Genomic DNA, 144,179 nt, shown 5'->3' with positions numbered 1-144,179 from the left:
AACATTGATTATATTTTAAAAAAAAAAAAAAAACACAAATCCTCAAAACCAACAACAAAAAACCCCCAACCAAAACCAAAAAGCAGAAAAATTAGCCCTGTTTCAAGGAGACTGGCTACAGCTTACAGTTTGACACCCAACATTTTATTTTGCCATTGTTTCTTAGATTTAGAGATTAAAATACCTGTTTTGATGATCAAGTCCGTAAGAAGACTAGCAAAGAGACATGGAGATTTTCTCTGAACCAAATCCCAGACAGTAACGATGACAAATGGACACTTTTGAATGTATAGAAACATCTATAAAATGAGCTAGCAGTTTTATTCCTGTTCCTCATTTAGAACTCTCCACATCATCAAAGCCATCCACTGTTACTGGCATTAATTGGCACCTGTCTCAACAGAGAAGATGAGGATTGAAGAGGCCGAACACTGAACAGTCCTCACCGTCCTTTTGAGTTGATTTTATTGTTTCAGTGCCAAGGCACGCTGGCAGCATCACCAGCACCATTACCTGCTGTACCACATTCTGCCGTTAAGAGAAGTGGAAGAGAATATAATTTTTCAGCTTGGCCCTCTTCATAACTCCTAGCTAGAGAAGAGAAGGGAGAGGAAATGTAAGACAGAAAGAACCTTTTCAAATTGTGTGACTCCTGAAATCTTGGTAGAAGGCTTGCTAACAACCAATGTTTCTGTGTTCAGTACCTCAACACTGTATGCTTTTTTGCCCCTCTGATGGTCCTGCAGCAGCAAATATCATTTCTGAGCTGTACCAGCATCACTGCTAAAAGACTGGACAGAAAAACCTATGTACATTTTAAGTTCAGTTATATAGCTGAAGAAGGTGTTTACCAAATAGCAAAAATGTACTAGGAGAAACATTTAATTTTAGGTGTATCAAAAGCATTTTATCAACTAAGGGGAAGTTGGAAGTACGTTCTAGTAACATGGTACAGACACAGTATTTTATAGAGCGCTATTTACTGAACACACTCTCTTATATAAGAGGCTGATACAGTCTGAGACTGCCACATGATAAAGTCCCTTATGCAAGATGCTGATGGTCTAAATGAATTATCCAGGTTAGAAGATAAACTTTGGAATCCAGCAAGGTATCTAATGAGCTACTGGCTCCCTAGGTGACTGGAACACCAATGGGGAAAAAAGAACAAAAAGTCAGGAACCTAAGAGAAACCAGTACAAACCAGGAGTGAAAAGCCAAAAATATTCTTATGGAACTCTGAAACCATCTCTCCCTCACAAAACGAACCATTTCCCATGGACACCTTGTAACAGCCCTAATACAGTTAGAGATTATTGGCACCACAGTAATACCTACAGCTGCTATCCTTCATTCCCAATGACCTAAAGCAGCTTCATTTATTACAGAATTTTCACAGAAATAAGAATAGATCCTAGCCTGCCGCAATCAATGGAAATACTTCCAAGAGCTCGAGAGGGCTTTGAATCAGGCTCATATTTCACAGCAAGAACAGGCCTTCGCTTTATCAGATTCATGAATACAGTTTCTGACTGACTTATAAAGCATTCCTCTAGAGCCAACCGAAACTCACCTAAATTAAAAGACAATGAAAACTCAGCAAATAAAAGGAAGCTGTTCTGTTACAGTGTGCCATTTACCACGGGAAATCACCACCGCAGGATTTATCTCTGGCTCTATACCTATACCCCCAGGGAGAGACTACGCAGGGGCACAGGACTCGCACCCTGGCTACTGCCCGCGGGCTGGCTGGTAGCAGCACGGAGACTGGGGCAGGGGGGACACTACCACAGGTACTCCCAGCCTCAGCACATCACGCACTCCAAAAGGTGCGCACTGCCACGCTGACAGCTGCGCTTGCAGTCTCATGATCTGGAGTGTAATGGCCTGGTGTCGGGGCATCCCTTGGCCATGCAGACACAGCCACTGAGGTAAGAATTTATATTAAAGAGTTAAACTGTGTACTTAGAAAACCTCTTATGGTTTTAGATAAGAGAAAAAAATTGATTCTGTTTACTGGAAAGAATCACTTACCAAACTCTGGAATATGGACTGAATGCTTACAGATGTAAAATAATTTCCCCCACAATTTATTCTTACAGGAGAACCACAAATTGGTTTCTTCCATATCCCATTGCCACACCAAATATTGCTCACTACAGAGTAACCTCCTGCTTTGCTTACAGCTCGAGGGGAAAAAAAAAACAAACAACCAACGCACACAAACAACAAACTCCTTTTGGTACACTGCAAACACAAACCTGTGCTTGGGAAACAGCAATTCTCATCCTTCGAAGGTTTGCACAGCTATAGTTATTTTCACTGTTTTTCTCTATCATATGGATTTTTTTTTCCCCCTTTTTACAACATTAAAACATACTAGTCTTCCAACCCAAGAAAGACAAGAATGAAACAACTCTTATTTCCTAAGACAGGAGGTTTCCAAAGTCAGCAACCTGATTATCATTTTGGGTGCTATCTTTTGCATTTCGTAATTACACACTAAACAAACTTCTGCTGGACTTAAATGACCTGTTTTTAACCACTCCAATATGTAGGACCAAAGAGCATAATCTCTTACTAGTATGCAGACACGTCCAATGCTTTTAAGGGAAAGATCCCTCTCATAAATTGAGTTACAGCAATATGTTTACCTGAAACAAACACATGGTATAGTTTAGCTATCAATATCCTTGTACTTACTTAAGAAAAACAAACCGTTACAACATCAGTAATAAGCTCAATGCCTCATAGTGCAGTGACCTTATTTCTTTCTAGTCAATACAATCAGCATAAAATTCTGTGTGCAAGAATAATGCAAGATGGACAAGCATTTGAGCTCTGAAGTTGTATGCAATCCTACAGTTTGTTGGAAAAATTTCTGTGTATGACTGTGTTTTCCTTCTCATTACTCAAAAACTATTATGGCACTTTCTTACGCACTCTATACGCATGGATATATGACATAAATAGAGTGATCACCTTAGCCAAAGCGCAGAAAAAGCTACAGGAAAGAAAAAGAAATGCTGTGATCTGCAGAAAGTCTTTTCATAGCCCCAGTGCCAAACTTGGCTAGTAACTATTATGCACAGACTCTTCTGGAGGAGTGTATTCTTCCCTTTCCCTCCTAAGCTGCATTACAAAAGAAACATTTCTTTGATGGCATTAGTGACAATGAAATGCCAGCCTGGTGCTACATACTGGGTGAGAAGAATAGGCCAGTTTTTGTGGGGGTTGACACAATATTGCTGAATGCTTTTGGGCCACTTCGAAGAGGGGCCAGTTGGGGCTAACTTAAATGTATTCAGAAAACAAAACAAAACTTTATTATCAGTTTGTATCCTTTCCTCTCAAATGTCTTCATTCACTGCTTGGCTTGGAACACCAGCAATGCAGGACAGGACTGCATGAAGAAAGCATTTATAAAACAAAATTTACTAGAAGTGATAACCAAGGGGTACAATTTTACACTGCATGGGGCTGTGCAAATTGTATTATAAAGGACCTCTTTAAGAGGTAAGAGACAAGTCTTGACTCTCCCACTCTTATTGCCTGGGCTGATGGCATCTGGAGACCACCAAGGACTTTTAGATCTCTTATACACACTGCTTTTTTTTTTAAATAATCTTTAATATTTCTGAGAGTAAATAACCTTTTTGCAACAGACTGAAATGCCTTGGTGCCTTCTAGAATCTGAAAGCATGGTGAAGTGCAAAGAGCTAGATGGAAACAGCAGGCAGGTGAAGAAACTAAGGGATCTCACCCTTTCTGCACTCTAGAAACAAGTTCTATCATGCACAGCTCTTCCTAGTTCCCTGCTGCTCTGTGTGTTGTCTTCCTCCAAGAATGACAACCTTACAACCACATGAGCAGCAGACAGATGGCTTGTCCAGATAGGCTCTCATCTCCACTCACAAGAATTCCCCCAACACAGACTAAGGGTCATGTTCAACATTCATTCACATCAGTGAAACTCCATTGATTTTGGGTGAGTGGAGAAATTTGTTCATATAACAACTTTACACCGAAGATCAAGGCAAGTATAAATAGACTGCCTGGATATCTGATTAATGGTAGGCACCATCTGATCTTAATTAAGAGTCAATCTGTTAACTCTATATATTGAGAGGCTTACCTCCTTCCCTTGGTTTGACATATGCACCATATGGTTCATTTGCCAACTGGGAAACCTGCTCCATAAACGGATAACAGCTCTCCCAGGTGAAATACTGTGTTTACAATTCTGTGACATAACACAGCTAAATTACTTACATGATGAAATACCAAATATGGAGAAAGCTTTCCATCTATTTTCAGGTATGCACAGCCTATTTTATCAATTTTGCATTATCTTTATCAGCATGCATTTGAATCTGTTAATCTGCTCACCAATGTTCATAAACAGAGACAGAATAAGAAGTTTCCCCATCCCCTCCCTTTTTAAATACTAAAACACAGGCAAACAAAAGCTCAGGATTTAATTCAGTCTTGAAAGTCATTGTATTGCAAAGTTCTCATTGCCAATTAGATGAAAACAAAAGGTTTATGAAACATCCCCATCATTTTTCTTGCTGAATACAAAGCACTGTCTCATTTTAGGCATCCATATTTAGTCTCTATCAGCACAGGAGTCAGGTTTTTTCCTCTAAAGGACAGCCTGGAACTAATCTCTATTCATTGACTTTACAGAACTGAAATTAAATGGCTAAAGTTAGATTGCTACCTGATTTCACTCCTCCTCTTGCTTACCAATTAAATTACATCTGTGTGAACACTCTGTATGTTTCTTTAACAACTGAACTTATTTAAAAGAACAAATTATTTTCAAAGGGATCAAAATTGCTGAAGTAGCTGTCCAGCGACTTAAAATGTCGATGCTACCTCAAACATTAATCCAGCCTGGCTTTTTTGGTTAGAGCTGCTCAATGTTCTAAATTCAAAATGTTAACACAATTTCTGAACTTTGAAAAGTTTACAAAATGATAAAACTCTCTTACTGTCCCCCCATTAAAAAGTGTGTATTTGTGTATACATACATATATGAAAGAACGAACTTTTTAACATATTTCAACATTATGAATTCTACACAGTGAAAGGAGAAATGGAAACATTGCTTTCAGAACAATGTACTTGTCTGTCTTTTTGATCACTGCTACCACGATTCCTGCACTAGAAATATCCATTCTGGCTCGGACAGAAATAAGTTTCGTCTTCATCTCTACACTAGTACTGTCACCGAGATTGTTAATTAGTGAGTAATTTGCAATATGGATGTTTCTCTCCAGAAACTGCATGGAAACAATAAAACATTTAATTCAAGCCAATAAGCACTTGCCAGAGTACAGTAATTTTGGCTACTTACAGAAGTATTACTACTCAATGTAAGGAAGAGCAGCAGGATCTCTCTCTAAAGCACCCACCCCTTCACATACAGTGAAATGTTAAACCTCGAGGTGAATTTGTCAAACAGGCTAGAAGGGGTTAGAACTGGCATTCCTGACTACCACATAGATATTTAGTATATTTAAGGACCTCCTATCTCAGGTGACAGAGACAAATTATCAGTACACCCCCCTCTCCCCTGTCTAGCATGGAGGCAGAGAGCCTGCAGACAGCATTTGCCAGATGAACTGTGTTATTTTGCATTACTGAGGGGTTTTGTGTTCAGATGATAAACTGTGCTCAGTGACATTTTCTGTCATGGTCTTTTGCACTAAACTGAGCTCTGAAGAAATCAGCTCAGCAGTGGCACTTGGAAGAGGGTAAGTTGCACAGAGAACGAAGACACAAATTACAGCTGAAAAGCTTTTATCTGTAAGTATCTGTCTATATCTGCAAAGCTGCAGAAAAGTTGACCAAGAGCAGCAAGAACTCTTTCACCAGCTGCCTCAAAAGAGAAGGCACCAGGATGTCTTACCTATAAACCACAGTATTATGGGGGTGTGCAAATGAGGGAGTACTGAGAGAGAAGGAAAAAATATTTTTAAAGTTCTGCCTTCTGTACAAGCTTCCTGCACTACATGTAGTTTCATCACGTGTGTTTTTCTAACCATCTTTCAGTGATATTCCTTAATTACACAGCACAGTAATGAAATACACTCAAAATGAGCCAGAAATCTGCAAAGCAAATAGACTGTGTACAGCACATGGGGAGAAGGGAATCAGCTCAGCTCACACTGTTCAAACAAAAAAACATGCATTTCCAAGAGCTCTACCACTGCCAGGCTGCAGCACGACAAGGTTTTAAAGTTAAATCATTGCATAATACGATGGTAATGAGTTTCTCAGCAATCATTATGTCTCTGTCAGATGGTAATAAAATGGAGTATTCGTCTCTGTTCTTGGTGCGCTCGGAGAATATGCAGATATGCCAGTCCTCATTATATCTTGATAGAAACAAAACCCATTAGCACAGGTGCTATACGTTTTAATGAGGGAGACATGTAGAAACTAATCCAGGTCAATTATAATGAAATGGTTACACCTAGCTGAAACTGATAAAAATCTAATTACGTCCATTTCAATGGACTGTTTCATAGATGCATGATGTTGATCTGCTCCTGGTAGGAGTGTATAATGGGCTTTCAACTAAACAATTCTAGGTAACTGGTAGGTAAGGAATTATGTTTGTATGGTAGGTGCTGTTCTTCAAGTGTATATCAATATAGAATGGAAAATTAATCCTTTGGTAAAAAATATTTTTAAACTGTTTTGGCTGTTTCTTACAGCTAAAAAGGACAGGCTTCCAAGAAAAAGACAAATCTTATTCTGTTGGTAAGTTGTAATGGAAACAGTTTGCAGCTTTATACATGTTATTGATCCTTAAAGGTAAGAGTCATAACAGAAATCATAATTACAAATTTCGGGACTAGATCAGAGAAACCTAGAAATACCTAGACATCAACGTATTCACTCCTTTCAACTGTACTACAAATAATTTAGCAAGTGGCCATATTTGGCCCAGTGTTTCAAACTACCCCGCCATGCCAAGGGCTTGTCCATCCCAAGCCACATTTGGGACAGAGTGGAGGGTGGTTAGCTACCACCCTTGTTAAATACAAGATAGGGAAAGCGTGCTCACTCCAGGCAGGGAGGATACAGGACAAGAAGTTTCTAAACTAGCATCAACCCATTCATGACACTCACCATGTGGTCAGGAACCCCAAATTTAAAACTTTCAAGAAGAGATTCAGCCTGCCCTCGGTAGACATCACTGTCATTAGCATGAGGCTTGCCTGGCTCTATTTTCATAGCTCTGTCTTAGTAGGCCCTGCAATCTGCTGAAGCCATCATCTGCTTAAGACTACACGGCTGGGAGGATAAATGTCTCCAGGCTAAGCAATGGTCTGCTTGATGTTAGCCTCCATAAGCAGTAATCAGAGTATGTTTTGTCTTAAATAGGCCATGTGGAGGGGTGAAATGGCTGCCTATTTTTTTCTTTTTTTATGACTTGCATCCTGAAAGGAAATACAAGATCTGCTATGAGACTGCTCCAAATGAACTCCAGATGAAATCTTCAACTGGCCCAAATTCCCACTGACTTCAGTGGATGCTTTGAACAGGCACAAAGAATGAGAGTCTGATAGCTCTAAGCTTGAAAACGTATTCACATATGGCTGCCCCATTTGTTCCTAACTCACTGAAACCAATGGAATTGTTTCCATGTTATACATGTGTGTAAGCATTTTTCCAGATCACAGCCATAAAGCACTAGATAAAAATAGTTGTAGAGCCTCATATCTTAGCCAGTTGTCTGTACTAGATGATTCACAGAATTACTTTCCTCCAGTTATCCATTTATGTACTTCCTTTACCTGCTTTGATCCTTCTTTGGTTCTTTTTGCCTAAAGAGAAGTTGCTTTAAATTTGTATTTTCAGTGCTTTTACCTGCTATGCTTCAGAGAGTTACAATGTCAAAAATAATATTTACTCTTTCCACTTGCCTACAAACCTATGCCTGATACCAAATGGCACCAGATTTATTTCTGCCATTTATACAGCATCTAAACATACCCCCTTTCCTTCTGCGGCATTACTGGCAGTTTACTAAGAGGGCCTTCAGGTCTCTTCAGGCACGCTATGTACTATTCCCCTAAAGGATAATGATGGCGAAAAGAATTGCAATCTAGTTTACATATTTCTTTTGAAATGTGTTATTTAAAATTCAAATTCACATTAAATAATAATAATTTTTGGAGTAATAAAAATTCTCTTTTGCATAAAGGAATTTGCTAAACAGGAATTTAAAAGTCATTTTTCAAAGTGGCTACAAATAATAGTTTCAAGGAAGCATGTTTATTTTCTCGTATACTAGGATTCTTGTTTTCTTGCACTGAAATCTTACAACTTGTTTTTGGAAAACCTGTCTTCATCTCAGAAGACCTGTCCTCTTTTCACTCAGCAGGTGTACCCAGAGCTTAGTGTGGGACCAACTTAAATGTCCCCAAAGCAGCTCTACGCCAGCTGGGCAGCCAAACAGAGCAGTGGGTCACAAGTATCGTGTCCAGAATAGGAAACAGCCTGGGCACACTGTTTAGCCCTTTCCATCATTACGAGTGCAAGTCTCACTTCAGGTGGCTATGCTGTTCCGAAGTCTAATCCATTCAGCGTTACCACATCATCCCAAAATGGGATGATGGTCAAGGAGACACATAGTTAACAGGGAGGATATGGAGGCTTTAGCTGCACTCATTTCACAGTCCCCTGACACATTCCCAGCAATTTGCACATTCTCAGCAACTGAGTTGATCTCAGGGCATCAAATGTGAAAACTGCAGAGAAGCCGAGCTACTGCAGTGGGGAATCCACCCTGAGCCTTTTCACATGATGCAACAGAGACAAAGAATGAAGAAGTAGAAAGACTGAGGGGAATAACCACAGAGATGAAGATACGGCCAACACTACTGAGTGATTCAATAGCAGAGCCAGCATTTAAATGGTTGCTTTATTTGCAACCAAAGACAAAGCTCACGTGTTCCTCAGACTGTGGGCAGTTCTAATCCCACTCTCATAGAAACCAACTGTTTGACCAAGAACTTGTCATGTAAAATTTCTGACCCAAATTCTTTTTGCTTTCAAGTGTTACACAGGGGTCATATTACAGGGGCAACAGGGTAATTAAATCTTAGTTGTGCTGAACTTTAACATGTTGCCATTTGGTGTCCACCAAACAACCGTCATGTGTCAATAGAAAAGTATGAAAATCAAAACATACATGAAATAAATTTCTCTCTCTCCTCTGAAATATTAACCTTCATTTGCTCAGTAGTAATCACAGTTGTAACAATCCTCTTTCTGTGACTCTGTCTTTCAACCCCCTAAAACTGCCAGAAAAAGACAAAAGCAGGCTTTTTGCATTAGTTGAACAGGTAGCCACATTCCTGCCACAATATGAACATGAAAAAAATTATTGTATAAGACTTCACGTTGCCTACAGCAAAGAGAGCTATAGGTAGGACAAAAGTGAAGCCATGTTTGCTGCTTATATATGCTCTCGTTTGCTTCTTATATATTCTCTCAAATTAACAAGAGATAATCTATGGATGGTCTATTGCCTATTATATCAGTTTGCAATTTAAAATCAGACCTGGGGCTTTGCATGTCACTGACTGAGATTAGAGCATGTCATTACATCATACCCGATAGCCTTTGTAGAGCCGGATCTGTAGTGGCAAGCTTAGTGCAAAACTGATAAATAAATCATTTATAGATTTCAACAATCAGTAAATAGCCTTACAGGTTTACTCAATATCTTATTTTCTCCAGTCCAGTCAACCCATATATAAATTACGAGAGGCTCTTGTCTTTTTCACTATTATTATTTATTTTAAAAGAGCTTATTTAGAACTTACCAAGAATCCATACACACTTATTCACCAGTGTAATTGCCTGGAAACTTTTCAGCCTTTCTGGTGTGACATTTCTCACCTTGAAAGGGACATTTGCATTGAGAGTTGAAAACAATTTTAAAACTCAAGGCTGAGAACACCTAGGATTGCTATTACTCATCTTTACCAAGCACTGACAGTTTTAAGCCTCCTGAGTACTGAGATAGCTATGTAATTTCCTAAGGGAGTCAACTATTGTGCGACACCATTGTTTTCATGTGATAGCACTTTCAAATCATTAGTCCACAGAATTCCATACATATCTGTAAACAGGTAAGATTTATAGCTTGTAGGATGGAAAATCAGACTTAAAATATTACATTTTAACAAAAAAAATTGTACTAAAAAGCCCCTCTGGATTTCTGAGGAAAATGCATCATCACTTTACTATTTATATTAGGATAGTACAGAGGAGGGATGAATAAAAACCCCATTGTGTTGGGCAGTATGTAAATACAGAAAATAGACAGTTCTTTTACAAAGAGCTTAAGCTCTACTCTTAAAAATATCTATTTGAGACATCACAAGGGACTGATAATGCAAAAATCAAAGTATAATTAATGATTATATAAAAAATAAAATTGGACCCACAACCTTTTCTTTTTTTTCTTTAAAGAAAAATAAATGGAAATAATCTCCTCTACCACATTTCAAGAAAAACGATAAAAACTTAGAATTTAAATAAGCTTCCTATAGCCACCAAGGCTAGATCCATGTGTGATTTGGGATAATGTTTTCCAAACTTTGGAAAAAGACAACAGGTTTGGGGTGCAAAACCAAGAAAGAAATAAATCAGGCACAGACATTAGACAATAAAATTTGTCTTAAGGGAACCAGTAGCCTTTCTAATAAAATAGGCTAAAACAAATCAAGAATAAACGAGACTTCAGAACTGCATCACTGTAATTAATAAGGGGTAACTAATAAACAAAAGTTCTCAAGCAGCTACACTGCAAACATAAAACAGAGATGCCAAGAGGTAATCCTGAAGGACAAACTAAACTCAACACTCCTTAAATCCTGCCAATATTTACTCAGGAGATGTTCAAAGGCCTGCCCCATTTAGATCTCAATTAGTTTAACTAGATTATTATAATCCATCCTGTTTAAGTTCTGTCTTGCTTTTAAACCATCAGTTCTATCCCTAGAGTTTTCAAAGGCCCAATCCTGTATGGCACCCAGTGGAAGGCAGCTCTGTCATAGGAACTCTAGATAGTGTTACCATTGATAATTGATAGTAAGTACTCAGAAGCTTGGAATGAACCATCACAACTTTCACGTTTATATATGTACCACAAAAATACCCCCACATAGTGTAGGAACACGACTAACTTGGTTAATGCTACTTTGTCTACTTAACACTGCACTCGGTATGTGTAAGGATTCATCATTTTCTGGATGAATCTTTTCAAATTCTGTCTATCTGTCTTTGCTAAATGCATCTCAGTCCGAAAATATTTTTTTATCTACAGCAAATTCACACTCTCAAAATAACTCACTGTCTTTAATCACAGTGATCTGCTCCCCCATCATTGTAGCAGAATCACAATTATTTTAATTGGGTAGCCCCAAGGCAACACAGCCCCAAAGCATAATGTAGCCCAGTGGCATGCAGTTACAACTTGAGGTTCCTTAAAATATCATCTGCAAATCAGCTGCAACCATAAGCCAACAATAGCACAGTAAGAAAAAACAACTTTTCTTGCCATTTGCTTGCCATTTTCAAAAATAAAAATATATGGTTTGGTATTAAGTTGATATGAAATGGAACGCTTTTAAAGTTCAGAACATCCCAACTGCACTCCACCAAAAAACTTGCAATTCACTTTGTTCCTGGTTGAACTAAAAAAAAAAAAAAATCATTTAGATTTTTATTATTTTTAATGTTTGAAAATAAAATTCTCAAAATAAAGTCTTTTTTAATAAAAAAAAAAATAAAAATGGCATTTCATTTGAAAATGGTTAAAAAAGAACAACCATTATACTGTTTTCTGAAAACAAAACAATTTCATAAAATTTGAATGAACTGATGAAATGCTTTGATGTTGGCGGCTCTGTATTTCTCACCAGTTTCTGCTGACATTTTGACCTGTTTTTACCTTGTGTGGTAGAATTTTATCCCCAAATATTTTAACATGTACCATAAATACATGGAGTGGGTGAACTCTGACTTCATACAGGATATGGTGGTGGTGTCTGAAGCCTGACTGAGGCAAGCATTGAAATGTACAGGATCATGACCTTAAAGTTATCAAGTGGACATTCATAGACCGCTTTCAAGAGTAGAGTTTCAGCAAAATACTACATTATCCCATATCAATAGCAAAACTCTTCTGGAAGAATACTTACACTCGAGAGATTGGTGATAACAAATAGAGCCATGGCGTATTCTGCTAAAAACAGTGCCCTTATCCAAAGATTAGTTTGTCTAAAGGACAAAGAGAGTATATTTATAAGGCTTAATCTGTCAAACCTCAATCAGCCTTTCTCCTATTTATCCTACATAAAGCAGCAGAAGAAAAAATATTCCCCTCTGCTGCTATAATCAAAGTGATTGTGTTTCACATCAAAAACATTTATTTACTGCATGGATTAAATGATTAAATTGTATAGGAGTACTTTGTCCAGCATTTTGTGCTTGTGCTAGAATTAAGCTGCTCTTAATCTCCATACCATTGACACATTATATTGATAAAATGGTTTTCCCATTATGGCTTGTTTGTTTGTTTGTTTGTGATATATACAGAATTAAAGTAACAAAAATAAGATTCCTAGGTTGTTTTCTCCAATGAGGTTAACTCCTCAGCCAGCTTTATTAACATGCCATGTATCTTCTGCCCAAGAATTGCTCCTTTCTTGCAGAGAAGATAATGGGAATGCATTCCTATTGAATGTGCATGTTTGCAGGACATTTAAAGGCAGTCATATAAAAGCAAGGAGCAAGGGCTATGCCTGTTCCCAGCTGTGGTACAGTGAAGTGAAACAGTCATTAATGTCTTGACCAGCAATCTATGGTTAAATCAACTTTCTGTATGTTTATTCTCTGCCCTTTTGAGACGTTCAGTGAGTCCTAGGGGTGTTTGTAGTGCACGGTGGAAACCCTCACCACACCACAAGGAAGCTATGGCTGTGTTAATGCACTCACATATCTCAGAGCAGGGCCACATGGCGATACCAGCTTCAGTTCTGAAAGCATTATGGCAAAATTGCCCTGTTGCTTTGCCTTAGCTGATAATACCCTTTGTCAGGTTGAATTAGGTTGGGCAGATCATCCAGTTGACAATGTTACATTGCTTCCAAGTCTGGAGGTGGCTCAGGGATCTCATACTGTGTTGTTCAGGGCAAAACAGATGTGCTGTAGCTTATAGACAAGATGGTTCACTTAAGTATGAATGGCAGTTATCTAGAAGCCCAGGGAAAAACGAGTAAACAGCCAAAAAAATCACTGCTGAAAGACCAAAAAGCCACTGGGAAACAAACTGTGCCACAACAAAACCCAAAATGTCTCCTTACCTAGGCTAGTGGCTATACACTAAGATATACTGCTTCTAACCTCCTGCAAAAGACTCACTTTTCTGCCACACCTATTGACACACTAAATCTCTGGGCTCCCACAGCTAAACATCTATTCTGTTTTCTGTATTTGCCTTCAAAGCAGGATAAGTCTTAGAAATATACCTAAAAGGAAAAAGATTAGAGATATCCATTCATAGGCAAGAAGAATTAATTCAATTTTGATTGTTCACTGACTACAAAAATAAATTCTTCCTTCAGGTTTGTTCAGGAATCCATTTCTGAACAGAGCTTGAGTGAAATGAATCTACACTGGGAGTCAGTAAACTAGGTTCAGAGTACTAGTACTACTCAACAAGACTACCGTGACAATTTCCATGAGATCGTGATACTTTCTAAGCTAAATGACCAATGGGATCCAGACGCATCCCATGCAATGACCTATTATTCCTGCAACCCATACTATATTAAAAATAAAGGCAACTACAACCAAACATACTGTATTCTATGTTAGTGAAAGTACTGCTCCTTTGCTGGAAAAAGTTTGTGCACAGCCATGATAGGGTTTAGAACAGAGTTTCCAAATTTAAGGCAGCTGAGCTGAGCTGCCCTTAAGGAAGGCACAAAATTCCACTGTTGTTGTGGAACTTTCTTGTGCCCCATCTCCCATAACAAGCCCTGGGACATATTCCACTTGTGGGAAATGCAAATTAGATTTTAATGTTATCGACTGTCCATTATCGCTACACTCATTACCCCTAACGCACACCCATGCACCTATGTTCACAACAAAATCTACAGCCTGGATAAACTGTCCATGGATGACAAGAATCAACTGCAGGACTCTTGCTCTTTTTTCATAAACAGGGACACAGTTCACAATGCTGACACCTAAAAAAATCCATGACTGACCTTGGTGTTAGCAACCAGTTACAGAGATGAAGCACTTTCCACCTCAGATCTATTGTTTCAGGCTCTGTGCAAATTCAGGCAAACATCACTGCATCAGGTTATATCTATCGCACAATGACAGTTCCCCTAAGAAAATACAGGTAAATATCTCCCCCTTTTTTTACCCTCTAATAAGAGGAGGTACATCCACATATCTCGTCTTCCCAATGACTTTCCTGTTCTCCGCAGCTTTTGCTTCGAGAATTGTTAACTTAGTGTAAGCAAATATGGTAAGCTAATTTAGTATTATTGCCTAATGATCATGAAAGAGGAAAATAAATTAAGTGTCCCGATCACTCTTTTATTAATCTTTTTATATTTTACAGGGCATGTGTTGGTATGTTGCTGCTGTTGTTTAGGATTATGATGCCTTCAAGGTTTATTTTGTATCCTCAGGCTTCTGCTCTTTTGTGATTAAATGCATAAAAGCAAGTGGAATAATAATTATGTAATTTATGTTCATACACTTCCTCCCACTGGCATGCTGCTTCTTGACTGAAATTGTATTTGATTCATGAAGAGCTACCTATTAAAGATGGCGGGGATAGATACTGCAAATCCCTAAGAGCAATCATGAAATACTATTTCAGCTACACCACTGATGTCAAGTCCATTTGCACATTTTTGTCACTGATTCGTGTTCTGTAATCTACCGCTTCAACTGACAGCATTTATCCCTGCTACTTTTGAATAATATTAAAAGCATGTATATAGGTGAATCATACAACTCTAAGTGTGCAGTTCTTACCACTGATTCAGGCAAAATAGGAATACAATTGTTAACCAAATCTACAAATACAGAAAGAAAAATTTTGCAACTAAGACAATTAACTTGTATGTTTGTGTTGTCTTCCACTCTAGGAAAAGTGTGATACTTCAAAAGTGCTAAACTAACACATTAAATTAAATGGGAGGAATTCTGCTAGAGGTAAAAGGGGCAACATTTCCCTTCTATGTCTGCATCTAGCTCCTGGGTGATGAAACTAACCATAGCTGAATAGCAACATATTATTTACAAAGCAAGGACACTTAAAGACATGGTCCTGCGTTGGGCCTCCCATTGAGCCAAGCACTGTTCAAGCTTTTCCCTCTATGGAAAAGACAAGAGCGACAGGGAAATCAAAAGCAGACAGGAGTGAAGTACCTTGACCAACCTGACAAAGCGAGTCAATGGCAGAATCAGAAACAGAAACCAGATCTTGAAATTTTCCAGCCTGTGCCCTAGCTAGTGGACATCAGAGTTTCTCTCGAGTCCTCAGATGTAGGCATTGTAAACTAAGTTACAATTCATTCAGCTGCATTCCTCTAAAAATGACCTGCAGTCGATGGATAACACCAATTCTTCATCTACACTTAATTCTGCGCAAATAAAAGGGAGATTTTTAAGGCTGTGATCTGACAAAGCTACTTCATTCTTTAGAAAATTCATGACTATTCTTTGACTAAATAACATTTAAAAGTGAGAGAAACACTGAGAAGTTGAAGGTAATATTTCTCATTGCAAAAGAAATCTATCAGTGCTTTGTCTAAGTAGAATCTGGAATGAAAGGTTATGCCATTAAGCAAGTTGTGTGTAAGTTGCTCTTAACAAAAACCTGAAATCTATGGTTCTCGTATTTTACAAAGACAGGAGTGAAAATTGGTGAAAATCCTCTTCTCAAGCATTGCTTATCATGCTGCAATAAATACCAAGAGCTACATAAACATAGCCTAACCAAGTAACCAATCTTATTGAGCAACAGCCTAAAAAGTTACAAAAAGTTTTCTAGAATAAAACTTTCAGTTAAGAAGTGGGGTTTTAGACATTAAATTGAGTTAAATTTACATTAAATTGACATTAAATCAGCCCCACTAAAGAACAACTATTGCAGCAATCTATGAAAGTATTTCATAAAGAAGGCACATCCGGGGTTAAAAAGTCAGTACCAAAGCCAAGATCTCGTTCTGGGTGGATTTGCAAAAGAGTGCAACAAATGAAGGTGAGTGCCCTTGTATGTAACTAACAGCAAAGCACCACTTTAAGGACTTCATTCAGGGCACATAAAAGAACTGATGAATCACATAGTACACGTAACTCCTAACAAATATGTCCGAATGAAAGCTAAACTGGACTTACTAGGTAACATTCCTTGTGTGAGTAATAGCCTGTTCTGAGAGCTGAACACAGAATTCGTATCTGTACTGAACCATCCCACAGCTCTACAGCATTACATCTGTCACAAAAAGAATGAAACAAGCATTTTTGTGTTTTGAAATAGTTACCTCATTCACAACATACCAGCTTAGTGAAACAGCCAAAGCGGAGACAGGCAAGTCATCATTTCACCCCAAACTAATGTTAATTTTCTTGCAAAGCTGTGAAGGGCTCAGGAAGATTGAGTCTTTCTTTTTCCGAAATCACCAGATCAAAACTAGGTAACAGACGGTCAGAGGAAGGGTCCCCACTATTTCAGTCCCCTAGTGTCTGTGTTTAATAAGTCTTCAGTTTTAGATCCATTTCCAGAATACAAAAGATCACAATGCCTATTTTGACAGGCCTATTAAGATGTTTCGCTGAAAGAACTGAACTGTCAGAGCTGTGGAAGACTGGACTAGTCTGCATGATAATTCTTGTGCTATACTGTCTTTAATTCACAGGTTAAGGATTAAATCATTGCCCCACTGCAGTCAATTAAAGGCCTCTCATGAGCAGTACCTGAATCTTGGTGAAAGTGTTGGGTGGGATTCTGACTTTCTAGAAAGCAGTTACTGCATATTGCTGGGTGTGGTTTGTAACTACAGTGGTTTTCTCTATAGGCAAGAATGCATGGAGAAATGTATGAATGATACCTTGGTAAAGGATTTACAAATAGCAAATACCTCATCTTTAACTTGAATTTGAATGTTGCCCGGAGTCAAGATTCTCCTCTAAGAAATCACAACTTCCTCTTGTGGTGGCACTTTCAATTCAAGCTAGCTAATTCTAGGGTGTCAGTTGGCATAAAGCTTCACTCACACGCAGAATCCCACAGCCCTGCTTCAGAATTACGTGGCATTCAGACGAACTAAACTAGTTTTAGAGGAGCCAATCTGACAATAGGTAACTTAAACCAACCCTGCTGCAAAGATGTAGTCTTAATTGTATAGTGTAGCTATAGATACTAAATGGAAAACCTTCAGGATATGCAATACTAAAAAAAATACTATTTTTCTCTCCAGAAATTTCCAAAGGCTAAAGCAAGAGCAACACATCTCACACAGGATGCATCTAGCTACACATCTGGAAACCAGATACAGCCTGCAAGGCAAATTCATCTGATCCCACTTACTTTTTTTTGTTGTGGTCTTGCCATCTCCTATTATCTGTGCATGTCCATACATTTAGTCTCTGCTAGTTGTTGCCAAGCACATGTAGTAAAAGGGAGAAGAAGAGGGTAAAGGCACTACAGGAGATCACTGAGTTTTGGACACTGTCCCACAAAAGTGTCTCAAAACTCATTTAATCCCAACAAAATTGAGTTTGGACCACCCAGATTGCAGTGCCTTAACAAGAAAGATAAGAAGATTATTTTAACTGAGAGCAGCATTTTTCACCCATGAACTAAAAAGCAAGTATGTTTTACAACACCCCTCTCCAATTATCAAATCTTTTTTTTCCCCACACTTACTTCATACTGGAGAATGTGCATCACTCGCAGAGTTAGACAAGGAATCCTGAAGTCCTGACCCCCTGTCCTCTACAGAATCTCACAAAGACAGAGAGTAGTCCCTTCACATGCTCAAGCTAAAAAAAAAATGAAGGATAGCATAGAGTTTATTGCATGAGATGTTGAAAAAAACCTTTACAATAATGCATGCTCTTAATTTACAGGATTTTAATATGGCATCTTTCTCTACTTGATAATTGCTATTTTTTTATTACAGAAAGGAATGGGGACAGCTATTACACAATGAAACAACATTTCAGTGACACCACCAGACCTCAATTAAAAGTTCTGTGCCACTTGTATTGCTTCAAGGGATGGTTAAGCAATACTGACCCACTGTAAAGTGGTTTATGAATTGCTACTGATGAGAACTCTTGCTGAATAAGCAGAATAGATTCTTTAATGCCAATTTCTTACAAACAGCAGCAAGGAGCGGAGAGAGACAATAATTAATGTCCTAGTATCAAGAGAAACAAAGAGCCTGCAAAGGTGTCTGTCCTTTCCCAGATAACAGACTAAGAAAGCTTCTTTAATACAGCTAGTACTGTAATGGTTCATGGAGGCTGGATTGAGGGTAAGCAGTCATTGATTGATTAAGGTACAATTCTGACAGCATCTTAGAGCCTGGATAAATAACCTTTCCTAAAAAAAATAAAATTAGGCTGCAGGCAGCAAGCAAGGCCTGCTATTAGGGTATAGAGCACAAGAATTTTAAAAGCCAAAGCTAATATCGCTTCTAAATATAACAAATGTCTATACCATGTTCAGGAGCACAAGAATCAGGTGGATTGGAAAAGGGCTTTTATCGGCACTTCATTATGACAACTGATTTCTGGGACAGTTAGAGTTTTCTTCCAAGAAATCCAACAGCACCTATTAAATGGCAAGATACATACTCGTACTAAGTGCTGAAGAGATTTGCATTGTTGAACACAACAAGAAATAAACGGCTTCTGCCCTTGTAAATCCAAAAGACTACACTGCCAACATACGGGACGGGAGAAAGCACCCACACTAGTTATTGCTTCTCCCTTGGAAATGCAGACACGGCAGAACGTCATGAACCACCTGAAACTTTGCCATGACTGCAGGGTTCGCACCTCTTTTCTTATGAGAAGCATGATACGATCTTTCAGGGCTAGACAAGGTCAGGACAAGTTTTTATAGCTCACTCAAGAAAGATTGTTGTAGCACCAAAATCTCCCTTAACAAGCTTCCATGACAATGTCTTCAAAGTCCTGGCTGTACAAGATCCAGCCATCAGAGTAAGTTACCACAGCTAAAAACATTTGCCAGGCTGCTTACTGTCATCAGCAGAACAGTCTGGACTGGGGGAATTTCACTCAATTTTATTTCTTGCCAATTAACATAAAACTTTTTGTACTGACTTAGTTATTGAGGGGGGGGAAAAAACCAAACAAACAATGAAAAAAACCCTTAGGGAAGCACCTTTCTCCTGTTCCACGCGGCTCAGCTTGAGTCTGCCACCTCTCCTCCCTGCGTCCTAGCCTCAAGTTCCCTCATTTTTGCAGCGGATCCCACTCCGTCAATCCCAGTCCCTTGGGTAAGGGCACGGGCAGCGCTTAATGGCGCCCTTCAGCCACTCCTTGCTCCTCTCTTCGCCTCCACAGGTCTTCGCTCCTTACTGCTCCTCTGCTCTGCATGGATCTCCCGTAGCTGGGCTCCCTGACGGCTGCTGCTTTCTCTCAGGCACGGCTGCGCTGCGGCACCACATGCTCCCTGAGCGGCTGAACTTCCCACCAGCTTCCCGGACCGGCTGGGACCGGCTGGGACCGGCATGGGGCAGTCTGCAGCCTCCTCCCCCCAGGGCAGTGCTCCAGCCCCCGCTACCCAGACCCTGGCACTTACATATGTGGTGTCTTCTGAAGGGTAACTGAAAGAAATAAGAGATTTCTTAAAGTAAAACATTAGATTAGAACAGCAAAGGGAGAAGTTTGAAAGCGGAGAGGGGACGCAACATGGCTGACACAGAAATAGCATTTCCTCTGCTCTTTTCTTCAAACTCTCAGGGAAAGGCAATGCTAATTTAGAGCAAATGAAAAGGCCAAAGTCAAGAGATTAAATTCTAAGTTAACAATTTCACAGACTTTTTTTTCTCCCCTGCATTTCAGCACCTTGAGTCCTCCTTTAAAAGAAATCGCATGTAGCACTGCTATTTGACTAACGCCCCCGAGTGAGCCCAGAGTGCCTGCAGACGTGGACGCCGAGGACCCCGACACATCCAATGAACGATGATAAATCACATGCGAGACACCACTCGTTTCACATGTGCTCTCTTTAACCTCTTAAATGTGAAATGCACCCACACTGAGCTGATTAAAAGCTCCTGTGAGTTTGAATTCTTCTCCCTGAATAGGTTTCTACACCACAAAAGAACATTGCATACATCATATTTGAAACAGATCGGAGCCTTAAAAGCAACTTTATTCTACTGCCATTACGAAACAGAGCTTTCATTGTCTGTGCTGAAATGCTTTGAGTCATCTTCTTCCAGTAATAACTAATCTCTCGCTCGCTCTCTTTGTATCTGACAATTCTTGGACAGCCCAATTACAGGAGAGGGAAGCAGCGTACCAGTTTCAGAGGGTGGACTCAAACACCCAACTAATGTTAAATGATTTTGTTTTGGAGTATAATTCACTTAAGCAAATGAATTCTGATAATCTACTTTGAGAGCAGACTGTAATAATAAATGGTTAAATTGCAGCAGCATCGTCTAATAAAGATGGAGCCAAACATGATTACAAAAATCAGGAGACTGAAATAATCCAGTATAATATGAGAAACCTGACAACTATTTATTCTCCATGTAAAATCCAAAGCTCACATTTTTGCTTACAGTTTTTCATGCCAAATCTGCTTCTTAGTTACTAAGATTTCTGTCACTCGAGCGACTTACCATAAAGCCCATTTCACACCAACACAGGTATGTGTGCGAAACTCTACCGACATGTATATCTCTATGCATTTCATACAGACTTAAAATATGGCTGGCACAACTTTGGTGTCAAAGACTTGTCAATAGTTACTCTCATGAAGATCCAGCCAAATCTGTCCAGGACTCTACAGGGGAAAAAAAACAAAAACACAACAGGAGGAATTTTAAGAATGGCATAACGCCCATGCAAACAATTTCAGAAACTTTGATCTCTCTTAATTCTCAAGTGTTTGATTTTACAGAGTAGTAACATGGGTTTTTTTGTGTAATATCTAATCTGAGGGAAGAAACCTTAAAGGGAACACTTAGAGTGAATTGACAATTAATGTATTTCACTTTCAAGTATCTGCTCAGCAAGATGCATATTGAGCATATATTTGAACTAATGAGACAAGAAGGAACCCTTATCTACAATCATAAAAAATTAAATGCAGCTAAGATACATGCCACATGTTCTTGAAGATAATCAGGAACTTCATATACTGTACTATGTCAAACCACTTACCTGCTAATGGACAGTTGCTGATCATACAAGATATGCCAGAAGATTTCCTCCAGGCTCGGAAGAATACTCATGTATAACTAAAAGCTTTCAGGATTTACCTCCTTGGAGCCAGTGGTAAAACTCTGGGTTCAGACTGTGTAAGTTTTCTCACAAAATAAGGTAAATCCATAGCATATATTCATGAAAGAAGAGAACCAAGTATGAACATTTGCACATTAATACCATCAGGGACCTCATTAAAATAACTCTTTTCCCTATCAGCACTGCTCCCTCACACATCATGTTTTCTTTTAGGAGTATATTTGAATAAAAAAGAGAGACCTCACAAATCTAAAAACAACAAAGTTTCTCTCTCTTGATTTACATTCTCATTTTTCCATTATGACTTCTATCATGAACAGAAAAGTAGCTGAATTATCTGATGATTTCCTTTCAGGTAATGCTGTCATCTCTCACAGTCGGACATATCTAAGACATGCAAACAATTAAGGAAAAAATACTGCAACTCCTCTGATGCACCATGTGCCATATTTCACAGCTACAAATGTTACAATCTTCAGTAAAAGGAAGCCAACAATTCCCTTCAAGTCATGAAAGCACTAAGCTTAGTTGTGAATGACTGCATATAGAGTATGTTGTGACACATGCAGGAAGTGTTATGTTTTATAAGAAGAAAGTTCAGATTCTTCTTGCCAACATGATTTTGATAAGGAAACAAGTTTTTGCCAAAAAAAGATATGTTTGTTTTCCAAATCCTTATATAGTCTTACCACTCATGTATTTGAGCTTCCACTTGTATATACTGGCATACAGCATGACTCAATCTATCATCCTCCCTTCAACATATAAGGAGCACACAAACCACGTGTGGGAATAAAGGGGACACGCTTTATTCATCATACAAGGAAATAGAACCATGATCTGGAACAAAAAGTATCTGGTGAGAAGTAATAAACTCTTCCTACCAGCCAAATCCCACAGCAAATCCTTTGATCCACATAAGAACTATGTTAAGCAGAAAGGCTTGATCCCGTTGATCTAAATGCCTGCATCTCAAGTCCACAAACTGACCTGCCTTACCTGTCATCAGGTGGCTATGGTTCAGGGTCAACCAGTTAGCTACCACTCTTTTTTAAACTTTTGAGGGCTGAATGCTTACCATCTGCTTCTGCTGGACCTTATCTGCTACTGACTCTTCTGGACCCAAGGAAGAAGTAGGTAGACACCTAGGAAAATCATGACTTGCTTGATGAGAGTCCCTTTGCTCTTGCTAAGGTTCTCAAACCAACTAATGGGAAAGGCAGCAGTGATTCAGCTGGGAAAAGCTCTGGTCCATCTCGCCTAGGAAAGAATTGAAAAGAAACTTGCATGGGAAATCCTCTAAGTGAAATCATTTCAGAGAAACATATAATGCATTACTGCAGTTGCAGTTTAAGCCAGCAAACAAGTATTTCCAATTTGTTTTTTATTCCAAAACTTCTAGGATTAGATTATTACAACTCCTACACAGAATAAGCTGAATTTATCACTCTTCATTAATACTGTGTTGTATTTTACAACGAAAATGCAAAATTCATTTATTTTCCAGGCTTTTTCTCTAAAAATATGACATTTTTCCATAAATTCATTATTGCACATTTACTTTTAATTTACGAGAGCTAAGAGTAAAGCTTTCCTTTTCATTTACAAGTGAATAATATCTTAATTTCCATTTTCAAAATTGCATTTTTATTTTTCCTGCTATATTATAGTTATATCCCAAAGGGAAAAAAAATGCATTTAAGTTAGAGTGCAAGGTATCTTCATTTCTAATATTAGATGAGCTTGTTACTAGCCAAAAAGTAAAGAACAGGTGCAAATTCATAAATTAACCTAGCAAAACTATACATTATCCTATATACTATGTTTAATTGGCACATACTGTTAACATTTATGCATAACTAACATATAGCAAAATACTCTGTACTAACCGCCAAAGGCTTCATGCCCAGTACAACACTGGAATATCCCACCTGAAAGGTAATGAAGACTGAGCATATAACTGATAGCTGAGGTCTGTCTGACATGACAAAGTGATGCCTCTGAGCCAAACATACAGTAAAAAAAAAAAAAAAACAACCCACTATTTAAGACTTAACCTTCAAATGGGTTTAAATTCATCAACTTAACTAAAGAATTTTGAGTATGTATTACAGTCACGGATGCAAACCCCGTCTGTGTGTGTATTTATATATAGATTTGTATATACATACATACATAGCACTTTCTGTCCATCAGCCTCGCGTCTCTCTGCACCAGGTTCAGTGCTGCTTATGGTGTTAGCAGAACTGTCGTATAAGATGACCAGTAGAGAGGGACATGTACCCCTGTGTAACGCTGACATTCAAGTCCGTATCAATTGACTAGTTCTGCTAATGGCTGCAAAGATGAAAGGAACAGGTCTTTTTGCAACTCTGTAAGAGACCTATGAAAAGCATATGTTGCTTTTTTTTTAAATAATGACTTGACTACAGCCATACCTACTGCAAGCCTTCATCTGCAGATAACCAGTGAGTTAGATGATGTTCATCTGTTAACTTGCAGGTAGAGCTCACCACCCAGGAAGAGTCATCAGACTGGCTTTTAGAAACTCCCCTTGTCTCACAGACAGTACGCTACTGAACGGTGGCGATTAACTTCAGTTATGCCTCTCATGTTATTCTGAAATCTCTAAAGAACCTGTTGACTGCTTATAAAAAAAAAAAACCACACCACCACGCGAAACAACCACCACCAGACAGTTACTCATCCTTTGCTATAGCAATCAAGATCATCTTTGTTTCTGTGGGCGTAGCAGAAATCTCCTAATAGAGTTCATCTGCAGATATAATCTTGACCTCTGAACAATTACTTAAAAGCTGAATTTCTGTAGACACAAAATAGACTATTCTGTTTAAAGAAAGACTTTTAGAAAACAGATGGTTAACACATTAACTTACTGGCTAGGAAGAAAGATTGTACACTGAATGAAAAAATTCTTGTCATATACATACTTCCTATTTGCAGCTCTTCTGTAAACAAATTCAACACCATACATGAGAACATCACATCCACGTCTCATTAATACAGTCATCACCCTTTAACATACAGGCTGTTTTCATTTATTAAAGATTACACCTGCTTTTGGGTCTTTTCTATTTAGTCCGTGGTATAATGGACTAAATATTCTATAAAAAATACGTTTATTTTTTATAAGATATATAATATTCTAAATAAGATGAATACCATAGAGAGTTTAACAAAATATTTATTTTGAAAAAATCACTCTGTACAAATTTAACATTCTCAACACCGAAGTTTTATAAAAATGCTAACACAACAGAAAGACAAGTGAAACATTAAACTGATCTTTTCTTAAATTACAAAGAAACTGATTCATTCTAAAGAAGCTATTGTAATTCTAAACATTAAAAAAAGAGAACTTTATAAGATTTTACTTATTTTTTATCTATTACAGCCAAATACATGTATCAAAGGATGACTTTTTCCATCCTTTCCATCCTTTTTATAAACTTACCCCCCCAAACACTGTCCACAACTAAACCAAATACTCTAAATGGTTTACACTTTTACTGTACATAGCTTGTGCTCCAGGAAAAGCTAGAACAATTTGATCATCATTTTCTCAGTGCCTAACAAAAAGTCACCTCTATACATTTGGTACAAAATTCTCTGTACAAACCAACTTTGCTCATGTAAATCTGAAGCAAACTTAAAGGAAGAGTATTTATTTGTGCCTTCAATTTGGTATAATGAAGGGACAGTGACTAAGTAAAATTTCACAAAGTAAAATTCAGTAACTGGGAATACTGTCTTTTTTTATTTTTAATAATTACTATTGTATAAAAAATTTATATACTGCAGGCTATTAGGAATGGCAGACCCTAAATCCTAGGTGCTAATTTTATAGTCCTCATCATAAAACAAGATTTTTCTCTACATTACTTACGTTTCCTCTCTTCATTTTAAGCTATTTGTGAAAGCTGTTGTCGCATATTAAACAATCTTTCTTAAATAGGAGGAAATGTCCCCTCATGAAATTAAAAACAGTAAAATTGTCATATTACTGTAAACACAATTAAAATGAAGACTGACAAAATGCAGTGTGACTGGTAAGCCATGGTCTGAAAGCTTTTTTCACATTTTCTTAACACAATATATGGCTCACACCACAAACAGCAGCAAAAAAAGCTATTGAAAATTTCAAGTTACAGCCAGGGGTGCCAGGCAGGATCCATACGACAGAGATTATCCAAGCTATTAGCAGCTGCTACCAGAGTGTTAACTTTGCTTTCTCCTCCTTCGAACTGAGCAAGATTATGAAGTCGAGTCATGATAGCAGTGACAGCTTTTTGAACTAGTGAAACCAGCTGCTGGCTGTCCATATTTTCAGGTTGCCCAGCTGCTGAGAGTGGAGAGGAAGTGTCCTCTTGTGTTTTTTTGTGCCATGCAATTATCTCATCCCGTAGCACAGTTTTTAGGATGCCATCAACCTATATGAAGGAGAAAAATCAGACTATTATATTTAATTCAAAGAACCATCAGGGATTATAGAATTGTAACTAGAATTTAGTCAATGGCATTTTGACACTTTTGGTCCCGCATTGTAATCTCAGCCTTTTCAAGATGAGCGTGGCTTCCAACTATCTTTACTGTTTCCTCTCAAGGTGTTTCTTTTCATAAAAAGCTTTAATCATGAAAACACAACACAATGACTCCTACAGAAATGAAAAATCACATAAACTATAATATATATTAAGACCTTCATACACACAGTCATGTATATTCTATTTTGAAATGACTCCACTAAATTTATGACTTTTCTCACACACATGCACACATACACAGAAGTCTCGTACAAAGATTAAGAGTGCTTTGCAAAGCTGGGGGTTTTTTTGCACAATGATTATGCTCTCAGGGAATAGTGTTTTCTGCGAAACAGGGAAAGAATGCTGACTGCAACATACATAAATATGTATATAATATATATATACACACGTATGTATATATAGGCCAGTTCTATCCTTGGGTGAAAAAGAAATGCCTGCAACAAATAGTTTCCTGATTTTTCTCATCACTGAGTTGAGTTACTGACATTAATCTGTCAACTCCAACAGTTCTGAGCTTCTAGAACAAACTTTTAGGTATCCAGTCCGAGTCAAATTCACTGTTTGCACATAACAAATAAAACATTTTATAACACATATAGGTATTAGGCCAACATACACAAACACATATTAAATATATTTTATGGACATTTGTAAAAAAGATAAAAGTAGAAAATGTTAAAAGCATTCCTCTTAAGTCCAAAAGATAGATAATCTAAAGCAATAATCGCCACATGCCTGAACTGAGCTGGGCATCCATCGCTCCAAAAAGAATAAATCAGCACCTGTACTCTGATCTTCAAGAAATCATAGAATATCTCAAGTTGGAAGGGACCCGTAAGTATCACCAAGTTTAACTCCCTGCTCCTCGCAGGACTACCTAAAACTAAGCCATCTGACTAAGAGTGTTGTCCAGATGCTCCTTGGACTCTGACAGGCTTGGTGCCGTGACCACTTCCCTGGGGACACTCTTCCAGTGACAAACCACCCTCTCAGTGAAGAACCGTTTCCTAACGTCCAATGTGAACTTCCCCTGACGAACTTCATTCCATTCCCTCGTGTCCTGTCGCGGGTCACCAGAGCAAGGAGATCAGCACCTGCCCCTCCGTTGCCCCCCCCGCCCCGAGGAAGTTGTGGACTGTGACGAGGGCACCCCTCAGCCTTCTCTTCTCCAAGCTGATCAAACCAAGTGACATCAGCCGCTCCTCGGAAGTTGTGCCCTCGAGACCTTTCACCATCTTTGTCACCCTTCTCTGGACACACTCTAATAGTTTGATGTCCTCCTTATATTGAGGCGCCCAAAACTGCACACAGTACTCAAGAAGGGGCCACACCAAATCAATGTGGCAAGTCTAATTGGGCATACATCATTCAGATGTTGAAATTACAGGCTATGTCTGCAAATTCGTTGGCATGTATAGACATGGCTTTGTAAGGTAAGACGATGAATTATGAAAAAAATATTCTAACACAGCTTTCTGTATTATAGATAAAGAAAAAAATCACTTTAGGATATTTTCCATCTTTTAAAAAGTAACTAGCTCTCACCATAGCTACAGTACGTTCTTTGCAATGTCTTCCTGGTGCAAATTGCTTGCCTAAGTGCAAGATGTCTCATTTTTGGAAAGCATTAGAATTTAAAAGGAAGTTAGACAATTTCTTTAGAAAACTATGCCCTGCTAAGAGCTAGAATCCATCAAAGTAACAGTATATCTTTAGCATTCTATTCTGCTAACAAAGGGCCAAGACACATTTCTATTCACAGATTATTATCAAGATTCTAAATGATGTTGCATATGTCATTTTACTATTTACCAATGCCAGAATTTGTACGGATTTATGAGGGAAGAGCACTGAAACAATCAGTCTGAATTAACTGGACAAAAAATTAAATTAAGGGTAGAATTATACCTATCTTCCTCCTATTCTTTCCAAAACAGCAAATTGCAAACATTTCAGCTGGCCTTTGTGATGACCTTAGGGTAAGATTTAAAAACAAATATGGACTGTTCAGTTTCTACCTTAACTAAGAAAGCGCTGTTAAGTTTATAAATTGCGAAATATAACGTGCCTGCAAACAACTTTTCAAAAGGTATACAAACCTTAAAGTTTGGCTGTGCAAAGCAGCGAGCTACTGCTATCATAGATGCAGTCAGTGGACCAGACACCCCAATGGTGGTAAGAAATTCAGAAATGTTTGGTGTAAGCCGGAATGGAACTGGACGATTGGCATCCAAATCTCCAGTAGCATCGTTAATGTCAAAGCGAAAGTAAGCTACATTTAGCTTGCCAGTATCCTGGATTTAAAAGCAAGACGCACAAGAGTAATTAAAGGAACAGATTTTCATTAATGAAGCTAAAAGAAGTTGGATTTTTGTTTACTGTTAATACTTAGGCTACAAATAGTACTCCAATAGCTTTTCACGCTTTCAGTCAAAGTAAAAAAGTTAAAATTAAGGGCATGCACAAAGTCAGGTATGTATTTCTCTCAAAACGTGTCCAAAAACCCTTACTAAATACACCTTATTGTAACATCAAACTTAAGGAATAGATTCTTCTGTGCTGTGGTCTATAAGGAGTCATGCAGATAGACAGATCTCTGGTCTCTATGCATCCCAGCTCTGGGTAAGTGTTCTCCATGCATTGTTCACTCAGGGTAAGTATCCAAACGCTTATCTAGAGGGATTAAAGAATCTTAATTGCTATACAGAGTATAGCCCTCCATGCATTAAAACAGCATCAAGACTTTAATATATACCACCTTTGCCCTACTAAGGTGACAAGCCTCATTTTAAATTTTGGTCTAAAACAGAAAAATCACTATTAATAGGAGTGTAGCTTGACGTGATGGCAATGCTGAAAAGAGAACAGTATTTGAAAAAGGGTATTTCCCTTTAGGAAAATGTAGCTTTAAATTTTTTTTTCCTTTCCTTTCCACAGAGATCTATTCAAAGCAATATATTTGAAGGAGGACTAAAAAGAGAGACTTATCAGTCATTTACATGAACAGTTCCAATATCTAAGAACAATTTTACAGACAAAGTTCTAAACTCTCACCACAGAAGGTAGAGTTGATGTCCACAGTTTAAATTACTACCTACATGATGTGCAATCACATATAAATGAAAAGCCTACTGAAATGCACTGTTAATTATATATGTCAAATTACCATTTTGACTCATTTCAAATGTATAGTCCAAATTTCCATTTGATCAAAGACGACAGCACGCATCTAGAACAAAATAAAGCATACCTGGGCAATCTGCAGCATTTCAGGGTTGAGTCTATTTAAATGAAAGATGAATTCTGCAAAGCCAATTAGGGCTAACTGAATAGTGAACATCTTTCGAAAAGTCCAGTAATCCGTAGCATTGGGGAAGGTATGTAAAGCCCACTCCTTAAGCATACTGCGCGGCACCATGTTACTCTGTACTTCTTTAAGTATATCTCTGAGAACCTACATATGAAAAATATTAGTTGAAAGAGATCATTTTTAATACACTTCTTAGCAACAGACAAATATGCCAAAAGCAACTACCAAACTTCTCCGCTCAACTGCTGTATTCCATTTTAGGAAAAACATCCTGAACTTGGACACTTTCAATCCAATGCTGTTTCCTGACTTCTTTGTCAAAACACACATAGTATTTTGTTAGCCCATCCTCCTCACAGCTAGAAAATATTCTTTACCTGAAAAGACTAAATTTTTAATAAAACCATATAAGCCTGAGAACTGCAAACAGACATGTCAGAAAACCAGAGACTAAAAAGTTATATAACCTGATTTGAAGTATCTTCTATTCAAGACTTCCAAGAAAATCAGAAGTGAGCTGAAGAAACGTTCAACTCGGGATGCTGCACTTCCTTATGGGAAACTAATGGAACACACTTCACTATTTTCTAGCTTCAGTGCAAGCTCGATATGCATTTTGCAGCAATAAAATAAAATCCTTTGTTTTAAGCATAACAGCAAGATTTGAAATTATACATGGGACCTACAAAGCATGCAACCTAAAGATGGCGCTCTGCATGGTTTCTTCATATACAGGGTAAAAGGCAAAGGATCTTTATTACACAAGATAGGGATAGACACTGGGTAAAGTAATTTGTAACATGTATTATTATAGGAAAATTACCTCAAAAATACAAAAAGATAAAAGCTGAGAGCTGTATTCAACTGTTTGTGTAAGTGAACACTGTGCAATAGTTTTTTCCTTAGATGTAAAAATTTGCAATCTACCAAAACATCTAATTACTGTAGCAAATACTAGCCTAATTAATTAGAAAAAGAAATAAAGTTAGGATCTGCTCTATTACACCGGAAAGCATGATAGTCATACTGACTTCAATTAAATGGCTGTTAAAGAGTTTCATAACCTGAAGGAAAAATTCGCAAAATAGAAACAGATATTATGTAACACTTCATTTTATTTTGTAACAAAGAAAGCCTGAAAAGACAGTTTCTGTAAATTATGTCTGTGATACATGTATACCATGGATTTTCTAATAGCTGTATTTGAAATGGGGCTGGCATTTTATGTAAGAATTTGCATTAACCTTAAGATAAAAAACATAAAATAAGGTTCTTTATCATATAAGGTTATTATTGATTTTTGTTGGAGGTTACAGAGAGAGCGAGCTTTGTTCTTTCTGAGTACTATCATTTATTACGGTGAGATCACTCAACTCCTTTTATTCGACTTAAATTAATCCACTGGCGATTTTAGGAGATACATTGGAAGAAGATGGGGAACTCTGCATCACGTACGATGTTGTAACTGCTTATGTAAATTAGGAATGCTGTTTCCCATGTATCAATTAATTATTTTCAAAGCACTATACTAAAGGGCCAAAAAGCAATCAACACCTTGTCTGTTTTCAGTTGCAGTTACCCAAAACAACTTAGACTAAAACAAATACAGCTTTTTTGAAGCTTTCCAAGATAATCTAAAATACCAGGAAGATATAAGAGTTCCCAAAAATACATTAAGCAAAAACAAAATAAACCCCAAAAATTCAAAACACCATGTCTGCAAAATAAATCTGTCTCGCATCTAATGACGGGTGAAGACTCGGGGCGGGAAGGGATTGAATACCTGATGGCTAGCTTGAGTCCCCCGTGCTTGGACCGTTGCCAGTCTGTCATAATAACGAGAAATAGGGTTGTCGTGCTCAATGCCTTTCTTGGCACAGCGTTGCTTATAGATCTCCACCAGGGAAAGAGAAGAGGGATTGTCTTCAACCAAGCGCATCTGTGGAGAAACTGCTACAACACGGGGGACTAGGAGTAATTTGGAAAGGGTGAGAGAGGATGGGGGTGGGGGGACAGCAGAGAGAGCAAACCAAAACAAAACAGTTAATCCATAATCCAAATACTAAGAGAAGAATTAGCATGCAAGTATCAGTCCTTAAAACGCGACTGTGATCATCAACTGAAGTGTATCAAGAGAAAATTTTTATTACTACACTCATAACTAATTCACAAGCCCAGTTAAAAAGAAAGTATGATAGCAGATTTTTTTTACCTTAACAGAAACATCAACTATATTAGAAAAAAAAAAAATGAGTACTCATTATCCTTCCTACTTTTCTTTACCTGCAGAAAAGAGGGTAATACTTTGTTCAGATGCAAACGGATTTGTAACATCTGATGACATGACACTGGCATCATGTCAATAAAAATTACTCTGAAGAGCAAAACTAGTAAACTCAATAGGGTATTTAAAGTGATTCAGAGAAACTGGAGGAAAAAAAATCTGAACATAGTTGAGGAATAGATGTTTAAATGAAAATAACATAGGGAAGACACAACAAAATATTCAATAATAAGAAAACTTAAGCCACTGAGCTTCTCCTTGATGAGCAGTAAACTTGCAAAAACCCTATTTGCAGTTTCACACTGCTCAACAGATGTATCATCCTACTGAGTCTTATGCGCATCCCCACCTACATCAACACAGACAAGGCCTCTTCCATCGCTAGCTTTTCCAGTGACACTGATTGTATTGTTTGACAGCGACCTCCAGTTACCACCAAAACTGTTCCTTCATCATTTCCCCCAGAAGCTGTAATAATTAACCTCAGAAATATACGGAAAGGATGTTTAAATGCATTTAAATCGTTTGATGTAATTTCTTCAATCTTAAAGAAAATGCATTCTGCAGAAGAGGTGTTAATGAGCTATTTCTTCTGGTCTGCTTCCATTAACCTCTGGCAGCAGAGAAATGAATGTTCTTTAGGTTCTTTCAAATAGTATCAAACCACAAGGTACAGAATTATTTCCAAAAACACTATAGTTTAAAAACAGCTCTTTGACGGAAAACATGTTACTTTACTAATCATGTTATATAGAGGATATATTTCTGTATCAATGGCCTTATTTGTTATTCCTTTCAAGGCTTTATCTACCGCATTTCTGTTATTTTGGCCTCAGAGTGATGCATATGCAATGTCTTCACATATGTAGAGATACTATATTTGCCTTTTCTTATAACAAATCCTTTGGCTTGTACATTTTTGTCTTTTTAAAGTTAGAACTCAAATATGCATTTCTAGCTCTGTAAGTGCAACTTGCGCCATCTGTCCACCTAAGCTCATGACAGCAACTTCATGTCAATAGATACTATTAGCCCAAAAAGGAGGACTGATAAAACCATACTTTTTAAAAATCAGATCTCAGCACTTTTTAAAAGGACAACAGCAAAATAGCAGCTTTGTCTTAGTGTCTTTGATTAAAGTTTCCCTTATCCATAATATATTTCCTGCTCACCAACCAAGGATTATTAGAACTGACTAATGCAATGTACAAAATTCATTTATATGAAGTTAGTAAGTGATTCATTGACCTTCTGAAATGAAAAGTATTTATACATCAATATGAATTAGCTACACAGATGTAAGCTGGAACTTGCCAACACAGACTTAGTATCTGGAAAACACAAGAGTTTAACTCTTTTAAAGCATTTACATTAGTATTTGAATCACAAGCAGATCAAGCATGTTGCCAGGTGAGACTGATATTCTCTGTTTCTCATTTCATGAATGAATTACTTATAATTGACACATGAAAAACCCAAGATACACAAGGAAAGAGAAAGAATTAAGACTCTGTATTCAGCCTTCATTCACTGTTTCTGTTTTGAAATACCTAAATATGTGACCTTTTTATTAGGTGAATATTTTGGCAATTTATACACATAAATCATATTGGAACCCTCCTTAACCCTCCTCATTAAGGCCTCCCTACCATTATGGTTGTTAATTCTGTAATGTTTAAGCATTGCCAGGTGGTGCTGTTGGCAAAGTGCACTCTTCAAAGCAAGTAAACTTTTACAGGATCATAGAAGTACGCTCAACGGAAGTCCTGCATCCAGTATCTAGATTACGAATGGATTTTATATGGCAACAACTAACCATTCGGTATATATTCCTGAAAGTAAACATCACCATGGATATATAAAGTTACTTCAAAAATTACAAAGATATGTTCTCATATCAGAAAATTCGGAAACTATATATCAAATTCAAAGCTCTACAAAAAAATTCTTTCTTCTTCTGTGTTATATGGAAGAGGTAAAAGAAATTCAGTATTCACATATTGCAACTGGGGGAGAAAAAGTTTTGTTCTCTCCCTCTCAATTGTACCTAAATGCTTGTTCTGAAGTACATGTATCCATTTCCATAGCAACAGATCCAATAGGCATGACTCTGCCTTATATATGTTATTCATAACTGAACTTTAAACCATAAATGATGCATGTAAGCTCTTCTAAAAACACCCTAGATCACATGCAATCAACTTCACTTCTTCAGAGGGGTGCTACAATGCCAGAAAAGACTAATCACCTAGACAGATGTGTACTTTCTGAATATTCAAAAACTTGAGTATCAGTGATTAGTAGCTGTCAAAAACTTAGTAATTATAATCTTTGAGTTTAACATATATTTTAAAATAATATAAAATCTCTCTTTTCAGTACCTGTAAAAAACAAATGTCTTTTTGTGGTTTCCTTCCTTTTCTCTAAGCAGGGGTTCAAAAGGCGAAGAAGTTGTAATACCCGCTCTTCTCTACGAGACTCTGTCAAGCAAGCATCATTCATTACCAGATATGGGTAAATCTTTCCATTATGGCCTCGGATGTAGAGTCTTCTAGCCGCAGTATTGTGTTTCTGAACTATCTCCACTCTGGGCATGAACCTATCAGGAAGAAAGGGATATTAAAGCACCTGAGCTAATCTCCCCTGATATTAAATCATGATATATTTAAAAAAAAAAAAAAAAACAAAACAAACCCAAAACCAAAACAAAACAAACCACCAAAGAAATAAGGCAATGCAACAGTATTAGAAGGTACAATTCTATTATCCAGCTAGCCCATGGTTTCTATTTTCTAGTCAAAAAGCTCTTCTGTTTGATTTTGTTTTTAAGAAAACACAGTTCTTGATCAAGATTAATCATTAGATCAGACCTTTATCACTATTTTGAAGAATAATACCTCTATTGACTACAACAGAAAAACTAATCTCAACTTATACCAACATAAAAGAAAACCGAATACACTCTTCATATAAGAGTACAGTTGCTTAGTAAGGCAATGTAAAATTACCAAAGGAGGGTAAAATAAAAAAATAAAGGTGTTATACCAAAGTATGACTCTGTATATGTAATTTAAATATATGAAATGTACACGACATTGACTTTTGCAGAGTGGACGGATGGAAGAGGTTTTCATTTTCTTCTCTGTTTTCAGAATTACAACTACCAAAGGATATTTTTAGGTTACCTTGCTATCTTGATGTAGTAATGTGTTGGCTTTGGCATAAGGAATTCTCCAGGTATCTCTACTTCTGCAGTTTGAGCTGAAAAATTACTTAGAAAGCGGCACTTTTCCTCTATGAGGAAGAACTTTGGAAGTTGTTTAGTTTTTGCCTCCAGAATTTTGATCCATTTCTTCAGTTTAGAGATAAGATTGTGAAGTTTCATTGACCCTGGCACACTGAAGTCAAAGTCTAAAAGAAAAAAATATATATATACATCCTCAGAATTTCAAATTCTATATAGGGTATTTAACTATCAAGTGTCTGAAGTTTGCATTTTCAAAGAGGTTCTTTCAGCCACATGCCCTCAAGCAAAATTCTTTACGGAGGCCCACATGCAGCACACATACCTGTTATGTAGAAAAGCATCACACTGGTCTAGAATATGATAGTAAAATGGAAAGCTACTACAATCAGCAACTCACGCAAAAAAAGGAGAGCATGCTACCAAGCAAGTCCAGCAGAGAAATATGGCTACCTATAAACCGAAAACACACACAGAGCTGTACTGCCTTTAAAAGACAGGCTCTGTTGAATATTTCATCTCTACAGAAAATCTTTTAGTAACGTCCTAAAATTATATATAACTTAAACGTGTAAGAATCTGCTACCTCTTTTCTGTACACAGCTCTAAAATATTCTCTATTATTTAGTAAACAATGAACTTGCCAAGATTTTCCTGTTTTACAGTCATGCAAACATTAGAAAAAAATACTGTGAACATTTTAAATACTATTACTGTATTTAACTCTCTATATACTGCAATCAGACAGACTGCATAGAAAGAAAGCAGTAATAAACCAACCGATTAGATTAGATCATTTAGTGAAAGAGGAAAATTAAGCTTATTTTACAGCCTAGCACTATTGTTATTATTATTGTTATTAACTAAAGTTATTTATTTATTTAAAGTCAGTGGAGGCTTTTTACTATTAAAAGGGATGAAAGAGCCTCAACTGAGGATATAACGTAGAATCTGTGAGCAACTGCAGGACAAGTAGTAGAATTGCAATTATTATTATTCTCCTATTCTGAGCTGCAAGAAAATTTTCTTTATTCTTTCCTGGCTTAGATAACAATTGCATGCCCCCACAGGAAGAACAGATATGGCAGCCTAAGCAAAAATGACAATATTATGCAACCAGTCTGCTCTTTGCTTTGCAACATATCAGTATTGCAGCATGGAACTATCTCCTATAGCCCATGTGCAAGTGAAGCAAGAACTTTCTCAAGGTCAATACATGGTCTTCACTACACTATGCCGATAATTCTGTAACAGAAATCACTGCAATCAACCATCAACGGCATCCTGGCCTGTATCAGGAATAGTGTGGCCAGCAGGAGTAGGGAGGTGATCGTGCCCCTGTACTCGGCACTGGTGAGGCCGCACCTCGAATACTGTGTTCAGTTTTGGGCCCCTCACTACAAGAAGGACATTGAGGTGCTGGAGCGTGTCCAGAGAAGGGCAACGAAGCTGGTGAAGGGCCTGGAGCACAAGTCTGATGAGGAGCGGCTGAGGGAACTGGGGTTGTTTAGCCTGGAGAAGAGGAGGCTGAGGGGAGACCTCATTGCGCTCTACAACTACCTGAAAGGAGGTTGTAGTGAGGTGGGTGTTGGTCTCTTCTGCCAAGTAACTAGCGATAGGACAAGAGGAAATGGCCTCAAGTTGCGCCAAAGGAGGTTTAGATTGGACATTAGGAAAAATTTCTTTACTGAAAGAGTGGTCAGGCCTTGGAACAGGCTGCCCAGGGAAGTGGTGGAGTCACCATCCCTGGAGGTATTTAAAAGACGTGTAGATGAGGCCCTTAGGGACATGGTTTAGTGGGCATGGTGTGTTGGGTTGACGGTTGGACACAATGATCTTAGAGGTCTTTTCCAACTTGTATGATTCTATGATTTTCTGGGCCAACACCAATGCCATCTTCTCAACATTGCTTTCACTACAGTTTCACAACACAGCAAATAAATAAATAAATAAATGTGTTTGAACTTCCCAAAAGAGCGAAAATGAATAACCCACATACACAAATGAAATTATGGTTCAGCACTTCGGTACCACAACAATGAGAGATTAAACACAATAAGAAGATAAACTGCTCTCTCTGTAAACCTCATTAGTTATGGCATCCCAAATTGTGCAAGTTAACTAACAGACTTGAATTTTTAAGAAGCATTTCTATAACAGAGTCTAAAAGATGCCATTTTAAGTTCAACACGTTACAAGTGAAAAAGCAACAGCAAGAAAGAAACAGAGAATGTCGGTTCAGTATTCCTGAGATACAGATAAAGCAGAACAAACAATCTTCATTATAGTTCAATACAACAGAAAATTAACACAGTCTCAAAAATTAGTTTGAATCTTATTGCAGAATCTATGTTTCACTATGTTACATACACACAATATTTTCCTAAGTTGACAAAAAAACAAAACCCAAAACAAAACAAATCACGAGTGCTGCTCAGAGGGGAAATTAATTTGACCACATAACTACGCTACAAGCATCTATCTGCAGGTATGCTAAATAGTGAATTAAGTACATGCGCACAGCTACTACTGCATATAAAAGTTTTTCTCAACCACAATTAAACCCACTGAAAACTCTGATTATCCACAAGACTTACTCCTACAAACAAGGTTAGAACATTTATTCTTTTAGCCAGAAGAGTTCATATAATTCTATACATACACTCTTGTTCTCCAAGTCCTCTTCTTTACATGTACAGGATACTATTACCAAATAAAATAATGCAACCTAGGATTCCTTTCATTTTGCTATTCTGTTACTTAAACAACATATCAAAGAACACATAACCCAACATATTGCATGGTGTATCCACAATATACTGATATGCTACAAGCTTTCAGTGAAAGTCTTAAGTCTACTAGCCCAAAGCAGAGCAAAAAAAAGAGCACATAAAAAATCCTTCCCACTTCTACAAGGAAAAAAGTCTATAATGAAAACTACAGTTTCAGATTTATGGATATTAGAAATTAGTATAACTCTGTAGTATTCCCTTTTCTTTTTCTACCTGGTATGGGCAGAACATCTATTGCAGTATCACTATAGAACACTCTTATCATAATCCCAAGCCTACCCTCTAGTGAGCAATGGGAGTAAATCATTTCATGCAAGTGACAAAATTATTGAATCATTTATCTCCTGAATCTCTGAAGTGCAGGAAAGTATCCCCAAATCGCAACTAGTTTTTGTGCTAATTTGAATCACTAAAGTAGTAAAAATATGCATCAATATATATTCCTTACAAAAAGTCATTCAGTTCACCACGAGAATAGCTCTAGTTTGTTGAAATGCCTATTTTAGGATTTTTGTTGTTGTTTTGTTTCCCATCAGCAGATGGGAAAAACAGAGAGTTCAATTAGACTTTTTGCTCATGTCACAGGGAGCCCATCTGAGAAGAAAAATCACTTCAGCTGGAAGAAAGGGAAATACAAGACCAGACGTTATTTGTGTACAAAGTCTCTCTGTTTTGCAGACATCTTAATCTATATAAATAGTATTTTTGTTTCAAACAAAACCACTTTTTCAGTACTGGAGTAGTACTTTTTTACTACTGGAGAACATCCTTCTCAAGCTAACACATGCTGCTCTAAAATACCTTACTACTTACACCATCTTTTCCAAAACAGAATAGGAAGTTTACCCCCTCATCTTTAATGAAGATATTCACAGAAGACCGTGATACAGGCTGCACTTGAAGAAGCTTGCTCTCTGTTCTCAATGCTGCTAAAGGTTCTACAGTGTGATATATGTATTTCAAACAAACATGTTCATTCAAAGTCTTGAATGCCTCAAAAAGTGCTACTGAATCTATCCAACCCAGAATAATTGGCAAGTCCTTGCCACTCTCAATGAAAGGACAAACAGGGGGCACAACCTTCCTGCCAGTGAGACAGACCTAAAAAATCCTGATGGTTCTTAACACAACTAGATAAAGCTTAATAGTTTTTGAATGAGGACTGTACCATCACTTCTCATGAAGCAACACAAAAAAAGAATACACTTGAGTTAGTTAGCAAAATTAGAGTACCAAGCCTCCCTGTCCCCCCAAACCCCTTGACCTACAGAACATTAACACAGCATTAAAAAACAAACACAGAAAACACCTCCAAACTAAGACTTAACATCTAAAAAAAACCCTTCTGCTACACTGGCAGAAAATAGTTCTTATCAGTTAGAAGTAACAGATGTTTAATGCTTTTAGAGCAAGCAATAGTTCATTTGCAAGATTTTAAAGATTATTCTGACCATAGACAAAGCCTGATTATACTTAAAGTTCACGACCCAAGGATCTTCAACTAAAGAGCCAGGACACCCATCGTGTAAGATGCCACTTAGGACTGAAATGTAAGCTTAGCTTCTCAGAGCAGTTCAAATCCTTTATACATATGATGCTGAAGAAGATCCAAGCATTCTCTGAGAGAGGAGAGCTGTCTTGCTTTTGAAGTGATTATTCAGACACTTATATACTCTGTACTTTCCCAAAGGTTCTTTTTAATCTCACAAGAACTTTTGGAAAGCACCAACAAACATGAAAAAATCTCAGTGACAGGCAAGCAGAAATATGAAACAGGACTTCTGGTTTACCACACAGCTCCAGAAAACCAAGACTGCAAAGACCAGACCAAGGTCAAATATGATGCCAACCCCAATCTCCCGATTTGGATTTTCTGGATAACATCCTGTTATCTAAAACTTTGAACGGAAGTAAAGAAAGAGCTACCCAAGAGATGCTATGCTCATTCTTGAGAAAAGAAAAAAAAAAATCCTTAAAAAAAGCTGAAAATTAATAACAGAGCTCTTCCCCCTGCCCTCTCCCCACACTTCAGAGAAATAGTAGGACTTCAAGAAGCTTCCTTCTGATTACAGAGTTTCCATTCGCAGTAGAGAATTCATTGTGCTGGGTGCCAAAACTCTCAAGAAAATTATCTTGCCCTTTGAGAGTGTATTTTGGAATTTTCCATTCGTATTCAGCTTCAGTTGGAGAGATGGTTGCAGAAAGAAGCAGGATCCAAACTCTAAACTATCATCTGCCCACAAAAGAACAATTGAGGCAGTTTTTCTCCTCCTTTCACTGCTGAGAGCTCTCAAAGGGAGCATTTCTCAGCATTTGCCTGTCCTTTGATGTTAAAGGTTTAGCAGAAAAGGAGAGAAGGAACAAAGAACAGATGGTCAAAGAACTATGCATTTGAAGTTCCAGGAAAAAAAATTCAAAGAAAAATTTCGTTTTAAAATATATGTTAGGATGGAAAAAGATGACCTATCAAAGTTCCAGCGGCCCAGATGGCTGCAGACAAAGTATTCAGAATGTAAGAAACGGTGTGAGAGTCCCCAGCGGCTCCAAACAGGAATCAAGGTGCAACTCAGACGTTGGCAGAAGAGATTATGCAACCAAACGTAGTTGAAAGTGTCTATAAAACATAGCTGTCAACATTAATTTGGAAATAACTGAAGAAAACAGTTTACTGCAAGACAGCTCCTCAGCTTGGATACTTTTGAAATGGAAGACAACCACTGTAATTATCTGTCCATCATCTAAATGCAACTGGTACCGAGAATCAGAAAAAACAAACAAACAGGAACATTCTAGTGTGACAAAAGGACACAGTAGGCATGGCTTACAAATGGTTTCTCATAACATTAAAACAGCCTTTGCTATCTTTAGTACAATAATTACAATCCTATTCATTTATTTATGTACATTTTAGTGTTATTGCAAAATTAATAAAAAACTTATTTTCATTTTCTGCATAATGAATTAAATTACAAAAATGCGTAATTATATCGATCAGTTTAATTTCTTCTGTTTTCCCACACTTCATCTGTGAATTAAAACACTGAGTTTATTAGATTAAAATAAAATCAAATCTAGTACTAAGCAAAATAATTATTTTAACTAAAAACTGTAACTGAATTGTAATTAAACTTTCTAATTATTTCTCTAGAAATGTGCTGAAACATTAGTTTAGATTTTGCAGACTTGAGCCTGGTGTTCTATTTAGTTTTCCTTTACACCTTCTGAAACCCCAGATCTCTCTAACACTCAAAGGAAAGAAACTAAGAGGTACTATGACAGACCAAAAATCACTCAAAACCAACAAAAACTGAGCATATCAACAACACTTATAGCAATAAAAAAGTGACTATAGTACTATTACAATGTAAAGACATATAAACCATTATTAAAAATGAAAAACAAGTCTACACTTTCATTAAATGTATTTTTTTCCCTTGTAAGCTTCAGTCAAAGACACACAAAATGCTTCTACTTCCATTTCCCTCCCTAGTACACTTCATCCATTAAAAATTTAATCATATGGTTCAGGACTTTCATTGTCTGCTGTCATGCAACTGTTGTGCCTCAAAAAGGACATCATGCAATACCTGGCATGCTCAAGATATATAGGCCATATCTACAACTGAGTTCCTTTCACAGATTCCCATCAGTTCACTTATTTTCACAACATTATCAGTCAAATGCTTGAAAAAACACCGCAAGTCTACTTGTCAAACTCTGTAAATGCTCAGTAGCTGTTTTGACCTCAAATAATTTTAAGTTAGAGCAACTTTATGTAACTTCGAATTCTAAAAAGAGTAACTTTTCAATGCAAGATTCACTTTTGCAGAGGAACCAGCTTGATGTGGAAAGGGGGTGTTTTTTAAATCATTATAAAAGCTAAGATGATAGAGTTTTAACTCATGCCAGAATCATCTAAGTCAGAGTCCCAGTAGGGTAAAGAGAAAAGTAGATTCAGAAAAAGATGAAAACCCAGGTCTTCACAAAAATTCTATCTTGCCAGTTTTGAACAACTAATAAGTTTGAATTCTTCTGTTAAAAAAAACCCACCACCTATATTTAACTATCCATTTTCATCTAATTCTACAGTTACCTTTAAGGAAAAGCTGATGTAGTTTAGATAGGAATATATGCAGAACTCAAAATCCTGGCAATCCAAAACACTGATGCCAATCAATGTCACGTTCTGTCATATATAGGTGCATGGCCTTAACACTTTTCACCAAATATATCAAAACCACACTCTACTGTACACAAGCTTTTCTTAGAATTTTAAATCAACATCAGATACTCAAACATGTAACTCCACTAATAAAAAGAAAACGAATGAAGCAAAAAAGCTGCTTCCCTTAAGTATCTTTTTTAGTAGATCTGATTAAAGTTATTGATTCAATTTACCTAACAATGATGTAAATTTGTGTAATAGGATTTTTATAATCTAGTTATCCAAAACACTAAACTAATCTTACTCATCAGAAGTAGGCTGTTTTGAAAGACTTCACACAATATTGTCAGTTCGGAGTTCTGGAGTGAAAACTACATTAAATTCTGGCATCACCGTAAAGTAGAGATCATTATTGTCCCTCATCTATAGCAGGCAGTTCTACACAAATTGCAAAAATATTATAGTGAAGTAATCTAATTTATCTTTAAACATATATGTGATTTGACTAGTTTTAGGTTACAAAAACACAACAATATACTCATTCTCTATGTTGAGGTCTGTTTTTCACTTGAATAATCTTACTCCACAGAACACTGGAACACACAAACTACTTCAGGTTTTTTGAATGACAGAAAGGTGTCGTTTTCTGTATTTTCTCTCAGGAAAAATATTGGAAGAAGAATAAAAAAGCAGAATGCCTTCACAATTGAACTTTGGGAGGGAATTTCTCTGGAGATTAAAAGTAACATTTAAAAAAAAACATTTTAAACATTTACCTGTTGTAAATTGCCCTTTTAACTTCTGGAACACGGGATCTTGAGCTGTTGCCTGTGCTCTCCTAGCTAGTGACTCTGAGGCTGCACTAGAAAACATGGTGGACACATTGGAGACATTCTCAAGACCTACTCCAAAAGTGCTGACTAACTTCTTGACAAAATTCAGTGTGTGAGGAGTGATTTTGGCATCTGAAACGGCTCCACTTTTCTCAAAGGCAACTGAATAGCACTTCGCCAAGCCCTGCTGCAGTTGTCTAAGAACCTAAAAAAAAAAAAAAAAGACAAAATAATCGGGAAGATTAGGCCTTCTGATTTGACACCAAGTATTTATTCCCACACTGCATTTTATATAGTAAAGTTATCCTCTCAGCAACATTTATTTAAAACTGTATTTTTAAATTGCATCAGAGGGTCAATCAGAATGACAGCACTGATTCTTATTAGCACTGCAAACGAACAAACTGAGCAGTGGAAATGCTGCATCACAAAGTACACCTTGCTCTTTCAACAGCAGCTAAGTTTTAGATTTCATATTTTGTGATATATTAGAAAATGATGTGATATGAGGAATCTTTCTTCAAACAAACACTGTGCTAGGTAGACAGAACAGAATAGCCTGACACTTTGAGAGGCAAATAAAAGTGGAGTGGCATATCCATCTGCTCTCTGTTATAATTCAAACTTCGGACAATAATCACCACCTGTCACAGACCACCAGATCAAGAAGGAAACTGGTATCTGAAACTTAATGTAAGAATATAAATTTTCAGTTAATACAAGCAACAGCTTAAATCCTAGAGGCATTCATCAGGTTAATAATTTTGGGAAACCTCTGTATTGCTTCCAGAAATAACCAAGCTCCTTAAAACTCCAATCAGAACAACGACTTCTACAAATACATCAGTTTATTAATCAAAACAAATAGTTATGGTTTAATGTTTAAAAATAATTCCAAATAAGTATTTTGCAGCTAACTTTTCCTTAGATGATACACACATGTGAAGGTGTATTAAAGCCAAATACCTCTTCATGCCAATTCTCCCTGAACCAGACCATCTGATCTACAATGCCTTCCAGAGAAGACAAAAGTGTTGGATGTAATTCTCGCTGCATATGCATAATTCTGCTGCATCGCCACATTGGTGCAGTGGCTCTGATTGGCCCAGGATCTGAAGCAGAGTGGGACTGATTTCCAACTGAACTTGGCTGTTGTTGCCCAGAATCTGGAAAGTGGAAAATTAAAAAAAAAAAAATTACCTTTCATAAACTTGATACATGCCTGCATGAAATAAAATGAATTGTTCCAAGAATTTGCTTTAGATTTGCATTAAGTATTAATTACCTACTGAATTTCAGAAAATCTGATTTTTAGAAAGAAAATGGTTTTTTTTTTTAGAAAGAAAACTCTGTTCCAAATGCTGTTCAATGGTATAGATTTCTCAAGCTTAGAGCAATGTAAACACTCTTCAAAAACACACAGGAGGTGCAGCCTTAGCTTTTACACTACCAAACCATACTCTTGAAGTAACTGTCATTGTTTCATACAGGATCAAATTATTTCAATCATGGGGGTTTTGCTCCCCTCCTTTTTGGGGAGATCTCTCACACATAACTGCAGAATAAACATGCTGGTCCCAAAAACAAGAGTGTATCTTTTAGTACAGCTGATCTCTCGCATTACAACTACATCAGACAGTGATTAAGCAGAGAGTTTTGCTTTATCAGATGACCCCCCACTACTTCACACAACCCACCGACAGAGCAGTAGTTTGTGGTAGAACCTATAGGAAAATATTTTACTGGTTATCACTAAATGGGCATGTGGCAATACGAAGAATTTGGCACAGAAACCTCTGTTGCTGGATATGAATGTGGTGAAGTATTAGGGTATGTGGGCATCTCCTCCTCCTCCAAAGGAGCATACAAAGAAAAATAAGACATTATTTAATTCGTACCCTTCAAAATTTTATGCAGAAATTTAGTGAACCGATTCCCAAGTGAAAAGGGCAATTAAATAAACAACGTACTTTGTAACAAAGAATACAGAACAGAAGGGAGGGTTCTTCAAGTAGCTCTCCTGGGATTCCCAGGAGATTATATGAGACAAAAGAACAATTAAATTTTGTGGAATCATTTGACATAACAATTCTAAATAGGATTTGTTCTTGGGAAAAAAGGTGTTGTGCAAGTCGCTTACTGTTCTCTCCAACTCCCAAACATTTCTTCAAAGCTAAAATCGATTTTGTGTAAACTTAGATGCTCATTTTACTTGAAAATTCACCATAAGAAGTTAGTATGAGGACATTAAAGTACAGATTATTCAAAGAAAGCAGTTTACCTCACTTGAGTTACATGAACTCATGTTTTGTTAAGTTATTTTTAAAAGTTTGACTCATTTGAAAAGAAATTGAATGTTGTGTGGTTCATGCTTCCAATCAAAATTAGACTAGAACATCTTAGAAAACTATGACACTTCTGTATTTGTAATCCAAGAATTTTCTACCTCTCCACCAATTTTTAAAGATAAAAATCCAGTAAAGAACATGTTATTCTCAGTAATTAAGGTGACATGAGAATGAAGGAGTTTAAACTCTTCTTGGTGAATATTTTATTCAAGAAAATTCAAGACAGCTCAAGCTGTAGATTTAACTTCACAGAAACAAATGAATGAAAGCAAAGTTTATCACAAATTTTTTTTCTTAGCCGTGATAAGTTGGTATGTCTTCCAGAGAATCTATTTTCCCAGTAAAATCAGGTGATACTCAAAATAATAACTAAGTTACAAAGAGCGGAAACAGTTTCATCATTTTCAAGCTCACCACTTTTGTAGCGCTCTCGTTGTTCTATCTTCAAGGTCAGATAGAGAGTCCTGATAGGGAAGTAGACAGCTTGGGGATAGACTCTTCCCACCTATTTAGAGATACACATATACATATTTCTCCACTAAGGAAAATTCACTATACGTCAGATCAACATGTACAGATACTCTTTGTAAACGAGTGCAATTCAGTAAACTAGGAAATTAAAGCTTCCTTCAGTAACAGAAACACAAAGAGGATGAAATGGTAACTCCCTACACACGCTGTTAAGGCATCACCTAATTAGGGCTTCCAGATCATATTGCCTAATAAACCTGAAAACAGCATAATGCCAGAGTACCAGCTGGGCCAGTTCAAAGATCTTACTCACATATATAATGGAAGAAAAACAGACATAATGACAGCGGTTAGTCTTTAAATTAGGCCACAACTCCCAGCGAGCCCCACGATACTTTATAAAAAGGCCCATTAGAGAGTAACTTTACTCCACCTAATTGTGGCACTTAATGTAAGGAGATACAGATTTCACCCAAAAATAAAAAAGATTTTATGGCTTCCATTAAAAAAAAAAAAAAGCTAAAGAGATATTAACATTCAGCATCCCCTTTAAAATCTGTAAATCTCAGTACCTATTAAAGGAAAGAAACGATGTGTCTAAGTACTACCCACGATAGAGCACATCTTAAGACATGATTAGAGGCTTCTCCAGCCACAATTTTACTAAATCATGGATTCTTCCTCCATCCAAAAGGGTATGGTAAGTAGTAGAAATTTTGCAATGGCATTTAACTGTTCAGTAATATGATATTCATGGCATATTACTAACCTGCATGCTTCATGCTGTAATTCAAGAGTAAATTATTTGAAAAGAATTGTAAGGCTTAGGTTCTAGTACTTCTGCAAACTTAAGAGTTTTAAATTAGGAACACAGAAAATTCGGTATTTTTTTATTTTTTATTCCTTCTATGAACCTGAAGTTTAAAGGGAAGATAAACAAAAACATCTGCGATATTTATGACTCTAAGCTCCAAACACAGTAGGACTTCCACGTAGGCACTCGCTTCTGAAAATTTTATACAGATCTCAACAAATACAAAATGTCTACAACTCATTGAGTAAGTTTCTTCTGGCTGCTGTCAGAAGACAGCTGAGCAGACTGGTGTTGCAAGACAATACCAAGCCATATTCAACAGAAATTTTGCCTTAACTACTTCGCTTTCTTCAGCTGTTTGGGTACATGGTCTCTTCAAAGTTTCATTTTAGTTTTATGGAGAGAGAGGGAAGGAAACATGTATACATTTGCACACACACACACTTGTCTAGATTTATGTACACAAGTATCAATGCACACGCAAACACACACGGACATATTGTCTCTGCGAAAACACACATTCTCAGAGGTTTGAAAGAGCAAAGGTAAGGGATAGCATAAAAGGAGCGGGGTATCATAGAATCATAGAATATCCTGAGTTGGAAGTGATCCACAGGGATCATCAAGTCCATATCTCAAAAATCAAGAGCGGAGGGAAGGAAAGAAGAAGAATACTGTGAGGAGTTCAGCAAACAGCTGTCCTTTGCCGGATTTCAGGAAACAGTGGTGCACTGCAGACAGCAGTGGCCTGGGGTACATACTAATGCGAGAGCTTCATATGTCCACCTGTACGTTAATAGGACGTCACAATTGTTTTACATTAACCTGAATGAACAAACATCACAATGCTTCCAGGTTGTGTGCATGCTAAAACAGAGCTGAAGTTAGACCACAGAGTTAACATCTCTGAAAACATGATGTTTGAACTCTGTTCGCACTAAGCCGAAACAAAACAGTATCTAAAAATACATTAACAGAAAGAAGTCACTTATTCTCCCTTAGTCTACAGACATGCTTAAACCAACTTTATACTGAAATATAGGTACATGTTCTATTCTTAGGTTCTGCTTCAGAGCAAACAGCAATAGGCAGTAAAATCTTAAAATCCCAAAGCAAGATTAATCAAAACTCCTATCTGTCAGTTCAGAGGTAAAAATCCAGGAAGTCAGTTTCTTCATTTAACTCCCTAAATCTTATCCTTATCCATCTAATCATTTGTCATGCTAAACTTCAAATGAAAATTTACAAAGCCTCGGTAAAGATTTCTGGTGGTGACAGACAGAGCCTTGTTTTTTAAAATCAAGTCTAATAAAAAACAAAGCACTAATGAAATATTTTGCCCTTTAGTCACTAAAGCTAACAATTCTTTATCCCTACTCCTAGGGAGGGATTACAGGCATTTAACTATATATTTCTAAACACGTTCTACAATGTTCACAAAAATGTAATAAATAGAATTCCAGAGGGAAAGCTATAATGCCTTATGCACATATGGCATACAATTTCACTGGATTTAATCTCATTAAGTAACACTCACTTTGAAATTTAAAATATTCTACTTATAGAGAGAAATTAGCACTTTTTAACTCATTAACATTTGCAAACAATGGCATTTTTAAAGCCTAGCATTTTCTTAATTGGCTCTGAAAAATATTTGTATCATCTTGAAAACAGGGATTACAGACAATAAGGAATTAGTGATCACCTTCTGTACCTACCTGACTAATGAGGTTCAGAAGGAGTTTGCCCTCTGAGCCAACCAGGCATGTCAACAGCTGTGGAATCCAGGCCAACCACTGAATGGGTGGGACACCAATACAGTACTTGTCTACGGCATCTGCTAAAGTGTTCTTATCATCATCAAAACTCAGTAGCCAAAGAACCTAAAAGAGAATTTCAACAGGACATCTCAGGGCTTAAATTCAAGACACGTCAATTATACGATGGAGAAAAAAACCCCACAGATATTTTATTAATATCAGGAGTCTTTGTAAGTGTCAAAGCCTCCTCGGACACAAGAACTTACATTCATTATGCCTGGCCAATGTCATTTTTTCCCTTAGAAATAATATTTAAAGGATGTCAAAAATAAATGTATTGCTGTGAAACAAGCAATACATTTGCTATGAAACAAAACAGAAAAAAGCCAATGAACATGACTGCATTCCACAAATTCTTTAGGTTTTTGGTTGGGAGAGTGGGTGGAAAATGAGGCATGTTTATAGAACTGAAAATATGCTATTCGGATAAATTAACTTGGAAGTGAGAGCTTGAGTATTTCTTTGGGTGTTTTTAATTAGTTTAACTGTCCACCCCTAATGATGCTTTTTCTACAATTTAATCTAAATGCATATATATTGAGCACTGACTAAAAATCACTAACAGTTATGCAACCAGACAAGGAGAATGATAAATTTCAGAGTGCGATGGAGGCCATCTTGAATCTAAAAAAAAATTTTCTGTGTTTGTTTCGTGTTCAAAATAGATTATCTTCCACAGTCTGCTATCATTTTTTACATTTTCTTCATAAAAGAGATTAAAGTAAATATCCCCAAACTGAGAAATACATAACACAAAGAACTTCGGCTGAAATTGTTGAATTAGAGTAAAAATTTACAGAAAAAGCCTATTTGGAATAAAATGCAATATTGAGGTAAAAGTTAATATGAGTTATCCATAGTAATGATAAACAGACTCAAATTACATTACTTTTTAAAGCACCAAAGGATGCCTTTCTGCAGATATTTCACCATGTTATATATTAGAAATGCTGAATGGGATTTGTTCCCTTTCTCCCACAAAGAAGTTCCACACCTTAAAAAAACAACCGAGATATCCCAGTGAAGTAGACAAACCCATGATGAGTTACATGCAATGACCCAACAGCAACCATATGCAGACTTTCAGTCTAAATTAAAGCTTTCCACCAGTAACTGATATTTCTCTAATTGCACAAATCTGGGCATTGAACATTATCCCAGCCTTTTTTGAAGGGGTGGAGCTCCAATTCTTTTTTAAACATCTAGATCTTACCTTTGCTAAGTATTTTCTTGATTTGCTCTCATTCTGATGACGACATGCATGCAGGTAGCAAGTAATAGCAGACACACCCAGGTGAAGCTGACGTTCTTTCACAAAGATATTCTCCAAGTAATCACCCCACATTGCCCATGCTTTCACTAGCACATCATGCATTTGCACAGCTGCAGAAAAAGCTTTGTTTGCTTCTTCAGACCTGCATTGTGACAAGTAAGAATATTAGTTTTTTACTAACAAAAAGTTACTAAATTATGTAAGAGTCAGATTTCTGATAGGGTACTCAATTACTTTCTTAATACTCAATTATATTTTTCATTAAGTTCTCTAATAAGGTCTCTTATGACTGTTTTGTCTTAGCTTTCCTTGAAGTTCAGCACCTTATGAAAGTAAATGCTTCATAACTGAAACAATTATCTAGGTGTCTAAGATCTCAGGATACTCCTTGAAAAAAAACTAAAAAACTTCCAGTGCACTGCAATTGCAACCCAAGCAATGATACTGAGAGAAAGAAGAATGAATGATAACACAAGAAAAGCAGAAGTAAATGCATTAAAAAGTGCTTCTCTGCTGAGCAAAAAAAGGGAGTAAGAAAAAGCAACATTGGGAAGATGTTATATTAGCTGTCTTTTGGAGGACTACATCTTACTTAACTGTTCTTCCACCCAAGTCATAAAAAATTTATAATCAATGTTATCTGGAAAAATTCAGTTCCTCATCCCCACAGCTTTAAAAGTCTATTTTTCAACAGGAAAAGTGAAGGAATATGAAGGTTAATCACACAGTTCTTGGTAACCAAAAGATTATCTGGTTGATACTTCTGAAGTCTTCTCTAGGTTTCCTCAAGTGTTCCTAGTTCAAGATTTGGCATGATTCATCCCAATATATATACAGCCCTTGAATCTATGTAACTTTTCAGGCATAAAGATAAAGGATGAGAAAACTCACATACACGTTACTGAAATGAAGAAACGTTTAATGCATTCCAAGATTCCTTATTAATAGAAAGGGTTCCACTTCTCCCTTGCAGAATAAGCATTGAAATAAACAGTACCAAAGTAACATAATGCTTGTTTGACTAATTTTTTAAAATTAACTGTAAAGTTTTTTTAAATAAAAATATTAGCTTGGAGGATTACAGTGATAAATTAAAAATATGAGCTATTGAGGCAAAACAATAAAAAGGAAAGCAACTTTGTCTTTCAAAGTATATATTAGTTTCTACGTTACATAAGTATGTTACTTGCTTTCAGAGGCTTTCTGCACAAGGTTTTGAAGCGAACACAGCAGCAACCTGATAGATGACTTTGTATCACTACTTCCCCTTTACAAAAAGGGGACTTTTCAGTCGGTTTTCTTTTCTCCTTCTCTACAATCTATCATTCTTGACACCCGAGATGACTTTTTTAAAATGTTTCCTATCACCTTGCTCAGCAAATGGGCAGCACAGGGAGATGCAAAAGCAGAGGTGACCTTTAACTTCCAGTTTAGTTGACACACAGGTAATCAGTAGTCACACATTCTCAAGTTCAACACTGCCATTGTTCCTAACTGTAACCTTCCCAAATTCCTGACCTCAGCTGTGGTGCTACAAAAATGCCTGTATGTTTTTTGGCAAAACTAAGAAACTATAAGTACATCAGAACCATGTTTTAAACAGAAACCTTTATCCATTCTATCCTAAAAGAATGAATAGAGACAGTTTAGCTACCTTTTACTTTATCTGCATGAATTTAAAAAATTTAAAAATTAAAAAAAAAAAAAAAAGATGGAGGGAGGTACACTTCCTTCTCTTTACACCTCCATTGAAACTAAGCTCACTTATGGTCATAAAAAAAGCCCATTGCACTTTCCATCAAAGTAATTTACATTCTGCCTATTTAAAATTCTCTCTTGTATCCACAGAAGAAGATATTCATCATTTCCTGACTTAAATTGCTATGTGAGGTTGCAGCGTACAGCTTAAAACCTGATGGATTTCATTCCGTAAGTGTCCACAATGTAGTGGTACAGGAATTATTCCACCCATATGAAACATGTAGCAATACTGCCATTAAATACCATGCATACTAAAAAATGTTGAAATCTGAAGGGTTTTTTGGCATCACCGAACAAAATTTAACTGCTGAGATATTTGTTTACTGAATTAAAGGGAGAGCTTCCTCCAAATAGTAAGATGCCTGTCAGCATAAAGCAAAAATATTACAAAAGTAGTTGTGTGAAAGCAAGGCTTGCACCTAGGTGTTTAGGCGCATGCAAGATGTCTCCAACGCATACCACATTAGTTTTTTCAATTCAGTTATCTGAAATGAGTGTTGCATTTCCATATTGCATGGCACACCAGATTTGTCTAAGCACTCTGAACTATGCCACAACACATTTTCCTATGCCTTGACCAATTGCAGCTATTAATATACAATGAACAATGAAACAGAAATGAAAGAAACAAAGGAGTTAGGCTAATTTTGTTTAAATAACTGTAAGCTTATAGACTGAACTTTTTCTTTCCTTGGTTTTATATGTGATATTTACATTAACAACATAATTAAAGCAACCTCCTTTTGTCAGCTACACTAAGACATCAATTAGCCATCCGTTTGTATAACTAAGTACTCAGAGAACTGTGAGTGGGGGGTGGAGGGATGGAGGAGAAGGGGCAGAAATGTATCTTAAGCTGCAAAGCTTTGGACAAAGCTATTCTCTCTGCCTCTTCTCATCTCACCACTTGAACTTTTAAAAAAAGAATTGGTGCAATGTTTGCCTTAACTAGTTCTTTCCTACAATACTCAGAAATATGACCAACCATTACATCTTCAAACTGCAAAGGAACTCTCACATATACTTTTACTTTCTTATATAGTTGTGACAAATTTTAGGCTGGTATAAACATATGGAAAAACTTTGCTGCTCAAATACTGTGTTGAAATACTTCAGCTGCATTTTTCTCAGATATGTGCTAGTGCCTCTTCCAGCCAACATACTTACTTGTTAATCTGTGCCAAGAACATTCCCTTCAATGCATAAAACTCAGCAGTCATCTCCTTGGTGAAGTACTTCAGATTGGTTGATTCAATAACTTCAAGACCCTGTTAAATAAGCCTTAGTGAGAAAAGTCTTCTAAAATGGAAAGTTTTATTAAAATGAAAGTGCCGTAAAAAAACAGCCAAAATATTCTCTTGAAATTTAAATAGCATGAGTTTCTAGTATTAATTTTCATTTTAAAAAATCTGGGCCGACAACAATTTTAAGTTTCCACTAGCCTATGCAAAACTATTATAGACAACATTCATCAGATCATGGGTTATCTTTTCCACCTTGTTTTTTTATGTTGTATTATTATTATTTATATTGTGTTATATTACATTATTATTATAAGGTCCCAGTTTGCTGACCTTATAATCCTATGTCAGTGGGTTTTGCCTACAATCACATTTTTTCCTTTCGTTTTAACACATATGATTTCATTTCAGTATGCCAGCATCCATCATTCATGAGTCAGACACTCAAAACTTATAGTTTGTTAGTCTTGCAATAGTTTTGTTTCTTAATAATATAATTTTCAAAGTCCCTTCCATTTATCTATCTTGTAAGATTTCAAAAAACATACTTCCACTTTACTTTTATTTTGCTAATTTTTAACATATTCACAGAATTCAGTTCAAAGAGGACAATGACTGCTTTTGACTAACATCACTACTTAAAACAACACTCTATGCACGGTATAACATGGCCAATGAAATGCAGATCCTGTGCTGTATACAGGCAGTTTGTTTAAATCAATGTATCTGATAGCCCTTGTAATCCTCCAAGTTCCAACAACAACTTCAGAGATAAAGCTACTGTACCTGCATACATTCATTTTTGCCCATGACTCCAGCCAGCTGAAGATAACATTTAACTTGCTGGCGAATCTTCTGAAAGCAGTCCACAATGGGCACAGTTGGAATTGTATGAATGCGACTCAGTATATCCAGAGCTACGTTGACCAGCCCTTGTTTTCGAGCTATCTTTCCATATTGGATAATTGCCGATGCAGAAGCATGAACTCCCAACATAGCGTTATTGGAACTAGGATCATGCTGAGAACTATTTTCATATGCAGTTACAATGGCTAGAAACAAAACATGAAATGTTTGTCATTATAAATGAAATTATATATACAGCAATTTCTTATACAGAATACATATGAAATGATGACTTAAGATAATGAAACACTTAAAAGGAAATTGAATAAAAACAAACACATTTTAAAATCAACAACATTCTTGTATGTTTAAATAAATAAAAACAAAAACCACAATAACTTATTTTAAACAATGTGTTGTCTGGAAAATTACATGATGAATGCATGCTGGACCAGGCAGTTTTACCCTGGTAATGATGTTGTCTCCACATGAAAATGCTGCTCCAGTGGGATAAATCATCTGACACAATAGGTAACCTGTTCCTCCAAGTCTTTACAACAGTCTTCATATCATGTAAGCTGTTGTTCCTCCCCAGATTAGTTGGTTGCAATCCTGCGTTTATTTGGGCTGCTTCTTGAAGTTCAATTATTTGCTGTGCTGCCTAGAAAATATTAAACAATATAAATTATCATAAAGGATAGTACAATAAGCTGGCCAATTTCATTGTTAGAAAAAGATCTCTATGAATGATGCCACCTTTAAATAATCAAGCAAAGATGAAACTATTTATGCTGTTTTAGAAACCTGTCTATTAGTTGCATAAATGACCTTTAACCAATCTAATCATTAACAAAATAGCAAAAAAAACCCCATGAGATATTGATTCAACACTTTAGTCATTGACTGAAATGTTGAATTCATCCACTGAACCACCAGCACAGAATTTATACCAATGGGTCACTACAGGTATCAAGCAGTTTATTTCACGCACGCCTTATTCTGACAAAACCTAAATGCCCTAACATTATTTGGTTGCAAACAGACATTACTGATCTGTACTTAATGTGTTCTTCCTGTAATACTATGGGTTCGCTTGCTAGGTTTAACTTTGGTCAACTATGACATGTCTTTCCTTTATAGTATTAAGACAAAAATTCCCTTATCCTTTCTTTTATTTTGAACTGCAAATGCTTTCACAAATTATCCCTCAAATGATAGGAGTCTTGCTTTTAGGAAGCATTTTTTTCTTTTTCTTCTTTAACAAAAAAAACCAAAACAAAACACACCCACAAAAACACAAACACCAAAGGAAAGATAGTTTACTGGAATCTACACTCTCTCTTCACCCCCATCCTTCTCTCCACACACATCTAAACACAGGTGAGAATTACATTCTAGCATACAAGTTCGGACTTACTACATCAACCCTAATTGTAGAAAAGCGAAAGTAAATATATATACAGTGTGCTAAATACAAGGATGAAGTAAGAATACTGACCTTAAACAAAACTTTTAATAGAACTTTTAATAATTAAAACCCAAAACTTTTAACAGAACTTAATAGTATAAATTCCCTGGTCATGATCTGACTTCTTAATAGAAACTTGAATGTACAGAAATACTATCTACGTGCTCCTGAAGGTGTTGCTTTAAGATATTCTGCAAAAGACCTGAGGTTTGAGAAGTTACTTAAGTTAAGGATGGTTTTTCACTGACATCTATCTGCAAATTAATGAGAGGAACAAACAGAAGATGGCAGTAGTGTCCAATCTACTAAAGGCAGCAGACATTTAGAACTTCAACAACCTGAAGAAAAGGCCCAGAAACTTTAATGGAATTTAATTACCTGTAGTACAATAAAATCAATGTAGTATTCTCTAAGCTACCTCTGGGCAGATAACAGCTGTATTCATTGTTAATCAACCAAATAACATAACTATTTAAAAAAAAAAGGCAGTCCAAATTTACAGACTGAAATCTCTTGAAACAAAATAAATTAAACAAAGTAATATTTTCCTAGAATCATCTCAGTATCAGCTCTCACAATAGCTTAACCTTCATCCTACACCCATTCATCACGTAAATTTAATTTTCTCACAGGTATTTAATCACATACTATCTGATATTAAAAAAAAGTAATTACTGCAGTGAAAATTCATGGCTGCATTCGTACCTCTGTCAGTCATTGACTAATTTATCACTTCTTCATGAGGGATATATATGTATTAGATTATTTTAAAAGCTTGTTTTAATTGACATCCGAAAGCACTTAAATACTTTATTTAGCAATATTAATCCTTTCATGCTGCAGATACTGCCAGTCTTAGGGGAGGAAAAATGAAGTATCAGTGAAAACTTAGCAGGAAGGAATTAATTTTATCAAGAAGCCTTCTAGTTGTATTGTATCAGCTCAAACAAATGAAACATTGTACCTCTTTACATGGCAACTTCCTCTCAATATGGAGAAAACTTCCGTATTTATTCACTTTATTTGATGCATCAATTCATATTAAAGCACAGAGGTATGGGCTGCTGTGTAAGCTCTACCCACAACTACAGTCATTTTAGCAGAGGTACCTTAGATCATGCAGATCTGGCTGCTTATGAATCACACTGGGCATGACACACAGTCATGCCGATGTTACACAGAATTACAGAAGCCACTATATCAAACAACTCAAAGCAAGATCCTCTGCATTTCTACAGGTGAGGTTCATTCACAGCTCTCTGAGCAACAGTCCATCAAGAAATGCATCCCTATTATGAAACTTCAGATTGTGTTGCACTCAGATATAGTCCAGAATTTCTCCCCTGGAGATGAAAGGTTCCCTCAACAGTAACAAGAGCTAATCTTCGTCAGGTGCATGTTTATCAGGATACCTAAACAAGGACACAGTCAGCCTAAATGAAAAAATCAATGGCATGTTTTGTCCAGATCACATACTGTGTAAGTGTTGACATTCCATATATTTCAAAAGGAAACAGGAGTCCATTTTTGTGATGGTGAAATATGTGTAAAAGTTGCAGAGGACACACGCCATGCATTTTTCACCATGTAATACATGTTATTTCATCTCACGTAATAATTAAACTGCATATTCTGTATTATCAGAGTTGTGCCAGCTGCTTCACAAAAATATTTCTGGGGGTCTGAAAAAAAATGGTCTCAAGTTCTTACAAGCTCTTCCTGACAGGACAAGGAACAAGTACTTTTCCCTAATTTTCTAAGTGCACCATTTGCTAGTAACATGTATGCCAAAGAGAAAGACTAAAAGCACAGGATTTAAACACATCTTGTCTTGAAATTGAATTGTCAATGTTGCAAAATAAAAGATTTCTCACAAACAAAAATAAAAATGTACTTTGTGTACAGCATCTTAAAACCAGTTTACGTTTAAATAAATGCTGGAAAGCAGTGCATTCTTTGCCTTGTAATATTTAATGATCTGAGGGCAAAAATATGGCGTACTTAAATAAGCACAAAGAACCTATTTAGCAAGGGTGAAAGAAAAGTAATCTTTTACTTTCCTTATTCCGAGCACACTCCTTTCGAGAAACAGAAAATAGCATGCCCCCTTTTGAGAGCAAAATGCTTTTATGATTCAGAAGCAGCCAGTGAGCTCTACCTTCTCCTAGAAATGGATAACAGAGTTAAGAAAAAAGTAAATAAATAGAAAAATGGCACAAAAAATGTTAGCTTTGCCCATCCTGTGTATGCACTGGGTCATCCAATTGGAAAGTTACTCATCCTTTACAAGACGAGGATTCAAGCATGCATGCAAGAGTTTATTTGCACATCAGTGCTGTTGTGCAATATACTGCAGTAATTTTACAGGACAGTCTGAAATTCAAGTCACAAACTTCTTCCCCTGTTTTAAATGCTCTTGACAAAGAAATAAGCTACTTAAGATTAGATAATATTCAACTTTTGGCAGGGTTTTTTTATTTGTTTTCGGGGGAGGTGCTGGGGGTTTTGTTTATTTGTTTTTAAAGTTCTTGTAACCCCCAATTCATTAGCTGTCCCTCATTTCATTCTGGACAAGACAGCTCACTGCTTCATTGCCAGAATTCTGCCCCTACTTCAGGAGCAAGCTTCTCTCAAAACTTTATGCTTGCTTCGTCCATTTTTGTCCAGAAAGCATACAGATCTCTTTCAGATCACAAACTAGTAAGGTCACAGGGCTCCATCCACTTCTGATTCATGCAGTCCATTCCTTCTCAGTTCAGCAAAAGACCCTTGATAGAGGTTACCACTGACTCAAATCTTACAGCTGACCTATTCACCCAAGTGCTCCACAACAGACTGGAATTAAAATGAACCAATTAGTTGGAAGCAGTAACCTTCTCAATCAGCATAGCTAAATTTGGACAATGTGCACCCACACGTAGATAAGGAGCATTACTGAAATATGGCCTTCCACTCAGACCAAAGAGATTTTCTTTCCTGTAGCTGGCATCAGATTAGATGAAGGGAGCAGAGATCACTCTTCCCAACCCACAACATCCCTCAGTCTGTGAAGCGATGTGATTCAACATGGGAATTCTTTTTACAACATTACTACAAGACTTTAATGCTACGTTGAACAGAACCTGCCAAGTGAGCTAGCTAGACAACTAATAAAGCTGAAGACCAATGCATGAAGCTTTGAGGTATACACGTTAGTTTATCTAATAGAATCCACTCTCCTCTTCAGCAGAACTTGTATACAATGAACTACCTGTCCAATGAGAAATATCATATACTTAAAGACTAGATTCCTTCTTACTTCCTTTCCCTGATGCAAATCAGAACATTTAGCAATATCATATAGAAATGACAAAGAAAAGGTAAGGCTCACATTGGCCAGAATCACAGTATTTCTCCTAAAGGTAGTAGTGCTCACCTGAAAAGCCCTTCACTAACAACAGACTTTTACAGTTTTTGGTTCATTGACCTTAACGCGTAAGCCATGGGGATGTTCAGAACTTGCTCAGCCTGTTCAGAACACTACTCCTCAAAGAAGCACCAGCATTTCTAAATACACTTTTCCCTTACAGTTAGCTCAGACTTAAAAAAAAAAAAAAAAAAAAACCCAAAAATATAGGAGTATGTTACACAGTTGACAAAATTCCATACTGCATTTATGCAGTTTAACTGAAAAGAACACTTAGGAGGTTATTTCAATGCTTCTGCAAATAACATAATACAATAATATACCCACCCAAAATGGACCTCACTTTTAAAACCCACTGAATGTTCAAGACCTCCAAGTTCTGCAGTGCATTATGCATTAGCCTACAAAAAAGTTGAACCATCTGACCAATTTTTAAATATCTACCTGTGTATGCCACAAACAGAATGGATTCAGGTAAACTATAAAAACTTTAAAAGGAATCCAAATCAAAATGCACATTCTGCAAATTTTAACAAAAAAATACCAATCAGTACTATACAGTAAAATATTTTATGCTTACAGTTACTAAAAGTCCTGAAACCTGCTACTGGAAAATAACTGGCAATAAAAAAACTTTTCATTCTTACCTGGAGAAGGGGAGTATGAACATGCGAGACTACGTGAGGAAGCCTTCGCCATTCTCGAATAGCTAAACTACTCGCCATCTCTACCAGACGCTCAATGAAGTTAAGCTGTTGCTCTTCCGGATGGCAGATTGCTAAGTATCCTCTGTACATATTCACTTTCCATGCCATCTCTTTTGGACAACTCAACTCCACCTGGTAATGAAATGGAAAAAAATTTTACTAAAGATTATTCATACTCAAATGCAGATTTTTTTTTTCAATTATTTTTTAAAAGTCTTCTTAAGCAAACAGTTTTATTTTTTACAAAAAATAGCTCAATTTCTAAAAATACCAGACTAAAATATCAAAATTTCTGTCATTAGAGGAGTTTCAGCTCTCAAAGTTATTGGCAAGGGCAGGCTAGCAAATAAATTGCAAATTCAGCACAAGAGTAGAAGTGCCTGCATAGAACCTGCTGTTCGGGTATTTTTACACTGACAACTGTAGTGTAGCTCAGAGACAGCTGAGCAAGCTGAAAGCAGTCTTGCAACAGGAGCATGAAGCTCACTGCAAACCACTTCACCCTGTATAAAGAAAAAAGATGCTTCTCAGCAGATAACACGTACAACCTCTGAAATGCTCCACGGGCTGCAGAACAAGTAATGTCAACTTCTCACTTAACAAGATCCCGTCCCTATATGTCAGCATATTATGCCAGCATTATACTTCCTAACTGCCTGCTCTAAGGACATTACTAAGTTTATGAGAATAAACAGTTAAAAAATTGTTAACTGTCATCTACAACTAATCTTCCCATTTATGTCAAAGTAATTTCTAAGTACAAGTGCAAAGTCAGGTCATAGTGCTAAAATCATTTAAAAAATAATTTTAAAATCTTAAAACCCTGGAACAGTAGAAATATGGCAACTAAAAACAGCAAAGTACTTGAATTGTCTAGCAACTAAATTCTGTGAGTATTTTACAGTAACCTTGCACTTAACCAATGCTCACTAGCTGACGTTGTAGGCCTTAAATCTAGAATTTTTTGACTTCTTTCTCCTGCTTTACATCAAACCCTTTTTGGTTTGATATGCAACACATGAAATCCCTCTGCATTATCTTCTTGTTGACATAGTGTATCTTAACCGCTACAATTGTTTTCTCTGTTATCCTCAACTAACTTTTACGCCTGAGCCAGCAAAGAGAAACTGCCAGGTAGCAACCTTACACTTACACAGTGAAAAGAGTCTCTTTCTTTATTACATTATCTACTGGATCATTACACACAATGGCAATGTGAGCAAATGGAAATGAGTCTTGGGTCCTATCAAAGCCCACTTGCTATTTTAATAGCTCAACTTTAACAGGTAGATTATTAAAAATGTTTCACAAAGATTTACAAAAACTGATACATATTTGCCATCCCTTCTGACCTCTCTTGTGAATCAACTATGGAACCTGATAAAAAACAGCCACGATAAAGAATATCAATAAAATCGGAGTAGTGAGTATAGCAGCATGGAATCAATTATTCTTTCACATCCTAATATTTATGCAAACGTGTCCTGACACTTTTACAAGAACCTGCGTAGAGCCACAAAAGCTCCATTTATGGCTTCAGCAGCATCTCCTTAGTCGTTTAGTAAATGTCTCATTACTGAAAATATCTCTTTTAATATAACTGCAGCTAAAACATATCAGCAGTTACTCATGGTTGTCACTTCTACTCAACTTGCAAATCTCCAAAACCAGAACCTGTCAGACATGACCTATTTCATTCTGTTCAAACTCAAGGTTTATAATATACTGTACAATACAGTTCTTATTTTAGGCTTTAAAGGTTTCTCAAATAATATTATTTCTATAATAAGCCACTGAAGTTGCATACTTAAATAGGATGCAAAATACCAATTGTTACACAAATAAAAGAAGTTATTAAATAACCTATATGTAAATATAACCTATAAGATAATTTTTGTAGCATATGCAGTTTGCTACTTACAGATTTGGCTTCACGTGGGCTGATAAATGATAAAATCTATCTTTAGAGACACCTATTTAATTTGAACCATCAGTACCACAAATATTGAAAAATTCCATTTTAAATTTCGCAATGGTTGGACACCCTTAATTTAGGTTCCATCAAAAGACAACACTACCTTTAATTAATTAAACAACTTTTACTGTTTTCATAGCTTAACCTTTAAAGCAAAACATACTGATTGCATCCACCTATTTTCCCTTCTGACAAAAGAAAGTGTTACAGAAGAATAAACATACTAATTTAAAAAAATGTAATATTCAGTCTGATTTTGAAGAAATTAAGAGAGACATACAACTCTGCATATTTATCATGGGAGACTAAGTTGTCACAATGAAGCATGCTGTTAGGATATTTTGTATACAAGAACTTAATCCTGCAAGATATTGGAATCAAAAGATGCTCAGCATTTTTCATAATCATTTTTTATCTTCTGTAAATATTATGAAACTAGACAGTCAACTGTTAATTTGACATGTAATACTTTTAACTGGTAGGTATTGGTTCAAAACTTAAACAGTACTGATGAAACAATAAACCCCAATTAAGTGAGGGACTAATTCTTCTGGCTCTCTCTGCAATATGAAAAAACACTGCCTAAGGCTCTGCTCAGAGCTTTGTCAGTAAAATTATATTTTAAATATGCAGTTCACCCCCTTATTCCAAACTCTGGCATCTTTAACAGAGTAATTCCAGTAACGTCACACTATATAGCAACGGTGCAATGAAGATCAGCAAGCTCCTTCCCACTTGTGACTTAATGCAGTATTCTCACCTTTCAGATTTCGTTTCTGTATCTGGTTTATGTTTCTACATTAACTAATCACAGATGAACAACTCTACCTACCATGAAAAGAAGGTATATTTCCTTAAAACAAAACAAAACAAACAAACAACAACAAAACAAAATCAATCCTCTATAGAACAGTGATACCACATACGAAGTTAAAAAAAAAATCCCCAAAAAAATCTATCGGTGACTCAATACAGAAGTCTGTCATTTGTCCCAAGAACCCCGTGTTGGCTGTGTAGCCTGACATTTTATAGCTACCTCAAGAACAATAACCACCAGCTTATTCACATGGGATGGTTACCTAAGGAAAGTACCTAAATATGGCCAGGTTTTTTGCACGTGGAAGAATTCCTCAAAATTTGCTCTCAGATGAAAACGTCTACCTACGTATTTTCTCTTGCACCTTTTCAGAAAGTGAGGGTCATTTTCAGCATGTTTCCCTAGCCATTTAAACTTTATTCACACACACAAAAAAAAATGTTTATGAACACTTGGAAAGAAAAAGATCTTCCAGATTGAAATCTTCTGAAATGTTACCTTCCGTATGTACTTTGCCCCCCGCCTTCAAACTGTTCTGTAACAGCCAAAACTTTACGCAGCATTCATTCATCAAGCACATGGACAGCACAGAATACACAGTCCCATGAGTGAAACCCAGGAAAAGACAAAGGGAAGGTTAAATGTTTTACAAGTGCATGTTGTTCAACAAAATGAATTACAAGCAGAAGACAGTAATGAACTCCATAATGAATCAGGAAGGTCAACAGCAGGAAAGTACAAACAATACATATTATCCGTTACCAAATGAAGATGATGACTACCTCACTTGCCACACACAAGTTCCTTAGTTTCTAACAAAAGAAGCTAAGCACAGTGCTGGTTTCGAAAACAGCACGTAACAGGCAGGACACCTCTATGCTACTTTAGATGAAGAATATGCCCAGAAAGGCTGTGACATCTCAATTCTTAAGTGATACTAAAACTCTACTGGACAAATCAACCTGACCTACTTGGGCCCTGCTCTGAATGCAGCATTGGGCCAGATGACCTCCAGAAGTCCCTTCCAACTCAAACTATTTTATGATTCTGTAAACTTTACGTTAAACTATAAATGTATAATCATCAATGCATTAAGCTTCTGAGGAAACCTTGGAACATCAGAAAATTCCAAACTCAAGTTTTCTGATTCCACATCAAACAAGGAACTTACAGGAAACAACTCCTACTAGCAGTGCTATCTCGAAGCCTCAGCACTCTCTGTCATAAACATATATATCTAGAAGTCTGTAAAATCATTATGATATTTACTTCTAGCACAAAACTTACCACAAATTGTCACAATTTGAGAGGAAATAAAAATACTTTTTAGCTTTATTTCTTTTTTTCAATGGACTGTAGATTTAAACAGTGTCACTTCACAAAAGCCTACGCTTTATTGTAAGTGGTCTCAGTATTTTTATTTGTATGCTTTCTACTATAAAGATTATACACAGAAAAAATTGTTTTAGGAACACATTTGAAAGTCAATCATCTAAAAGCTAAGCGTGCCCTTGTGCTTATGCATTATGGATTCTATTTACTTTATAAACCTACTTCTGCAGAATCAAAGTTTTTTTTCCCCCAGAAGAACCTATCCCTTACTGTAACCTAGTGACCTTGTTCAAGTCCAATCCCCACCTCTCTCTCTGTCAATCAATTCAAACCCTGTCTCCTGCACAACCAGTCTCATTGATACACCCGTCAACATTTAATTCAATGCCTCCCTCCTCTCTGCTAGTTTTACCAAGTCCTTTATACTCTCCCAAAGGAAATCACTTTCTTCAACCTCTTGCTTCAGTCTACCCAGTTAACCCTGCACTCCTAATCAAATTTGTACTCCTCCAACCTCCTTCATCCTCACCTCATACTCTTCTCAGGCTCATTGCCTAAGGTTCATTACCTGGTCTTCTTGTCCCTCACCTCTCGTTAGATCTTCACTTTCCAGTCTTGACCACACTGGCTCCAACCTCTGGTGCTCCCAAGGTAGTTTAAAATTATATGTAATGGATACATTGCAAAACCAAATGAGCCTTATTTTAAACGGAACTAAAGTAGACTCAAAGTGAGAATAAAGTTAGAAATCCAGCAGTTAATTCGCAGTAATAAAGTATTAAAGTACTTAAAAAGAAAGCAAAAGAAGACAGATACAGGAAGCGATCCCCAGACAGACAGTACAGAAAAACATTGCTACTGAAAGAACAACAAACCTTCTATTATGCTTCTGCTAAGCATGGCTATAAAATCCAAGAAATGAAAACCAGCATGTGCCAAGTAATCCCAATACATTTCCCACCACATATAAACAACTTCAAATTTGTCACTGTCTTCATTAAAACAAAAACTACTGGTATAGTCTCCAGCGTACACCAGCCTTGCCAACCAATCAACACTGAAACTGAGATTTCATGTGTTGCTTTTTCAGGGATTTTTTAACAAGGATCCTGAAACACAATCCTTACAAATATTCCTCAGATACACTATGGTATTTAATGTAAACCAAATTTAGCTGACAAGTCCCTGACCCTCACATTCTCATACATGTGTTAATCCCCCTTCATGTGCTGTGGAGATGAACAGAATCAATTGTGTTTAGCATTTTTAAGTCTGGACAGTAGCCAGTGAGAATGCTTTGGCTTTGCCTTTCAGGTGCTAAACAAACAAAAACAACAAAGGCAATGGCCTTTTGCCCTTTTACACCTGAAAGCACAGTTACGTTGCCCACAGACAGGGAGCTGATAATAGATGTATTTTCATACTTTACTCCCTTTCACAAAAGCAATATTTGTTCCTGTAAAGGTGTAAAATACAAAAAATGTCCCTCCCCAATATTGCATTATTTTAAATAATACCATATACTTGCAAGGGTCCCATTTTAAGTTTCTCCACATATCCCTGCTGGCACACGCTTCTGTGGCAAGCATTTGTTGCTTTTTAATGACTCATTACCATGCACCGTATCTTTCACCTGCCCTGGCTAAATTTCTTACATAGTGCAGCTTTATAAACAGAAAAGAGAACCATGTTTGCCTGTTGAAATGACATGCTTCAATTGCCAAAATACCCAGCTGTGTGCTGGGACATCAAAGAAAACTTCCAAAGAGCAGTTCACTGTGCCTGTGAAATGAACTGTAATGCTGACTTGTCAGAAATGTAATCAGTAAAATGAACAAAGAAACTAAACATTAGCATAAAAGGCCCTCACTCACCTGCACCAGAGCCTCCTTCATAGCAGTCCAGTTTGAGACCCTCCATGCACATTCCAGCACTAGGTAAGGATTTATATGACCTTTTGACTGGCCATATTCTGTCAAAGGTTCCCACTGGTTCAATTCTTTTGAGCAACTAAGAAATTCAAAACCATTGTCAATTTGGTTACCCCAAAAAAAAAATTTCAATAAAAGTGACAATAAATGTTGTGTATCAGAATATTATCTGCATATTTGTTTGTCTAAAGCACCGCAAAAGTTTTATCCAGATGGGAAGATTTTTTTTTTTAAATTATTTATTTATTACCCATTGTAATACAGAAATCTGTGAACAGGGAGAAGCTCCATCTTGTGTCTCCCAGAACAACCATTTCAAATAGGGAAAACAAATTTTAGCTCCAGTCTGTTTCCACCAACAGCAAATTACATTTTTACAACACTTCGGGCATATCACTTCGGAGGGTTTGTTAAGGGAGTAAAAAAATACCTTTTTTCATTCCCTTAAGTTTCCCTTGTATCTGAGCTAAGTCCTGAGCTAAGTTTATTGTCGTAACTAATGCTTTAAACGAGCAGGGTATTTTACTTCTATTGCAGGGTAAAAATACTTGCTCCATATCAGCTTTAAAGTCTTACCGAATCCAATGGTCTTCCCAGAGCTGATACTCAGGAAAGATCGAAGGGGAAGCATTGTTCCGTTCGTGCTCTTTTTTAGCCTTTTCCATTGCTTTTTCATAAGTTTCTTGTGCCTAAATAAAATTCAAACCATTTTATTTTTCCATCTGCTATATACACATTAACTCAACATTCTTTTCTTTTAAAAAAAAGTGATACGAAAACTCTTATAAATTCTAAGTTGTTTTTTTTTTTAAAAAAAAAAAAAAAGGTGAAGTGTGTGCGTTAACTCATTCCTGAATATGGTCATTATTTGGCAGCTTTACAAATGTCATGCAAAACTGATGGATGTACTCAAAAAATCTCACCTTATCTAGGTATTACATGGCCTTAAAATGCTACTTTAGCCAGTGGAGATGCTGTGGCACTTTCTATTTTAAGAACACTGAAGCTGTTTATTAATATTCAGAATATTTGCTTGCTGACCAGAATATTCATCCTGACAGTAGAACTACTCAAATCATTTCTTATATCAAGAGTGTACCTGTTCAAAAAAGCCATGCTGTTCATAGGCAATAGCTGTTGCTGTCTCCGGGAATTTACAGCGTTTCTGCCATAGCCCAGCCCACATATCCTCTTCTTGTAACAAAGAGTAGAGCTCAGCAAGGGAATCCAGTATTTCCTAGAATGTTAAGCACACATATTTCTCCACAGTCAAGCTGTCATTATAAAGCATAGTAGATAGCAAAACCACATGTTCTACACAGAGGCAAATTGAGAAATACATGGAAATAGAGAAGTGTTTATATAAACTCTTTTTAAAACTCTGGAAGGCAAGCGATTAGTAACAACCGAGTACTGAGAACACCACCACTGCATTACATGATAAAAAAAAAAAACACACCTATGGCTTGTACATTGATTCTTCCCTGTCTTCCCTAATATATCAGATCAAATCATAGAAAACAAAATTGTTTAACAAGCCAACAATTTGGTCTTTAATGCAAAAAGAATCTGTAATATTTAGCTTCCTCAGCTGATCACAAACATGCCGAGGTAGATCATAACTACCTGACAAACTACTAAACACAACAGCACCTGTTTACAGGGAACTCAATTTTGTTTAGCTAATAATTCTTTAAGGTCATATACCAACAGACTTGATTAGGGAAAGCATACTCCCTTTGAGGGAGACAGAGACAATACAGACTTCTACTCAAGATTTAAAATTAGGGGCAAAAATGGTTTCATCTAGTTCTACAGTACTGCAGAAAATCAGTGTCAAAAGCAGATGTAAAAAAGGGAGAAAGAGAGAAAAATATGAAAATATCAACGACAGATGAAAGAAAAGCATGAGAAGTAGGTAAGACACAACATAGTCAAATGTTGCAAGTGTCTATTCACAAACACACAAGACAGGAATTTCTTCACTGAATTAAAAAAAAAAAAAAAAAAACAACACAACACGACACTACTTTAACAAGCTTCTAAATACAAAGATTTAGAAGTGATCGTCCCCCTGTACTCGGCACTGGTGAGGCTGCACCGCGAACACTGTGTTCAGTTTTGGGCCCCTCACTACAAGAAGGACATGGAGGTGCTGGAGCGTGTCCAGAGAAGGGCAACGACGCTGGTGAAGGGTCTGGAGCACAAGTCTGATGGGGAGCGGCTGAGGGAACTGGGGTTGTTTAGCCTGGAGAAGAGGAGGCTGAGAGGAGACCTCATCACCCTCCGAAAGGAGGTTGTAGTGAGGTGGGGGGGTCAGTCTCTCTTCCCAGGTAACAAGTGATAGGACAAGAGGAAACGGCCTCAAGTTGTGCCAGGGGAGGTTTAGATTGGACATTAGGAAAGATTTCTTCACTGAAAGGGTTGTCAAGCACTGGAACAGGCTGCCCAGGGAAGTGGTGGAGTCACCATCCCTGGAGGTATTTAAAAGACGTGTAGATACAGCACTTAGGGACATGGTTTAGTGGTGGACTTGGCAGTGTTAGGTTTACGGCTGGACTCGATCTTAAGAGCCTTTTCCAACCTAAATGATTCTATGATACTATTGTACTACACTGTCACTGTGTTTTTCTCTTCACATTTCATAAGGTATTTCAATTAATATAACACTACCTGTTGAGGAGGAGTTATGCTTTCCTGCTCATAAAATTCTGTTGTCTGTTTAGGCTTGATTTGTAGACTGAGTCCTTTTTCAAAGGCTTGATGTTCCAGCATCAATGTAGAACGAAACCAGAGATTGTGAGTTTTACCCAAGTATTTCAGGACACAAGGTCTGATGGGAATGGGAGGAACACACTGTGACATTGCTTCCACAAAGCAATTCAGTGCACTCGGCTGGCAATCTCGCTGTACTTGATGGCTACCACTGCACAAGAAAGGGCTTATTTCACCTGCTAGAGCCTAGAAGAAAAAACATAAAGGATATTTATCTGTTCATTCAGATTCTTTAATTAGAGAATTCAGATTTAAAATCTTGTTAATACAGGGAACAATCATTTGATAAGTGCATTTCTCTTTGTAAATTGAAGGGCCCTATTTATTTCAAAAGATGTACTGATAGAGGTATACAGCATTCACTAGCCACAAAGAATGGCAAACTTCTCAAAGCAAGTGAACAAGTCATGTATCACACAAATACATTTTCCTGAAACACCATTTACAAAGAGGAATTCGTAAGTGAGGAGAAATTCTCACATGTTGTTGTCTGTCAGACAAGATTTTCCAAAGTCGTGAAAAAAGCTGTATCCAAGTCTTCTCTGCTAACGGTGTAGAAATATGACATAACTGAACAAAGGCACTCAGCAACGCTCCAGTCTAGAAACAAAGATATGTATATAAATGGGAAAAATACAATTAATACTACGGAAAAACAGTTCAGTTATACAGTTGTTTAAGCAGTAATGCAAATGCCTTTTCCAACCAACATATGTTTCCTTCAGCAATACAGACTACTGTAACAAGAATTTAATCCTATTTTCATGTTGATTGAGACTCTGATTCATGACTGTAATCTTTAAGGAAAAAAAAAGGAAAAATGAAAGAAGTTGATGACTTTGGTAATAGGAATGATCAAGTTAATTGGATAGAGCTGTTACTACTGTGAGAATTATTTCAACATAGCTTTCAGCTAAAATTATCTTCTTAGAAATTATTTAAACATAAGATGCCGATACACTTTTTTGATTGTATACCCTGTCTTGGCCATCTTATTTTCTTAACTGAGCAGTTAAAATACACTTACAGGTGGAGGAGGATGAAATTTAACTTTGTAGGAAAGGGATACAGTAACAACTAACAATTAAGTGAAGGCTTAAGAATTTTTTACCCTGTGCAAATAAGAAATTATAAGAAATGTCTACAGAAAAAACATCAGCTAAAAAAAAAAAAAAATCAGAAGTGTGAGATAAAAAAAGGCAAAAGAAAAAAGGCATATCAGGTCAGTTTGAAGATTTCAGTATTAAAATGATTTGTCAGGAAACCAACGACCTCTACCAACCTTCACTTCTCGGAGAGAGTCAAGAAATTTGTCATGCCGGTTGGTCAACATGTGCAGCTGATTGCCAATGTCCTTCTCAGAAAGTTCCTTAGTTTTAGGTGTACTGGTCTGATCTCCCGGAGCCAATTCAATGTCTATTTCAACATCCTATACAGAAGTAAACAATTCAAAGCATGCAGGTATTTTCTAAGTACTGTTGCTTTTTTTCCAAGCAAATACAAAATACTCTTCCAATCAACTTATTTCAGGTCTCACTATTTATTTCTGCTAGCTCTTCAGGTTCAGATATAGAATTGCTATAGTGCTATAGTAAAGAAAAGGCTAAATGAATGAATGCAAATTCTGAGAGACCCATGCATGGTTAAACTACAATGTATTAAACACAAGATATACTCAACAATCTGTGCACATCATCTTCAAAACATATTCTCCAAACTGATTTGATAAGAAACTAGGAAGAGCTATATTCCATCAAAAAGATTTCTTTTTCTACAGTATTTTCTGCAAGTTACCTCTTCTTTGGATTCACTGTTTTCCCTTTCACGAGGCTCTTGTTTGACGTGGGTTACCATAGCAAATGCCGCTCTATCGTGACTGTCAGCAAGGTTGATAACATTGGTGATAGAGGGCAGCATAGCACCCTGACAGCTTGTCCCTATTGTAGTATTTCTCTCACACACTGCCAACAGGAGCTAAGACATTAAAAAGCAAGGAGAGTTTTTAAATATACATTTACTGTACTATTTAAAGGAAAACATCACTATGGTTTAATGTTGCAATAATATATTTAAGGCCTATTTATCACGTTTATTCAATAAATACACTAATATATTTTCATCTTAATCTGATCACATTTTGTCACCACTTCAAAGTTCATGACTATATTTTCAAGATTGTTTTTAAGCCTCTCCTGAAAATGCTGAAGAAATAGGAAACTTCTATGCCTAAATTCTGTATTTTGTACTTTTTGACACGTATATTTAGTGGCCTTAATCAGCTAATGTACACAGACTCCCCCCGTTACAATGAAAGTCCTCCCAAAAAAGGATGTGGGGAAAAAAAAAACACCACAATGCTGGTTTTTATCTCTCTGGAAAGAGTTCTAATACTTTTAAGACTACAAAGTTATCCTCGCAGTCACTTTAAACTCATGTTTTAATACGTAAATTGCTAAAAAAAAGGGCAAAAAAAAAAAAGAGGTTTGGTCCCATCTTGTTTTAAATAAACCAACCAAAAATGCAATTTCATTTCAATGCAATCCCACCTAACAGTTGTCATACTACCAGAGCAGACACTCTAGCCTTAACGGTTTTCTTGAAATCATCTACTGTAACAATTCTTGTATTTTTTTTTTTATAATCACCATTATTTATAAAAGACGGATTTTCTTAACCTGGTCATTAAGCTTTTCGCGAGAAAATAGACTTTAAAGGTTGATATTAAAGCCACTTTCCAAGTACCAGCATCTCATGGTGTAGACACTGTATTTATTTTTAAGCACTACTGGAAGTATCTGAGGCAGCAGACTTGGTATTTTTAGCTTTGATATAGATAATACGTACTACAAGACACACATTGCATAATGCTTTTACACACAGCCAAGAAAAATGGGGAATAAAACATACTTCTCTAATTATAAATGTATTTCTGATACAAATAAATTCCCTACCTCGATGCACTGTTTTATCCAAAAGTGATTTCCCATTGCTTCCCAGTTTTGAGAACAGGTCACATAAAGTAGGCGCTCATAAACACGACGTTTCATAGAATTGTCAAAGACCTCAAAAAATTTGGCTCGTATAAGTGGCTGGGCACAACGCAAACCCGAAAGAAATGCTGGCTCAAGTTTAGCAGTAAGTTCACTACCAGAAAGATTCTCATCCCTAAAATGAATAAAGATAAAGTGACAGAGACATTAGAAAGAGAAGCCTTCTAGGTTTGTGTATATAAAATACTAAAAATCAAGAGAGGTGACATTCTGTAGAAGCCCACATGGTGTGGCATGCATCCAGGTGCAGCATTTTGAGAGAAACAGCAAAGAAAATATTGCTGCTTGTTAGAAAACTGCCCCAGAATTATCGTAAAAACTCTTTCCGGATGAAATCTTATCATAATTGTGAAACAATTTCAGCCACATCTGTATCTTGTTTGAAATGCCAAATGAGAATAATTGATAGAAACTTCTGACCACCATGTCCACACCAGGGCTTTGCACAGTTAACCAGAAAACAGAACAGCAGCAAACAGTAACTCAAAATAATGTGAATCATCAGCACAAAATTAAATACGTGGCATTTTTTGATAAGGTAACTATTTTAATTATTTTGTCTTGTTACACAACCTGCCAGTTTAGCTAGCAAAATAACTCTCCTGAAAGTATAATTTACAACGAATTTCCAAGAAGAAAAAAAAAATCTTTATACCCTAGGGATGTGAAAAGACAAACAGATTTCAACTGTTTAGAATACAACCAGCTACGAGGATGCCCTGGTATCTTGGGAAAGGAACAGGTTGGGGTGGTGGAGATATTTTAGCAGAGCTAAAAAGAAAATCCTTTCTACGGAATATCTATTTTCAAATTGTCTTCCATAAATACATATTGTGGTCTCAGTGAAATGAATTGATTTTGCATTTAAAAAAAAAAAAAAAAAAAAAGATCACTTAATTCAGACCTAAAAAGATTGATGGCATGTTATAAAGGTCATATATGGTACAAATTATGAACCAATAAGCTGCAATAAATGATTAATTGCTATAATTACCTATAGACATAGTTAACAAGGTCTAAGAATTGGGCATTTAATTCAAGGTCTTCTGGAAAACGCTTTTCAATGTAAGTCATCATTTTCACTAGTAAAATGGACTTCTCCCGGAGAGTAGGTGTCTGCGTTAAAAGAAGACGTGATTAATTTTGTCAATTCATCTTAAAACATGCAGAGAACTCGCACATTCAAAGTACACCTCAGCCATCCTTTATATCACTCTCTCACTTCTAAAGTACTGAAAATTAGCTTCGTAGAAGGTCATAGTTCTTAAAAATAAAAATAACTCAAGCATTTATCCTTCTAATATATGCTAGAGAATTTTAAAATCATGACTAAAAACAGGTTTAAGTTGTTCAATGATTACAAAAATCCAACGTATATTTTAAAAAGCGTAAGTCTTTTTATACAGCACTAGATTGTCAAGTACTCAACTCTAAGAGAAAACATGGCAAATTGAGGAGGCCACAAAATGTTACAGGAATAACACGATTTAAACCAGCATCAGTCATCCTCCTTCTGAAGAATCTCTCCATCCAACTTAATGTGAAACATATTTTAAATCTTTTACTTTAAAACAAGTTCTCAGCAAAACAGCATTTGAGATCAAACACCTCCTATAAGCCTATAAAATGCTAAGCATCTTTAACTCCAGCTACTTTCACACGGGATGCAAAATAATCCAAACCTCATCAAGGGCATCTTAACATATCTAACAGATCCTTACAAACCTCACTGTCAAAAACTGATGAAACATAACAGTGGCTTATAGTTATTTAGTATTATGAGAGCAATAATGATTTTATCTTCTCAATTTACCTGATTAGCTGCCATTGGGGAATTGTTTTTCACCCACTCTTCCACTATTTTTACCACTGCACGAAGAATTTTGGCATCAGTAGATTTTTCAATGAGAGATGTTAGAATAGCTTGTATAAAATTTTTCCTCATTTCCATGCTCATCACAGCCAGGCGAGTTTTGACAAGATCCAGGCTTAGCATTACCAGTTCACTTGTACCTGCTATGGACGCATAAAAAGGATTAGAATTGTGTATATACCTATAAAATGCCTAGAAAATAAATTTTCAAGATAAGCTACTGTAATTTTAAAAATATATGCCTAGAAATAATGTTTTCAGAATTACTGCTTTCCATTCCTAAACAAATGAGACTCATTCCTTCTAAAAAAAAAAACCAAATCCATTCAAAATCCTGAAGGCAAGCCTGTGTGGTTTCATTTCAGTATATCTTTGGTAAAAGGTATTACAGAACCCCATTACTGAAAAACTGCAATTAAACGTGTGAAAGAAATACTATGTGATGCAGCACACCTATTCTGTTCCGTTAATTTCCTGACTTGCTTATCTGTCAAGTTTAATAATTTTCCAATTGTTTCTCAGTGTTAATAAAATCTGCAAGGTTCTCATTCACCTAATTAAAATATGGGCTGGAAATCTAACAGTAGCAATTCTTTCAAAGTATTTTCTTCAGTAGCTTATTCATTAATAAATTACTAGCTACTCTTTACTAGCACTGAATTTTCTTCTACAAGAACATCTTATCTTATTTTTTTCAATGACTTATGGCCTAATTCATTTGATGATAGACAGAATCGTACAGACTTAAAGAGATGCTATTTTAAGATAAAAATAAAAGCGTCAGCTCCAACAAGTTAATTACACAAACAGTTTTTCCAATATTATCAAACAGGAAGGAGTGAGAGCGGAAAAAAAAAAAGTGAAAACACAGAACAATCAAAAAAATTCAGCCCCTCTCCCCTCAACACTATAAACTCTTGAAGAATTTCAGTATTTCTATATATGTTGTAGCTCAACAAATATTCACTAACCATTCACTGAAATGTTTGGGTTAATACTGAAATTCATATATTAAGCAGGTAAAAAGAACTCAAAGTGCATTTTTATCCTTCAATGCTTTGGCAATATTTCTCACTAATGCTGAAGTATTTTTCAACGCGTAATAATGCACACAAAACTCTACAAAATCATTTGAATCCCTTTAGGATGAAGAGATTTTAACACTTTACAACACTTCTAATCATTAACGTCCTTAGACTATATTATGTAATACCTGTATTTGCTTCCGCTGTTCCTGCCGCAGCCTGTGGGTTTAAGTGTTCCCTGACCATCTTCTGGAGAGATCGCATGAAAACTGAAATCAATCTGTCAATATAGCTGGGATTGTTACTGCACGCAGACTTCAGAATCATTAAAGTACCTACAGATTAAAACAATACGTAAGGAAGTAGAACTTGAGCATGACCTGAGTAAGATATAGGTTTTCAATGTGGATGTTCTCATTCTATGGAAGAACACAGGAAAATCTTCTAGCTGTATTTTGTCCTGCCAGGAAAGCAGCATGGGACTACCCAAGTTACAAACACTAGAAATCTGGATAGATTTCAAGAAAAGTTTCAGTTTCAACTTTAGGCTAAAACTAAAAAGTTATTTTTGCATTATCAAAATATTTTAAAGTTCTGTATGTAAGTGTGTGATGGAGGGCAAGGGGGAGAAAGGGAGGACAGAAAGAGAGGAATTGAGAGCAGGTACATCTCTAAGTCCTTACCAAAAAAAAAAAAAAAAAAAAAGAAAAAAAAAAGAAATATAGTTAACCAGGCAAAAGAAATTACTCCTAATGTTGCACATTTGTTTTAGTAGGAAAAAGTAGCAAAACTTTTACCAAACTTTTACATGAATAGGCCTGAGTTTAGTAATCAAAAATAAAATTTTTTAAAAATTACGTCTTGGTTTTCTAATCTAGAAACTTTATAAAGTTTCATAAATCAGTTACTGTAGATTGAAAGAATTACCACTATTGAAACGGGTAATTTCAGCACATTTTATGAAGGCACAATGCCTACAAGATCACAGTCCCTTCAAATTACACATAGTTGTTAACAATGCCTATCCTAATATCTAGCTTATCCATATACATGTAAACCAATCAGTTTTAGCAACATCTATGCTTTAAAACACTTAACTCTAAAAAAAGTACACACATCCTGTCAAACTATACCATCTAAAAAACGTACAGCTATCCCTTTCCTTACTGCAACTTCATAATTCAAGAAAAGCTACAACAATATTTATAGAAGTGTGCTTTGTTCATTGAATGGCTGCTTCAAAAGCTTTTATTATTTTCCCTGCTCAGGTATGCACAAAATTTGGCACACAAAGTTCAGCCTCTTAAACACAGAATTAATAAGATGTGCACCGCCTGATGGTTAGATTGTAGTGCTGCTTTTAAGTGAGCTCTGGACACAGTGTAAGAAACATCTTTCTTGGTTAGTTTGTTGTAAAGCACATCCTGACATCTGACAAATAGGCAATTTCCAAAGCAAAACTACAACTATCTATACAGATCACAGAGTAGAATAGTGAAGGACATTTGCCATTTAAATCAGCAAGTTTTCCAAAATTGTGCAATTTCAGGTCTGCATTACCAACACAACCAGCTCTGGGCCAAACTGTATTATTCCAAGATATCATTGTAATTGTAATATGTAGCTGAGCTCTCTACCAGTTAGATAAGTACAAAGAACAAGAAAAGAACATTTCAGCTCTTCAGAATGGTATATGCTAAAAATTCAGATTTGCTCCCTCAAGAAAAAAAATAGTATTTTTGTAATTTCTTTCTTACTGAGAATTCAAGATCTATAAATACATAAATCTTCCTACACTATTTAAATCAGCTGCTAAATGAGGCTTTAAAAACAACTGAAAAAGAAAGTATAAGGCAGTAACATGTAAGAAAGTTTACACAGATTCCTTGAAATATTCTGTTGTATCTCAGAGTAGTACCGACAGGATTTTGGTTTTTCCAAAAGTAACAAGTTTCCAGTAACTTTTACTTTATACTTTGGTTAATCTGAATGCTGCATCTTTTTCCTATGCACTTTGATTACTTCTCTAGCACAGCTGCAGCTCCCCACTTCCAATAAATGCTCCCAAGTCAGCTACCGGGAGAAGACAGAATGCAATGAACCCCCCAGTCCCTTTCTTCACAGATGACAGACATCTCAAGCTCGCCTTTCTAGTTAGCTCCAAATGCTTCCCACAGCTTCCTCTGCATGATACCAGATTTCAATTTCCTTATGGAAAATAAAAGTTCGTGACAAAGATCATACTCATTAATGGGCACTCTACATACGTCTAGAGATGGGGGAAACTTACCGAAGAGCTGAGAAGGGTTAGCATTAGTGGCCTTTTCATAATTAGTAAGTCCTTCATAAATAACCTTTCCAACTGCAGCATAAAGGCACTCCAGCTCTTCATACTTTGAAGCTACACTTGAGGTACCTGCAGCATTCAGAGAGATGTGTTTACTTTTGGTAACATTAGTCACAGAACAGGCAAGAAACAGTTATGCTGTGAACATACAGTCATCTATACCATCATCGGAACTTCATCTTGCTGTTAAACAAAGGTAACACAGGCAGATCCCTCATTTATGTAAACCTCTTCATTATACAACCAATCTGTCTTCTACAATAGTGTACCACTACTTCTAAAGAACGCATTTTGATGAGAAGTCTTAGATTACGGATTTTTTTTTTTTAAGAAAAGGTTATCTAAATTAGTTTATATTAAGACACAGCATATTACCTATTGTCTTTCTTTTTTACACTCTATCTCCCTTCCCTGTTTTAGCAAAACAGCAAAGCTTAACAACTAAAAAATTGCACTTCTGAAGCTGAAAAATTATAATTGCAAAAACACATTAAATTTATAGCATGCATTTCTTGAACCAAAGTTATGACAGCCACAGGTTATTAAGTTTTTATGTCAATGGATAATGATGTATTCCACATGATTACTTATTTCAGCTTTTCTTTTTTTAAAGAGAGGTTGAAAGTGCAAGCTAAAATGGACCGTTAAATGCAGGAATCATAAAACAGAATATTAGCACATTCCAAAGAGTGTCTTCACCCTGCCCTTAATCACTTAAGTTATGCAGCAATAAAGGATAAAAGGAGGAAGAAAATACCACATACTTGGTTCTGTAGGGAAAATACCCATCAAGCGAGAAAGCAAACTGTGGACTGCTCTCAAAACCTTGGTGTTTCCACAAGTCATACAAGCTGCTACGCCTCGTTGCAGGGGTTTGAAGCTGCTAAGGATAGCAGGGGGCTGCAGTACAGTTAACAGGAAACTTAAGACCTCTAAGCCAGTGCAAATGTTGGCAAAGTTGGCCTGATTGGGTTGTTCCTGAAGAGAACACATACAAAAACGCAGTGACTGGGGGAAATCGCACAAGTATTACACAGATTAGTAAGTCCAGATCAAATCTGTTGAAAACCTGTAATAAAGTTGAGTTTTCTACACTAGCGATGTTTCACATCAATCTTTTGGATAAGTCATGCAATATAAAACTGTAAAAAACAAGGCGCTATAAAATCTTTAACCATAAAAATGTTACTTAAGCATTTACAGTATGTTCCCTCTGATGTTTTTTGTGGTCCTCAGTTTTGAAAGTTGCCCACAACCTTGCTGGTTAGAAATGCTTTCAACAGACGATAGTTGTTTTATCTTTTTGTCAACATCTTTCAGAGACAGGCCTTCAGTGAAGAGCTAAAACAGCATATCCAATATAGCTTAAAAGTTAGAAAAGGGGGTATTTGGAACAAAAGGAAAAAAAATGAAAATAAAATATTCCTAGACGTATCTTTGGAAACCTACAAAATTATCATTAAGATAGTAAATTAGTCTGTTCGCTGCAGAAGCTTTATTCGTTTTTCTGAACCTCCTGAATAACTGATGACACATAGCACAAAATTAAGATATAAAATTCCTGTTCCAAAGGGCTTATATCCTTGTATTAAGTAAACATCAACCACGTCCACCTTCCTGAGGTCTGAGGGTGGTATGGTGTGTTTGTTTTGAGGTGGGGGAAGGAGAAGTGGAATGGGCTAGGTTTTGATTTTGGCTCGCTCTTAGATGCGGTGCACTTTTTCCACCTTCCCCAAATTCAAGAAAGATCATAAACTGAAAGATTTGTCTGAAAGGCAGAGGAAAAAGATAGCAGTTCATGTTCCAGAAGCACAGGAACTCTCTGAATTGCACTCTCTAAAGTTATTTTTACACCTCCACCATCTTTCCCTCTATTCCAGAAAGGGAGGGCAACGATGGTCTGTACATAACATGCAGCTCTTCTTCAGCAGCCAGCACGTAGATGCTCACAACTTTCTCTGTCTTCAGTGCAGACGAATCACTTAAAAGTCATGATTTTTCTGAAGTCATATTGCTGTTGCTGCACAGCGTCCATCACTTGGCACTTAAATAGCTTTGCAACTGTGTAAGCAAGGAAGATGAGTAGGAGGTAATCCTTGTGCAACAACGGTCAGAATTGACTGCAGTTCTTCCTGTTGTAGGCCATCAAATGCCATCAACAGGAAAAAATTATTAATTTTAATGGCAATTTTCCCTCAGGTTGCACACTACTTGGGAAAAGCAACAAATATTAGCTCCCTAGAGCACTATCAATGCCTGTAAACCCAAAACAAATGGAGCCACATCAAAAACTCTCCCAACGGAGGGAGAGAAGGATGAAAGCAAATACTTGCCCTTTCAAGGACTATCTCGATAAAGACACCAGCATTATGAAAGTATAGCACATTTAGATCAACATTTGGAAAAAGTGGGCCACAGTGAATTTTCGTGCAATCTTAGACATTTTAAAGTTTCCAAAAGTAAGATATATTACTCCTTTATTCAAAGAAACAGAAAAGTGACATCAAGAGAGCTCCTAAAAATTTAACACAGTAAGAGTTGCTAGTCTATTAAATAGTATGATACAAACACAATAGGTGTAGAAAAACTTATTTTGTGGCAAAAAGCATATAAATAGCATACAAATAATAAACAAAATATGTTGTATCATCAAATACAGGAAGCTAGCCTTTCAGTGAACTCCATATTACCATAACGTAGTCAGAAAACTAGGAACCAATAAAATAAATTTGTAAATCTTCCTACTAACAAAAAAAAAAAAAGACTAAAACAAAACAAAAAAACCCAACAACCAGTAGGCTATCCAAACAAGCGAACTACAACCTATTTCAAAATCAAAGTCATACAGGAAGTTACTCCACCTGCTCCTAAGTTTATTTTAATATTTGTAAGTACTGCAGCTATACAAATTATAACCACTGATGCAATTCACATACTTAACAACATGTATTTCGCTACAAAGAAAATATTGAGACTGTAAAAATCAGTATCCAGACATTGTTAGCAAATGTCGTCAATCAATATGTGCTAGTGAAACCTAAAGACTTACAGGACTAGAATGTTACCTACCACAGTCATTAGCAGCTTATCAAACCACTGCAACTTCAGTTCTGATTTTGGCCACATGTCTGGTCGTAAAGCTGTTTTCAGAAGGTTGACACAGCGGCGAGACAGCAATTCCCCAGGAGATCCAGCAGTGTTTGAGTTGTCATTGACCTAGCAATTAATCAGAGTTAACAAAATGACACACTTTTGTAACCAACTCATTAATTTATTACGCATTCCAAGCAAGCATATAATTTCTTATTTCTGAAATGGATAAGCTTAAGTAGTTTTATCAGTATAGTCACAGAGTATTTAACTGCATAAAAAGCTGACAACTAATAGTGAACATCACAACTGGTGTCTAAACTGCTAGCTAATTACCCCAAATCACCCATCAAAGGTATATTAAAAGAAGTTTAACCCCATACATTATTACTACAACTCTGAACATGCTCAAGATGGTTAATCTTTTCTGTTTCCAAGGTATCCATAAACATACTCGATTCATCTTTATACTTCAAGAGCACATCTATTCTGTCCAATGGACTGTGGTGTTTAAAATCCCATGTTACTTACCAGCTGAGTCTGCTGCAGAAGCCATAAAATTTGTCAGCTTTGAGCTACACCCTGCTAACTTTCCCCACTCTAGAAAAGTTAATTCTTAACAAAATTTGGTGAAAAGCTTTAGTTCTACATGCTGCATGAAAAGAAGTAATTCTGTGTATTTGGAATTGAAAATACAATCGTTATACTTAGATACCTAATTGACATAGTTTTTTGCCTATTAAACTCTCTAAATATTCTTCAGGTTTTGGGTAAAATATTCTTGCCATTAAATCTAGGCAATAGAAAAAACATACTTTGCAGCATCGGGCAAATATATAAATGAATTAAGGAAAAACACTTATGGGAACTTTTTGAAGTCTTTGCCTGGCTCCAGCCAAATGCTACTAGTCATGCTTATTTCAATCATATCACTCCTGACATAGTACTTGCTTGAAAACAGAAAGTAAAGAACAAAATGCTAAAAGTGATCAACAGCACAGTAAAATGGAGACTCTTTCAATTTCAAAATCTGGATTGCAACCATTCACATTTGAAGTTTTAATTTCAAAGTGCACACTCCCTGCACCAAGCTATAAACGTACAATGCCAACAATAAGAAGCTAAAGCATACCTCTCATGTATAATATCCATCATTTGTGAAATGAAAAACATGCAGAAACTGGTTATCAAATTCAACTTCTTTCCTCCTTAAAATAAAAACATTCTACTTTTTGTACAATTTCACATTAAAGTTTCTGACCTTTCAGCAAAAGAAAGTATACAAACACTAGAATAATCCAAGCATAAAAGGACTCTTATGAAAAGAGAGATTTATGGGTTTTGCTACTAATGACATATTGATATTTGCATATCAGAATAAACATACTACCTGGCAAGCAATTCTAATCAAGAAATTCACAACTGTATCTGTATGCTGCTTGTCAATTGGCTTGGAAAGAAGTGCATCAGCTCCTGGCAAGGACTGGCTACGTCCAAATACCTGCATATATACAAAACACAAAAACCATAAGCAACATTGAAGAAGGATAACAACAAGCAGGACAGATTTAAAATATTTCCTAAAAGTACAACCTTCAATTCAGGCAGTTTTGAATTATGTGCAAAAAACAAGTGAACTAAATTGCAGGTTATAATGTCAAAGTTTCTGAACAAAATCTGAATTTTTCTTACAGCACTTATTGCTCCTGTAGCTGTCCTGAATCGTTTTACTTCTTGGCCAGAATCAACAGACAATCCTCTTTTAACAGCCGATGAGGCAGAACTTGCTCCTTCTCCACTTGCACTTGAATCCATATCTGAATCTGGCTGAAATATCAGCAATGTGCATGTTAAAAAAGCATTTAACTCTATAACAGTTCAATCTTTACCAGTTTATTTAGACTTCCTACCTGCTGGTCTTTAATTCTTTGCAATTCCCATTTAATAACTACTTCAGCAAGATCCACAGCTAATTTTCTTTGCTCTATCGTAACACTGGGAGTGAAGCCCAGTCTCTGCATGGCACTAACCATATGCTGAACCAAGTGATGTCTCACTGGATAATAAACCTGAAAAGATGGTTTCACAGTCATGTTAGCCATTAACCAATAAAATTCTACACAAAAACTACCGAGTTGAAATAAAGCAAAATGGTAAAATAGTCTTTAATCCCAAAATTTGCTAAATCTGTACCATGTTCAAATTTTGCAAACCAGAAAAGTAACTGGTTGTCCTTGTTTCAGCTGGGATAGAGTTAAATTTCTTCCTAGTGCTGTGTTTTGGATTTAGTATGAGAAGAATGTTGATAACACATTGATGTTTTCAGTTGTTGCCAAGTACCCTGCTAGTCAAGGACAGCTTCCATGCTCTACCAAGTGCAGGCGGAAGGGAGTATAGCTGGGACAGCTGGCCCAGCTGGCCAGCCGGGCATTCCACACCATGTGACGTCATGCTCAGTATATGAATGGTAGGCGTGTTCCAGGAAGTAGCGATCGCTACTTGGTTATCAGGCAGCGCGGGTGGTGAGCAATTGCATTGTGCATCGCTCATTTTATATATTCTATCATTATTATTATTATTATTATTATTTTCCCTTTCTGTTCTATTAAACTGTCTTTATCTCAACCCATGAGTTTTTCTCGCTCTTACCCTTCCGATTCTCTCCCCGTCCCACTGGAGCGGGGGGGAGGAGTGAGCGAGCGGCTGCGTGGTATTTGGCTGCCTGCCAGGTTAAACCATGACACTAGTGCTTTGAAAAAAAAATTTTGGCTACAATATTCAGTAGTGACTACTGATTTCATGTACCCAAATGAAGATGTTCTTCTGAAGATACATGATTTTTCTCAAGGACCAATCATTCCAATTTTTTGTCTATCCTTTTAGAGATCTACAACTCATATTTGAACACACTTGGATATTTTTTCAAAAAGCATTGAGGCATCAATTCCTGAAAGGTGACTTAAATGCATATTAGTTATCTGTCACTTTGGATCATATTTTAATATGCGTTTTCAAAAATGCTCCTATATTGACATTCTGCAACATTCCCCCATTTGTTTAATGTTTCCCAACATACATTAGCTGGAGTTAAAAGTTACCTAGTTAACCCCACAGAATATTTAAAGTCAAAATCTTCACAGCCCTGTTAAAGAGCACTGCTAATGCACATCCAATGAATTAATCTTACAGACTTTCACCTAACATTTTGAGTTCTAACTTCAATCATGATAAAGCTTAATAAGTTGTTTGCTATTTTATTTTAATAGCTGTTTTCAGTTTTAAATAAATATCTTTGCAGACAGCTGATGCCTTTTGAAGCTAAACCATATAAATCAGATTACGTTATTTTCTAATCAAACTGCAGTTTATCTCCTTGATATCTGAGATACAGTCACTACCAGAATAACTGGTACAAGTACCTTGAAATGTTGTACTATCAAGTGCAAAATATGTACTAGTTGGGGAACTGTATGACCCTCTTCCACAATGATTTTTCGTGTCCAGTGAGTCAGCATCTGATGTCCATCCTCCATTCGAGCAGGCACAGCTGGAGTCAGAATAGCCATCGCTTGCCTGACAATAGCTCGGGCCTCCATCGCATGAGCTTTTAGAAGACTGTGAAAAACCTAAACAGCAAAGTTTCTGATCAACATTAATATTATACATATTTACAAAAATAAAGCATTTAAAGAAAGAGAAACTACAACATATGTTTTCTAAAAAACATGATTTTTTCCTAAAGGCCCATAATTTGGTAAATATATGATGATACTTCATTATGTCTCCCTTACGTTCCCTTTTTCTTCCTCCCTCTCCACTGTCCAATTTGAAGTTTTCCTTTGGTCCCCACATTCTGTCTCAACTGAAATGTCTGTCTCTCTTAAATGAAGAAACATTACCGATTTTGTTAATTCAACCAAAAGGACTTCTCATTGTCCCATCTACTCTCTCTGTTTTCACTTATCTTCAAACTTCTTTCTATAATCTCCTATCCCCAAAAAAATTTTTAGTAATATTTGGCTTGCTGCTTCTGTATGTTTGTTGCACATGAATTGAACTGTTACTTGTATACTAAGTATCCAAAACTACTGTGCACCCTCTACTCTGCACTTTAAAATAAAAGAAAGCACACTACAGAACTTATCAACATCCCTTAAGTGTATGAATACAAGCCATAGTCAATACCTGCAGAACTATCTTCTTATGTATGGCAAATTTTGCAATGATGTGTGCCAAAAGCAAATGTCCGCTGTATTTGCACGCTGGATCCACACATGCCTTGGACAAGAGGCAAGGCCAAGCAAACGTCATTAGGCGTCGTAGTTTGCTGTTCCGGTTTTTGTTATTGTCATGAATGTGATGTGGAGCGTGTTCAACCAGAAGTGTGGCAAACTGCAAGAGATATATCCTGAGAGAATCCAGCATATCAGCCTGTTTTTCCGGATCAAGTACCTAGTCCCAGGGATGATCAAAGAGGAGAGGAGGAAGGTGAGAAAAAACGAAACAAAACAAAAAAAAACAACTTCATTATCTATAAAAGCAAAGTCCTAGTTTTTTGCTTTTTGAGTGGGTTTAAGAAGACTAATAACTATAACCACATTTTTGATTCAGTTTAATACTCACAAAACAACCTCCTGAGGTGAGAAGTAATTACTTTTAAGTAATGAGTATATCTAGGAACTTCCGAAGTGCTAACCCATTAAAAAAAAAAAAAAATTAAAAACCCAACCCTCACCTTCAACAACATCTATTTTAAAACTGCTAACTGGTTCAATGAAACCAAAGTGAATTACAAAGATACCAATGTTCAGTCATAGTAAGCTTTGCTTATGAAAAAGACTAGAAATGGGGATTATATGGCTGTAATCCCAAAGACAGATATTGAAGTGAAAGAGATCATAAACTGAAAATTGTAAACCAATCCTACTGATGACTGTTCGATCTCACAACCGTTCAAAGTTATGATGCGATTTGATGTAACTCATCATAATATTTAGAAATAGCACAACTAATTCAAATCAGGATTGAAAAGCCAAATGAGAGGAACAACTTTTTGTTTTAATTTTCAAACACTTAATGTAAACAAGGATTGTTACCTTTGTTATAAAAACGCTAGTGATGCTTTCTGGATTATCTCCTTCTGGGTTTGGGGGTCCCAACAGCTGTTCACCTTCCCCCTTTTCAAAACTGTACAAGAAAGCAGGATTCAGGATATGTTGCAGCACCTACAGAATATAAAAAAAAAAAACCAGTTATACTCAACTGTTGGATTCTTCTAATGGCAATCAACATTCAAATAATTTCACATGCAAACCTGCATGTTAGACACACTCACTGCATTACAAAAGGAAGCTATATCTAAAACCTTAAGAAAGAGATACACACAGATTTTTTCGTCCTCTTTCCCCCCTCCAAGGGCAAAGATTCTTAGAAAGTGTAAACTAAAGTAGTCAGTATTGAAATCAAGATGAATTGCTGTCTCTGTTTATTATCGCTCTTCTTCAGGTATGATATTTTCACCTAAATGGCTCTGCCAATTATCAAACTCATTGACATTTAAGTAAGCGAGTTTTGTTGCCCTAGTTCCCAAGAAGAAAATTAAACCTAAATACCAGGCTGCTTTGATTTAATTGCTTTAGTTACCTTGGCTTTGAGCTCATCTCCAAAGTTTGGGTCATTGAAGTCTACAAACCGGAAGAACAAAGCCCGTTTTTGGGGAATACTGTAGTTTTTGGGGATTTCTTCTTCCATGTATTCCTTTAAAAAAGTCATATTGCAGAGAAATCGACCCGTAAAAGCCCGAAGCAACTGGAAGAGCAACTCTATATCACCATAATTCCTTCTGTAAAAACACACAAAATAAAAAGCTTCTGTGAAAAAATACCCAACCGAACTACTATGCTGATGACTTGGTGAAGAAACTAATCTTGTTTTAAAACAGCAGAGGGCCAAGAGCAGGCAGTAGCAGAGGCATGGTGTTTGAGCTAATGGCAGTATTATGAAATATATTAAACTTTCTCTTCAATAACTGCAAACCCTTTTTAGTACTCCTGTATACCTTTACAGTATTTTCAAAATTAAAAAAAAAAAAAATACGCAAGCTATAGGAAATAAATGTTTTTACGTACTTGCAGTAATTCAGTAAGCAATATGCCAATAGCTTAGGTTCTTTCCAGTTTGTTGCAGCCATATTCTCCTTACGATGTCTCTCCTGAAAAGCTTCACTCACCCATACACGTTTCAGCTGATTCACCAAGGAATGTTGATTTGCTAACCAACATTCATCATTCTTAACAATAATACTTATGATCTGTCAAAAGCAAAACAAGACAAATGCACAGTCAACATGCAACAGATCGGTCAGTAGAAACAATAATAAAAAAGCACTTCTTCACGGTCAATTAAGGGTTCTAAAATATTTTTTTAAAAAGTCAAATAAAAACTAGTTTAGATCAATTTTTAAAGGAATTTTTTTTTAAAAGTTTCTGTTGCCATGTTTTCCTCTTGTATCTTACTTGATTGAAAAAAAGTATAGTTCATTTGACTCTCTTCTCCCTTCCTAGGGTGACTCTGACTACAAACGCTTTACATTTTTACAAGTGTTTTTCTAAGAGCTATAATACGCACACGCATAGTTGAAAGCCTGTATGTAACAGGCCTGTAGCTAAAGAGGTTTTAACTATCTGGTGCAGAGACAAACAAGAATAAATGAATACCTTGATAGCCTGAAACTGAAGATCGAGACGCATTGTGGTAGTGCTTGGAGAACCAGGTCTAACAGCTGCTTGGGTACCAACAGGTAACAGTAGAGTGATAAATCGGTTAGGATTAGCTGCCAGTACATCTCGTAGAGGTTTGGCATCTTTATGTTTTAAGAAACTCTGAAAAAGGGGAAGAAATAATTTTAATAACAACCTTTAAAAGCAAAAATACCAAAAGGCTGTATCATCCTGTAGCTTTTATATTCTTCACTAAAGTTGCAGAGATTATATTTCACATGCACTACAACTTCAGTAATAATCCTACATGATCTGGAAAGGTGTAAAATCAACATCTCAGGACAAACAAATACAAAACGGACAATAGGCACCCTACAGTCAGAGTAAGACCATGATTAAGGACTACAAGGTCATACAGGGAAAAAAAGATGGAAAAGATGAAAAACTTTTCATTCACCAGATTTGTGAAGATGAGGACTTTCTCCTGGTCCCCTCCCCACACAGCTTACCATAAACATTCTGCTCCACTGTGGGTCATTTAAAGTGGCTTCCATCATGAACAGCTCCACAGTCTGGGATGGATGACGTGTCAAAAATTTTATCAGTGGTTCCCTGAATGGACTGCCAGCCTGAAAGATTCATAAAGCTTAAATTAAAAATGCAGAGTACAGAGTATTTTCTACTAATTTACTAGCACTCAGAAGAATACATTTGACTTGGCATTTATGCAGATACAAAACGTTCAGAACTTCTATGATGAGAATTTATTGACAACTTCAAAACTTCACTTTTAAGAGTTTAAGACAAATGTTAACACTTCCTAAAAGGCTCGAAGAGCATATTTGTTTATTTATTACATCAAATGTTCCCACACCATGTTTAAAATATTATCATTATTATATACTAATGTTTAAAAACACTATAAAGTAAAAATATCAGCAATGTTAACTTCCACTTTTACCTCAATTAACATTGCTCGTTCTGTTTTCATAACAACTTCCAGCAGAGGTTTAACCAAAGTCTGAGGGGCAGCTGGGATCAGATGGAATAAATTTATAATTGCTGAACAAATCTTCATTTCCTACAGGTAAAAAGAAACACGATTAAATTAATATTACCAGCTAAATATATAAAACCAGTATCACACATCCTACCTCTTTTTTCCTCTCTATATTAGCATAGACAGCAACCAAATGCGAAGGATTAACATGTATAGAGCATCTACTTACCATGATGTATAGAGAAAATTGCTCTTGTGGAAGTCTGCCCTTCCCCCTTTGTAATATCATGGTTTAATTCTATTTTCTTGTCAGTATAGTGGTGTTTTACAGGTAAGAGCTAAACACTGTGTAATGATAATAGTGATGGGGGAGTTACGGAACACTCACTGCACTACACCAAGTGGCTCATGCATCAAAAAGCCAGACTTTCCTTTCTAAACAATTTCTCATATGCACTCCACAACCCCAGACTAGACATGAAGAAAAAGACAGCTTTCTCACAGCACTGTTCAGTATATCTTGCAAACAGCTGGTTACTTCAATGAAAAGTCAGCTCTGTTCTCCCACTAGATATTAAATTCTTCTGAAGTCCAAAATAATTTTGTGTTTTACTTTCATTGTGTAATTTAAATGGGGACTATATTTCAATTAACCAGAGTGTGGATTTTCTTCAGTAAGAAAAGGGAAAACAAAAAACAAAACAAAACATCCACCCTCATCATCTCTCTAAACCCAATTTCTAGTATGCAGTATACAAAAGAATATTATCAAGTGCATTGCATTTCCTCAACTGAATTTAAACACAAAGTATTAGCCCCACTCCTTTAACATGATCTGCCTAGACAAACCCCCACAAGATTACTCTCATGGATTGAGGTTCAGGACTCAGAACACGTACAAAGTCTTTTGAAAGCACATACGCCTTCACAGAAACTAAAAATCCTGCTCCTCCTAATACAAACATGCTTAACATCCTTAACAGCAATGTTATGAAAACAACTCTGCCACAGACAAACAGAAGACAATTCACAGCACTGCACTCAAAGGCACAATGCACTCTGCCCAAAACACAACAATAAAACTAACAAATCACAGTTTAAAAAAAAAGAAAAAAATTAAAAACAAACAAAAAAACCACAACAACAAAGAACCTCCTGGTGCCTCCACTGAGTTTCTCACCTCTACCCCTTCCGCAGCAGGCTGAACCAAAACAGAAGTCACAGCATGAAAAGAAAAAGCCCACAAAAATATCAAATAAATTAACAAATCAGTATATGCTATTCTTCAGGTTGCAGTCAGAAACTGACTTCAGTAGGGTTATTTTCTTATCTCAAACTGAAAGAATGGAGACAACGAGTATCTCCCATGCTCTGAATTGCTCTCCTAAGAGCTAAGATGAAAAGCATCCTTTTTTCTACTTGTACATTGTTGAGACAGCTTCTCAAATATTTGTACTGAATAAAAAGATATTAGAGATTACTAAGTCGGGGAAACAATATTTTAGCATCTTCAAAGACAAATTTGTCCAGCATCAATCATGAAACCACTTTCAATACTTGAACTACCAAGCTATCAAGTCCTTCTAATAGGCAGAATCTCCACCGTGGTGCCACTATTCATGAGAGCGATAGTCAGAAGCAACCATCCCTTCAAAACTTGTTTTTTCAATTACCAGACATGACCCAAAAACCACGCCTTTCCTTGGGGAGGCAGAGAAGAGAGGAAGAAGGGATTTAAATCAAAGATTTTGCTCATTGGGCCAATGAATTAGATCTTAATCACTACTTAATATGTTATGTTTTAATTTGTTTATTTATCTAAACAGGCAAGTCACAGTTCAGGAACATAGTAGGACTGTCATAAAATTATTTAGGTGAACGAAGAGCTTAGTTATTCTGGCATCAATGTGGATCTTTACAATAGTTGTCAATTATTATGCAGCATTTTTAACTGAGATGTCTGAAGTTTTTAGTTTGTCTAGAATTGCCATTTACATATGAAAACTCATACCATAGATTTTTGGACTGTTTCATTAAGAAGCCTTGCTGACTAGCCACTACCTGCACTATGCTGGAGAACTGCATGACAACACCAGCATCACCATCAAATGGCACCTTTATAATGTGCTTCTGGAAAAAGATGAAAACTCTTTAGGTCAAAAAAGTTACTGTAACAATGCTCTAGCAAACATAAGGATTTCCTGACCAATTCCGTTCTCCACCTAGATCTAACCACTCATTCAGTCTGAATGATGCAAACCTACTCCAATAACACTCCCCAACATTGCTTTTAAGTGAACAGCTCAGATTTTGGAATCTCACTGTGGTCAAGAAGAAATCAGAGTAAGTGAGAAATCAGAGTAAGTGAATGGCCAGCTACAGTAACTCTGACCACCAGTTTCACCATCCTAGTTTTTCCACGTTTAGAAGATGCAGCAACAGCGCACTGTACAAATGGACATATGAACACAGACGCCATAGCAATTGTATAAAGACCACCTAGAGTTTTTATTTTTAAGGAAACTCTAGAGCAACAAATGGGGGGGGGGAAAGTAATAATTCAATCAGCTTTGCAGTCACACAATTCTATTTGAAAGTGTTTCCATAGACTCCTCTCCTCCCTCAAGATGTGACAGTAGATTCCTTCTCAAGTGTCTGGTGTGCACCTTCCCCTCAACATACATAGGTTTGAAGCCAACAGTAAAAAAAAATTACAGGTTTAGGAGACTAAACACACAACTACATAGAAAACATTAACAGAAAACATTAAAAGCAGAAGAGTTCACAATTAAATGTAATTTAGGGACAACTAAAAACTGTTCTAAAGGTGCCATGTTGTGGTTTGAAAGACTATTGCTACAAAAAGATCTGCAAGATACCTGTAATCATCACGTTTGAGGAAAAATGAATCCCAAAACAAGAATATGAAGGCCTTAGAACTACTCTGACCTGAGTAAAATGTGTTTAACTGAAAAATGCACAGTTTTTAAGTTTAAACATAAGAAACAAATTCTATTCCATTAGAGAACATCTAGGTCAAATACAAAGCAATGACTAAATTCAGATTTAAAAGCTCTCTTTACAATGACAGGAAAGAGTAATGAAAAGCCATTAAGCCATTTTCATGTTTTGAGGGGAAAAAAAAGCCAATCTAATTTCACTCTAATTTGAAAAACAAATAAATTAATAAAACTCCCCCCAATTTTTTCCTAGTTGCAATAATAAATCTCAACACTTAATATAAGTGATTAATAAAATCTTAATAGAATTATGGGACTTCTGGTAATCTACATGCAACAACACTGAAGCAGGAATTCCCTTCAGTGCCATATTGCTAAGAGCACACAGTGTTGTCATTATGCTGTGTAATTTTCCATTTATAAGAAAATTGATCAGCTTCCCATAGTTCAACACTGAGGCCATTAGTTTGGATAGGAGAGAGATTTTAATGTGATCTCAACTAGTAAATATTGAGCTTGTTTTTCATAAATTATATTTAAAATTAACTGGGATTGTATTATCATCCTGTATAATTTTCAAAAGACTATGTTATGAACATCAAACACATTAGTGAAAAAAGAGGGATTATGCTGCTGAGCTCATCAGCCATTCCAATGAAGAACAGATTTCTAAGCAGAAAATCCTGAGGAAAAAAAAATAAAAATCAATGAGCTACTCCCACACCAACCTGTATAGAATAGGCTTTAAAGTAACCATTGTCAGCAGATAAGAAGCTCCTCTTACTAAGATTTGTAACAAATATTCAATATACATAGAGGTTCATTAGCTTGTAACAAAACATCAGTGTGTAATCAGTTATGGCAACACTTACAACTGAATGAGTTCTGTAATTCCAAAACATTAATACTATTTCTTTCTTGCCTTCCCACATAAAAGCATTAACTTACATTTCCATCACTCCGTTGTCCACCTTTGTGTGTAATAACTACAACTTCCATCCATTTACGCAGGTGTTGCTATAAAAAGAGGATAATGAGTATTATTCTTCTAATTATACTGTTCCATTTTAGCAAGTGACAGCATATGCTACAAGAAAAGAAGAAGTAGAGGCAGAAATGATTGTTTGAAGGAAATAACGGGAAAAATTATTAGTTATTTTCATTCCTTCAGATTGAAAAGTTTTGTTGCTAAAAATCCTCTCCATACTCAAGAAAGCAGGGGTTATAAGAGTACATACATTAAAAGGCACAAAAATCTGAGGTTTGACAGGCTTACACTTGTTCAATGATTTGCTAGATATGTATGCATTTAAATATCTAAATATCCATGGCAAAAGGATAAAGAATTCACATACACAGTTTATAAACTGCAAATAAGAAGGCAATACCTCCCACCATTTCATAAATCAAGAAAACACCAAAACAGACTTAGCCCACTAGGAAGTAAAACATATTTTCAAGGGTTTCCTTAGTACATTATGCTGCTGACACCTTGTTTAAAGATAATTTGCCCAAGCAGACCTTAGCATAACTAGGTATGTCTTCACTAGAAAAGAATGACTCTCAACTTTCTGGCTTAGTAGCTCCTTAGAAATTAACTCAAAATGTTTAAAGATTTTTTTTTCTATTAATCGTGAAACAAAAATCTTTTACTTCCAATGTATACATTGAGTCACCAGTGAATTGTTCTTTGACTTTTCAACAATATGAATATAGCTAAAAGCAAATTTCTTCTGGAAGAGCTTAAGAAAACTTGAATGGGCTTACCATCATCTGGTCACAGAATTTATCATTAAAAGAGTTTGGAAAAAGTCTAGTGACAGATGTCAGACGATTCACAACATTCAGTGTCAGACTTCGATAGTCTCCCAACATCATAAGCAATGGTCTCATGTGTGTATGAATTTGATCAACTTCTATGGTAGCTCCTTCCAAGAACTGCAAGAGAGTACAGGATTAAGACACAGATGGAGAGGGGAGCGACTTCTCTGCAAGCATCTTTCTTAAAATAAATTCTGCTGACTTGATTTTTCTTCTTTTATTTTTTACTTTCAGAATGCAATAGCTTAAACAATATTTATTGCTGGAAATATATATAGTGACCAGATGGATTTGGGAAGCACTTAAGTATTTCTGACACACAGTAGGATATTCCATAAAATAATCAAGTAGGAGATCGTAACTAAAGAGGGATTGAAAAACTGCCACAGCTATGAATTAAATACACAGCTATGGACAACTACGTAGGCACTGCTTTATTAAGAACTGCCTGTGAATCTGGCCGAAGGCAATAGAGCAAATTTCTGTGTTACAATCTGCATGCCTCCTGAGTAACATAAAAGGTCAAAAGAACCTGGCTGCAAGCAGCCAGAGAGAGTATTTCCTGTCATAACCAAACATCCTATGGGCACGGTTTTATCACAGGAAAAACTGATCAGAAAATCTTACACCAAATGCATAGGTCAGAACAACCCTCATTTGCTCCCTCTTCCCTCTCAACCCAACTGTGTTGTCAGCAAGCCATAAATAATAAGTACGTTCCCTTTCATGACCAGAGTGACATGAAAAGACAACGTCTGACCTCTAAACAGTCAATGGTCTAAAGAAATGTGAACCACCAGTATTACTAATTATACTCCTTGTTATATGCCAGCCAATCTACACATCATTATAAAGAGGCTATAAGTATTTTTGTTATAGTTTTCTATATTTAGAAGAATGGTACTAAAATCTTGCTGAATCAGAATTACGCATTTCTACTGGGCAACAAATCATGATGAGAGAATATCCTTTTCCCTGTCCTTCCAGCTTTTTTACACTATAACCTAGCACCCACAGAACAGACAGTGTAGCGTAGCACCACATAAGGATACTAATTCTGACCTTAAACAGTACAGCCACAGTCCTGTTCCTTAAGGTAAATGCCACACTGTGATGCAGAGTCTAACTCTGCTGTATTGCTTACTTTTCCAAAACCAACTATGGGGTCTCTACCACTTCTTTTAGGAACAAAGAAGAAACACGAGAAAAGCTTTTACAATAAAGCCAGGCGTGCACATTTGGGAAACTGCTGGGAAGGACTGACACTGTTTATTTAGAAAAGAAGATACATTTACAAAGACCAGACAAAGAAAGACCAAAAGACCGGACAGAAAGACTGAAAGACTTACCATGGTCCTTGTCCAAGAGCTTATACTGCTTAATTTCAACAAAAGAAATTTTTATGGCTAAGTTCAAACCCCCAAAAAACCACATCTGACAGAAACTTAATTATATTGGTGTCACTAATAAAAACTTAACAGAGCAGCCATTATCTCCTGTAGAGAACTTTCCCAAGAAGCTTTGTAACAAGGAAGTAAAGCAGAGAGAACAATGGCCTCAAAAGCAACATCGTTTTAATACACTGACCTTTCTCATGCATGCTTCTCCTGCCTCCTGCAGTTCATTATTTGTTGAATTAAGTGCCTTGAAAAGTGCAGCAATGATTTTCTCTCTTGACTGAGGCAAGTAATTGCAGGCAGCTAGAGCATCTGCAAATACCAAAGTAAATTTGTTCTTTGTTAACTCAATTTCAAATGAGATGGGGAAAAAAAACCCTAATTCTATATTTCTTCTCTTCGAGTTCCTTTTATTTCATCTTAAATTACAGACAGCTAAAGCATAGCATGCTTTGCCAAAAGCAACAGGCATCATAAAATTGTAAAAGAATGGAAATTCTATTAATAGTGTTCTAAAGTTTTCCTAATGCCATATAACATAATCAGTCTAAAAATATTTTGAGTTCATTTCAGAAACTAAATCCTAGTCATTAAAGAAAGCAGTGATACTTTCCCATTATCCTCCATTAAACTGTGACCTCTAGAGAGCAGTCATCAGTCTTCAAGCATTCAAGTTTTCTGCTGATCTTGGGAAGAAGACTGCCTGTTGCTCACAAGGACACTTATGTATATCAAATTTTGTTTAGGAAGTTTTACTTACTTAAGGCTGCAATCCGAAGAGGTACAAGTGATGGAAGACTTTTGTAACAAGGTAGTTTCATTAAGGCAGCATCTTCAGCCTCACACAAATTCAGTAACTGGGGAAAAAAGTAAACAATCATTTTACCATAGTATTGCAAATGACGTTTGAAACGGTATTATCAGTTACTTTTTGAGTCTTGTTTCCTCAAAGAGCCAAGTTTATGCAAACACACTAATCAACCTCCAAATTTTACCAACAGGCAAAAATTCTACTCAAAATTAGGGTATAAGTTCCCATGAAAACCGGTGGTTAGCCAGAAGCATTGCCACCAGAGAAAAGTCAGGCAAAAATTAGCCATTTTGCGTTTGTTTGGCCAATACTTAGCTGGTCTATTTGCAAACAGGCTGCTCATATGATAGAAGAATAGGTCTACAGAAAGGCTTCCCTCCTGAATGGCAGTAATAGTACGGAAAATATTGAGGAAAGGGGTAAGCGAACAGAAGGAGATTAATAGGGAAAAAAATGTGCTGAAAATCTCTTCAGTAATTCTAATGGTCATGGGTCACTGCCCGGAGGGACAATTCTTTCCTACAGAATTTGCAGGCCAGTATTTTCAATATATGTATATGGTTTTTGTTAGAAAACACTGAACAGGTTGAAACAAAGTTATTCAAGTTAACCATGTCCAGGTTGCACCTATATCCAAGAACGCTATTAAGATTCAGACCTTCACAATACCAATATATCACTCTCACCTTTACAGACATTTTTTGTTCTACAGCACTTTGATTTTGTCTTAAGGAAAAAATAAAGGATCCTCTGCATTGACAACTATACCCCATACCTGCCTTGCTAATTGCAGTTACTGTTGCTATCAAATACCTTCTGAACTTATGTTTGGACAAGACAGCTAGGAAACCAAGGGACTAGACAATTTCTCTAAGTTACATCCACACACTAGTTTTATATCTGATTTTACTTAAACTGTTAGGGACTCAAAACCTTAACAAACAATATCTATGTTTTAATGGTACAACAATTTATTTAACAGACATACTGTGCGTAAAATAAGACCTAAATATGAAAGTTAGCGCTACTAGACTAGGAGTATAACACCAAAGTTCATTTCATATATCTCACACACATTAGAATATTCTGTTTAGCTCAGAGCTATTATGTTTTAGGTAAAGGCAGACCTCAGTTCACGTTTGAAAAGGTAAATTCTTACATTTCAGTGAAAGTTTAAAATGCACAGAGAAAATATGTATTTTTAACAATGAAAGTTCTAACACCGTCACTACTTAAGTATCTACATTCAAATATGAGAACATAAAAAAAAAGTACCTCTGTGTAGAAAACCTTGTGTTCCACAACATTTAGATCCATTGTAAACAATCGAGGTTGCAGGGTTGTGCAAAATGTATTTCCCTCCATCAGGCCAATCTGGGCATTTGCAGGTTGATGCCTAAGTAAATGCTTTTTAGGAGGAACCATGTCTTGGAGAACCTACACAATGTAATTTAGATTACTGAATTAGCAGCCTATTCAAATGACCCCACAGACCTAGCCACTAAGAAGACATCATTAGTCATGGCTCCATTTGCTATTGTGGCTCCAGATGTACCTCTTTAGAAATCACTAAGCAAGAAGAAAAGTATTTCTCTGAACTAATTTAATTCACAGTCAGTTAGCAAAACAACTCAGTATCTGTAATTATTACATATTCTCTGTGAACAGATCTATGATATTTAATAACTTCACATAACGTTACAAACAACAAAGAAATTCATAGACTTAAGCATTTCAAATGTTCAAGTCAAGAAACAAGAATATTTTACGCTCCTAAAACATCAGAAAAACAAACATTCATGTAAAGTTTTTTTCCATTACACCAACTTTTCACTCTCCTCCATAAACACCTTTAGCAAAATATCAATTCGGGGGCTTCTCTGTATGTTCCCAAACTACAATAACGACATCTATAATTTCGTATGTTGTGGTGGCCCTTAGGGCTTATGTACGTTTACTCGTCTTTCAAGAGAATGAATGCTACTAGCTTTAAGGAGTATCGAGCAAAAAGTTGTTTCAACCAGCTTTGATCTTTATAGTCTCTTTCTGGACAGGGAAAGGTATAGCAATATACCTCATATTTAGAGAATAACACAACACTGAGGTTCAAAATGCAATATCTACCTGGCCTAGTCTGATTGATGGTAGAACAAACAGTTCATAATTTCAGGAAGTAAATCAACCTGAAGACACTATAAATACTGGCTAAGTAGTCAGGCACAGCTTGTATGAATCTCTATAGTACTCCAGCCACAGTGTATTTTAGAACAATGAAACCTAGCAAATGACAAACATATGCTAACAGAGCACTAAGAATTTAATTCACTAATGTGGGAAAATGTACTCAGAAAAGCATTTTGCTAATCCAAACCGGTAAACAACTTCAAACTCACTTGGAATTTCAGTAAGTATTTCTGCTTACCTCTTTATGTGGCTCCATAATCACCGTGACACTTTTTCCAGTGACCTGTGCAAGTACCTGCAATGAATGCATGGCCTGTTTTCTCACAGTAGAGTTTGGAGAGGTTACTTCTCGAACGAGGTCATGTGTTACATGATGGAAAGACTTCTCCTGTGCTGCTAGGATTTCTTCTGTTTTTTCTTCATCTTTTAACGGAGTTGCACATCTAATCAAAAGCTGTTCTAATGTGGTCTTTGCCATAGCAACTGCTCCATTGGAAACCTAAGGTATCATAGATTATTTTTATTAAAAAAGTACAGAACAAAGATCACAAATTTACACACTACTCATCAATGAGCTTAGCATTTGATTTTGATGAATCCTCTGCAAACAGCTAAAAACATAAAGCTTAAACAGAACACATATTCAACTAGTCTTCCCACCAATCATTCCAAAACTGTGAGTTGCAATGCAACATAATTTTATAAACAAACTCAAGTGCTGGAACCTTTGGCAATGTTGTCACCATATGATTCACAATTGAGAAAAGATCAAGGAGCCGATTCTCTAGGTATCTATAACTACATACAGCTTTTTGATAAGATGAACACCTTTCAAACTAAACACAGAAAGAAGAAAAAAAAACCAACAGTGTTTTTCATGCAAGTGACAGTGAATCTAGTGTTTTTTCACTGATCTGAATGCAACCTGTACATTTCTACTCTGAAGGAAGCAAGTGTAATTCCAACAACTTTGGCAAAGTTACGTGGAAAAAACAGACCTCATTCGTAACTTCAGGTCTATGTTTAAGTTAAAATGACTAAAATTCACTCATAAATATCGCAGATATGATACATTCTGAAGTTAAGTAAAATCAAGATTAGCAAGAGTTCAATCTGTGTAAATTTAAGAACAGAAGTTTGTTTCCCCCATACTATTTGATATAATTCATGCATTAAATACCTCTCCAGTTAGATCCATCATAACAAAGAGAAGTGCCTTCAGGAAAGTCTGCTGGTTCTGGAGGACCCAAATTAGTGGCAGTCGTTCCATAAGAAACTTAATTGACACAACACCTCCTAGTTTAGCATACCAAGCTTGTTCGTAACAGCAAGCGCATAAACGTTCCACAATGTACGAAAACAAGGGAAGCTGACAAGCCTGAAAACAAAGAAAATGTATTCGTTTGCTTTTTCAGCTCACTGGTACCTCCAAAATTTTAGAAGCAAAATTGCATTGGCTGAAAGTAGATCATTTAAATACTTTTTTTTCTTTTTAAAAATATAGATATATATATTACCCGTTCCTTTGAACCCAAGATAATGCTTGCAACATCAAATATCACTGCTAGAGCCACCTCTCCTATTTTGCAGAGTTCCTTCTCCTCATATGCCATGCAGATTGCTATGGCATCAATAAGCACCAGGGGATCCATGCCTTTTGACCCATTTTCTTCGCTATGAAACATGGCTGTGCTAGGCTGGCTTCCAACCTGATAGCACTGCAGCAAAAAAGGACCTGTAATTTGTATTGGGGAAGAAAAGAGGGAGAGAAAAAAAAAAAAAAGATAAAACAATGGATATTTCAATATGAATAGGCTTTCAATTAGACTTTACTACTCCTCTGACTAGCTGATGGCTAAAACAGTAAGCACTGTGTCTATTTGCATATAAATGGATTGTAAGGCATTCTTCACTCTTAGAAGAAAAAAAAGATTAAATCTACTTGAATATTTTCTTCTATGCACTAGACTAAGCACTGCAAGAAGAATTAATTAAAATGAAGATTCATAAAAATTCAAGTTACATTAATGTGACAACAAAGAATGATATGCTTATAGCATGTCTTTTCCCAAATTACTTGTCATACAGTCCAACTCCGAACAAAAGGTTTACTTCATAGATATAAGACACAGCAGTGCTCTAACGTTTACTTAGTTCCTTTGATGGTCCTTCAAAACCACAAGTGGAAACAACCCAATCAAAGATCATCCGCAAAAATAAGTGTATATAAGTTACACAAATGCTCTGGAAACATACACTGTTCCAAGCTATAATTATTTCATTACCTGTAGCATTTTAAAAGTATTATTAGGTGATTGCTTTTTAAAACTTGCTTAATAATTTTTCACTGCTCAAAAGAATTAAAACATAATTCAGCCATCAAACAAAAAACAACATATCTACACAGAAGCAACTGCAATATCATGACTTTCTTAAAACAAATAACTATTAGAAAAAGTATAAACTTCTCCACCCCTCTCAGAACAATCCAGATGATCTCTATTCCACTTTACTTACCACATTGCTGAGCAACTGCCACCATTGTGTAATGGCGGATTAAGCTGGCCACAAAAGGCAAAGCACTAGGCCTCAGATCTTTGATGACTGCTGACATGAATGCCCCTGTCAATGCCTGTTCAAACGTTTTACGAGCTGGAGTATCCTGAGCTTTGTATCGATGCGAAATAATCACACTGGGTATGGACTTCTCAGTAAAGCTGAAAGACAAAATTAAGTTCATTATCATCCTAAACTGCAGTACTGGCAGCTCAATCATGAGCATCGTCAAGTACTTGATTTAAAGTTTGCTCTCGATATCTAACTCCTTCTCCACCTCTCTTTGTCCCCTCATTTTGATAGAGCTAGACCAGTTCACTCAGTCGGTATTAATTTTGTCAACCACTGGTCTCAAACATGATGGATAGCTCAATTTCATCAGGAACATTTAAAGCCAGTGGTTCAGAAGAAGCCACGTATATTACAAATAATAGGTATACAGGCATCACACTGCAACTCAATTACAGAATGTCATTTTCAATATTTTGACATTTTTCCCTTTTTTGAAATGACATTTGATTTTAATCTTAAAGATTGAAACATTATTTATCAAATCACTGCCCAACAAAACCTATTCATTGCAAAGCTATATTTATGTCAAGTCTAACAAGTCCAAATTATAAAAGCTACTATACTCTTTAGCTACATTTACTACACTGCAAGACTCGAAGTCAGCACACTCTTTGTGGGCAAAGATGTCAAAGTTGTCTAAAAGCAATAAACTCATTAAGTATCAATGACTAAAACGGTAAAAGATGTAAAAAAATTCAACAAAAAACTCCCACACTAAGACAAACATAGGTTACATGTGTGACTATGTTATAGTTTGGTTACTAAATGAAACTGAATTTTGCATCTCTTTCACTTTAGTAAAAAGCTAGATGTACACACAAAACATCACAATCTAAGTTAATCTTTAAAACGCAATTAAGCACCAGAATATTCCAACTATTTAAATATATTAAACTAAAATTAATTTTTTAAAAAAAAGTCTGATTATATGTAACAGATTACACATTGGACTGTGATTAGGGGAAGAAAATTAAAGTATGAAACATTAACACATGCCATTGGCATTAAATAACATGCTGACAAAATTCCTCTTACTGGAAAGTCCTGCATTGATTTAAAAGGAAGCAGGATAAACCAGCAGGTAAAAATCCCATGAAGAATACATTGCCTAGACTAACCATTGTCTCTAATTTAGGTTATTCTAAAGGCACTATAAATTTTACATACACATTTACGTTTAAAGAATTGTCATACTTGGGATGTGCAAGAAGTTGGTATAATGCATGTTTATTATCATCCAGGCTCATCATAGCTACTAAAAAACACTTGATTACTTCCCACGCTTGTCTCCGATAATACGGTTCTGTGTTAGCACTCTTCAAACAGTCCAGAGCAGTCTCAATTGCCTATAATGAAAAAAAGATAGATGGTAACCAAACACTTCTTGTTCTTAATATTACAATAAGGTGATTAATCAACGGAACAATATCTTTAATACATATTAAAAATAACTTTAAAAGTATGTACAATTTGGACTGCCCAAGTTAAGAAATGCAGAGAATGCCTGCAAGAGTGGACTTGAAACTATTATGGTATTTCCTGTGCTTTTATAAATGCAAAGTTTCATGGCAGGTACATTTACTTCCACGGTCAGAAAGCATTTGAAGTCATGAGTGAGGTACACCTTCATTCTCCCTCTTCCCCCTCAAGAAAGTTTTCCTCACCTTCTCTCCAGCAATAATTGCTGTGCCTAATCCCAATACACTGTAGGTATACAACGCATTTATACACACATGTAAATGGTACCAAAAAATGTTCTCTTACAAATTACTTTGTCATATTTTCCATGCAAACCAAGAGCTACATCACATATGATGAAATGTCCTTGCAAACAACTTCTAAACACTGTTTTCTTAATGGAGATAGTATTCTTCTTTTCCTTTGCAAGAAGATTCATTTAATACATTTCAGAATAATTCAAATAATCTCTTAAGATATGAAAGTGATGGGGGGGGTACATCTTTTTGGAAAATTTCTATTTTGCATATATATAAAACACAGCTAGATACTTTCTATCCTTCCCCAAAAAAAAAGAAAAGAAGAAATTAAAAACAAACAAGACAGGCATTAAGTAAAAACACACAAAGATTGTTTTGGAGTGCACAAAATAAGAAATTTCAATACTTGATCAATTGTAAATAAAATCTAACCATTCGTGCTTAAACAAGATTATGCAGAAAAAGACTCTGCTACAAAGAAGTGGGCATTTTCCTTCTTTGAAAGGAAAACCATCTTTCCATTTACTGACTTAACTAGCTGTAATCCCATCACTGTTTGAATAACCTTATCAGCATCTCAATGGAAAGAACAATGAGTTTTACACAGACCACCAAAGCACTAAAAGAAAAATGGATTTCTCATTTTCAATTTATTCCATTTCTTTTTCCTTTTAATTTGACATTGTCTTTTTATAGATACAAAGGATTCAGCAGATAACATTATTTCTTGGTCAACGCCAATTACAGTATTTATATGTATTCAACTCATCAGTTTCAGTACAGAGGAGAAATCGGTAAATCTGCATTTTAAGAATCTTGTTTCGAAGCTATTTTTAAGCCTGTTGGCTGTATGGAGCCAAAGAGAGGCAGCCGCCTGTAAAGAAAATTCTTTACTACATTCAGATCATATCTGCCTATGAAAGTGTAATTGAAAAGGAGGGTATTAAAACTCCACAGGCCAAATTAACTCAGAGTCCAGCTTCAGTCTCAGATCCCAAGACATAGACACAGATTAGATTGCTGTAATTAGTGAGAACCAAGCATTTGTATACACTGAGATTGTCGGATGAAAGCCACTACAAGTACAAAGTGGTTTTGCAGCTATAAGAAGTACTATACCCAACTTAGAGACAACAAACAAAACCAAATCATTGGAGTCATTAGAATAATCATCACTGAGGAATTTCTACAGTAAGTTTTTGGTACACTTCAAAAAGAAAATAGGGAGGTTTTAGAGTAGATTCCCGCTCCTAATCTAAGAATTACACTGAAGTTAGGAAGGGGAAAAAAACGCACAGAAAGCATGTACTTGGGCCAGCTTAGGTCCCTATCCTATCACTTTGTAAAAGCAGAACAGCATGTTTAAATCTGTTATTTTGGGGGTGACACATGAAACAGTTTAAAGCGAAAATGAAGAAAGAACAGTTTGGCAAGCTTCTGCTAATTTTGCACGTCAAAATGAAGCAAGAAGTTAGTGTAGGTCTACCTGCCTTACATGGAGACTCTCAACTGATCATTACATAGTAAAAAAGAAAAAAAGCTCTTCGCAGTGATTTTTGAAACCACTTTTTGTACTTTACCTGCCAAGTCTGGCAACTCAAAAATTACTGGAAACAAAAACAAACAAAAAAACCAAAACATAAGTGGGTCTAGATTCTGTTTTTTCATTACAACATAAATTAATTAGAAATCTCTTTGTCTAACTGGAGGGATATGGAAAAAAAAAATCAGGTATGCATGACATCCTAAAACCTACTTTTAATTATAAATTTTATAATGTTGAGATACTCATTAACTCATATCTGGAGCTGGCAGACATACCCCATATTTTATCAAGGTTTTACAAGCAAACAAACTTCAAAAAAAACTGTAATAAAGGAAAATTGAGTAAGATGGTTTCTTAGCACAGAAGATAACTTAAGCCCTTACCTTTTCCATTGGGAGCTGAATGGATGCTTTACAGTCTGAAAATTCAATTGTAATACTGGGTCCTTGGATTTCTGTGACTACATATTGTAGCTTCTGTGATTCCTTTAACATCTTCCTGTTACTTCCACCAAATTTACCGAGTACACGATAAGCCACATGAGAAATGCTGTCTGCAGGATTGCGCAGTGTACGCCACAAAGCCTGGAAGTATTTTAAATGTTACATGATCAGACCAGCCTCACTTCAAATTTTTTTCAATTTTTAATGTAAAAAAGGGTCAAGAAAAACACTTTTTCTTGCATCTGGGTAATGGATCCTGCATAACTTCCAGAAAATACTTGTCTAGATTGAATAAAAGCAGTCTCAAATCGCAACAGTTCAAGTGCTTTGTAACAGGGCTGTCCTAAGTGCAGTTTTAGATTAGATTAATGTGATCAGCTACAAAACCTTTGCCACACTGAAATGTAATTTCATGTTTATGGCTAATATTAGATAAACAACATCATGAATTTAAAAAAAAAAAAAAAAAAGGTGCAAAGCAGGCCAGTTAAGGCTGAAGTGAATTAATCTCTAAGAGCTAGTTTTGAAATATAAAAAGCAAATAAAGTAAACGTTAAAGGATAAAGTATATGCAAGCACTGTATTAGGGGAAATAACCACATTTAAAACCCTGTTCCGAATTTCGGCCACATCATCTTCACTGTACATATAAGACTCCATATAGCTGCCAATCATGATATGCTGAAGGTAATTAGCTTTTCTTGTTTTGTTTTTAAAAAATTAACAAATTTTAATCATTTTCTGCACCAACTCATCTTAAACATAATAATATTCTTGCTATTGAGTCCCAAATCTTAACTTTAACCCCTTAACAGGGGGTATAGAAGAAATTATTAATTCACTTTCAAATTTTTCAGAGTTTTCAGTTTAATAGCACAACACCAACTGGCCTTTTACATACTAATCAGACCGGCATGGTTCTCACGACAGATTTTTCAAGTTTTTGTAACACAAATTTCTAATAATATTTAGCGAATCAATGACCTCTTGTGGTCTAAAAGGAAACAACATGTTTACCTGCATTAGCTCAGCTCGAACTGGCTGAATGTGATCATACAGAAAGTCTGGCTGCAAGTTATCCACACATAATTCAAGAGTTCTTAAGCCTTGGCTGACCAGGGTCTGAGATCCATTGAGAGCTGACACCAAGGGATCCATCAACATTGGAAGATAAGGCAGTAATGAGCTCAAACGAACTGGCACAGTGAGGCAGAGCTCTACAAACAAGTCTTTCATGTGTTGTTTATGAAGGCCACTTTGCAACATATTAAGTCCTGAAAATCATTGATAAGTTATACACTCAAAGGAAAAAGATAGTCCACAGTTTATTGTTAAAAATTGCTATTTCCTAAATTCAGAATAACCTGGTATTTTTAAATTCTGTAAAGCTTATATCTCTGTAAAGAACTTATTTACACAATATAATACCATTCATAATTATAACTTACATCTAAGGATTTTATGCAGTGACTGCTTTTGTAGGTACATGCATATACAAAAAACAGAATATCTATGCATATTCTAAAATTTAATATTAGACTCAATAAAGTAGCATTTGAATACAGCGGATGAAAACCAGAAAAAGATAATTTGACTCAAACCTCAGCCTTGTATCAATAAAAAAAAAAATCCACACACAACAGATTGTTTTTAAAATATCTGGACTCCTGAAAAGAAATATTAAATGAGTTCATGTAATTTTACTGTCCCATACACACATTCCCCAACTTATTTTTCTCCCCATCAAGATTTCATATGTCCCATAAACCTAGCTAGCTCTTCTACACTGCCATGTATTTTACATAATGATTTATAGATAATATAAATATTTGCTAACTACAACAAAAATTGCCCCTTCAGCTATAGATAGGAACCACAGGATTTCACGTTCCTGGAATTGTTCCGATTAGCTTGTCCTTAGGTTTAAGTAGTTCTCCACTTTTCCTTGCTCATCCTCAGTATCTCTGGAACACAGTCCTTGCAAGTACAAATGCTCAGTTAATCAAACTGATTGTTATTTCACTTGTTTTTGCAAACTGACACTACTTGCATTTATACTTATCATGCACTTGCAGGTGCACACACATGCCCTCAACTGCAGAACAATCAGACCTTCTCTGTTATGTTCTTCCCACAAAATCAGTGATGGCCTAGCAACATTGCTTCTCCTACTACTCTTATCCCTCAATGCTTTATGCTAACAAAGTTATCCATAGCAAAACAACAAATGAAAGAAACAAACAAACAAAAAAAAAAAACCCAACAGTCCCACAATGGAAAGCAGAAAAACAAGCAGCAGAAATTGTGAAGCAGCCAAAACTATGGAGCCTGAAGCAGCTGATAGTAAATGAAAATAAGCCACATTCAAGATATTTAATCAACTGCTAAGCTCAAAATCAGAAGCTACTTATCAGGGTGAGGGCTTTAGGTTTGTTTTTTCAATTACATAACATAACTTTATTACTACTATTTACACAAAAAGATCAGAAACTGAGGTGGGGAAAGAAGGTATTGTTCTACCTTGCAGTAAGTTTGGTAACAGCGGCAAGAATTCTTGATATAACAGATCATGACTGCCTCCTCCAATAGATCTGAACAGTGCTCTGAGCAGCAGGAAATAGTTATAGGGCTCTTTGGCAGTCTGTGCAAGTTCCATAGAGCTGTTCACAATCTTGTGCAAATGTGGCTATAAAAAAAATAAAGCTTGAAGATTAATAAAATACCAATTTTATTATCATTGTGAAGAGTTTAGCATGAGGCAAGTTTTTCAGATCAAAAACCTTCAGCTATTCCAAGGACTCTGATACCATCCTAATTTTATACCGCTGTTGAAGGATTGTTAAAAAGTAAAACTGTATTTGAACAGCATCAAGAATCCAGAGCATTCTTTAATTAATTAAACCCTGCTTACATACTAGCCAAATGATCAAGTCTGCTTGCTACTCCAAGCAGTAACCGTATTAAAACAAAAAACCTTCTCGAAATCTGATATAATGAAAAATATTTGCTCCACAGAACCTAGGGATGTGTAGCAGAAATCAGAAGTGTCAGAATCACAAGAGAAGACATTTCACAATATTAATTTACTCCAGATCTAACTTCATCACTAATTCTTAATTTTTGGGAATACTAAAATTTCACTTTGAAATTTTGAAACTTTACAAGTAAAAAAATGGTTATGGAACTGGTGGCCCTTCTAGAGCAGAGGACTTGAACAGTTTGCAGGAATCATTAAAAATAGTTGATAAGTACAAGGATCCTCACAGATCAGGTTCAAACAGTGACACAATTCTGGATTTTATTAACATGTAAAAGCTTTCTACATTGCTATGCAAATGCTGCAAATAGCCTTCATCATTCAATTAAATTGTCTACCCAAGGCCCACATCATCAATCCCGCTGAAACAAAAAACTTAACAGAATCATGAAACTGTGAAGGTAGTAAATCACACTCTTTAAATTGGATCTCCAGCTTATAAAATCCAAATGACCTTGCTTCTGATGACAAACGAGAAGAATTTAAGCAAGATCGTATGAATATTGCTTCATATTAGTTAAGAATATTGCTTCATATTACTTTTATCTTTCAAAGAATCTAGAAAATTAGTAGTCCCTACTCTGTTCTACCCAGAAAGCACATACTGAACTAATCCTGCTGTAACAAATCATTAAGCACAGAAACTTGTATCAGAAATTTTGTTTATTCTAAGGTAGAAGGAAGATAAATGGAGAGAAATTATGAGAGAGGGAGCCATGTTCAATTAATATCTTAATGCTTTTTCTGGATATAGGCAGCTATTACTTTTATGAGAAAGCACACTCTTGCTTCAAGCTCAGTATTTCTAAACTCACTGAATGATGAGATGATCTCATCAACAAAAATAGAACCTTGGAATTCATAGACACTGTGTTGTCAATAGACAAAATAGCATTCCTTAATCCAGACTTTTCAAGAGCACAGAAATATCTAACTCAAGAGGTACATGTCATTGAATACGACACGAATGAACAAGATTCACCAACACATAAAAAAGTTATTCCAGTTTAAGCAAAAGTCTTAAGTTAATAGGGAAACAAAGGGGAAAAAACATGCAAGAAGATATGCATATCCTGACCATGAAGTTACAGCGGTTTATGGCAATCCTAATCAGACCACAAGCACGTATCAGTCATTTATACTCAGAATTAGTACATCACTTTAGAGTTTCAAATATGAAACAAACATTCACAGAAACCATCTCTCATAAATAAGGCAATGTACCTGGCATTTGGAAAAAATGGAGATGTATCACTAATAGTGGTTCAAACATGAAAAGATTATCAAATGTCAGAGAGCATAAAACTCTAAGTTTCTTCAGACATTTGAAGAATGTCTTAAGAGTCAAAACAGATTTTCTTGTTTTTAATACAGATGACCTTTACCTTCAGCATTTGTTCATTTTCAGCTGCAAACAGTGAAACTGAGCCAAAGACTAACTTGAACAGCTTGAGATACAGATTGGAGAGTTCCACATTAGAGCCCATTTCTGGCAACCGATCCAGAAGATACTCAACCAAAATCGTTGCAAAGAGGGCAGAGGTAGTAGGGTTTGCCAAGAAGGAATTGGCAACAATCTATAAAAGGAAACCACAAAGGAATTATTGTTGCTATAATGAAAAGAACAGAGGGATAAATGAACTACAGATTTAAAACAAAAAACTAAGACAAACTTCTTCTCCCATCTCCACTGCTACCCAAGTGATTCAGGTTATCCTGAGTGGGAAACAACCATGCATATAACTTAAGTATTCAAGTTTAAAGTTTAATTTTAAATGTGTATTACAGGGCTTGTGTTCTGTAAAACAGTAGGTCAGAACATTAACACAACAACCTGAACAAAAAAAGAATACCACAATGTTCAATACTTTTCAAGAATCAAGTCCATTCATATCTTCATGTTTGTATTGCATCACGTAGTCTAGAAAGTTTTTGAAAATCCATCTTTACAAAGTATTTTTTATAGACTGCTTCAAATCTTGCATGCTAATTTCAACATTATTATTTATAATTCCACGTCAGCCTTATGTACTTCAAGGCATAAGCTATTTTCTACAGGCTGTTTACTATCAATTGAAAAAAGTAAACAAAAACATAATACCTGAAGAGCATAGTTTTTTGAGATTCTCTCCACCATATAAGGAACGGTAGTCTGAAAGATTTCTTTGAAAGTTAAAGGGTTCATCATTGTGAACACACCAGCAAAATGCTCCAGAACTTCCTTTTCCTCTTTCATTCTGACTGTCTGACAGTTTGCTACTCGAACATACGTCTGTCCATTTCCTGCTATTTGGACCTACAGCAATTGAGAAAACGCATATATAGGTTACAGAATTTGAGTAACTTTTCCCCCACTATTCCTAAAGTACCTTTTGAAAAAAACTGAGATTGTACAGGTTTCACATGCAAGCCCCACACAATTAGAAGTTGGGCACAAGAGCCAACAGTGACAATAAAAATATTAAAATAGTGTTTTCAGCACAGATTTTAAAATTGTGAGGTCAGGAGTGGAAAAAGCCAACAGCAGAAGATATCATAGTGTATTTGTAAAGTTACTTAATTCCAAATCATGTACATTTACTTTTCATCAGTACTTTGTGTAACTGCAGAAGATAAACATAGCCATGTGAATGCTTCAACTGATAGCTGAACTACCTCTTCAAAGAAAAGATTTAATCCACTACATGAAAGACAATTATTTCTAGTCTGACTTGCCTGCATGAACACAGACAATAACGGCTGTTAAGAAAATAATTTGTTCCTTGCAAATGGTAAGTACTTTGACATTCATAAAATTTTCCAATAGCTGTGGTCCTGAAATTAAAGACTTAATGAAAATATATTACACGTGAAATTTGTCTTTTAGCTGACAAACAAATCCTTATTAAAGGATCTAACACACAGTGACTCTATAAATAAAAGTGCTATGTGGCCAGTTACATACCTGATAAATATCTAAAGCTTGCATTGCATATTTTACCAGTTTTATATAGATTTGAGTCTCCTTAGGTTGCAACTGCTTATTGGGAATGAATTGTGCTTCTGAAAGAAGATACAAGAAAAAGACAGTAGTTTACCATTAAAAATACTATATGCTTTCATGCTAGAGAGTTTTAATTGTAGTATTACAAAAGACAAATGTAATTAAGTATTATGGAGTTTTACCACCAGGAGCTTTGCATGATGTTATGCCCCACGTGATTGTCTTGACACCACAGACCAAAGTTTTTACTAAGCTTCGGCAATCTGTGACTTGAAATGTCTGTTTATCTTCTTTTTCTTTCTCCCCTTGTTTTTCAAATACAGGTACTGGCGCAGGGGCCACTGGAGTGGCTGGGGCAGGAGATGGGACAGGAACGGGTGCTGCATTTGCTGCTGTCGGTACTCCAGGTAATGCGGCTTCAGCAGCCCCCAGTTCAGACTGTGGCTTGCATTTTTTAAAAATCACAGAAAGCTGGTATCGTGCTATAGTGTGAAATTTCAGAACAAAAACCTAAGGCACAAAGAGGAAAGGCAAATGAAAGAGCAGAGAAGAGAGGGGGGAAGAAAAAAGAAAGTAAGTTTCTTCCTCAAAAATCATTCTAGATTTAATAATACTAATACTTCAAGTCAGCATACTTAGATCAATAAAATTTACAACTAAGTATTTCTGAAGTCATTCAAATATCAGCAAAAATTTTTAAGTGTCTCAACAAAGTAGTTTGCTTACTTTTAACAAGCTCCAAAAGTAAAAATATTTGCTGAAAACTAGTAAAACCATCAACTAAAAACTGATTTCTATAATTCTACTTAATTTAAAATGAAAAGCTATTTGAATTCATTTTTTAAAATAAGACTAAATATTTCACTCTATAAATATTTACTAGTAAGAATAAAAAGCTAGAATTTTTCAGATATATATGTAATGTATGTCAGATGTATTAAAAGATATATACACTATACGTTTAAGTTTTAGTTTTATGCAGCGTATCAGATACAGAAAGCACTAATCAATCCTGCAGACCAGTGGTCCCCAACATTTCTGCCTCTTGGCTGATGCTAAACAAGGGATATGTTGCACAAGGCTTCAGTTTAAAATTTTCTGTATCTCCCAGATTTTAAAGTCTAGGTCTACTTGGCTTGCTCAGATATTTCCCCACTACCACCACAGTTCTGTATGTTCCCTTCTTCCCTAGATGTGTCTTCTCTGAATTCATATATTACTAACAATTTTAATTTAATAAACAAATGACTAAACAACTGTGCTACATTACAGATTTTTTAAAAAGTAGGAAAAAAGTAGTTTATTTGGAAGACAAACCCTACTAGAAAGCTACTTCAGTTTGAGAAATCTGGAATAAAGGACCCATTACAATGCACAACATCAAGATTTTTCACTTGCACCATCACTGGTATTTTGTATTTAGGATGAAAGCCATTCCCTGAACTACTGCTACCTTAAGCAAAAAAAAAGTTCAGGGGTAGTACCAAATAATCTGGAGATGACTAAAATGACTAGATCTCTTCCCCAGTGCATTCAGAACCATGACAGTCTGTCAACGACAGAGAAGAGTCAAAGAAGGAGGGGATCCGCTACATTTGGAATTCCTAGATCTCCCTTTCCAAAACAAGCAGCTAGACGGCTTCCTCAGTTATCTTAAAGTGTTAACACCACTTTTAGATTTCAAGACATGCTCTCACATCCCAAAATGATACTATTAAATCAGCATTTACCCTACAAGTGTTTTACTCTACAATTGAGGGCATCTTCATGTTGTGGAAGGAGAAACACTAGGCAACCTTTTCCATTAACAACTTGACTACAACAAGAAAGTAGTGTTTCACTTGTACTACACCACGGATGACAGCTTTTAGTGTGCATCCCTGATTTTTAAAAATAACAAAGAATAACAAAACAAACAAAAAAAAAAAGCCCCCCAAAAAATCCTCCATATAAAGACAATCCTTAAAAAAGATCAGTAGGTCTTGAAAGTGCGGATATTTCACATTTTACAGATTGTATCAGGCTATGCCAAGGATCTGCAATCCATGATTTAAAAAAAAAAAAAAAACAACACACCAAACAAAAAAAAAACCACCACACCACACAAACATAACCAGAAGGCATTAAGAAAATACCATTCTTACATACCCTTAAGTGGGGAGAAAAGGATATTATAGCTAAAATTTAAACGAAAAATTTAAAAAATAGTAACAGCTAAGCTACCCCCAGCATCATAGACATTCAGTTTCCTGCTTTGAAACAAGTCACTGAATGAATAAGCTGAGTTGGCAAAGCATCTCCACTATACTTGAGATATTATCCCAGTCGCATGGCATTTCAAAAAGCCCTTCTGTGAAGTATTAAAATGAAATACAGTATGCAGACTGTTTCTACACATTCTCATTTCTGAAGAAAGGAGAAAGTAAAATGTGATGGACAACATACTATAAAATAGGATATACAACTTATTATCAAATGTTTAAACAAATCAATACCTCCAGCATTCTCATAAGAATATCTCTACCATTTCCATTCTCCTGTTCACTCTTAGACCGGATACAGTCTACCAAATTTAGCAGAAGTTTGCAAGACATCGTCTGGATACTGCTAGGCAACGACTCATCATCAATGTTCTTGGCAAATAATTGGACAGCAAGGGAGAGATCATTGAGTGGCAAATGCTGACGGACGTGATGTACCAGGTCTGCCAGTGTACTATATGCAAGTGGTCTATCAGTAAAAACAAGAAACGAAGAAAACACATTGAGGACCATTATAATTGTTGTTAATTGGACTTAATCAATAATTACTGCCTGGAGCCATTTCCAAGATTCTGAATTCAAATTTTCTATTTTTATATGCAAATCCAGAGTTCACAAGGCTTTTTCAATTACACAAGAGAATTATAACCTGTATAATCTAATCAAAGATGCATTAATCTGTCCCACAACACTAACATTACCTCTCTGATCTTTCTTCCCCCATTGCAGAACATCCCCAGCACATATTTTCATCTACATACAGTTAAGAGCAAATTAGCACGTTTTAAGCCACATTGTAAGCAGTGTTGGTAAGCTCTTTCACAATTAATCATTGATGATTCATGATTTCAAAAGCAGTTACGAAAACTGATAAATTTTAAAAATCATTTACTTTCAAATACCAGGTTTAAGCATCTAGTAGAGCAAAAACTTCTAAATCTAATATATGTTGTCAATAAGGTACACTTGATACTTAAGCAAGAGGAAATAATTCTCCTAGCTCACATATTTTAATTTGGTCAGCAAAAGCACCTAAAAACTAGTAGACTATTGAAGACACAGAAAGTAAGTATTGTCCCCATTTATTTTTTGCGGTTGCGAATGACTAAGTTTTAAGGTACTTATTGACAAAACAGTCTAAATCTTATTCAGATTTTACACTGGACACAAGATGTAGGCTGTTTCGTGAAATATTGGGAAGGTATTGAGTTGATTTCACTGTGACCACCGTTTTGGTTGTGCTCTGCAATTCAAAAAATGAAACAATTTTCTTTCACCCATTTATCTCATTTTGCCCTTTACTGCTCCCATGCTACACCATCAGTGTTAAACAACCACCACTCTTTACAGCAGCAGAAGCCCTTCCAATATTAGAATCTAATAAAATTAGTTATTTAAAGCAAAGATTTAGGACCATATACAGACATTGTTGTAAACATTAATAAACCTTAAAAGAAACCAGCCCTGGCAGGCACTCAGGTAGCTATTCTGAACTTTCTGTCATACCTCAGTGTCTCTCGGGCAGTGTATCCAGAGCCAATTAGTATAGATTCATCAAACAGCTTGTCCATACATGGAATAAATTCTAGAATTTAGGAAAAAAAAAAAAAAAAAAAAAAGAGAGAGAGAGAGAAAAAAGAAAGCGCTATACATAAATGATTGGCAAAGGAAATAATCAAAATAAGATAGTTAAGCGTTAAACCACTTAACTTAGGTATTTAAACCTAAGTCAGAAAGTGGTTTTATTACAAAATTCATTCCTGAAGTTTATAAAAGGCAGTGTCATTTACAAGGAAACTTTCAGTTAACCTCTTACGACTATGAACTCCACTGACACTTGCCCCTTGAGTAACATTACAGTACACAGTCAAAGCCACAGCACTGAAACAACAAAAACAGTTACAGCTGGAAAGAGAAAAAATGCTTATATTATTTTCAACTTTGCAGAACTTTTTAAATATATCTAATGAGTTACTGGAAAGGACAAGTTTGGGTAACACAGTACAACACAACTCTATTTTCTCTGGCATCTTATCATACAAACTCTAATCCAAAATATAACGAGGAATACATGCAACCTGGGGTCCAGGGAACAAAAGGAAGATTTCAGTAACAAAATCAAGTCACAAAGCAAGACTAAAGAAGCATTTTCTTTTTAAATATAGAAATCAACAAGTTTATGGAATTGATTAGGTCCCTCCACCCTAAAGGCAGTTGATGGAAATGGCAGGAAGGATTAATTGCTCCCACCTCCAAATAATGCAACAAGCTAAAATTTATTAACGAATAAGCAAAAAGTCAAATAAAGAGAAAGAAGAGCATCCAGCAACCTTCATTCTCCACAGATTTCCAAACAATATTAAAGATAAAAATCCAGCATTTTCTGAATGAAATCTGAAATAGACAAGGAATCAGTGAGGTCCACTTAAATGGAAGGGACAACATGGTAGCTGTCTTTGCTTTTAAGAGAATGTCACATTCTGCAAAAACACAGAGGAAGAGAAAATGAGAGCATCGGCATTGTTTTTTGAGGGGGTAAAGATCTGGAAAACTTACAGTGCAAAAAGCAAATAAAGAATGGGAATAAAGATTTTAAATGCAAAGACAATCCATTATTTTACAAGGCAACCACCACAGCAGTCATAGTGAGAATAAATTCAGTCATAGCCAACAAATAATACTGTGGAGAAAAAAGCTGAGTCAAAAAGATGGTTGAAAAGGAACCGCCTTTGATCAAACCACTCTGTTTGAAAAAAGGAATTAGTCTCAGATGCACTAGTGTTAGCCGAGCAAAAAGATTAAGACACAAATCCTGACAACGAAAGAAAGCAAAGGAAATGCAAATTGAAAAACAGTAATGAGTTTTTGTGTATTGAACACATTTAACATTAATATTCCTGTGTTGTGCTATTACTCTTAATGTGAACTAGTAAGAGAAATTAAAACAAAGCAAGCAATAATAAATTGTTTACACTGGACCACTGATTGAACTCTCTCATTGTTAAACTTTATAACATAGGAATATTTCACGTTGAAATTAAGAAATGTCTACAATGTTCAGTCATTAGAATTTCAGAAACACCATACAAACTATTCTAGCTTTCTGAAATGGACATCTCAGGTAAAATTCTCAAAAGAAATGGCTTAATAAGGATGAAAATAGGTAAGTTTCTAAATTCAATTTGAATTCTATCTTCTAAGCCACGTTTTAAAACCTCTATCTAATATTTATGTGCATACCACATTTTGCTGATACACAATATTCTTACACAGAGGCCATCTTTAAGTGATAACAGTGGAGAGAGTGAGTACAGTTTCACCTCCGCCCTCTCTTTTAGGAATCAGAAACAAAGTTCCACACAGACAAAATGCATCACAATAAGGATATACAGCATTATTCGTCAACTCTCAATCAACACAGAAGACTCGGTTTGAAAGATCGTTTCACTGAGAACAATAATGCCAGACCCACAAACGGAAACTTCCCTCAACACTCATTTTTCCCAGTAAGTTGAACTGCACCATCAGAATGACCGAAGCCTTATCTTCTACAGATCTCCACATACTTATTTCCCACTTCCCTCTCCACATTTCTTCCTCCACATCGGGGCTGCCAGGTAGCCAACAGCAGGGCTGAAAGGATGCGTTAGCAACACGTACGCTAAAATGCCAGCCAGCTGACCAAGGGCAATGAATTGCTAAGCTCACCCTGCTGTTTATTCCTCCAGTGGAAACACTAACCGAGGTTTTCTCCGCTACCCAAACACTAAAATTCACAAAGGATGCAGAACATCATATCTTTAAGACCTCGCTCTCCTGTTGAAACTGGTCAAGTTCAGAAGTTATTAAGGAGAGGCTGAGAAACATAGAACAATTAAGCTAATTTATTTAGAAAAATAGCCAAAGAAACACCTTTCCATGTGACCACAACATTAAATTCCAGAACTAGGAAAAATGCTATTTTTTTTGGTGAGCTAACAATACCTGAAAGACATCACACTGCCCCATAACTGTTGTTAGCAGAAGGAAAAGAAAGGGGACCACACAGTAAAGATGAAAAGATAGAAGTTAGTATTTTACAAAGTACACTCATCTCCAGTTTTGCAATTCTGCCAAAACAGAACATATCCACGAAACTTAGTTAATTCAGGCAGACCCAAAATAGCTTTCCTCTGCTAGAGGCAAATGCTATGAGCTGAATCAAACATGGTATCAGGTTTTGACAGAACTATTTCCACTCAGGTTAACAGATTACTCTTTTAAAGTATCCATACAACTGTAGGCACAGTTACAAACCAACACAAATGTTTATCATCAAATGGTAATTACTTGGAACAATAAATATTTGGAAGGCCAGAAAAGCCACTTGTTCAGTATGCTATCTTGTTCAGATGATTTTTTTTGTTGTTGTTACGGAAAAAGAAAAAAGGCAAATCAAAAATCACACCTATTCCCAAAACAATCAGGAGTATGTAATAGTCCAAAACAAATAGTAAGCAATATGCCTCTCAAATGCACAAAAATAGTTGAAATCTTTCCAGTTTATAGATACATTTTTTAAAAGTACTACATACGGCTCCTCAAGTCTGTTGTCAAGATGTGCTTAGCAGCAATCAGAAGCTCCTTCCGGAGGTGTGCCGTTTCGGCTGGACAATTGGAAAGCAACTGCAACATTCCTTTTACCATTTGCTGAGAATATTTAGCCACTAATTCCTATAACAAAAAATAACATTAATACAATTATTATGATATTCTATCTTAAAGCTTTACTCTACATTTGCAAAATAACATTCAATTAAAATTGTTTCTCTTTAAGAAGTCTACTTGTAAAAATAAAATACAACAGCCATTCCATAAATGCCTGGGGCGGGGGGAATGGCACATTTTTACTTTGCATTAACATGAGAATACTTCTGAAAGGACAATCAAGTTTAGCCCTATCTTCAGTTTTGCTACACAAATGCTCTTCTCTCCAACCCCTGATGCACTGCAGTCATGCTGGTCACGCCATGAAGTAACTAGAGATCTGTTGCACTAAGAGTAACAAAGTAACAAAAATGCTACCTACCTGGTAAATTCTTATGATGTAAGCCAAAAAAGACAATGTTTTAATTTGAGCAGCAATAAAATCGGCATACAATTCCTTGTTATAAAGTTTATGTTGCCTGAAATTAAATTGAACAGTGGTTATGATTTTGTCCTCCTTTTTAATATCTTCGTTCAGAAAATTCACAGAAGTTTCAAATTACATCATCTTGTAGTGAGGGAATACAATTATGGGAGAGCCCATTTTCAACAAGCTCTCTGACATTCAAATGCTCAGCATCTTATGCTCTAAGCAGAAACGCACAGCCCTGAGGCAGCCATACAATTTTCAACTTTCTGCAGAAAGCCAAGCCCATACATTAGCATCAAACATTTGGCTCCATTCCCCTAACTGGGGCAATTTTTTTCTCCAAGCAGCATTCCCTCCTACAGACTTGTCTGTCTTTCTCAAGCTTCAACCACTTATTTAGATCATCTGGGCAGATAGGGAAAGACAGAGATCTTACTCCTGCTGCCCCGCTCAGCGCCACTTGCTGCTCCTTAGAAACATCTCTCTCTGAAGCAGGAAAAGCAGCACCCATATCTGCAACATCACAAGGCTTCACCTAAGCTATACCTTGGAAGAGCAAAAATGTATCACTGGTGGTATGGTAAAGATTAAACAACAGCAAGTGTCCTAGCTAACGAGGTCTCCATCACATGCTATCTGTGGTAGTACAGATTTCTGTCTATTTTAAAAAATGCATTATCAAATAATAAATTGGGATCTACTGCACAACTATGGATTTTATCAGTGACATATCATGGAAATATTCACATTTGCCAATAATTTCACCTGCAAAACTTTGACAATGTTAAGTCAAATAATCATTGCCACTTCTCAGATTAAAAGCAGTAGAACTAGAAGCAAAAATCGCAGTATATAAGACAAAAATAATTTGGGTGATACCGAATGGCAGATTTAAGTAGTTTATCTCAAGTATCATCAAAACAATGTTAAAATGCTCTTACCTTGCTTGAGCAGAAACCTGTATTATAATAGTGTTCATAATCAAGGGCACAAATTCAGCTACTACATTATGAATGTTCAGTTTGTAGAGCTTAAAAAAAAAAAATAAAGCATTATTATAGAAATTTACAAGTCACACGCAGTCAACTTATTTGAGAGTTAATCAGAAAAAATGAAGAAATCTCAGAGGCTTATTTTTAGACCATATTTTAATCTCAAAAATACATTACATTCATTTTTACTAATATGTTAGCCAGCAGAAGTTACACAAGCCATTCACTAATAAAAAGTATTTACATGCAAAATACTGGAATATACTAACCTGATACATAAGAACCACAATAATAGGTAGCTCAGCCAAGACCTTTAGAGATAAAGATCCTCTGGGAATTATAGAATGCTGAAGGAAAGAATACATGTTTTATAAACAATTTAATTATTAATTCAAAAAAGTATCTGAAATACATTTTTGAAGAAACTGCTCATTTTAATAGCACTATATTTAGCGATAATAACATTTTAAAAGCACAAACCCATTTGGTATTATATTAAATAAAAATCCTGTCATTACAGCTGCATAGAAAACATCTGAAAAGTTTCAATCAGCTTCTAAAAATAAATCTTGATAAGAAAAACAAGCAAAAAGAAAGCCTATTACCTTTACCTGCCTTTATGATTCGGCATATTGTGATACAGACAGTCTCATAGTTAAAGAGCAGTTAAAATACTCACTGTTCTCGTTTCACTATCTTCTCGTTCAGGGTTTACTTTCACCACAATTGTTGTAATCATGCCAACCATTTCAGGAGTAGGAACAGTGTTCTCTGGAATCACCTGAGGATTCTCAAAATACCGATTCTACAAGCAAAGAGCAGAAGAAAAATATAATAATGCCAGTAATAGTCGAAAGGCCATTTATCTCATTAGAATCCCTCCGTATAATTTTTCCCCATAACTTTTGCAGACATTTTTTTCTTCTCCACACCTGATGTTTACAATGCAGTATCTACTAGGACTGCATCCTGTAATCTTTCACTCCCACTACAGCAAGAAGCAAAAAAGCATCCCCAGCCAAGGTGGTTCTTTTGCTAAAGAAAAACATCCAAACAGATACTCTGTGTCAGTGAGGAAGAGCAGGCAATGGCCTCTCCAGAGACCAAGCACATTGAAGAACTGCTGGAAAGTACATCACCTTACCCTTCCCTCAAAAAAAGAAAACAAACCATTTGGCTACACAGACACCACTGCAGTCAACTGACTAGTGCTTTATTGTGTGTTTACCTCCATTTTCTCATACTAAGAATACTGTGCCAGAAACAGAAGGTTTTCTAATTCAAAATCTAAATTTCTCCAAATTTACACATATTTTTGTTAAATATTTATTAAAACTACATTTAGTTTGTATTACTAGATACAAAAGTAATTACGTTAATATCTTTTAGAGATAAAATTAAAAAATAAAAAATAGTTTTCTGACTACAGCAAAGGCAATTTAAGAAATAAAAAGCTTACCACTACTTTTGGAAGTTCCTTATAAATCTGTTTCACAAAGTCCAAAAAATGATGGATCTAGAAAGGAAGAAGTCGGTTTACCACAAAGAAAAAAAACTCACAATTTTAAAATCTCTGTGTTAACAGTAAAGTTACATAAAATCTTTAGTCGCCACTAGAGATATTTTTCATGATATTTAAAAAGAATCTGAAAGCTTTCTCCTATGACGTTCTGTTCTGCCAATATTAATTTGAATTGAACTTGGAAAAATACGATTTACCTATCATCTCAACATAGTTCCAATACAGTATTATTAGAAATAATCACTATAAACCAACTAAGTCTTCCTAGGAGAAAATAAAGGAAAGAAAGCAAAAAAATAAAAATGCAAACTTTCTAATATTCCTTCATGAGTCACAGGAGAAAAGCAAGGGGGTGGGGGGAAAGACAATCATAATATTCCTTTTCCAGGATGTTCCCTTCACAAACTAAAAAGGCACCAATTCTCTTGCCTTCTGTGGGAATTTTATTCCTTAGTCTAATCATATTGCCCATAAACACTTAAAACAAGAACAACTAGGCTTTAACTCTTTTTGCCCAATATCTGCTAGCACTATGTAATCCTCTCTTAAAAATTACTTTAAGGTAAAAAAAAAAAAAGTATTTGGTTACCACAACAGGTCAGCCAACATAAAAGGACAGCAGAAAAAAACAAACAAACAAACAAACAAACAAACAAACCCACTTGAACAAAATAACAATTCTGAAGAACACAGCAGTAAGTTCTATACCATATAACAAGATCTATGACTTACTTCTTGAGTGATTGCTGGTCGGAACTGTTTGTGCAATTCAATAATTATTCTTAAGCAAATCAGTACGTTTTCTTCATTCTCTGTCTGAAAAAAAGAGAATCTTTCGTGAGCCTACTGCTGCATTCTTCAACTACTCCGTAAGTAGTTCAAAACCCTATAAAATTATACTCATCTCAGCAACCTACAAGTGCCCCGTTAATATGAATTTGCATGAGCAAGGTGCCTTTCCTTTGATATAACTTTACCTTGCAGCCTTAGAATATGGCTAAAATTAAATTCACCCCTACTGGAACGAAAAACATAAGTTTCAACCACTCTATACCATCAGACCTGTTTCTAATGCCCCACAGACAGAGAGGCACAAGTGGGGCTATTTACACACCAAGACATCTCTGCGTAGAGCAGGTTATTTTCTGTGGGCTTCAAATGACAGTGTTTTCAATTCCAAGTAAGAAACAAAACAAAATCTCTAGAATAAGGTATCTGCACTTATATAAGCCAGAAAAGTGTTCACAAATGAAATCTTGTCTAGCATGAGAACAGTTCCTTGCGTTTGTAAAATCCAAGTTTCTAAAGGGCAGAAGAGAACATGCAGAAAACTTGTAAATAGTAAGATATCACACTGGTGAAGCCTAAATAGAATACCCTTCCACTCTTGCTCCAGAAGCACAGCTATTTAAAATCCTACCCCCAGCAATTTTTGGAGATAAGAAAGAAGAGGAAAATCTTTCTGAAAATTTGAAACAGTTAAGAGGAAAAAAAAAAATACCTCTAGAAATCTAAACATCACAGACAGGATATTTTTGGTGTGAAGACGAAGATGTTCATTTGTTGGTATTCTGTGAATTATTTCAAGCACTAGCTTTCGGAGTTGCTGTAAAAAAAAAAAGTAAAAAAAAATAAAGACATGATAGAACTTTTTAAGAGCCTACAAAAACAACAATTGGTTGCAACTTTTCAGCTTAATACTTCTGCATGCTTAAAAAGAAAAAAAAGCCATTTTACTTCGTGCAGACATACACTTATATACAAACACATAATGCTTCCCACTAGCCACACATGTGAATAAGGCAAATTTAACAAATTTACAGTTGAAAAATGCAAGTTATCAGACTTTTTTTAAGGAACTCAATTTTAAGTATTTAATTACATAGATTCAACTTTTGCCTTTCAGTAAAGCCAGTAATTTGTAACAACATGTCATTTTTCAGCAAGCAAGTCAATTCTGTTCACATAGTTTTTCCTCATTTTTCATAGAAGGACAGACTTGTGAAGTTTATAAGTAACTAATTTAGAAACTGGACTTTTTCAATTTCTCCCCAAATGACAGATCTATTTTTAACAACAAAGTCTATACATAAATCAGTTCATTAGGTTAATCGAGTACTTTACTGAACGAGTCGTCTGCTGCATACATTACAAAAAGGTAAGAGATGTTCCACACAGCTTACCTGTGCTGGCTTCTCCTGCAGAAACTGAACTTCTCCATCCTGTAGAAAGGTGAGAAACCTAGGGATGATGTGTTCCAGGAATGTAGAATATTGAGGGGATGATGTCACATTCTAATTAAGAACAAAACAAACAAAAAAAAAAACCACCACCAAAAAATGGGGAGACAGATATAATAGACATTACACAGATGACATCAAGTTACATTCAAAGCCACTATTAAAGTCACATATTCAGTGACTTTTTAATAGATTCAGTGATTACACATCTGCTGACACACTACAGAGCACTGTTAGTGAAACAAACAAAAGTGAATACAAATTAATCTCTTTCCTCCAATCCCAGACTGTAATACGACTTTTTTTCTATTTTAAAAGTCACCTCACATAGAAAATAAAATTGGCATAACATACAGCTATTTTAAATGGGGGAAAAAAAAAACAACACTGTAGGTGTTCTTGAACAAGATTGACAGGAACACTCACATTTCATTGCTCTAGGATTCCCAAGACTTTTCAGCCACTGTCAAATTGAAATTTTAGTTATTTCTGCAAATATGTACACACATACATCACCCAAACTGAGCATTACTTTCTACTGTGAAAATGATCTTGCACTACTGTCCACTTGTTTGAAGCCAGAAAAAATATTAGATGAGCAAGCTTCCTCCATCTGCAACCGCTGCATCTGCCTTAAAAAAAAAAATCTAATCTGGCCACTGTGACATTTATTTGGAAACTCAGCTGCAGTTTATGTACTTGCTGTTAGGCAATTCTCTGAAGTGTCTGTGATACAGAAGCATACTGGTCTGTTAATAAAGGTACAGGTAAGAACGCAGCATTCTTTTGAAAAATCAATATAGATATTTCAGGGGTCTATTCACATTATTCCTTGAATAACATACAAGTTATATAAAACAACCTCCTTTTATAGATTTCCACTACTATTCTCTACTTTGCAATAAGATTTCAAAACACGCAATCATAAATCGTGTTATACTAGACACTGCGCAAACAAAGTCTTTTTTATCTCAAGGGCTTTCAAGCAGACAGATACCGTAACAAGGGCAAAAAAACATCTTAAATACGTCTGCTGGTTTTGCCTGGGATAGAGTTCATTTTCTTCACAGTAGCTAGTATGGGGCTACATTTTGGATTTGTGCTGAAAACAGTGTGGATAACACAGGGGTGTTTTCATCACTGCTGAGCAGTGCTTACACAGAGTCAAGGCCTTTTCTGCTCCTCACCCCACCCCACCAGCGAGGAGGCTGGGGGTGCACAAGAAGTTGGGAAGGGACACAGCCGGGACAGCTGACCCCAACTGACCAAAGGGATATTCCATACCATATGACGTCATGCTCAGCATATAAAGCTGGGGGAAGAAGAAGGAAGCGGGGGGGACATTCGGAGTGATGGCATTTTGTCTTCCCAAGTCACCGTTATGCGTGATGGAGCCCTACTTCCCTGGAGATGGCTGAACACCTGCCTGCCGATGGGAAGCAGTGAATGAATTCCTTGGTTTGCTTTGCTTGTGTGAGCTGCTTTGCCTTACTATTAAACTGTCTTTATCTCAACCTGTGAGTTTTCTCACTTTTACTCTTCTGATTCTCTCCCCCATCCCACTGGGGGGGGAGTGAGCAAGCGGCTGCGTGGGGCTTAGTTGCCGGCTGGGGTTAAACCACGACAATGCAAGACCGGGTATTATCAACAGCAGATTAGACCGCATCTTCTCTTCACCTCAAAGGTCTTCCAAAGAAAATCTGTCTGTATCTTCTCCTCCTCCACCTCCCCTATAGTCTTTCCAATTTTGAAAGACTCCTAGCCTCCCCAACTCCATGCCATGAGAATGGTCCTACTTCGGAGGAAGAAAGGAAGGAAAATTTCCAACAAGAAATAAAACAAGTATTGCCACATTCTTGGAAAGTGGCTCACAAATCCATTCAAGGAAAAGCATACCTTCACAAACCTAGCTTAAATTTCTGAAAACACTTTCCCAATATCTTTGCTAAACAGCAAGGAGCAGAAAATTAGCAGCACTCTTGGTATCTATGAATTGCTGTTCTGAACCAAACAAGAAACTAAAACCCCCACTACTCTAACCAAGTTCAGAATTACGCTGCTGGCACAAAACATCAGCAGCAACCATGGAGGTTGATTCTGGAAGCTTTTGCTCCTCCAAAACAGAGACTGGAAAGACAACGAATATGCTCCTCTCTCCCCATTTGGAATACAGAATTTCTATGAAGAAATGGAGAAGGAAAAAATTCTCCCTCAAACAGATCATTTCTGAGAAACAAGATTCAAAACTATCACGTTTCCATGCAGAAATCAGTTTAGAAGAGCAATATCCTCTGCTAACCCAGAACAACGCCCTAACAACTAGCCCAACAGCTGGCACTGTCAAGTGGATAACATTATGGTGAAGCACCTCAGTTTTAAACCTCAGTTGAAGAAGTCCTCCATAATCATCAATTCACATTCAGTTCTACCCCTGTATTGGGTTTGCATGGCAAGGTTTTGGTAGCAGGGGCTACAGGAGTAGCTTCTGTGAGAAGCTGATAGAAGCTTCCTCTATGTCCGATAGAGCCAATGCCAACTGGCTCCACGACAGACCTGCCGCTGGCCAAGGCCAAGCCCAAGCCCAAGCCCATCAGTGATGGTGGTAGCACCTCTGGGGTAACATATTTAAGAAAGGGGAAAAGTCGCTGCACAACGGCTGTTGCAGCTGGAGAGAGGAGTGAGAATATGTGAGAGAAACAACTCTGCAGACACCAAGGTCAGTGAAGAAGGAGAGGGAGAAGGTGCTCCAGGCACTGGAGCAGAGATTCCCCTGCAGCCCGTGGTGGAGACCATGGTGAGGCAGGCTGTGCCCCTGCAGCCCATAGAGGTTAACAGTGGAGCAGACATCCACCTGCAGCCCATGGATCCAACAATCCCTGTCCGCACCCTCCAAAGGAAAAAAGGAAACTAACACTGTATTAGTGATTCCTCTTACTCTCTCAAGTATTTTCCAAAAAACAGAACTGTACTTCAGCATAAGTCAATTCATCAACTCTTTATGTAGGATCACACTACAGAATCAAGAAAGTTGCAAGAGAAGAAAGCTACTCCATCTTGAACATTATCAAAACAAATATTGAACAAGCTCTTCCCTACTGAAGACAAAAGCAAAGAGAATCAACTAAGCCTTCAGATTCTAAACAGATCACTAGACTAAGCTGTTAAAACCATTCTTTTACTCAGATAACAAATTGTTTCAGAGACGGCAGGTCAACTTAAACAGATGTAAAACTCCACAAAGATATTTTTAGATAGTCACTTACAGTAATATGAAGCTCTGCTCACCCCATGCGCGTATAGATGCGGAACTGTCACAGACATCTACTTACTCGCTTACACACACTAAGCAAGGATTAAGTCTTTTAATTTTTTTTTTATAATACAGTTACACCGGCTCTAAATTTATTATTCCACTATGTTAACCTGAACTAAACAAAAAAAATTCACCGGACAGGAAATTCCACTGATAACTCAGAAACAACTAAAATTGGCAGAGCTTTCAACATCCAGCACCTGTTGGATGTAACTTTGCATAAAGCTTACTTAAAAATATCCAAAGACATTAAACAGGACTAGAATATGTATTTATGTTTCCCTATCATGGACTTAGCGAGATCACTTCAAATAAACAGGTAAGGAAAGAATATGTTACAGTGGTAGCACTTTTTTTTAATCGCAACATGACTAAAAAACCAGATACAGAGAGAATTTACAGTGATTCTAAGATCTTGAACTTATTCTAAAAAATAACAAGTTCTCTGTAATTTCAGAACAGACACGTAATAACTAAGCATTCAACTAAAGTATAATTTCTGCTCACACAAGGTTGGTTTAAATTGTCTCTCCCTTTTCTTCTGCCGCTCATTTAAACTTGATGGTACATCACTATGCAAAAGATGCCACTAGAGCCATCTCCACTCCTGATGTCAGATTCTGCACCTGACAACTCCTCCCTCATTTCTACATTATGGAACTACTCAGAGGAATCAGAGGGGCCTCTGCTTCGTGAGGGCACAATACACATTTAAACTAAACAAAAGAAAGCTTTAAATACAGAAACTTCACATCATTCAACAAAATGGAAGAAAAATCTATTAATTCACCTTTATTTAAATGCTTACTGAATAAAGATTAGAGAATGAAAGAGCTCTTTAAGTCCAAATGTCGTAATTCTTCAATAACCTGCCTAATTCCTAAATACAAACCTAAAATCAATGACTTATAACAATATAAATCATAAGTCACAAGATACTAATATTAATATTTTAACCACATAACATCAGAAAACAAACCAACATACATTAGCACAAGACTGCCATTTCAGAAGGCTGGGTTTTTTGGTGGGGCTTTGTTGTTTGGGGTGTGGTTGGTGTTGGTTTTTTTTTTTATTTACCTCAAAATTCTCACTGACTTCTTGCATCATTTTCAATTTGGTTTCATCAGCTGAAAATGGAAATTCAAGCAAAAAAATTAAGTGTAAAACTACATCATGAAGGAATACACCAGGCTCATTGATCAAAGAAGCAATCAGATCTTATCAGTTTAGTTATCACTGCCCAATTTTAAGGCACACAATTCTTACAAACAACCATCACACAACTGCACACGCACACAAGCTCGCTCACTTCGGCTCATGCAAGTATTACTCATCACTTTGCTTCTTCAAAAATCAAAACTCAAACAAAATTCAAAGTGAATTCAACACACATTTATCAACTGTCTAAACAATACTGCAATGTTTATGAAACAAACTATTGAAGAACTGTAACTTTCAATAGAAAAAAAGTATCTTACGTGTATTGACATCTGTAAGAGCAGCCACAAACTGAAGGTATTTTTTCATCAAAGTGGTTTGGTCCACCACCGTAGGCCCTTGGGCTGAAACGAATGCCATCTTGGAGGAGGAAGGATCAGCTTTCAGTACATAAAATCAAGACCAACACACCTACAAAAAAATATTTGTTAGTTTACATGTCTGGTTAGCAGCAGCTATCACATCACCTACATCCATTCTTTTGACGTCTTGAAGAGGACACATCTTTTCCAAAAACCAGAACTGTCACATTTAGTTAGGCTTACAAATACAATGCCTAGCACCTACAGCGCTCAGTATCACAGGAACGCACTTCTAGATACAAGTGGTTACTGGGCCCTTCACAGCACAGCGTCAACATTCACGTGTTTTGTTTGGTTTCGTTTCTCGCAGAAGCAGCAGCAGGCTCAGGGATGCTCCCGGCGCCGCACAGCTGTTACCTTGTCTTCCCACCCGGCCCGATCCCAAACTTACAGCTACCCCTGGACACACCCCGGCAGGACTCGCTCCCAGAAGTTGTCCTGCCGCCGCCAGCTGCCTTTCTCGCTTGCAACGAAACCTGAAATCAAATTCGGCTTGAAAGACCGGCGACCTCCCTCCCCACCTGGGCGCTTTCCTGTCAGCTCTCCTACACAGCCCGCTTCAGCCGAGCCGCCCTTCACGGCGCCCGCCGCGACTGACAGCTGAGAGTGCCCGCAAACACGCCCACCCAGCCCCCCCGCGGCTGCCCCGGGGCCGGGGCGCTGCCGCAGGGCCCTGCGGCCCCTTACCTTCCCCGCCGCAGGGCTGGCCGCCGCCGGGTCGCTCCCCGCTGCCAGGGCGCCATCACGTCGACCCCATCCCCACCGAGGCGACCGCCCTGTGAACACAGGCGCCCGTCAACGACCGCAACAACGCTTCCCCCCGTCTCTGGGCCCTCCCAGCTCCCGGCCCCTGCCCGAGGCCTCCGAGCGCCGTGCTGGCGGGGCTCCGGCTCCTTCCTCCTCCCAGCCGGGCGCCGGTTCCGCCCCACAGGCTGCACCGCGCCGGGCCTCGCCTCCCGCCGCTTCGCTTCACCCCGCCCCCGCGCCCGGGCCCGGGCCCCACCGAGGCGCTGCCGCCGCCGCCCCCCGGCGCTCCTCACCCCGCGGCTCACCGGGCTCGGCCGGCCTTGGCCCCCCAGCTCCCTCCTTTGTTGCTCCCGGAGGCCGGCGGCAGCGCATGGGCGCAACGGAAGCGCCCGAGCCCAGTTCCGGCCGCCTCCTCCCGCTACCCGCCTCCCGCGCATCTCCCGGGTGGAGGCGGGCGCTGAGGCCCACGGCGCCGCCTGGTCGCCTCCACCGCGCCCCGGCGCGGGGGGACCCGCAACCTCCGGACACCCCCTGCCCTGCTCCGCCGGGGCGGCTTCGCCGCAGCTGGGAAGCGCACCTGCCAGCTCCTGCCGCCGCCGGGCCGCGCTGCCTGAGGCGAGGCCGGCGAGCCCCGTCCTCCCCTCAGCCCCGGGCGTCTCCGCTAACGCAGCGGCCGCCGGGCGCGGCGCCGCTAACAGCGGGCGAGGAGTTACCCCGGGCAGACGCGGCCGCTGTCGGTCCACCGGCAGGCCCGGGCCCCTCCCGCCGCGGACCCGCCCCGCCGCTGCAGCCGCGGCGCGGCGGCGAGCCGGGGGAAGCGGCGGCAGAAGCGGCTCCGCCGCGCCGGGGAACCGTGAGCAAAGCCGGTAGAGGATCCGTACAAAAAAAAAAAAAAAATGCAGCCAGGAGTAAGAAAGGGCCTCGAATAAGTACTTAAAAAAAAAAAAAAAAAAAACAACTGCATTGCGTTTGTGAGAGCCGCTCTTCTGGCTCTCTCCAGAAGCTCCCACTGCACACTTTGCGTTACGGACTCCTTACGAAGAGCCGCCAGCCTGGACGCTGAGCGACCGGGTAACCGCAGCCAAAGTGCCCGTGGCTGAGGCGTCCTCACACCACCAGAGCCTGGAAAATACTTTTATCTTCGCCGTGTCAGCCACCAAACCAAAACACAAACTCTTTCCCAAACGCTCACCCGCTCAGAGCCGTGCCCACCCTCTCCGCAGATGGGCAGCATTTATGCTTTTTATTTATTTTTTTTTAATCCCCGGCGCGTTGCAGCAGCCCGTCACGTTGGCAACACAACCCCGCAGGAACTTCCCCCGGGAGAGGCTGGTTGGGCGCTGCCGCGGGGGAGCGTCCCGGGGGCGCGGACAGAGGTGCCGCAGTACCGCGGGCGGCCTCGGGGGCAGCGCCCGGCCCCAGCGCGGCGACACCCGGCCCGGCGGTGCCTGCCCATGGCCCCCGCCGCCCCGAGCATGCTGCGGTTGACCTGCGTGGTGCTGCTGCTCGGCCGCGCCGCCCCGGCGGCAGGTAAGGGGCCGCCGGTCTGCGCTGTCATCGCCGCCGGGGAGCGGTTCCTGGGAAGCGGGCGAGGGGGCGAGGGCAGCTGCGGCGGCGGGGCGAGGCGGGCAGACCTCAGGCGTGAGCTGCTTTACTTGTGGGGATGGTGGTGGTTCCCTGCCCGGGCTTGCTGGCCACGACAGGGGATGGAGGCAGCTCCGGGCACCCTCTTGCCTCCCCAGACTTCGTTCTCAGGCACTGCGACCTTGGTGCTTGCAGTGAAGCTGGGGCATCCCGGGGAGCCAGGGTTCTGCTTTGCAATTCCTAACCCAAAAGCTGCACTTCTGCTTCCTCTGCTGACCCAGCACAGCGGGTCACAAGGCACCTGGGCAGCCTCTGTCCCTTGCTATGGTAGCCCCGCTGTGCTGCATTCTGCAAAGAGAGGTCGGAAAGGTAGAAGAAATCCCAGAATTGGATGAAATGTCTTGCTCCGACGGTGACTCACTGAGTGACCTTGGGTTAGCTACTTAATCTCCAACTGCTGCAGCTATTGGGCTTCAGGTTCGTAAAGCACCGTGATAAGCTCCAAGGAGAAGTGCTAGATAAGCATGAAGTAGCTGGCTGTTTTTTTCCCCAAGTTCTGCTGAAACAAAGCAGAGGGTAGCCTGAATCTTCTAGAGACCTGAAACCTCTCTGTGCCAGATTTCATCAAATCACAAACATTTCTCTATTAAATCAAAAATCTGAACTCAGGGCCATTCCTTATGTTGTGAAATGGGAACAATGGAGTTCTTGCTCAGGCAGTAATGTTACAGTTATTTTTCACAGTGCTTTTGCATCCAGATTTGCTCAGCACCTGCAATCTGTGAAATAAAATGCAGGCACTAAGTAAATGCTTTTGGTTCTCCTTCCACTCCATTCCAAGCTGATGGGTGCAGGAAAGGCGGCACAGTGCTCCCTCCACATTACAGGTCATGGATGAGTGAGAAATGCAACTTCTGAAGCTCAAAGATTCAGGTCCCTATTAGCAATCTGGTGGCTACTGAAGGAGAGGAGAAGGAAAGTCACCAGCATGAGAACCCCCACAGCTCTGCTGCTCTGCCCAGCATTGCCCCGTCGCTCACCAGTGAGAGGATAGCCAGGCAGAGCACTGATGCAGGGAGGGAATATGCTCCATGTTGGAAGCAAACAAGCAGATCCTACTCCCAGCTCTGCCCCAATTCACAGCTTGCAGTGGTTGTTGCCTTTCTTTTTGTTTTGAGGTTTTGGGGTTGGTTTTTTTTTTTTTAATTTTTAACATATGCAGGACATTTAATATTGTTGCACTGCTATTTTTTTGAAAAATTGAATGCATCCTTTCCATAAGACCCAACCTTACTCTCACTCTGCCCATTGCAGTAGTTGTAAGAGCTGAAGTAAGTAGCTTGTGTAAACATGGCAGAGAAGATAACGGGGAACGATCCAGAGCAGCAGGGATGGTTCAGTATCACAGGTCCTGCACTTCTCATGCTTTGCTGTTTCATAGAATCATAAAGTGCTTTGGGTTGGAAGGGACCCTTAAAGGTTATCTAGCCCAACCCCCCTGCTATGGGCAGGGACATCTTCAACTAGATCAGGTTGCTCAGAGCCCCATCCAACCTGACCATGAATGTTTCCAGGGATGGGGCATCTACCACCTCTCCGGGTAACCTGTGCCAGTGTTTCACCACCCTCATTGTAAAAAATTTCTTCCTTATATCTAGTCTGAATCTAAAAAACCATTCCCCCTTGTCTTGTCACAACAGGCCCTGCTAAAAAGTCTGTCCCCATTTTTCTTATAAGCCCCCTTCAGGTATTGAAAGGCCACAATAAGGTCTCCCCGAAGCCTTCTCTTCTCCAGGCTGAACAACCCCAACTCTCTCAGCCTGTCCTCATAAGAGAGGCATTCTCTCCCTCTGATCATTTTCGTGGCCCTCTTCTGGACCCCCTCCAACAGGTCCGTGTCCTTCCTGTGTTGAAGACTCCAGAGCTGGAGGCAGTACTCCAGGTTGGGTGGGTTGCGAGCGCACATTGTCGATTCATGTCCAGCTTTTCATCCACCAGTACCCCCAAGTCCTTCTTGGCAGGGCTGCTCTCAACCCCTTCATCCCCCAGCCTGTATTGATACCAGGGGTTGCCCCGACCCATGTGCAGGACCTTGCAGTTGGCCTTGTTGAATCTCATGAGGTTCACAGGGGCCCACTTCTCGAACTTGTCCAGGTCCCTCTGGATGGCAACTGATCTGCCACTAGGGCATGGTACAAGTTTCATTTACATTGGGATTTTTGGTCCTTTCCTGGAAAAGGAAGTCAGTGGTGGACCGTAGAGAAGAAGAAGCTGGTACTGAGGTTTTTTTGTTCAGTTAGGAGGAAGATGGGGGAGACTCGTTGGTCAACAGGGCTGACAAAGGATTCTATTGGATGAAATCTTACCTGAGTTTGAAAGTTCATTTTTTTAGGACAGAGATTAGAGCTGAGATTGACTTTCTTCCAGTAGCTGGAAGTTTAGTGACCGTGTTACATCATTAGTGACACTGAACCTACAGCCAGCGCCCAGCTCTGCCTATAAAACCTCATCAAAGTTTTTGTGATGTTCTAGTCTGAAGCTCCCTTCTAGTATTAACATTTCTAGGACCAAGCCTAACATGTTGTTTAATGCTACTTGTTTGAACTCATATATATATATGCACCAGTTTCTGTTCCAGGTTTTTAAATGGTAAAGAAAAAAAAAAAAGGTGGTAAAATCTTTGCTGGGATGAGTGTCATTGTGAGTCACATAACTACAGCTGACTAGTTAAAATGTGTAAATACATAAATAAAATCAAAAATGCAATACAACAAGGTTTGGGTTTTTTTTTTTTTCCTTCTGATTTCCACAGAGGAGTATGGTCTGGAAATAACCAACAATGGTCCCATCACAACAGGAGCTCAAGCTACTGTTCACGCCAGTCTAAGTATGAAGAATGACAGTGTCGCATCAAACTTGTATCACTTTAACTGGATTTATGCTCCTCTAATTCTGATAGAAAGATCCGAGCAGCAGTTTAACTCCGCAATTAATGTGACTGGTGAATTTCCTGGGAGTTTTCCTGTGTCTGTCTGGGTGACTCATAGAAACTGTTGGTTATGTCGGCCAGTTGCTAGAAATGTCACCATGCTTCAGATTACAGGTAAAATGGCTTTACAACTTCTACTTCTTCAGGAAGTCAGTTTACATCAGGATGCTTGCTGCCTTTACTAGCATCAGAAAAATGAAAGCCAGGCGTAAATACGGCTTCTGCCAACAGAGTTTGATTTGTGTAGCCCTTTGATTGAAGGTGGTTTTGGATGGCACTGTACTAACTGGGCCGTGCTGTAGTCTACCTACATCCAGGAAGCAAGTGTGAACCTGCCCATGTTTTCCTGCCTCTGTCACTTAGAGAAACTGAACTAGAAACCAGATGCTTCAGTAGCTGCAGTTCACACACCAGCGTTGGTCAGTGATGTCCAGACTCCTAAAACAATGCTTCCTGTACTTCTTCCCAGCATTTCTAGTCCTAAAGTTAGGATCGTCAGCAGCAGTGGCAATCTACTGATTTTCCATCTTGCATGACATAGCAAAAACTTAGGCCATCAGCACACCAGCCAACAGAGCCATTACATTCTTTTTTAAAGTTCTGATTGAGTGTACTGAAATTGGATGTGAAGTCATGGCTGCATTTCCAAATATTGCTAAGTGCAATTTCAGCTTACTGGGAATATTCATAACCATAAATATGCATTTCTTGACAAATTGACCAATGGTGCGGTATGGTTAACCTAATCTCTGATACAGGGATTGACATGTAATATCATCTGACAGCTTCCCACAATCCCTTCTTTCAGGGGATCCCTTCTTTCAGAGACCAGTAATCACGTCCCTCCAACCACATGTCCCAATGCTCTACTTATACGCTCCAAAATAGACCCAGCTTCCAGCCGAAGATAAGGACATGCATGAGGACAAAAGAGCTAATCATAGGGCATAGCTGACATTTTGGGGAATAGCTATTGAGATTTTTCTTTGAGAAACACCAAGCTTTATAAAAGTATACATGAGATCTTTTCTCCCTTAAGAACTGCAGCCTTGCTGAATATCTACTTATTCCTTTCTCGCTTTTCACTGTCTTATATTCTCATGCCACAAGCAAAAGGGATAGAAGCTTTCTATAGCTGTGAAAGGTAAGATCCCATTGTACCTTTCTGCCTTCCCCAAGCAAGAGCACCCACAGGGGCTTCACGAGGGCCCAGAGGTACTTGCCAATAACTCATATAAATTACAACTCCAGTTCGTAAGTTACCAGCCCCATCTGAAGCAGTAATTGTGATTCTTATTTGTGCATCAAGAGAACAGTTAACCAGATTTAATGAATTGTTAACAAGGTAAGACTCTGTTACTGGTAATTAATATCCCATTAATTTTATAATGAGCTGATAAGCGTATCATCATACCTTTTTATTCATAGGTTAGAGGTTTTTTAGATCAGCCTTTGCCAGTCCTTGTAATCAAACTTGAGCATAGGATCTCTCGCAGACATCAAAATCAAAATTTCACCCTTTCTGTATTCACAATATATAGCACATCTGTTATTCATAGTAGTCAAATTTTCATTTTTGTGGAAGTAGCTAAAACTAAGAATCAAAAGAGCAACATAAAAAGCCCACAAAACAAACAAACAAAAACCACCACCCCCAACATGAAGGGCGTGTATACTGGTTTGATTCCGAACCCCTTGATCTAGGCACTTGATGTTAATCCCAGTTCTTTTTAAATCAATAGTAAAAATTGATATTGACTTCAATCAGTCTAGGATTATTTCTCTTAGTTCTATTAGAAGCTTTATCATGGCCCGTTGTATAACCCTAAATAAGTAATTTAATCTCTCTGCTTCACTACACATGTAACACCACTGAGTAATAGATATAAAATACACTTAACCACTTGGACTAGGACACAGAAAGACTTATGCAGTACGTTTTAAATAATGTTTTGATACTCACACAGAGCATGCTATGAAAGTGATATATGCTGTCATTCTTTCTCCACCTTATTATTCTGCAGAATTTATAACAGGGAATCTTACCATTGCCCAGATAGAAGACAGTAGATTTATCACGCGTGGTTCTAGTTCCTCCACTGGCACCATGAGCCGGATTTCCTTCTGTCTTCATGACCCAAGTCATTACTTCAAGTCAGCATCATTTGTCTACAACTGGGATTTTGGAGATGGGTAGGTGTGGTTATTTTGTTTGCTTTAATGAGTATTCAAGATGGCTCTGATTTACATGCTCATCTAGAGAAACATCCTGATTAAATCATAGGACAAAGCATACACCTTTGTCAGTTGATACATTCTTAGCATGTTAACCAGATGAATTACAAAAACTTTGGCACAGAAGTCACTGCATACTCACAAAAAGGTGATGTTTTAAAGACCTAAATTTCTTGTTCAAATATATGCTTAGGTGTATTACTGTGCGTGCAATAAGCCGAACTGAATGAACTGGAAAAAGTAACTTATTGTAAATTGTTATTTTAAAACATCATTACACCTGCAGATCTCCATTAGCAGGTTGTTGTTGTTGAATATGTGAATAATTTGTGCATTTAAGGAAAACGGAAGCAGTATACTGTCTTGTAATTGGGCAGTAAGTAGCTGTTACTATGACCAGCTACCCATAAACATACCACAGCTTGGGTGAGGAGCTTTTGAAAGTCTATAGGTCTCTCAAATAATATAGAAGTGCACACCTAATGCTTACCTAATAACAAAATGGAGGGGGAAAAAACCTCCAACATAACTCATAACAGTCAGAAATAAAATCATGGGTAGTATCTAACCCTTAAGTCACTCTGCAGTAGGGAGTAAAAAAGACATTCAGTTATTTTCCTTCTCAGAGGATTAATATATGTCCAGTACAAATAAGTGTATGCAAATAGAAATGTAAGCTTTAGTCTTCGAATACTAAATTTTTTGTTTCTTTCTTTCTCCCCCTCCCGCCTTAGTGCTTCAGTTAGCTTATAGTCCACCTGCTATAAAGGTAGTTTTCGTAATTTACTGACTACTCCTATTCCATTTTGTGAATTCTTTTAGCATTATCTTTAGTTTATTTGATTAAAATGCATAAATATACTCTGGGTCTTATAGTGATTGTAGTTTTATTGGTAGTGCCACAGACATTAATCCTCATTGATACGGACATAAAGTAGAATTAGAATCACTGCCGACAGTAGCATTGTCTATAAAGAAAATATATTCGAGCTTGCTCCTTTCTAAATCAGAAATACGCAAGGACTTGGTAAAAGGCAATTTTGATTCTAAATCTTTTCATGTTACCCATAGAGTTTATCAGATTACCAAGGAACCCTTTGTCTACTATAACTGCTCTACCATGGGGAATCGCACGGTGCATCTGAAAGTCGTAGCTGAATGGGAGCAAATTGGAAGCATCATACACGAAAGAGAAACGGTGCAGAAAACTGGTGATTTTACCACTGCTCTGGAGCTGTTAGGTAATTATAAAACATTTTGCATATTCAGAACAGAACTTGCTATCTATGTACAGATACAGTCTAGTTTTAATGTGATAATACAACTTCAGCATTGTTTCACATGCAAGAACTGGTCAACATTATTCAATGAAGAGATTCCATTGCAAAATGGACTTTGCGCTGTTCTAGTGCAGAAAAAATGGAGGGAAATATATAAAATCTTCTGTTTCTTGTTCATTTACCAAAAGTTTCACTGTCTTTCACGAAAGTCTCACATACACTTAAAACTTACAATAAAATATTTACTGTAACTTACAGAGGATTTATTTGTTTAATTTATGCCAGCTATCCCTAAAATATAAATTAGTTAAAATAAGCATTAGGAAAGTCTTATTGATTTGATCAGCTTCCAGACTAAATAAACACATAAGTAAAAATGTACAGGATTAATAAACTAGTTGATTATATATTAAAAATAAATCACAAAACATTCAGAAAACCTACAACAGTTCTACCGCTAGGTTTCCTTTTTGGGTGTAAGGCAAGGATTATTGTTTGTGTGACTGATGGAGCTAAAATCTGTGAAGTCTATGAAAACAAACCTTCACTGGAAAACCACTGAATTTCAAGTTTACATGTGGAGTGTGACATGCTTTTTTTTCCTTCCTCTCAGATGCTGTTAAAAGTATTAATGTAGTGGGCTCCAGAGAGACGCACGTAATGGAAAACTTGAGTTTATCTCTTCATATCAATGGCACGTAAGTAGCAAACACAACTCCTTTCCCCAAAAAGCATTGTCTATTTAAGTGTTTTTCCCCACTGTTTCCTTAGAACAGTCAGTTGCACTCCACAGAACTGTTTCTTAAAACAAGAAAGAAATTTCCTTTGAACAAAATACTGTTGAACATTGCTTTTTCCTGACTTGAAATACCATGAACTCCAAGAGCCTGACACAGCCTGCATCTTTACAGAAAAGTGAAACCCTGCTACATAAAGCAAATATTATTTTTATATCTTTGTAAAGAGAATGTTAGAAGAGAACTAGCCAGAGAAAAATAGTGGGAAAAATTACATTTTAAAACTTCTTTTGAATTTTTCTCCTTGACCCATTTCCCCACCATTAAATTCAACTGTATTCAGAGTCCTGTTGCATAGCAGCGATCCTTGACTGGCACATGGAGTAATGGGTTTGGGGAATAATTTTGGCAAAGTTAAGATTGCCACAAGATGAATAAGACAGAGAGGCTCCATGCAGTGAGGATTATAGGAATATAGAGGAGTCATGAGCACCTTGATCCTAGCACAAGCTCTCTCAAGCTGCAGGATTTAGAACACATCAGAGGTTTTTTGTATGGCAGAAGCATTTTAAATACCATTGAAACACTCAGGAAAGCTCCTTTACCATAAAAACTCCATGACCACAGAAGTCATTTATTCTCCAGAAGGGTAACACTTTCACGTTCTGCTATTGGGAGCTGTTTAGGCTAATACTGGATTTAAAAAAAAAAAAAAAAAGAAAAAAAGAAAAAAAAAAGAGCAGGCACGGCTGTTAGTAGGGGTGTAAGATGGAGCGAGCAGCACCCAATGCAGAGTCATTTGCCAAAGGCATAAATAGTCCTAATAGACAAAGCAGCACAATTTGCATTCAGAAAGTGAATGGCACATTGGCAGGAGTGGAAACTGGAGATGGCATACAAGTAAATACGAACAGCCAAAAACCATTACAGGCAAACCTGAGACCCCTAAAAGCAGGCTTGGTTTTAGGATGGACAATGTTTGCCAGACCTAACCTCCTGGCCACAGGACTGGGACTGACGCAATAGGAGTTTATGATAGAGAAGCAACGACAAAGGCTTGAGAGATGGCCTATCAAAAACAAAGCTAGAAAATGAGCTAAACACATAAACATGCTGCTTTCTTTAGCAGAGAATGCTAGGAGAGATAAGGACCAAAATGCTAATAAGATGGGGTAAAGAAAAGCTCTATCTGTCGGCAGAATCAAAGTCCATAGTGCATAAGGTGAGTCCAAGCAGAATCAGTTGGAACAAGAGTCTGAAAATGTAAATAAAAGGCATCAACTAGACACGGTGAGAAGACACATGGATTGCACCTAGATTGCTCAATAGCAAATAAAACCCTTTTTGTTATTGTAAAGGAGCACTGTGATCCTTGCAATTTATTTACCTTTTCCAGCTATTAGGCCATTGTACAGAGCTCATCTTACATTCTTTCCAGTTTTGGTTGTGGGATTTTTTTAATCAGAGAAGTCTTGGGTGCATTTCAGTAGCACAGACAGTGATCTCCACTGTGTGAAAAGAACAAAGGAAAAACAACCTATACTCCCTTGGAAGGGCAGGAAAAAAGGTTCCTTTTATCTTTATTGGAGAAGGACGGTAGAGTTTTCTACACACAATGGCCTGCCTATGACCCACACAGGTATTTAGCTCTCAGCTAAAAGGCTTGCTTTTATAGAAGCACCACAAAGAACTTTTTCAATTGACAAATGCTATAAACCAAACAATTGTGCAGTTAATTACTTCTCCATTTGTATTTAGATTAACCTCATTATTTTAAAAATTATTATGCTATTTTAACCAAGTGACTCATCAGCTCTTAGCCAAAATTTTTGCGAAACTTTCACCTAGGTTTTTTTTTTTCTTTTTGTTTTTGTCATTTCAGCCCACCGCTGGCATTATGCTGGCTTATAAAGTCTGAGTGCATTCCACTTGAAGGTGAAAAATGCCATCTGGTGGTGATTAATGGCTCCTGCTACAACCTCAGCCATACCTTCAGTGATGCTGGACAGTATTGCCTCAGCGTCAGAGTGGAGAACGGCGTGACGATGCTGCAGACGTACCATCAAATAAAAGTGTGGCCAACAGGTGAGGAGCAGCCAGTCTGGGCAGCCCGGGGATTCCCACCTGTCAGGGAACAGTCTCAAACATGTCAGGGACAATTGCTAGTCTGCAGATGAGGTTTCTGGAAAATGGTATAGATCCCCAAAAGCATAGGGAGCAGGAAGAGAAAGGAGAGCCTGTAATGTGCCTACTGTAGCTGCTCTGAGCTCCTCGCATCCTGCTGAACCCTTAGTCGCAAGAGCGTCTTGAAGCTAATGAGTTTCCTGGGAAGGCCGAGGTACTCCAATTGCATATTTTTCAGTTTAAATAGTCTGACTCTTGTGGTTAGAGAGGATAACTAGAAAAACATATGTGTCTGTAACGCTCCCTTAATTAAGCAGTCTCAATTCTTCTTTTTGTTTAGTTTAGTTATGTTTTTTTTAAGGGTAGATTTTTCTAGGCCTCCATTTCATCACAGGTTTCTGTCCCCCCCAGCCAGCAATCCCTGCGTCTCCCCCATGCATGCTCACAGATGCCCCTCCTGGGTCCCTGGATCATCTGAGAAAGCGGTCAAGTGGCCCAGTGAAGAGGACCTGAGCTGGGGACAGCCAGGCTGTGATGCAGAGCGGTTTTACCGTCTCACTGTGGGCCAGCACTTGCATACAGACGGGGCGGCTCGCTCCGGAGGGCACTGGTGTGCATTCAGGGCGAAGTGTGCAAATCCTCTTTGCTGGAGGCTGCCAGCTGCTGTGAAGATGAGGTTCCTTCCTATCCTCTTGGGGTACCACAGAGGTACAAACACCCGGGGGATGTAACTGGATTTTTTAGGCTTTCAAGGAAAAAGAGGGGTAAAAAGAGAAAGACCCTTACAACCTCACAACCCCGCATTCCCACTTCTGAGATTTCAGAAAGACCTGAAATTATCTGGGCTGAAAAATTTATTCTCTGTTACACACGTCCTTTGTTCTAAAAATATGAAAACTTCTCCTAAGACATCATTTCCTTTTCACTGTTGCCTCTTAGTGCATTGTATCACTCCGGGAATGTGCCCTTGTGCTCTTTCCTAGGGATCCACCCGGCTTTCTTTGTCCTGCTCTGCATCACCCTGGTTTCAGTGATGCTAGGACTGGTGCTGTACACGACCTTTCGAAGTAACACACAACAAAAAGATCTCGTGGAGGTATTCAGTTACTCTTACTTTGAGCTGGGATAGTGATCAGATACCTTTCAGCCATGTCCCTCCTTTAATCCCCAGACAAAGCAAGAGGGAGGGAGCATTTCCCTGGTATGTCTGATCCGTTCCATGGAAAAATCTGAACAGTGTAGGCAAACCCTTTAAGCACAGGCATGCTTCTGCCTTGTTGCGGAGAACTATAACTATAAGTCAAGTTGCCAGGGCTATCATGGGTAGTTTGTTAATATTTCCAAGCAGGTGCTTGCGCTGAAGTATCCCTTCCGGAGGATCTACCTCAGAGTGGTTACGTGAAAGAAAGCAGGGGGATAGTGAGAAAGGATACAGGATAGTAAAAAAGAGTGGGTATGTCACCTAAAGCAGCATTAAATTGTCACCTGACCCTAGTATGTGACCTTTATCTTCCCAGGTCCCTTCCACCTCTGGTGTAGCTTTCACTTGCTACATTATCGTATTTGTAATAAGCATGAGCTCCTGAATCAAAAGGAGCTTTTGTGGCCCTTTGGAAAGTACCTAATTCACAATATGAATAATATACCTCTAGGGAGACTGCCTATGAGCCAGGTGTGCAGCAGGTATAAATCAGAAGTCTATTTGAAGTTGGTGACTGACTGAAACTGGTTGAGGACCAAGTGCCGTTTCTGGCCCAAAGTATTCTTGCTGGACTCACTTGAGCCAGTAGGACCTGAATTAAAAATTCTCTCTTTGATGTTCCTTTTCCAGGTAGCTGACTTTGACTTTTCTCCGCTGTCTGATAAAAACCTGTCTTCTCATTCGGAGTCAGGCTGTGGCCAAACATGTTGCAGATCATGTTTTCTTCGGACATCTCAAGAAGCTGCCAGGGAGAGTCATGAACTTCTACATTCTTTTTACAAGCCAGTCAAAACGTACACAGTGTGAAGAACACAACTGCACTTAGTTACAACACTAGTTACACTAACTGCCGAGTTTAACTTTCTCACTTATGATGAGTTAAAAGCCCAGTGCTCCATGAATGGTTTGGTTTTGCCAATGCAATGAGGTTCACCACTTTAAGTCCAGCACTTGAGCATTTCATTCTCTGAACTAAAAAAGAGCAAGCCCTGAAACACAGTTAAAGTATCTTTGTATTTTTAAATTATACGGGTGTATACATTTACAGCTATAAATGCAGCATTTTATTCTTATGAAAGATTGTTTTATGTGCAGGTTTGCTAAACTCACTACCTCTTGTAATTTCTCTGTTCCTTCTGCTGTCTGTTTGAAAGAAGAAAATGCTTAAGACAAACATACCTGTCGTGGTTTAACCCCAGCCGGCCACTGAGCACCACACAGCCGCTCGCTCACCCCCCCGCCAGGTGGGATGGGGGAGAGAATCAGAAGGGTAAAAGTGAGAAAAACTCGTGGGCTGAGATAAAGACAGTTTAATAGGGAAAGCAAAAGCCGCGCACGCAAGCAAAGCAAAACAAGGAATTCATTCACCACTTCCCATCGGCAGGCAGGTGTTCAGCCATCGCCAGGAAAGCAGGGCTCTATCACGCGTAACGGTTACTTGGGAAGACAAACGCCATCACTCCGAACGCCCCCCCTCCTTCTTCTTCACCCAGCCTTATATGCTGAGCATGACGTCATATGGTATGGAATAGCCTATTGGCCAGCTGGGCCAGCCGCCCTGGCCACACTCCCTCCCAGCCCCCTGCACATCTGGCAGGGCATGGGAAGATGAAAAGTCCTTGACTAGCGTAAACAATACCTAGCAACAACCAAAACATCAGCGTGTCATCAACATTATTCTCACACTACATCCAAAACACAGCACTATACCAGTTAATAGGAAGAAAATCAACTCCATCCCAGCCAAAACCAGGACAGTATCCACCCCTTATTCCATACCATTTACATCATGCTCAGGTCCCACACTATCCAATACATTCTCATTACCCACCATCCCCCTTTCCATCTTTTGATATAATACACAGATATCATTCCCTTAGTCTATGGACCACCCCTGTAAAATGTCCATAAAATATCCATAAATGTCCACAAAATGTCCACTGCGTTCATTTAGTCCATGACTTTGGGCTCCATCTGTTATGGTGGTCACTCAGGTCAGCAGAGGTGGTGTGTTGCGTGGAGTTACTGGGCACCAAAGCCGGCTCAGGTCGGGTCACTGCTGCACTTGCGCTGCTTCTTGTAAAGTTTGTCCTCCATTGGTTCAGGTGGTTCCTGCTATAGTAATTCCTATAACATGCAACTCAAATCATGGGTTACAACAATTTAAAGGTATATCCATTACAATCTCCACCCCGGTCCCTTTGGGCCAGACCACAGGTTTAACATTGCAATGAACTCCTCCCCTTGCCCCTGCTCCGGCTTGGACTTATCCACAGACTGCAGTCTCTTAGGGGTGTACCTGCTCCAAGTGGAGCCTTACCTATGAGCCACAGTCTCTCCAGGGGTATACCTGCTGCGGCATAGACTTATCCACAGCCACAGTCACTTCGAGGTGCACCAGTCCCAGCGTGGCCTTACCCACAGCCACAGTCCCTTCAGAAGTAAACCTGCTCCGACATGGCCTTACCCATGGCTACAATCTCTCCAGGGGTGTACCTCCCCTGTCATGGGCTTATCCACGGCCACATGCTTTGAGGTGCTCCAGCATGACCTCATGCACAGCCACTGACACTTCAAGGTGTACCTGCTGCAGCATGGACTTATCCACAGCCACAGATGCTTCGAGGTGTACCTTCTCCAGTGTGGACTTATCCTTGGGCCACAATCCCTTCAGAGGTATACCTGCTGCGGCACGGACATAATCACGGCCACAGATGCTTCGAGATGTACCTGCTTGGGCATGGGCTTATCCTCGGTCACAGACGCCTCGGGGTGTCCTGCTCCCGCGTGGACTCAGCCACAGGTCACAGTCCCTTCGACTCGAGTTCACACTGCAGTTCCAGCCTGTCCAGCACAGCAGCACAGAAGCAGCAGCGATGCCCTGGCCATCTGCCAGCCCAGGCGCATCCCCATTGCTGTTATCAGAACGTTCCCAGGCACAGCACAGTAAGACGATAAGCAGCGCAGCAGTACAGCAAGCAGCAAGAGCAAAAAAGCAGCCACTAACGAGCACAAGACTCTAATACGCATTAAGGCAAGCAAGCCCCATGGCAAGCACAAGAGCCTGCGAATTAATAGCTAAACAGCAGTAACAGCTATAAATTCAATCTAGCACATTCCAATCAAACCTGTCGTTATCTCGAACCCTTCGAGCCCCACGTTGGGCGCCAAAAAGGACTGTCGTGGTTTAACCCCAGCCGGCCACTGAGCACCACACAGCCGCTCGCTCACCCCCCCGCCAGGTGGGATGGGGGAGAGAATCAGAAGGGTAAAAGTGAGAAAAACTCGTGGGCTGAGATAAAGACAGTTTAATAGGGAAAGCAAAAGCCGCGCATGCAAGCAAAGCAAAACAAGGAATTCATTCACCACTTCCCATCGGCAGGCAGGTGTTCAGCCATCGCCAGGAAAGCAGGGCTCCATCACGCGTAACGGTTACTTGGGAAGACACACGCCATCACTCCGAACGCCCCCCCTCCTTCTTCTTCACCCAGCCTTATATGCTGAGCATGACGTCATATGGTATGGAATAGCCTATTGGCCAGCTGGGCCAGCCGCCCTGGCCACACTCCCTCCCAGCCCCCTGCACATCTGGCAGGGCATGGGAAGATGAAAAGTCCTTGACTAGCGTAAACAATACCTAGCAACAACCAAAACATCAGCGTGTCATCAACATTATTCTCACACTACATCCAAAACACAGCACTATACCAGTTAATAGGAAGAAAATCAACTCCATCCCAGCCAAAACCAGGACAATACCTTTCTTTCCTATGTTACAACAATATTACTGGAAATGGAAGTCACCCAAAATGCTGTTGAATGTGTATTTGTTCTAAAAAGGAACTGACTTGTCCAGGTTGAGAATGGCTTAGGTGCTTCCAATGACCCAAACTACCTAATCTTTTTTCCTCCTGTCTTAAAAGACCCCTTTTTTAAGTTAATGGGCTTCTGTGGGATTGTAGTGGCTGGTGACCTGCTCATGGAGAGCTAGCTGCTAGCAGTATTTTGGTGGGATTGCAGCACGTGCTGTAGAAGACCCCACATCTCCAACACTTTGTGAAGTAGTACACCACTCTAATCTGTATAAATAGCTTCTTTTTTTCAGGCTGTTCATTCTTCTTTTCTTTCTTATATTACTACCCAGCTAGTCACTAAAGCTCCTCTTCCAAAAAATGCAACAACCAGAAGCTCAAAGTTGCTCAGGAAAACATATTCAATTCAAATTCATAGTCAATGTTCAAGGCTGTATAAACTCCATACCTGTTGCAGACTATCTTCTACTAGCAGACTATCTTCCTGCTCAGCCAGGCTTTGGCCCCTGCTACGAGGCATTTCAGAGTATCCTGAAGGCTTTTAAACAAAAGTGCCTTTGTGGCCGTTTCTTTTTTTAAATGTGACACACCTTCCCCACCTCTGATTTAAAGCCTATGGGTATCGTGGGCTTGGGGTTTTTCAAATACGTCATAATTTCTCAAATGCACTGATTGGGAGATAATTGTCTGAATGTGAGGGGATTTACCATGAGGTTTTCGGGGTGCTCATCTCACACATTCAACTTCTACATTTCCTCAGAGAAGCCCAGAGCTTCAGTTCCTCTGTGAATGAAATTACATGACCTCAGAAGGGCTTTGTTAATTAACTCGATACTTTCAAAATAGAATAGGATCCTCTAAGATAACAAATGATCCAGTAAAACCAAGTTTTTTGTCAAAAAGGACTTTCCAAGGCAGAACTTCTTTTGGCTTTTTTTCTAAAGAGAAATTGTATTTGTAAGCAAGCTTGTTGATTAGGAGTGGTGTCCTTTGTATTCCTTCTCAGTGCCCTGGTGTCAAACTCTTATCTTCAGTCATATTCAGTCACTGTTAAAAATGTGCCTCTCCTTAGCAAAGAAGCTATTGTTCGTGAGAGCTTCAGTTTTATTGCTTATTCCTGAGATCCCAGCCATCTGAGCCACTGCCAAAGGTACGTGACTTGTTCTGGGATGGGTTCTGTAAATGGCTACACGCTCCTTGGGCACTGGAAATAACATATTTCTGATGTGAAAAATGCAACTCATTGTGACAGTGGCCCTAGACAGACTGCACAGTGGCTCTTTGCAGCCAGAAGTTTAGTTTGGGCTTCTTCTTTTATTACGTTTGTGACAGACATGTGACCCTTGCCACTGTAATACAACTAAAGACAACCCCTTGGCACACTAACGAATGCGTAAAAAGCCCTTTCTTTTCCATATTGCACTCCTAGCAAAGACAATAACTATGAGAGAGCAGACTCAGTTATAGGTACCCGAAACAGGGGTCGTTTGGGTTGGAGGAAGATCATATCAAAGAAATAAGACCTATGCTCTGCCCCATTTTCCATTAAAACCCAGCTGTATCGTGGGGTATTAGGCCATGAACCTTGCTTCTTTGGTTTTGTGTCTCCACGCTCTCCCCAGTATGTCCGAGCTGAGATACGACTGATCATGCTAAACCTGGCTAAAGTGGATATCAACCCCCAATCAAAAAAAAGACGGATATGGAGTCAGCGATATGAAAGACAGGCCTAAGAAAACCCTCAATTTTCTGTTGAGGAAAACAGACCAAATGTCCTTCAGAAGAACATTGGCTCTTATTCTCTTCCTAAAATGAACAAAGGATGGCAAAGGAGTCAAATGATTCAGAAAGGTAGAAAAGATAAAGTGCTGCAAAGTGGAAAGTCAACACTATCAAATAGTGGAAGATATTATTCAAGAGCAGATGGAAAAGAATAGAGGTTAGGAAGAAAGACATCTCTTGCAAAAAATAAGCAGTGGAGAAAGTACACTTAAAATGGCACGTCAAGAAGCAAATTAACCAAGAAAATTTAAACAACCTTAAGAAAC

At 37.5% G+C, this 144,179-nt stretch overlaps 2 protein-coding genes across 6 annotated transcripts; one reads left to right on the top strand and one right to left on the bottom strand.

Annotated features, from left to right (window-relative positions):
- Positions 1-24,769: 24,769 nt before the first annotated feature.
- On the bottom strand, positions 24,770-126,576 carry TRRAP (transformation/transcription domain associated protein). Of its 5 annotated transcripts, none has more exons than XM_075165217.1 (72): positions 126,475-126,576; positions 126,110-126,198; positions 125,321-125,471; positions 124,920-124,969; positions 120,470-120,580; positions 119,788-119,892; positions 119,019-119,102; positions 118,224-118,280; positions 117,444-117,569; positions 117,034-117,111; positions 116,714-116,802; positions 115,725-115,821; positions 115,231-115,369; positions 112,163-112,241; positions 110,891-111,125; positions 108,578-108,905; positions 108,357-108,454; positions 107,514-107,708; positions 106,798-106,989; positions 104,896-105,061; positions 103,393-103,649; positions 102,316-102,516; positions 99,836-100,014; positions 98,558-98,757; positions 97,558-97,775; positions 97,221-97,418; positions 96,279-96,539; positions 95,132-95,293; positions 93,806-93,902; positions 93,236-93,357; positions 91,595-91,765; positions 90,776-90,844; positions 86,829-86,948; positions 86,377-86,496; positions 85,865-86,029; positions 85,277-85,458; positions 84,792-84,990; positions 84,245-84,373; positions 83,334-83,600; positions 82,568-82,774; positions 81,059-81,217; positions 80,841-80,975; positions 80,539-80,649; positions 79,128-79,274; positions 76,823-77,036; positions 76,002-76,127; positions 73,900-74,046; positions 72,627-72,829; positions 71,808-71,929; positions 70,715-70,928; positions 69,558-69,737; positions 69,046-69,192; positions 68,244-68,363; positions 67,662-67,949; positions 66,088-66,225; positions 65,565-65,677; positions 64,932-65,067; positions 58,874-59,065; positions 53,785-54,013; positions 53,293-53,558; positions 52,433-52,533; positions 49,445-49,646; positions 48,130-48,294; positions 45,541-45,631; positions 43,745-43,944; positions 42,722-42,983; positions 34,930-35,155; positions 34,126-34,343; positions 31,244-31,428; positions 29,401-29,604; positions 28,250-28,444; positions 24,770-26,033 (listed from the first exon to the last, which is right to left on the bottom strand). In XM_075165217.1, the coding sequence occupies exons 3-72, from the start codon at positions 125,418-125,420 to the stop codon at positions 25,749-25,751; spliced, it is 11,574 nt and encodes a 3,857-aa protein (XP_075021318.1). In that variant the 5' UTR covers positions 125,421-125,471; positions 126,110-126,198; positions 126,475-126,576; the 3' UTR covers positions 24,770-25,748. The 5 variants fall into 5 exon arrangements, with proteins under 5 accessions (XP_075021318.1, XP_075021321.1, XP_075021320.1 ...); XM_075165220.1 differs by having other exon boundaries at positions 53,818-54,013; XM_075165219.1 differs by having other exon boundaries at positions 99,863-100,014.
- A 702-nt stretch (positions 126,577-127,278) lies between these two features.
- On the top strand, positions 127,279-142,061 carry TMEM130 (transmembrane protein 130). Its single transcript, XM_075165222.1, is given in 12 exon segments — positions 127,279-127,421; positions 127,423-127,471; positions 127,474-127,536; positions 127,538-127,582; positions 127,585-127,699; positions 130,566-130,856; positions 132,767-132,935; positions 134,049-134,218; positions 134,871-134,955; positions 136,877-137,079; positions 138,102-138,214; positions 138,950-142,061. Coding segments are annotated over 12 exon segments (1,509 nt in total). The 5' UTR covers positions 127,279-127,392; the 3' UTR covers positions 139,127-142,061.
- Positions 142,062-144,179: the final 2,118 nt, after the last annotated feature.

This window comes from Calonectris borealis, chromosome 16 (assembly GCF_964195595.1).
Source record: "Calonectris borealis chromosome 16, bCalBor7.hap1.2, whole genome shotgun sequence".
Lineage (NCBI taxonomy): Eukaryota > Metazoa > Chordata > Aves > Procellariiformes > Procellariidae > Calonectris > Calonectris borealis.
This window is presented reverse-complemented; position numbering and strand designations above follow the sequence as displayed.

Bases quoted from the DNA above. Each gene is read 5' to 3' on its own strand.
- TRRAP (XM_075165217.1), bottom strand. From the start codon at position 125,420: ATGGCATTCGTTTCAGCCCAAGGGCCTACGGTGGTGGACCAAACCACT. The intron at 120,581-124,919 runs GTAAATAAAAAA...GTTCTTAATTAG, and splicing joins AAGTCAGTGAGAATTTTGAG to AATGTGACATCATCCCCTCA. The intron at 103,650-104,895 runs GTAGAACAATAC...AATGATTTTCAG, and splicing joins GTTACCAAACTTACTGCAAG to GACTTAATATGTTGCAAAGT.